Genomic DNA, 129,450 nt, shown 5'->3' with positions numbered 1-129,450 from the left:
GCCGATTTGGGTTAGCTGGTTTCTTGGGAGTGGTCAGATGTAGAAGATGTAGCAATTATAATGAGCTCTCGGTTCACTGGTAGATTTCTGGCAGGGGTGGCTTCTTGACCCAGGTGACACCCTTATCCTGAAAGGAGGAGAATGGGAGAGAGCAGTCTTCAGCTTGCTTCCTCTGCTGAAGACTTTCTTGACACTGCCTGTGTCACTTGCAATCTCATTACGGTGGTTGGACAGCTTTGCCTTGGAATACTTCACGCTTTGTGTATTTCCAAGAGGTTTTGAGTGTGTGTGTCTGTGGCAACTAGTGTTTCAATATTCAGTACTTTGTATTTTTAAAATCTCTTCTTTAGACAGTTACGAGTTCGGATGGGTATCTGAGTTATTGGAAATGTCTCTCTTCACACTCCCCTGAGGGTGATTTGTTTGTTTCTCACCTTCACCTTGGAATGTGGCCTTGCATTTTAAGCAGTTTGCTCTGTTTCAGTTCAAATTGCAAACTTTCTAATCAGTAGAAAATTTAAAAATCATATTTTCGAAAATAAAGGGGTGTAGCCTCATGACACAGGGATTTTGACCCAGTAGTTGCTCTAAGCCAGGATGGATTAGTAGTTGGTGGCAGAGGTTGCAAGTTTGGAATGTGCTGTCGATGGTAAGTTGTTGAACATCAAGGAGAGGTGGTCATTTCCTGGTACTTTTTGATTTGATTTTGATTTGATTTGATTTATTATTATCACATGTATTAACGTACAGTAAAAAGTATTGTTTCTTGCTTGCTATACAAAGCATACCGTTCATAGAGAAGGAAAGGAGCGAGTGCAGAATGTAGTGTTACAGTCATAGCTAGGGTGTAGAGAAAGATCAACTTAAGGTAAGTCCATTCAAAAGTCTGAGCAGCAGGGAAGAAGCTGTTCTTGAGTTGGTTGATACGTGACCTCAGACTTTTGTATTTTTTTCCCGATGGAATAAGGTGGAAGAGAGAATGTCCGGGTTGCATGGGGTCCTTGATTATGCTGGCTGCTTTGCTGAGGCAGCGGGAAGTGTAGACAGAGTCAACGGATGGGAAGCTGGTTTGCGTGATGGATTGGGCTATATTCACGACCTTTTGTAGCTCCTTGCGGTCTTGGGCAGAGCAGGAGCCATACCACTTGTTCAGCACCAAGGTTACTTGTTGTCTAGATCTTGCTGCATGTGGGCATGGACTGTTTCAGTATTTGAGGAGTTGTAAATGGTGCTAAACATTGTGCAATCATCAATAAACATCTCCACTTCTGACCTTATGATGGAGGTCATTGATGGAGCAGCTGAAGGTAGCTGGGCCTAGGACACTACCCTATCCAGGGACTGAGATGATTGGCCTACAACAGCTGCAAGCAATTTACTTTGTGCTAGGTATGACTCCAACCAAGTGGAGAGTTTTCTAACTCCTTCACATTGACTTCAACTTTGCTAGGGCTCCTTGATACTATACTCACTGTCAATGGCAGTCTCTCAAATCTCACCTCTGGAGTTCAGCTCTTTTGTCCATATTTGAACCAAAATTATAACAAGCAGTGAATAGGTTACTGCTGAATAAGTGCCACTTCATAGCACTGTTGGTGGCAACATCCATCACTTTGTTACTGATTGAAAGTACATTAATGGGACAGTAATTGGCCAGATTGGATGTTGGAGAAAGTCTGGTTGTGAAGAAGACACTGAAACTATAATGCTCGGTAGACTCTGTTTATCGTCAGTCACAGAGCTTACTTCTTCACTCCAGAAGAGGAAAAATAAACGAACCAACATTCTTTTTCCTGATTCGCCACTGCAGAAACAGGCATGCATTTGGATCTCGGGTTTTTCAAATACATTCGTGGGACATGGGCATCGCTGGCTGGCCAGCATTTATTGCCCACCCCTAGTTGCCCTTGAACTGAGTAGCTTGCTAGGCCACTTCAGAAGGTAGTGGAGAGTCAACCACATTGCTGTGGTGCTGGTGTCACATGTAGGCCAGACCAGGTAAGGACGGCAGATTTCCTTCACTAAAGGGATGTTAGTGAACCAGGTGGGTTTTTCGAACAATCGACAATGGTTTCATGGTCATCAGTAGATTCTTATTTCCACATTTTTTTTTATTGAATTCAAATTCCACCATCTGCTGTGGTGGATTCGAACCCGGGTCACTGGAACATTAGTTGAGTTTCTAAATTAACAGTTTAAGCACTAATACCACCAGGCCATCGCTTTCCCCTAATAGGATAAGGTGAGAATTGGCCTGAGTCTCTGTACCTTTTATATGAGAGGATGTACCCAAGCATGAATGAACATCTTCAGGAGAGAGGGGAAGAAAGTGCAAAGAGGACAATTCCTTAACAAAGATTTGGATACTAAAATGGGCTAGTTGGCCTAATGGCCGCTTCCCAGTCGCCTAAAGAAAGGAGGATTTGCATTTATGTAATGCAAAATACTGGAATCTGAAACAAAAAAAGAAAATGTTGCAAAATCTCAGCAGGTCTGACAGCATCTGTGGAGAGAGAATAGAGCCAACATTTCAAGTCTAGATGACCCTTCGTCAGGGCTTCGTTGCTCTGGCGAAGGGTCCACTAGACTCAAAACTGTGGCTCTATTCTCTCCCCACAGATGCTGTCAGACCTGCTGAGATTTTCCAGCATTTTCTGTTTTTGTCTGCATTTATGTGACCCTGTCCACAGCCACTGAACATTTCAAAGCACCTTGCAATTCTTCAGAACTGTAGTTGGTCATTGTTGGGATGCAACCAATTTGTACACAGCAAGCTTCCACAAGCAGCATTGTGATAATGACACAAGGTGGTGTGCGTGATGTTGATCAAGGGGTAAACATTGGCCAGGGTCTCCTTCAGAATAGTGGGATTATTTTAGACCTGCCTGAGCATCAGAGGGTCTCCATTTAACATCTCAGTGGGACAGTGGGGCTTCCAGCAGTGCAGAGAAATGTCAGACTAGATCATTGTGCTCATGTCCTGGGCTGGAACTTCAACACAGTACCCGTCTGATTGGGAGAAATTGGTGCAACCAACTCAGCTACAGCTGCTATGGCAACTCAGTTAGTAACATTAGAGAAATGGTTCCAGAGATGAGAAACTTCAGTCATGAAGATAGAATGGAGAAATGGGGACTGTTCTTCTTGGATAGAAGAAGGTTAAGAGAAAATTTGATAGAGGTGTTCAAAATCATGAGGGGACTGGACAGAGTAGATAGGGAGAAACTGTTCCCCCTCGTAAAGGAATCAAGAGTGAGAGGGCACCGAATTAAAATGATTTGCAAAAGGAGCAAATGTGATATGAGAAAAAACTTGTACACACAACGAGTGGTTGGGGTCTGGGATGCACTGCCTGGAAGTGTGACGGAGGCAAGTCCAGTCGAGGCATTCAAGACGGCATTAGATGATTATTTGTATAGAAATAATGTGCAGGGGTACGGGGGAAAAGGCAGGGGAATGGCACTAAGTTATAATGCTCATTTGGAGAGCTGGCGCACACATAATGGGCCAAATGGCCTCCTTCTGCACTGTAACAATTCTGCGATGCTGTGATCTTCGATTCTGTATTGTTCTCTCTGAGTCAGGATGTAAACATTGGCATTTCCACTACGGAACAATCCAGAGGTTTGATCCAAAGCTATGTCAATTTGCTGATTGATTGTTACACCTGAGTATTCTCCCAACCTCATTGAGACACACCTGAACTTAAAATGTTTATGAATCTGTGTAAACAATTGGAGTCTGAGGATTGCTAAAGCCACACTGTATATCATTTTTTTAAGTGTAAAACATTAAGTTTCGACTTATTAAACTATTATTCACACACAGCACACGCACACTGACCTGGATTTTTACTGTTTCAGGATGACTCAGGAGCCCTTTGAAAATGGCTGATAGATCTGGATTCTGGGATTCCCTGCTCATTTCCACGCTCTGTGAATTTGGGGTGTGAAGAGTGTGAGCTGATTCCTTACAAAATCCTGCAGCTGCATTCCAGACCTGGCCAGCTCCATTGTGGAGAAAGGCATGTCCTACTCCTCCTGCAGTCAGGCCAGGTTTTAAAAAGGTTATGCTTCACAACCCCTCAGACGAGTCATGGACTTTAATCTGCACGAGGTGAACCTTTTAAATGGTAAGTTCAAAAGGTCCTTCTCGTGCTTCCAGACCAAGCTATGGTACTCATCCATCTCCCATGACCCCTCATGGTCCCTATGCCAAGATATCCCAACCCCTAGGGCCCATTTTTCCTCCAATGCCAACCTATGACATTTGCACCCAACTCCATGGCCCTTCTTCTACCCAATGTCCAGCTATGCACTTCCATGCCCATTGACTCACTGTGCACTTTATAGAACCAATGAACCAGTAAAATATGTAAAAAAATATATATATAACAATCATTCAGATCACTATTATATTAAAGGAAGCACTTTCACTTAGAGGGCAATAAAAGTGTCAATCATCTGGACTTTTAAAGTATAACAAAAAACACAAACACTTGAAACCACTTAACCTTGTGTAAATGTTGTGAAATTGACAGCAGAGATCAGAGAGCCTGAGCTGTCAATCAAAAAATGCTTACCCTGAGGCACATCCTACTGTCACTTTAGAGTTCTACCACATATCAGGTGAATACTGTTTCTGCTCCCCCTACCCCACCCTGAGCAACAGAGACATCAAAACTCAATGCCAGAATGTTACTTCCGTTCACGCCAGCAGAATTTTCCCATCACACTGCAGTGAATGGAGATTTGCCAAATTCTCCGACTTCGCTGCAGTGGGAGCTAGGTGTGAATGGCCAGTAAGATCACACCCAATGTCTTTTTTAAAAGGCATTCAAATGGGGAATTTTATTGAATAGGGCAATTCAGTTAGAGCAACCATGGGGCCAAATTTGACATTCTGCCCGTCATGGGAATCATAGTGGGCGAGGGACAGACCTTGGAAAGGTCCGTTGACCTCAGGTGGGATTTTCTGGTTTCGGGGCGAGGGTGGCTGGAAAATCCCACCCCATGACTGTCACAAAAGCTCTCAACACGGCGGCACGGTGACACACTGGTTAGCACTGCTGCCTCACAGCGCCAGGGACCTGGGTTCAATTCCTGTCTTGGGTCTGTGTATAGTCTGCACGTTCTCCCCATTCTGTGTGGGTTTCCTCCGGGAGCTCCGGTTTCCTCCCACAGTCCAAAAGACATGCCGGTTAGGTGCATTAGCCGTGCTAAATTCTCCCTCAGTGTACCCAAACAGGCGCCGGAGTGTGACGACTCGGGGATTTTCACAGTAACTTCATTGCAGTGTTAATGTAAGCCTCCTTGTGACACTAATAAATAATAAATAAACTTTAAACATGTGAAAGGTTGAAGCACACGATGTGAAAAATATTGTTTGGAAGAAGGACTTTGAACTCATAATTGGTCACATGATTAGGGTAGCCATGTTTGCTGCCTGTTCTTTTTTTAAAAAAACAACAGAAGCTATTCAGATATAGAAAAACCAAGAGAGACGGCATCTTAAAAAACCATTGAACCACCTACAGGACACCGTGCAACCAAAGTGAAACAGCAAGACCTTAAAAGTGAGGGAAAATTCCTCCTCAACTTGTCCCAAATTCAAGTTTGCTTTAGAGCTGATTTCCTATCAATTTAACTGCAAGAAGCTTTGCAGCTTACTGAGAATTTTCTGTCTCTATTCCAGCTACGGCATCAATTCACCTAAGGAACTACAGGCCTGCTATGAGAAAGACTGGAATAATACCAGACAGTAGTAGTACTGTTTTTTTCTCCATCTGTCCTAATCTTTGTGTGTACAATAGTAAGAAGTTTAACAACACCAGGTTAAAGTCCAACAGGTTTATTTGGTAGCAAAAGCCACACAAGCTTTCGAGGCTCTGAGCCCCTTCTTCAGGTGAGTGGGAATTCTGTTCACAAACAGAACTTATAAGACACAGACTCAATTTACATGAATAATGGTTGGAATGCGAATACTTACAACTAATCCAGTCTTTAAGAAACAAAACAATGGGAGTGGAGAGAGCATCAAGACAGGCTAAAAAGATGTGTATTGTCTCCAGACAAGACAGCCAGTGACAGCACTTCAGCGGTCACGGGCATTCGGCCTCTGATATTCGGGTAAGCGTTCTCCAAGGCGGCCTTCGCGACACACGACAGCGCAGAGTCGCGGAGCAGAAACTGATAGCCAGGTTCCGCACACACAAGGACGGCCTCAACCGGGATATTGGGTTTATGTCACACTATTTCACATAAATATTTCTGCTTTTTTCCTCCTGAGTCTTTATCATGCGATCCTAGAATCAGAATTTATGTCACACTATTTGTAACTCCCACAGTTGCGTGGACCTGCAGAGTTTCACTGGCTGTCTTGTCTGGAGACAATACACATCTTTTTAGCCTGTCTTGATGCTCTCTCCACTCCCATTGTTTTGTTTCTTAAAGACTGGATTAGTTGTAAGTATTCGCATTCCAACCATTATTCATGTAAATTGAGTCTGTGTCTTATAAGTTCTGTTTGTGAACAGAATTCCCACTCACCTGAAGAAGGGGCTCAGAGCCTCGAAAGCTTGTGTGGCTTTTGCTACCAAATAAACCTGTTGGACTTTAACCTGGTGTTGTTAAACTTCTTACTGTGTTTACCCCAGTCCAACGCCGGCATCTCCACATCATGTGTACAATAGTATGCATGAAACGTTATGTTTTAACCTCCAGGGAAAATATGTGTTAATAAATAATCCTCTTTGTTTTGAATTCTCCAAACGCTTTCTGCTAGAAATGATTTAAATTGGGATTAAACCGCTCCGAAGGTAGGAAACCACGTCAACTTCACCATAAAAAATACTTCGATCACGGACAATAAGGAAACACAAACTCTGGGGGAAATTTTCCCGTCCTTCCTGCCGGGAATCATAGTGGACGGGAAGGGGTGGGGAGAACCATGCAAAGGTCCATAGACCTCGGGCGGGATTTCCCAGTTTTGGGGTGAGCACGGCCGGAAAATCCTATCTTCTGTGTGCAACAATGTTGAGAAACTCCCTCGACTTTGCCCACCCTCCCCACCCCCCATGAACTCCCTTACCTAAACAAGTGCAATTGGAGGAGATTTATATCTGCGTGTTGGGGACATGATCAGTTTTGTGGACGGATGGTGGCCATTTACACTCAATTCCTGCAGACTTCTGACTCATTTAGCATTCATGTCGAGAGGGCGAGAATATAAGAGCAGGGATGTACTTCTGAGGCTGTATAAGACTCTGGTCAGACCCCATTTGGAGTATTGTGAGCAGTTTTGGGCCCCGTATCTAAGGAAGGATGTGCTGGCCTTGGAAAGGATCCAGAGGAGGTTCACAAGAATGATCCCTGGAATGAAGTGCTTGTCGTATGAGGAATGGGTGAGGACTCTGGGTCTGTACTCATTGGAGTTTAGAAGGATGAGGGGGGATCTTACAGGACACTGCGAGGCCTGGATAGAGTGGACGTGGAGAGGGTATTTCCACTAGTAGGAAAAACTAGAACCAGAGGGCACAACCTCAGGCTAAAGGGACGATCCTTTAAAACAGAGATGAGGAGGAATTTCTTCAGCCAGAGAGTGGTGAATCTGTGAAACTCTTTGCCGCAGAAGGCTATGGAGGCCAGGTCATTGAGATCTTTAAGACAGAGATAGATAGGTTCTTGATTAATAAGGGGATCAGGGGTTATGGGGAAAAGGCAGGAGAATGGGGGTGAGAAAAATATCAGCCATGATTGAATGGCGGAACAGACTCGATGGGCCGAGTGGCCTAATTCTGCTCCAATGTCTTATGTTCTTATTTATTTGCTTTGTGTCTAAGTTATGTGTCTCTCTGGGGGAAACTACAAAGACACCTCTTTGCACTAATCTAGTATCAAACTCTAGTGCTGTGGCAAGAAGGTACTTCATTATCAGAGGTTCTAATTCTGGTGAGATGCTAAATTGATGCTCCCTTTAGGTGCACATACAAGATCCCATTTCACTATGAGAGGATGAGTTGGTAGAACCCCGGTTTATACTTTTCCCTCAACTAACATTAATTAGATCAATTAGAAATAAGAAATGGGAGCAGGAGTCGGCCATTCAGCCCCTCGAGCCAGCTCTGCTGGTAACTAAGATCATGGCTGATCTGATCGTGGCCTGAAATTCACTTTGATTCCTGCTCCCCCACCACCCCCCTCCCCTTCAAGAGAAGAAATTCTTCCTCATCTTCACTTGAAATGGAAGACCCCTTATTTTGAACCTGTGCTCCCTGGTTCTGGAGTCCCCCACAGTGGGAAAACATTCATTCAGTATCTACCTTATGTTTCTATGAAGTCAGCTCTCATTCTTCTGAACTTGAAGGAGGCCCAACCTGCTTGACCTTTCCTCATAAGACAAACCCCTCTATCCCAGGAATCAGCCTAGTAAATCTCATCTGAACTATTTCTGTTCTGTGTCCCTCCTTGTGTAAGATGATCAAAACTGTACACAACACTCTAGGTATGGTTCCACTAATGCCCTGTATAGTTGTCACAAGAATTCCCTACTTTTATACTCTATCTCCCTTGCAATAAAAGCCAACATTAGAATCATAGAATCCCTACAGTGCAGAAAGAGGCCATTAGGCCCATCGAATCTGCACCAACAACAATCCCACCCAGGTCCTACCCACTTAACCCCACATTTGGGCTGCATGGTGGCACAGTGGTTAGCACTGCTGCCCCACAGCACCAGGGACCCGGGTTCGACTCCCATCATGGGTCACTGTCTGTGTGGAGTTTGCATATTAACATGCAAACATTTGGGGTTATGGCCTGGATGGGATTGTGGTTGGTGCAGATTTGATGGGCTGAATGGTCTCCTTCTGCAATTTAGGATTCTATGATTCTATATTTACCCCGCTGATCCCTCTAACCTACGCAACCCGGGACACTAAGCGGCAATTTAGTATGGCCAATCAACCTATCCCGCACATCTTTGGAGTGTGGGAGGAAATCGGAGCACCTAGAGAAAACCCACAGAGACACGGGGAGAACGTGCAGGCTCCACACAGACAGTGACCCAAGCTGGGAATCGAACCCAAGTCCCTGGAGCTGTGAGGCAGCAGTGCTAACTATTGTGCCACTGTTTCTGTTTGCCTTCCTGTTTAGTGTCAGCACCTGCAGGCTGTTTGTGATTCATGCACAAGGACACCCGGGTCCCTCTACTCATCTTCCATCTTGCCCTCTGCACTGCACAATTTAGTTTGTTTATATGAGAGTCATGCAGAAATGATTCATCGACTGTGAGACACATAGGGCCACGTCTAAGGAATGGGGGCACAGAGCTGGTCAATTTGATTGATCAACAGTCCCGATGGTGCCCAGGGCATCAATGGGCACTGCTGGGACTGACTACGAGTGAGCAATGGATCCTGGGGCAGACCGGGGTATTGTTTGGGGGGGTGAGTCTGGGTAGGGAGGGCGATGGGTTTTGGTGAGCATGCAGTAAGGAAGGGGCAGTACTATCTTAGGCAGGGCTGCTCACCCCATGCACAAAGGAGCTTAAAGACAGTATCCCTCCCTCTTTCCTGTTTAAAAAGGCTTGCCCACTAGTGCCCGAATGCCCAGGCCAACCGTGCTATGGCATGAGCGGCATATTAAGGCCAATTGACTCTAATCGGCTCAATTGACCCTTGATTAATTATTTACATATGGCGGCCAGACTGGCTGCCAGCTTTGGCCCTTGCCCATCTACCCATGTTATAGGGGTGGGAGGATGGTGGAGTTGGCTGGCACCCACCTTATTTTATGTGCCCCCCCCCCTACCCACCCTGCTAAAAACAGGCCAGGATAGGGGGGCACATTAACTCTAGCCCCTGTGCTGAATGAACGCAACTGCTTCCTTTCTTTCCCAATCTGCCTTTGAGTAAATACCGAGACACGTTTAGCTCACCTTTATTAAAAGAAAACATATCAGCGTCCATTACAACAGCTGAATTAACGACATTCAGTACGCACGAAAATACAATCTTATATAATCAGAGAATGTATGTACAACTGAGTTCTAATACCAGACCCATACATAAGCAACCACGGGGATGGAGTGGGTCTGAGCTACACGCGGTGTCCTGCACATTGCCCTAGAGTCTAAGCACGTTCTCAGTAAAGGCACAGAGCTTTACAATCATTTGTGTTTTGTTTATATAAAAAAAAGAATGCTCATGTGAAGAACTCAAAGACATTTGTGGTGTTTCAGAATCACAGTGTGCTGCTACAAATACTGCTCCCCCTTGAGAGGTGTTGTTTTCTTAAAATTTGACCTGGAGTTTAAAGAAGAAATACATTGTCAGTAACAGGGAGACATTCGCAGCTTCAGCCCTGTAAATTAGTCCTAGACATTCAGCGCACAGGGTAAATCTCCCTCTGCTACTTCACAGATGATGCGCCCTCACTTCCTTCACAAGCGACTGGTCTCATTAGTGTGACCTGCACTCTCTCCATCAGCACCGCAAGGATCCCTTCTATCATCTTATACTCCAATTTACATTGCCGTCCCTCGACCTTCTAAACTCCAAAGCAAAACGAGTTTACGCATGGATGGAGGGTGAACAGGGGACTGGGATGAGACTAGATGGTTCATGTAAAACACCAACACAAACTTGATGGGCCAAATGGCCTGTTTCCATCCTATTACCACAGAATCCTGACAGTGCAGGAGACCATTGCACGGTGGCACAGTGGTTAGCACTGCTGCCTCACAGTGCCAGGGACCCGGGTTCAATTCCTGGTTCAGGTCACTGTCTGTGTGGAGTTTGTACGTTCTCCCCATGTCTGTGTGGGTTTCCTCCGGGTGCTCCAGTTTCCTCCCACAGTCTGAAAGACATGCTGGTTAGGTGTATTGACCCGAACAGGCGCTGGTGTGTGGCGACTCAGGGAATTTCACAGTAACTTCATTGCAATGTTAATGTAAGCCTTGTGACTAATACTTTAACTTTTACTTCGCTTTAACCATTTGGCCCTTCAAGTCTGCACCAACACTCTCAAACAGTGTCTTACCTAAGCCCAACCCCTGCCCTATCCCCGTAACCCCTGGCATTTAACATGGCTAATCCACCGAACCTACACATCCTTGGGCACTAAGGAGTCATTTAGCATAGCCAATCCATCAAACCTGCACATCTTTGGACACTAAAGGCAGAATTTTCCCATCCTGCCCACCACAGGAATCGTAGCAGGAGAGGGTGAACCGTGCCATGGTCCATTGACCTCGGGAGGGATTTTCCGGTCTTAGGGTGAGTGCGGCTGGAAAATCCTGCACTAAGAAGTGATTTACTATGGCCAAACCATCAAACCAGCACATCTTGGGACACCAAAGGGCAATTTAGCATGGCCAATCCACCTAACCTGCACGTCTTTGGACTGTGGGAGGAAACCAGAGCACCCGGAGGAAACCCACGCAGATGTGGGGAGAACATGCAAACTCCACACAGACAGTGACCCGAGGCCGGAATTGAACCCAGGTCCCTGGCGATGTGAGGCAGCAGTGCTGATCACTGTTCCACTGTGCTGATCCAGCAAATTTAGCATCAATTGTCATTTGAGAAAGATGCCTCAATACCTGGCTCTAATTTTTAGATTGTGCTGTCACGTCCTACACTCCTAAACAAGAGGAAGTAGATTCACACACTTGCCTATCTGTTCCCCTCAGGAACTACATTTATTTTATTTTTATTTCCAGATTTCTTAAGCTAAATTCAATTTTCCAAGCTGTCACGTCGGGATTCACTAGCCTTAGTTAACCCTACAATCGCAGAAAGCACGAGTTCTCTTTGGGTATAATTTGGGTATATTTGGTAAACTCAACAGCTCTGTGTCCAGAGAGTAGAAAAATCCAGCAGGGCACCTTCCCCACACTGGAATCCAGCAAGCCCAGCCAGCAAGTACAGGGGCGCTGACATTGGATAAGGACAGGATCAGCATCAGTTGCACAAAGTAGTTGCATAACATGGTGGCAATCATTGTCCAAGCCTCAAGTGGCTGACTCAGTGAGTTGCCCAGGCAACAACTAGCACCCTCGGGGCTGAACCCAAAGATGAGGCAGCACCCATAGAAGAACTTTGAGACAATCGGTTAAAAAGAGTAGGATGCATGGATGAGTTGATATGCTTCTTTTATTCATTCAATGTCTTGCTGGTGTCACTGGTAAGGTCGGCATTTATTACCCTTGCCTAGATCTTTCAAAGTTGATGATAAGCCGCTTTAACCCCTGCAGTCCGTATAGGTACACCCACAGTGCTGTTAGGAAGGGAGTTCCAGAATTTTGAACCAGCGACAGTGAAAAAACAGTGATATATTTCCAAGGGTGGTGGGTGGCTTGGAGGGTGTTGGTATTTCCTTTTATAAAGTTTATTTATTAGTGTCACAAGTAGGCTTACATTAACACTGCAATGAAGTTACTGTGAAAATCCGCTAGTCGCCACACTCTGGCGCTTGTTCGGGTACACTGAGGGAGAATTTAGCATGGCCATTGCACCTAACCAGCACGTCTTTCCGACTGTGGGAGGAAACCGGAGCAGCCAGAGGAAACCCACACAGACACGGGGAGAACATGCAGACTCCGCACAGACAGTCACCCAAGTCAGGAATTGAACCCAGGTCCCTGGCGCTGTGAAGCAGCAGTGCTAAGCACTGTGCCACCGTGTCGCACTTGTCTTTCGGGGGGGTAGTGGTTGAGGTTTGAACACTGCTGTCGAGTGAGCCTTGGCAAGTTACTGCAGACATGCATTAGGCATCATTTTCCAGTTTCATTGCAGTGGGTTTTGTTTAAGTATAAAAATAGCAAGAATGAATATTTGAACTTATTCAGCCACTTCATTTGTGTCGTGAAATGGTTAGTGTTAAAATTTCAATCATTTTGATTATTGCTAACTCTGGTTGACTATATCTATCACATGACTTCCCACCTCCAAGTAACCCCGCACTAGTCGTCCCCCCAGCCAAAGCCCCCCCTCGTTCCATCACCCCACCCCCACCACCTCCCCCCGTCCCCTCAAGCCACAAACCCCCCCTTGTTTGGCCACCTCCAGCCCCCACTTTCACTGCCAGCATAGATCATTGGACTGTCAATCAGCAGAGTGCCCCATCTTCCAAAGCCAATTGGAAAATGAAGAGACTCTGCTTACTTAACAGTCTGTCATCCCCAATATTTTTATAATTAATAAGTGGAAAACGTTGAAGAAAATTTTTTAAATGCACGACATTTTTAACTGGCGCTATGATGTTCCTCTTAATTTACTGGGAACAATATTCTGCCGATTAATCCTCCATTGCCGCAGCCTGCCGGGACACTGCTGGACAAGCCCCAGTTTTAAGCCGAGCTCTGGGTGTGAGGTTTGCGTTTGATGCGAGTTGTATTTCAGACGTACTCTTTGACAGTGGATGGTTGAGAGGATCTGTAGTACGTCTGGCCCCTCCTCTCTTCGTTTGGACAGGAACAGCAGAGGAAGGATCCTCCCAGGATGGTGAGGCTCGCGGCTGCCCAACCTACAAACAGGGCCGAACCAAATTCATACCTGCAACAGCCAACAAGGAAGAGGTCAAAGCTCACAGTGTGCCATCCACCAACCTTGTAACAAAACAAGCACTTAGACCTCAGTGATCTTCTGTTTTACTTTAAGAAAAGATTTACATCTGCTAAAATAAAAACTTTATTAAAAATTAGATGGCTGGGTCCTTCTATAGCATTTATTCCCAAAGATAAATTTTTAAACTTACAGCATTTTTTCACTGACTGTTACCTCTTCCCCTCCCCCACATACACCCACCACTTTTCTCTCTCCCTGCTCTTAATTACAAACTCAGACTGAGTTTCCCCTCTGCTCCCTCTCCAAAAGCCTATTCTTTACACGTGAGGCCAGACAAGTGAAAGTTGGATTTCCAGACTGCAGGCCATTGCACTGTGGGCCATCTCTCAGCCAACACCCACACACACATTCAAGGAGGAATTAGTAACAGAAGTGGCAATCTCATTCCCCAATGGAGGAGTGCTGAGATCGATTGTTTGGGCCCAAGCTACTGGCTGGGTCGAGAGCAACCAACTTGGCACAACCTCGGGTTGCCAACCCTCCAGGCTTGTGTCCTGAAGTCTCCAGGGACTAAAGAAAAGGGGTCCTTTGAGCTACCAGAGAAAAGGTGGCCTGGTGGCACAGTGGTTAGCACTGCTGCTTCGCAGCACCAGGGACCCAGGTTCAATTCCGGCCTTGGGTGACTGTCGGTGTGGAGTTTACACGTTCTCTTTGTGTCTGTGTGGGTTTCCTCCCACACTCCAAAGATGTGCAGGTTAGGTGGATTGGCCATGCCAAATTGCCCTTTATAGTGTCCAAAGATGTGCGGGTTAAGTTGATTAGCCATGGTAAATGCATGGGGTTAAAGGGATAGGATAGAGGTTTGGGTTGGGGTAAGTTGCAGGCTTGATGGGCCGAATGGCCTTCTTCTGCACTGTAGGTATTCTACGGAAGAAGTATCTTTAAAAAAAACTCTTCATCTTTGAAGAGTTAGGAGTCCATTATTTATAAATATATTAGTGATAGGAAGTTTTCTTGACTGGACAGGACAGATGGAGGAACCAGGACACGAAGTAAAACCACCAGGAAGAAGTCTAACAAAAGTTGACAACCCTAACCCTTGCCCGGCTAAAATCATAGAATCCCTAGAGTGCAGAAGGAGGCCATTTGGTCCATCAAACCTGCACCGACAACAGTCCACCCAGGCCCCATCCCCGTAACCCCACGTATTTACCCTGATAATCCTCCTGACACCAACGGGTAATTTAGCATGGCCAATCCACCCAACCCGCACATCTTTGGAGTGTGGGAGGAAACCGGAGCATCCGGAGGAAACCCATGTAGAGAGAATGTGCAAACTCCACACAGACAGTGACCCGAGGCCGGAATTGAACTGGGTCCCTCGTGCTGTGAGGCAGCAGTGCCAACCACTGTGCCACCATGACGCCCAAAGTTTATTACATTAACGTCGCGTTTCCCCTCCTGCTTCTGTACCTGGGCGAAACTCACACCAGTGTCAAAAATAAAAACTGAAATATCAGAGATGGTCCCATCTGAGCAACCCACTGGCCCCCAGTGCTGTCCAGCTGCTCTGTACCTTGCATTGACTGGTGTTAAAGGGTCAAAGAACTCGTTTGAAACTTTAGTTGCGTACCAGGATACTGCCACCAGAGTGCATAGACCTGTGGAATAGACAATAGGCAGGAGTCAGTTTTGAGTCAGGCATCGAGTCAATGGCAAACACGTGACCAATTAGCACACTTCAGCCTACCCTGGATGAAAACATGTCAGTACAGCAGCATTGAACAGCTGAACTAAGACAACTCATTTATCTTCTGACCAGAGACACACACCTGGGTTGCTCAGATGTACTGCACAGATCATAAAGATTTATTTATTTATTATTGCCACATTACATTAACACTGCAATGACGTCACTGTGAAGATCCCCTCATCGCCACACTCTGGCGGCTGTTCATGTACACTGAGGGAGGATTTAACATGGCCAATGTACTTAACCAGCACGTCTTTCAGACTGTGGGAGGAAACCAGAACACCCTGAGGAAACCCACGCAGACATGGGGGGAACATGCAGACTCTGCACAGAGAGTGGCCCAAGCCGGTAATCGAACTCGGGTCCCTGGAGCTGTGAGGCAGCAGTGCTAACCACTGTGCCACCGTGTGGCCTTTTCCAGGTCCCAGGTTTCCAGGTTAAAGATCCCAGGTTCAGTCCCTGATGAGCTTGACATTCCCAGTTAAACTGGTAGAGGCAATGGAGTTGGCCTCCCATGTCCCTTGGTTAGAAAGGGGGAGCATTCTGGCCTCCCAACCTCTGGCCTTGCTGGCAAATCCACATGGATAAACCTCGGGTAAGATCCAGATCAACCATAGCTCCCTATGGATGAACAGTCTAACAACACTAATAGCTAAGGCTCCTTCGTGGAGTAATGTCAATTGGGGACTGTATTGGAGGGTCATCCCCCCCCTCCGCCAACTAGGGGCTGTACTGTAGGGTCACCCTCCACCCCCACTCCACCGCCAACTGAGGGCTATACTGGAGGGTCACACCCCCCCTACCAACTGATGGCTGTACCCCCCCGCCAACTGGGGACTGTACTGGAGGGTCATCCCCCTACTCCGCCAACTGGGGGGTTGTACTGGAGGGTCACACTCCCCCCCCCCCCCCCCGCCAACTGGGGACTGTACATGTCAGCCTTGATCTTTCTGCTCAAGTCCTGGAGCGGGACTTGAACCGACAGCTTTGCGACTCAGGGGCAAGCGTACTACCCACTGAGTCACGGCTATAATGATTGGCCTTTAAATATTAAGGGTGAGCATCAATAATGTCTATTTGATTTGATTTATTATTGTCACATGTGACTCGGGATATTGAGGCCCTGGTCAAGAAGAGGCACATGACATGCATAGGCAGCTGGGATCAAATGAATCCCTTGAAGAGTATAGAGGATGTAGGAGTAGAGTTAAGAGAGAAATCAGGAGGGCAAAAAGGGGACATGAGATTATTTTGGCAGATAAGGCAAAAGAGAATGCAAAGAGCTTCTACAAATACATAAAGGGCAAAAGAGTAACAAGGGAGAGAGTAGGGCCTCTTAAGGATCAACAAGGTCATCTGTGTGCGGATCCACAAGAGAGGGGTGAGATCCTAAATGAATATTTCTCATCAGTATTTACTATTGAGAAAAGCATGGATGTTAGGGAACTTGGGGAAATAAATAGTGACGTCTTGAGGAGTGTCATATTACAGAGAAGGAGGTGCTGGAAGTCTTAAAGCGCATCAAGGTAGATAAATCCCTGGGACCTGATGAAGTGTATCCCAGGACATTGTGGGAAGCTAGGGAGGAAATTGCGGGTCCCCTCGCCGAGATATTTGAATCATCGATAGTCACGGGTGACATGCCTGAAGATTGGAGAGTGGCAAATGTTGTGCCTTTGTTTAAAAAGGGATACAGAGAAACGCCTAGGAACTACAGGCCAGTGAGCCTCACATCTGTGGTGGGTAAGTTGTTGGAAGGTATTTTGAGAGACAGGATTTACAGGCATTTAGAGATGCAAGGACTGATTAGAGACAGTCAGCATGGCTTTGTGAGTGGAAAATCATGTCTCACAAATTTGATTGAGTTTCTTGAAGGGGTAACCAAGAAGGTAGAAGAGGGTAGTGCAGTTGATGTTGTCTACATGGACTTTAGCAAGGCCTTTGACAAGGTATCACATGGTAGGTTGTTGCATAAGGTTACATCTCATGGAATCCAGGATGAGGGTCAGAACATTGAATACAGGAGTTGGGACATCTTGTTGAAGTTGTACAAGACATTGGTAAGGCCACACTTGGAATACTGTGTGTAGTTCTGGTCACCTTATTATAGAAAGGATATTATTAAACTAGAAAGAGTGCAGAAAAGATTTACTAGGATGCTACTGGGACTTGATGGTTTGAGTTATAAGGAGAGGCTGGATAGACTGGGACTTTTTTCTCTGGAGTGTAGAAGGGTGATCTTATAGATGTCTATAAAATAATGAGGGGCACAGATCAGCTAGATAGTCAATATCTTTTCCCAAATGTAGGGGAGTCTAAAACTAGAGGGCATCGATTTAAGGTGAGAGGGAAGAGATACAAAAGTGTCCAAAGGGGCAATTTTTTCACATACAGGGTGGTGAGTGTCTGGAACAAGCTGCCAGAGGTAGTAGTAGAGGCGGGTACAATTTTGTCTTTTAAAAAGCATTTAGATAGTTACATGGGTACGATGGGTATAGAGGGATTTGGGCCAAATGCGGGCAATTGGGATTAGCTTAGGGGTTTAAAAAAAGGCATGGACAAGTTGGGCCAAAGGGCCTGTTTCCATGCTGTAAACCTCTATGGCTCTATGTATTAGTATACAATGAAAAGTATTGTTTCTTGCGCGCTATACAGACAAAGCATACCGTTCATACAGAAGGACAGGAGAGGGTGCAGAGTGTAGTGTTACAGTCATAGCTAGGGTGTAGAGAAAGATCAACTTAATGTAAGGCTGCAAACCAATGATTTACAGTAATGAGCCCAGGTGAAGGACAAAGTCCCAGAGTACAGGACATCAGCAAGTTTAAAAGAGTAAGGAAAGTATTGAGTTAATTAAGTTATTGTTGATTACCGTAGTTTTAAAAGCCTTCAGACTATAGGAGGGATGAAAGACTGAGGCAAGTCCAGAGCTCCACAGTTTTGTGGTTCTGTGTTGGAGTAGGGAGACAATGCGATAAGTCTTTATTTTACACTCAAGCGAGAAAGCTGGGAAGGAAAAGAGAGGCTACTCTGAATAATAGAGACCCATCGAATGCAGATAAACAAATCAGCGCAATCACAATATAAATCAGCTTGGACCATTCCCAGTTGTTAAAATTCACGAGTCCAGCAATCTTTACACAGTTAGAAACACACCCAGGGCATCAGAACGCTCATGGAACACTGACAACTTAGTCAATGCTTCTGGTGCGGCAGTCTCCGACACAAGTCCCTTTTTAATAGCGCGACATAGATACAAAAAGCAAACTTTAAACTCACCAGCCATGAGAAAAAGCACCCCTCCTGAGACGGCAACCCTGCTTTTGGTGAGGGGGTTATTGTCTCCGACTTTAGTGCACTTCATTCCCACGACACTAACAATGATGCCAATAAAGCCAAGGACAACGGAGACAATCATCAGGGCCCGGGACGCCTGGATATGGGCTGCAAATGGGAAAAGGCACAGAGGGGGAAATCAGTAACAATGTAGCATTCAGCCCTTATCCAGACATATCAGGAATTCATTTAAATTCACTTCACACAATGTCCACCAGTTCAATAGGTGCTGGAAATAACCCTTCATCAAACATAAACTCCCATCACACATTTTTAAAAATGTAACTTTCTCGCATTTTATTTTCAATTTTACAATTAGGAATTTTGTTCCAACGATAGGAGGCTCCCTCCTGAACACTTAAAGAACAGAACTACTAAAAAGAAAGTGTGGAATACTGTTGATCTGAAAAGATTCAGACCTATATTTTATTTGATGACTGGGGGTGATGTACTTTTCTGAAGTTCAATTTGCAAATCCACCTTAAGTGTATCTCAGTCTCAAATTTCAATGGGTGAAGTTTGGGGAGGGGTACACGTGACAACAGGAAATGTTCTGAAAATACTCAGCAGGTCAGGTGGCGTTTGAGCAGAGAGAGTTAACTGACCTTTCAAAAAAAAATCATTAACCTGAAACATTAACTGTGTTTCTCCCTTCACAGATGCTGCTAGTCCTGCTATGTTTTTTTTTGCCCCCCCCCCCCCCCCAGCATTTCAGATTTCCAGCAGAGGAACATACAGCGCAGAAACGGCCATTTGGCCCATCGCCTCTGTGCCAGTCAAAAATCTGCAGGATTTTTTTGCTTACTTTTCCTCCACCCACCTCTAACCAAAAACACTCCCCCAACGCCCTTGTATGTTTCAGAATGCCCCCTCTCCAGCTTGCAGTCTAAATTGGATTTTAAGATTATTGGGAATCCATTCTGTAGCTGTTGTGTCGAGTTGCCAACTGTGGCTGGGCCTGGACGGGTTTTATTATAAAGATTTATCACATCCAACCTCCCCATCTCCTTTCACCGGGAGTCAGACACGTCCAACCTCACAACGGATTGGGCAAGTTCTCAACCAACCCTTCTTTAAAAAAAAACCCTCTCCAATACTTTCAACGATTAAATGAAAGACTCCAAAAAAGTGCAAACGCCACGCTTTATATATATATAAATAAAAGCTTTATAAATATAAATAAAACGCTTTATATATAATCCTCCTATGATTTCTCGTTGCTCCCAGCCAGGGATCAAACTTTTTTAAAAAACTTTTGGAAAGTCCAGAAAAGTTGGCAACTCCTGTCCAGGGAATGAAACAAATTAAAGGTCTGACTGTTTCTAATCGGTTTAGCAAAGGCATCGCCCCCTCCTCTCTCCCCAAGCGATGATTTGCAAACTTTGCAACGGTGAAACAAATAAACACATGCCAAAACTTTTGCAACCAACTCTTTCCATTTAACTTTTTTTTAAATTTGATTTTTTGATTTATTATTGTCACATGTATTAGTACACAGTGAAAAGTATTGTTTCTTGCCCGCTATACATTTTCACAGTAACTTCATTGCAGTGTTAATGTAAGCCTACTTGTGACACGAATAAATAACCAAACTATACAGACAAAGCATACCGTTCATAGAGACGGAAAGGAGAGAGTGCAGAATGTAGTGTTACAGTCGTAGGGTTGTAGAGAAAGATCAGCTTAATATGAGGTGAGTAAAGTTACTCGAGAAATCATAAACAAGATAAAAGAAAAAAGGCATTTTGTCGTTTGATTGTTCAATTTCACAGTTCATTCCACCCCACCCACCTGTCAATTTCCATTTTAAGTCTGGAAGCCCCCCCACTTGTCAATTTCACTGATTGAATTTCATTGTGGGTATCAAAGCAAAAACAGATTACACAGTCAGCGGGTCAGTACTGTCTACAATGCAAGTCGTGTCAACCTTTATCCATCTGCTCCTGTAACTCACCGTCCAACAGCAACAAGGAGTCATACACTTTGCACTGAACTTGCCCGGTGCTTTGGGAGGCGCAGGACATCCAGAGACCCTCGTACAGCCCCACGGCAGTGATTATCGCATCCCCGGCATAGGAAGATTGTTTCCACTGGGGTAGAGCTGTGGTGGAAATAATCCCGACCCATCCACCCAGCGCCAAGAAATAGCCAAGCAGCTGAAACCCCGAATTGGCCATGGCGGATTGCTCCTATTATTAATTCCCTTACTGACCCCCAAAGTTACAAACTCCAGTCCAAGGGGGTAAGTCTCCAGACTCTACAGCCTCTCATCAACGTGGTCAAACCGGAGGGGGGAGGGGGGGAGAACTTCAATTGAAAGAGGTGAGGGGGTGATGCCCCAGTGATTGATAAGGGATTTTGTGTTGTGGTTAACAGCCGGCAGTTTGAAACACACCAGAGACGCCTCATAAATCTCTCAAGCAACACAAAAAAAAAGCCTTTTGACGCGTCGAGGGCATGGAGGAGCCAGCCAAAGGGGATTGGCTCCCTCTGCATTTCAGTAACTCCCTCCTGAAACCGGTGAAATGAAGTGAACTTGGTTGTCAACAAGGAAACTACCCCCCACCCACCCCTCCACAAAACACACACTCCAGGACCAGCCCCTCACCTCTCACTGCCCCACAGATAACCACAGATCCTCACACATCTACATATATGCCTGCAATCTGAATTTCTAATCCTGCTACAATCAAATGTTTCATAGCTTTCCTCCAGTTTCTGCTCTCCTCTCCTCTTTCTTCAACTCTGTGTATATCGAATATTTAAATATTATGTATTTAAATTGAGATTGATTTAATTTGATTTATTATTGTCACATGTATTGGGATACAGTGAAAAGCATTGTTTCTTGCGTGCTATACAGACAAAGCATACCGTTCATAGAGAAGGAAAGGAGAAGGTGCAGAATGTCCTGTTACAGTCATAGCTAGAGTGTAGAGAAAGTTTATTTATTCGTCACAAGTAGACGTACATTAACACTGAGGTGGAGATGCCGGCAGTGGACTGGGATGGGCACAGTAAAAAGTCTCAGAACAACAGGTTAAAGTCAACAGGTTTATTTGAAATCACGAGCTTACGGAGCGCTGATCCTTCATCAGGTGAGTGAAGGAGTGGCACTCTGAAAGCTCGTGATTCCAAATAAACCTGTTGGACTTTAACCTGGTGTTGTGAGACTTCTTACTGTACATTAACACTGCAATGAAGTTACTGTGAAAATCCCCTTGTCGCCAAACTCCAGCACCTATTCGGGTACACTGAGGGAGAATTTAGATAGGCCAATCCACCTGACCAGTACATTTTTCGGATTGTGGGAGGACGTGCAAACTCCACACAGACAGTGACCCAAGCCGGGAATCGAACCCCAGTCCCCAGCGCTATGAGGCAGCAGTGCTAACCACTGTGCCACCATGCCACCTTATACCTCATATTAAGATAAACAGAATATAAGATAGGCCATTCAAAAGTCTAATGGCAGCAGGGAAGAAGCTGTTCTTGAGTCGGTTGCTACATGATCTCAGACTTTTGTACTTTTGTCCCAACAGAAGAAGGTGGAAGAGAGTATGTCCAGGGTGCGTGGGGTTCTTGATTTTGCTGGCTGCTTTTCCAAGGCAGTGAGAAGTGTAGACTGAGTCAATGGGTGGGAGGCTTGTAAGTACAGCTAGGCTTTTTCCTAATTCATTCATGGGATGCGGGCATCATTGGTTGGACCAACATTTATTGCCAATCTCTAATTACCCTTGAACCGAATAGCTTGTTAGGCCATTTCAGGGGGCATTTAAGAGTCAACCACATTGCTGTGGGTCTGGAGTCACATGTAGGTCAGACCGGGTAAGGATGGCAGATTTCCTTCCCTCAAGGCGAACCAGATGGGTTATCAGGACAATTGACAATGGTTTCATGATCATCAGTGGACAATTAATTCCAGATTTTTATTGAATTCACATTCCACCATCTGCCATGGTGGGATTCCAATCCCATCCCCAGAGCATTACCCTGGGTCTCTGGTTTACTAGTCCAGTGACAATACCACTACCCCTCCTAAATTTTGATTGTGAAGACACACTCACAATTCCCACCCACCTCCAGCCAAAAACACCCTCCTCCCCTCTTATGTTTCACACCCCCCACCCAATCCCCCACCAAGTTAAAGTGGCAGTCTATCTTGGATTCTAAGATCAGATCTTGTGGTTGGACATTTCCCTGGAGGTTTCATTATAAGACTCATCACATTGGGTGGCACGGTGGCACAGTGGTTAGCATTGCTGCCTCACAGCACCAGGGATCCGGTTTCAATTCCCAGCTTGGGTCACTCTCTGTGTGGAGTCTGTACATTCTCCCCGTGTCTGCGTGGGTTTCTTCCGGGTGCTCCAGTTTCCTCCCACAGTCCGAAAGACATGCTGGTTAGGTGCATTGGCCATGTTACATTCTCCCTCAGTGTACCTGAACAGGCGCTGGAGTGTGGTGACTAGGGGATTTTCACAGTAACTTCATTGCAGTGTTAATGTAAGCCTACTTGTGACACTAATAAAATAAACTTTTTTTTATCCAGCCGCTTCATCCCTAGGGAATCTCATGCTCTTATTCCTCAATGTCCATATCAGTATGGTCAGTGATGGGGATGGTGGGCAAGGCTGGTGCAACTCCTAGGGGATCACCTAGGGTGACAAGAGTTGGCAGGCGGGCATGGCAAAAAACTGAGCTGAAACTACACAGAGATTTAATTGAGCTGTAATAATTGTTCATCAATCAAGAGATAATCAGCAACGTGTTTATTCACAGGTAAAGGTTATACAGAGGTTTGCAGCCTTGTAGCTGTAGCCAGCTCCCACAGTGGCACAGTGGTTAGCACTGCTGCCTCACAGGGCCAGAATCCCAGGTTCAATTCCGGCCTTAGGTCACTGTCTGTGTGGAGTTTGCACGTTCTCCCTGAGTCTGTGTAGGTTTCCTCCGGGTGCTCAGGTTTCCACCCACAGACTAAAGATGTGCAGGTTAGGTTGATTGGCCATGCTAAATTGACCCCAGTGTCAGGGAGATTGGCAGGGTAAATGTGTGGGGGGATGGAAATAAGGCCTGGGCGGGATTGTGTTCGGTACAGACTCAATGGGCCCAATGGCCTCTTTCTGTACTGTAGGGATTCTATGATTCTAAGGTTCTGGAGCAGAAACCCAAGCTCATTAGAGTAATTTCCCCTGTTTCCTCTTCCCACCCCACCCATTCTCCTACTGCTCCTCACCCTGCCCCCCACTCCCCTTCCTGCTACCCCACTACCCCTTGCTGCCCCCCCCACCTCCCTCATCACCCCACTTCGTTCCTGCTCCCCCCTCCCTGATTGGTTCCCTGGGTCATGTCACCCTTACTCTCCAGATTGATCCTTAAAGGGACAATCACCACATCGCTTCCCCTTTAAGTCCTTTTATACAAATGTCAATGCTTGATTTATACGGTCCAAGATATTTAAACGTTTAGTCTGTGAATTTAGTTAATTATAAATGAAATGTTTCAGGGGCTTTCTGAATCCTGCGGAGCAGCGTAACTCCTCTGTCTGGGGCATCTCCGCAGCATTGCTGTTGGCCAAAACCATAATGACAGGTGCCTCTTCAGGCACAGACAGTTCAGTTTTATCAGTTTCCATGGAGATGTCGGTTGTACCTGCCACAGGACGACTAAGTACTCCAGTGCTTGGATAGCCGGCAATATTCCAGGGACCCAGGTTCGATTCCTGGTGTCATCAGCAAATTTACTGTGTGGGTTTCCTCCGGGTGCTCTAGTTTCCCCCCACAGTCCAAAGATGTGCGGGTTAGGTGGATTGGCCATGCTAAATTGCCCCATAGTGTCAGGGTTATTAGATAGGGTAAATGTATGGGGTTATGGGGATAGGGCCTGGGTGGGATTGTGGTTGGTGCAGACCTGATGGGCCGAATGGCCTCCTTCTGTACTGTAGGATTCTATGATTCTATGATTCCCAGATGGCAATCTGGGTCAACTCTCACTCTCTCATATGGTCCATGTGTTTCCAGATGATCCAGATGAACTGAAGACTTCACCTCAAACACTTCCATCCACTTTGAATGTGTATTGGCAAGGAGCAGAAACAGTGTGCCCAGGAATGGATCAACATAATTAATATGGACTCATGCCCATGGCCGGCCAGGCCACTCCCAAGGGTGCAGTGGGGCTACAGTAGGCGACTTTTGTTACAATTGGCGCTGTTCGCAGTACTTGACTAGGCACTCAATATCAGCATTACTGCCAGGCCAGCAGACATAACTCCTGGCTGGCATCTTCATCTTCGATATGCCCAGATGGACACTGTGTAATTCAGCGAGGAGCAACTCTCTTCCTGGTACAGGGATGACTACTTTTACTCCCCAAAGTATGATGCCATCTTGGCAACTCAACTCATCTTCCTGTATAAAATATGGTTTCATCTCTTCAGCAACTGGCTCACCAGCCCAACCCATCAGTATTCTGTGCCTCACTTTGCACAACAGCGGATGCCGATTGGTCCAGTACTTGATCTGTTTCGCTGAAATTAGCAACATGTCTAAGAAATTCAAAGCCACGACAATTTCCTGTGGTACTGGGGGAGGTGTAACACTCTCTTGCAAAGATAGATGACTAACAGCATCTGCATTCACTATGTGTATTACAGGCCAGTGCTTGCAGGTATATTCATAGGCAGAGAGGATTAATGCCCAATGTTGAAATCTTACCAATGTGATTGGCAGAATAGCCTTGTCTTCTTTAAAAAGACCCAAAAGTGGTTTGCAATCAAAAAAAATTGATAAAGTGTCTACCGTACAAATACTGGTGAAATTTATTGACACCAAAAATTATTGATAACCCTTCTTTTGTAAATAGCCTTCTTTGGCTTAGAATCATACAGTGCAGAAGGAGGTCATTCGACTCGAGTCTGCACCGACCACAATCCCATGCAGGCCCTATCCCCATAACGCCATGCAGTTACCCTAGCTAGTCCCCCTGACACTAAGGGGCAATTTAGCATGGCCAATCCACCTAACCTGCACATCTTTGGACCGTGGGAAGAAACCGGAGCACCCGAAGGAAACCCACGCAGACACGGGGAGAATGTGCAAACTCCACACATTCAGTCACCCAAGCCAGGAATCAAACTCGGGTCCCTAGGGCTGTGAGGCAGCAGTGCTGACCACTGTGCCACCGTGCTGCCTCTCTTCTGAGAGGGTTCTTGAGACAGACCCTATTGGCCTTTCAAATCTGTAGTCCATCTCACGGGACAACACCGCACCAACACCATCTGGTGAGGCATCACATGTTAACACCAATTTCCTGGATGGGGTGAAATTTACGAACAAGTTCGAAGAATGCAACAATTGCTTTACTTTGTTAAAAGTTTATGTCTGGGGTGTCTTCCAAAACCAGTGTTGAAGCTTCTTTAACAGAATACGCAAGGGGGCAAATACTGTCAACAAATTCAGTAAAAAACGCCCATAGAAATTCACCATCTCTAAAAATGACTTGAGCTCAGATGTGTTTCTGGAGGTCACTGCCTCCTTTATTGTTCTGACTCTGTCTTCCCTGGAGTGTAATCCTTGTGCATCTACAGAGTACCCAGGTAGGCTACCCCGGTGGCTTGAAAAGTTAATTTCCCTTTGAGGCAGACTCATTGGTGTGACTCACAGCAATCCCATCAACTCCCTGCTCATTGATCCACCAATCAAAACCACCCCTTCCCCTTTCCACACGCTGATCCACCAATCACAGCTTCCCTTTCTTCTGCACCTCACCACCCAGGTGCTGCCTGACCCTCCAATCATAGCCCTCTCTTTCCTTTCTCTGGAACTCACTGAGCATCCAATCATAGCTTTCCCTTTCCTTCACCTCCCTCTCTCCCCGCACATGCTCACTGATCCTCCAATCACAATTTGCCCCCCACCCAGCTTTAGCACTCTCTGCTGCCACTTGTGCTGGTTACTGAAGAGTTCCTTGTTTGCAACTAGTTAGAGTGCTGCTGGGTGATCTTGTAGTGATGTGGATGTTGGGATCTGGAGTACTGTGTGCAGTTTTGGTCCACTTATTTGTGAAAGGATATATTGGCCTTGGAGGGAGTGCAGAGAAGGTTCACCAGGTTGATACCGGAGATGAGGGGTGTAGCCTATGAGGAGAGATTGAACAGATTGGGTCTGTACTTGTTGGAGTTTAGAAGGCTGAGGGGTGATCTTATAGAGACATATAAGATAATGAAGGGGCTGGATAGGGTAGAGGTAGAGAGATTCTTTCCACTTAGAAGGGAAACCAGAACTAGAGGGCACAGCCTCAAAATAAGTGGGGGCCGGTTCAGAACAGAGTTGAGGGGGAATTTCTTCTCTCAGAGAGTGGTGAATCTCTGGAATTCTCTGCCCATTGAAGTGGTGGAGGCTACCTCGTTGAATATGTTTAAATCACGGGTAGATAGATTTCTGATCGATAAGGGAATTAAGGGATATGGGAAGCAGGCGGGTAAGTGGAACTGATTCGCCTCAGATCAGCCATGATCTTATTGAATGGCGGGGCAGGCTCGAGGGGCTAGATGGCCTACTCCTGCTCCTATTTCTTATGTTCTTATCTCCGAAGGGGTGCAGGGGCGAATACATTTTGTAAACATCGCTGAGGGAACAGGGTGCTTCAGAGTAGTGAGAGGCTGAGGGTAGGCCACAGATAATAACCACCTGTGAGTTTGACCATTTTTAGTCGTTGTGAGAGAACAAGACTTTTTAAAAGTTAATTTATGGGAGATGGGCATCCCTGGCTAGACTAGCATTTAATATCCATCCCTAATTGCCCCTTATGAAGATGGAGGTGAACTCCCTTCTTGAACTGCTGCAGTCCATGTGATGTAGATGCACCCACAGTGTGGTTAGGGAGGGAATTCCAGGATTTTGACCCAGCGACAGTGAGGGACAGCAATATATTTCCAAGTCAGGATGGCGAATGGCTTATTTGATTTGAGTTATTATTGTCACATGTACTGGGATACAGTGAAACGTATTGTTTCTTGTGCGCTACACAGATAAGCATACCATTCATAGAACACGTAAGGGAGAAGGAAAGGAGAGGGTGCAGAATGTAATGTTAGAGTCGCAACTAGGGTGCAGAGAAGATTAACTTAATATAAGGTAGGCCCATTCAAAAGTCTGATGGCAGCAGGGAAGAAGCTGTTCTTGAGTCGATTGGTACGTGACCTCAGACTTTTGTATCTTTTTCCCGACGGAAGGTGGAAGAGGGAATGTCCAGGGTGGGTGGCTGCTTGAGTAATGACAACAGGATGAGTAACAGGAGGGGGAGTTACAGGATGTGTAACAGGAGGGGGAGTTACAGGATGTGTAACAGGAGGAGTAACAGTAAGAGTGCCATTGAATGTCTCAACATGTCTGTGACAAAGTGGGAAACTGGAGATAGTGATCCTGATTGGAAAGTGTTGACACTGGGGGGTGGAATTTTCCCGTTCCGCCCACTATGGGAATCGTAGCGGGCGAGGGGAGGACCATGGAAAGGTCCATTGACCTCGGGCAGAATTTTCCAGTTTCGGGGCAAATGCGGCGGGAAAACCCCACCCTGGGCGTAGGTGAGATCAAGTTCAGCCCATAATCTAACTGATCAGAACAGCACAAGAACAGAAGCAATAGGAGCAGGAGTAGACCACATGGCCTGTCGAGCCTGCTCCACCATTCAATCCGATCGTGGCTTCGTCAACTGGAGGAGACCTGTGTGTGAGGCGTTGAAGAATTGCTGGAGCCCATGAAACCCTTCAGCCCAAAATTCAGAAAATTACAACTTCCGTTACGTATCAGAGGCCTGTTGCACAGAGCACAAATTTTCTGAATGAGAGTGGAACCTGGTCCAGGGGGATGAACGCTGCAGTGGTTTCATCTACAGTAATATCACTCAGCAATCCATGGTGCTTAAGGTAAAGCGAACCACACACAGCAGCTTTCACACTGAAATAAAAGTGAAACACTGCAGACCAGGAAATCTGAAATTAAAACAGACAGTGTTGGAAAATCTCAGCAGATTTGGCAGCATCTGTGGAGCGAGAAAAGAGTTAATGTTTCAAGTTCAAAATGACCTTTCTTCAGAACAAAGCTTTGATACTGACTCAGCTGATCTTAACCAGAACAGAGGGAGACAGCATTACAATTCACCCCTGCTCCCTTGGACTAGGCCAGGTGAATCTGAACAAGGTTCCCACGCCTGGTGGCTGGGGTGCACAGTTCAAATTTGGGTAAATATATGGGCCGGAATTCTCCGGCCGTTCACGCTGGTGGTGTTCTCCAGTCCTGCCAACCGCCCCCCCCCGTCCGTGGGTTTCCCCGCCGGCATGCAGGATTCCCATTGACAGCAGCGGGACCAGAGGATAAGGCTGCTAGCAAACAACGCACCACCTCCCACTGGCGGGAAACACACAGTTGGGAGGCCGGAGATTCTCTTGGTTAAGTTGTTGGAGGTTGAGCCGTGCCTGTGGAAACAGGGCATCAGTCTCAACAAGAGAAAATCATCAGTTGGAAACACAAGAACATAAGCACTGGGAGCAGGAGTGGGCAATTCAACCCCTCCAGTCTGCTCCACTATTCAATATTAGGCTGATCTCATCTCAACCTTACCTCCACCTTCCTGCCCCTTCTCCATAACCCTTCATCCCTCTACTAATTAAAAACCTACCTATCTCCTCAAAGTTGTTTAGTGTTCCAGCGTCCACTGCAATCTGGGATAGAGAACTCCACAGATTCACAACCTTTTGGGTGAAGCAATTCTTCCTCATTTCTATTTTAAATCTGCCACCCCTTAGTCTAAAACTATGGCCTCTCGTTCTAGAATGCCCAACAAGGGAAAACATCCACGCTACGTCTACCCTGTCAAACCCCTTTCGCATCTTATATACCTCAATTAGATCTCCTCTCATTCTTCTAAACTCCTGTGAGTATAGGCTTAAACTGCTCAATCTCTTTTCATTAAACAAGTCCTTCGTCCCTGGAATCAATCTAGTGAATCTTCTTGGAATCGCGTCTCATACATTTACCGTCTTCCTCAGGTAAAGGGGCCAGAACTGTGCGTAATACTCCAGATGTGGTCTCACCAATGCCCTAAGCAGTTGTAACGGCACCTCCCTACTTTTCTATTCCATCATCAATGCATATCAAAATTCCATTTCCCTTCCTTCTTACCTGCTGCACTTGCATACTAACTTCCTGCGATTCGTGCACAAGGACATCCAGATCCCTCTGCACCGAAGCATTTTGAAGTTTCCCTCTATTTGGATAATAAGTTACCTTTTTATTCCTCCAGCCAAAATGGATAACCTCACACTTATCCACGTTAAATTCCATCTCTCAAATTTTGGCCCACTCACCTCACCTGTCCATATCCATTTGCAAGTTTCTTATTTCTTCATTGCAACTTGCTTTCCCACATATTTTTGTTTCACTTGCAAATCGGTCAATAGAACCATCTATTCCTACATGAAAATCATTAATATAGATTGTAAATAGTTGACACCCCACTAGTTACAGCTTACCAATCAGAAAAAGACTCATTTATCCCCACTCTCTGCCTTCTGTCAGTTAGCCAATCTTCTATCCAAGCTAATATATTACCCCCAACCTCGTGGGATCTTATTTTGTGTACTAACCTTCTGGAAATCCAGATCACTACATCTACAGGACCCCCATTATCTATTTGGCTTGTTACATCTCTGAAGCACTCCAGCAAATTAGTTAAACATGATTTCCCTTTATAAAACCATGTTGACTCTGATGGATGGCGTTTTGACTTTCCAAATGTTCCATTTCTGCTTCCTTAATAATGGATTCCAACAATTTCCCAACAACAGATCTTAAGCAAACGAGTCTATAGTTTCTTACATCTGTCTTTCTCCCTATGTGAACAGGGGGCGTTACATTTGCCATTTTCTCATCCACTGGAGCCTTTCCAAAATCCAGGGAATTTTGGAATATTATAACCAATGGATCCAATGCCTGGAAATATCTCTGTTACATAACATTCTTTGTTAGAGATGAGATACTCAAGTGCCCAGTGCGTGGACTGGTCAGTGGGTGGTCAGGGGGTCAGTGGGAGGGTTAGTGGGTCAGTGGGAGGGTCTGTGAGTCAGTGGAGGGGGTCAGGGGGTGGATCAGTGGGTGGGTCAGGGGGTCAGTGGGAGGGTCAGTGGAAGGGTTAGTTGGTTGGATGGTCAGTGGGATTGTCTTTAGGCTAGTCACAGTGGTGGTTATCTTTACATAAGGCAAGCAACTTCCTTCACAACAATTCCTTCCCTTCTCACATCACCACCTCGACACTTGAGAGTGTCGTTCCCAATGACCTAGATTTCCACAGGAAGCTTCGCCTTCTTCCCAAATAATTGCTCCAGCCGGCACTTCCCTTTGCCAGTCCCCTTTCCCACCAGACCAATCGTCTCCTTGGGGACACTAACTATTGTTCAAAATTAAATGACCCCGGAGAGAGAAGACCAAGTGTAGGGTCCAGATGGGGCAGGGTCAGAAATAATTAGGCAATTGTGTACAGATGGAAGATTTTAAATAAGATATGTGCAGATAAACACCATAAAATAAAAACGTATTCAGTCCCCATTTTTGTTTTTGTATAAAGCTTTCATTTTATACAATTCATTGTTAAATGGCAAAACTTATCTCAGAGGTGTGGAGTTGGTTGGAGTTTGGGTTCAACTGCAGTAGACTGAGGGGCTGGGAGCCGCAAAACAAAGACACTGCTACACCACCATTAGCAGGAGGCTATAATAAGGAGTTTTACGTGGACATTGCCTGTTATAAATTATAAATGTTGATTTGGCAAATATAATGGAAAACTTGAGATAAAAATGTAGCAACGAAAGGAACATTGGAAGAAAGTGCAAATCACTCATATTTTTAAAAAGGATAGATCATTGGCCCAGTTTTTTAAAATTCGTTCATGGGATGTGGATGTCACTGGCTGGCCAATGTTTATTGCCCATCCCTGAGGGCATTTAAGAATCAACCACATTGCTGTGGCTCTGGAGTCACATGTAGGCCAGACCAGGTGAGGAAGGCAGATTTCCTTCCCTAAAGGACATTAGTGAACCACAATGAGTTTTTACAACAATTGACAATGGTTTCATGGTCATCATTAGACTTTTAATTCCAGCTTTTTATTGAATTCAAATTTCACCACCTGCCGTGGTGGGACTTGAACCCAGAGCATTACCCTGGTTCTCTGGAATACTAGCCCAGTGACAATACCACTATGCCACCATCTCCCCGGCCATTATAATGGCAAAACTGTCAGCAATCACTGTTATTATTCTGTGAATCAGGCAACACCTTTTGGAGTCCACACATGTGCAGTTAAACGTAGAAATCCAGAGGTTGCTGTCAATGAATCTACATATCACCAGAGGGGGAGGGGGTGGGTAGGGGCGGGGGCATGCTAAATTCTCCCTCAGTGTACCCAAAATCTCTGCAGACTGCAAACAGTTAGAAATCACTGAATTGATGTTAGAAATCACTGAATTGATGTTAGAAATCACTGAATTGACATTAGAAATCACTGAATTGACATTAGAAATCACTGAATTGACAAGAAATTTCACTTTCAGATATCAGTAACACTGTAAAAGCCCTTGATAAATGCTTATTGAATGAGGTGTAACTGGGATTTTAACTGTGAATTAAATAATCATTCCCACTGAACAATATCTCTGGCCCTGAAGAAATCATTTCATAATGATGGAATGGCAAATTTTCCATCATGATAAAAAAAATTCTAAATTAATTTTGGAAGTTTGTGATATTTCAGCTTGTTTCTTAACCTCATTTATGATCCAATCATTTTTTTCCCTCTCTGTAAAATGGAATTAAAAAGTGAAACAATCATTGCTTTTAACTTCCTGGTTTGCTGTTGGTGAGATTTCTTCAGTGTGATTGGTTGCTTACCCTGCTTGATGGCATCACTGTTGCTTGATGCCCGGAGATTCCCCTGGGCTTGGCGCCAGATCTCAAGCTAGCATTGGGAAGGGGGAAATCCACGCCACAGATAGCACTGGGTCTTTCAGGGTAGCTTTCTTCGAGGTCAGCGACAAGCACTGGGGCACTATATCTTCACATAGAGATAACAGGTGGAATTCTCCAGCCCTTCTCACTGGCGGGATCCTCCAGTCCTGCTGATGGTGACCCCCCCGCCCCCTCCACTGGTTTCTCCAGTGGGGGAGGGTGCAAGCCACACAAAGTTCCATGGACATCAGCAGGACTGGACAACCCTGCTACTAGCCAATGGCAGGCCACCTCCACCAACAGAATACATGCCATGGCGGGACTGGAAAATCTCCCCCTCCAATATATCCTGAATATATAAATGGGCAGTTTTGTAAATATCGTTCTCTTCACACTTGGGTCACTGTCTGTGTGGAGTCTGCATGTTCTCCTCGTGTTTGTGTGGGTTTCCTCCGGGTGCTCCGGTTTCCTCCTACAGTCCAAAAGACGTGCTGGTTAGGTGTATTAGCCATGCTAAATTCTCCCTCAGTGTACCCGAACAGGCGCCGGAGTGTGGCGACTTGGGGATTTCCACAGTAATTTTGTTGCAGTGTTAATGTAAGCCTACTTGTGACACTAATAAATAAACTTTAACTTTAAACTTTTAAACTTTCAAACTTGCGGACTATATTCCCCAATCTCATTAAGAAATCATTAGCAAACCCCCCCCCCCACCTTATAGAATCCCTACGGTGCAGAAGGAGGCCATTCGGACCATTAAATCTACACCAACCACAATCCCACCCAGGCCCTATCCCTGTAACCCCACATATTTACCCTGCTAATCCCCCTGACACTAGGGTCAATTTAGCATGGCCAATCAACCTAACCTGCACATCCTTGGACTTTCTGGCACTTTCTGCCTCAGATTATGAAATTTATATTGGCCGATCCAATGGTTTGACTAATTGGTTGGAGATTTATGCTGAAATTCCCAGAAATCCTCATAATTCCCCACCGTAACCTTGACGAACCATGGTGGGATTGCCCCATAGGAGTGGCGCAATGTACTATTACCAACCATTCTCCCAGGAGGTGCCCGGTCTCCTGCCACAGTCTCTGCGGCGGAGCGGGAGAATTCTTGCAGAACGTCGATCTTGCAAAATGCTTGGCGTGCATTTCCTTCCCCGTTCACCCCCTTCGCAATTCAGTTTTCACACAGGATTTTCTGTGTTCCTAACTCACACAAAAAAATAATAAAGCAGCAAGTGTTGTCATTTAACACAAGAGTCGGAAAGTGTGTGACCTCTGAGTAACCTTCACAATTACCCTTTAAAAAAGAAAGCTCTGGGCTGCGAATTGCAACCTCAATGTTACTCTGGCATCTTTGCAATGTTTATTGAGCAGTTACCAGACTTTAGGTTCTTAAAGGGAGAGCGCTTCAAGTTAGAAATAGAATAATACATGCCTCATTATCACAAAATCATCGAATCCCTACAGTGCAGAAGGAGGCCATTCAGCCCATTGAACCTGTACCGTAAACAATCCCACCCAGGCCATATCCCCATAACCCCATGTATTTACCCTGTACATCTCCCTAAAATTAAGGGATAGAATTCACACAGCCAATCAACCGAACCCGCGCATCTTTGGAGTGTGGGAGGAAACCGGAGCACCCGGAGGAAACCCACGCAAACACGGGGAGAACGTGCAAACTCCACACAGACAGCGACCCGAGACCGGGAATCGAACCCAGGTCCCCGGAACCGTGAGGCAGCAGCACTAACCACTGTGCCCCTGTGCCACCCAATGATATCAATAAACCTTTTAAAAAATATTTGATAAAGGGAAAGAAAGCCAATTAATCATTTGTAACACGTAAAGAAAGTTTTCCAGTAACAGAAACAAGCTTCTATTTCATTTCACAAAAGCCAATCTTGCCCCTAACGGAATGTCAGGATATTTTGTAAGAACAACAAAGTATTTAGTGACCCAGCAATTATTTCTTGGGGCCTTAAAGGGACACACGATATAACATGCAGCTGGAGCTGAGGAAAAGAATAATGTGTGGGGTTACCGGGATAGGGCAGTCAGGAAATATTATTTTCACACAGTGCATAATGGAAATCTGGGCTGGAACTGGTTACATTGTCAAGACTGAGATTGACAGAGTTTGGTTTAGTAAGAGGACCAAAGGATGGGGAGCAAAAATCTTAATGGAGTTGAGATTGGCTTGGTGAAGTGGGCCTACTGTAATCAAATGATGGAGCAGCTCATGTGTCCACCCCCGACACGAGTCGCCTGCATCAGGGCATTAGGGCCCTCCAGATGGGTACCACTGCATGACCCCCGACATGACCCCCCATAATGACCCCTGACATGCCCCCATCACGATTGCATTGGAATAGTAGAAATTAACAGAGCCTTGGGCAACACCCAGAGGAGATGAAATCTACACGAGACCATGTATTTCTAACAGAAATCTACATTTCCACTCACTTTGATGTTTTATTGACTAGATGTTATTTACACAAACATCAGAACTCAATACTAGATCCAACCTCCTTTCCCTCACCCCCCCCTTCCCTAATCCCTCCTTCCCTAATCCACCTTTCCGAATCTCCCTTCCCTAATCCCTCCTTCCCTAATCCCTCATTCCCTAATCCCGCCTTCCCTAATCCCTCCTTCCCTAATCCCTCATTCCCTAATCCCGCCTTCCCTAATCCCTCCTTCCCTAATCCCTCATTCCCTAATCCCGCCTTCCCTAATCCACCTTTCCGAATCTCCCTTCCCTAATCCCCCTTTCCTAGCCCACCGAGAGAGGGTGGAAAAGAAATATTGGTCGAGATGTGAGCAAAAGAGAAAGTCCAGCAGTGTTTTCAATTCTGCTCGATCAATGGGTGGAATGTACTCAGTTCCACATTAAGATTAACCAGGCACACTTAATGCCAGGCTCCAATTGCTCTGTTTCCACATTACCATTAGCTATTAACGCCTGGAACAAGGTGAAAATGACAACTTAAAGGCGACTCTTCACATTGAATGTATGGTTCGTTCAACTGACTCAAGCATCAGCCAGTGTGACAGAAGTGACGGTGTGACCCCATCAGTTTGTGACCCTCCTCGATGACCCTGTTGGTCAATAAAAGTCCCACAGGTGCCAGTCATCCTTTGGCATCTCAGCCAAGTAACCAATCTTCAACTGTGATCCTGGAGAGTGAGTCTCAGAGGATGTTTGTGCATGGGGCCCTTCATGGGCCTGATGTCCACCAGCATGCCCTTCCAGTATGAGAGGTGGCTTAATGTAAAGGAAAGGAAAGCTTGCATTTATGTTGTATCTTTCACAACCACAGGCATGGTGGCATAGTGGTTAGCACTGCTGCCTCACAGCACCAGGGACCCGGGTTCGATTCCGGCCTTGGGTCACTGCCCCTGTGGAGTTTGCACATTCTCACTGTGTCTGTGTGGGTTTCCTCCCACAGTCCAAAGATGTGTAGGTCTTGCTGAATGTGTGAAGTTACGGAGATAGAGTGAGGGGCGGGCCTGGGTGGGATGATCTTTCGGAGAATCGGTGCAGACTCAATGGGCCGAAGATAGAAGCAGGGAGGCTGTTTCCACTGGCGGGTGAAATTAGAACTAGGGGACATGGCTTCAAAATAAGGGGGAGCAGATTGAGGATTGAGTTGAGGAGGAACTTCTTCACACAAAGGGTTGTGAATCTGTGGAATTCCCTGCCCAGTGAAGTAGTTGAGGCTCCCTCATTGAATGTTTTTAAGGCAAAGGTAGATAAATTTTTGAACAGTAAAGGAATTCAGGGTATGGTGAGCGGGCGGGTAAGTGGAGCTGAATCCATGAAAAGATCAGCCATGATCTTACTGAATGGCGGAGCAGGCTCGAGGGGCCAGACGGCCTACTCCTGCTCCTAGTTCTTGTGTTCTTATGAATGGCCACATTCAGCACTGTTGGGATTCTGTTCTATTTTATCAGTTCCCAATCATGCACAACTAACTCGTTTTTTAAGATTGGCAGTAAAAATTCATCATGGATTCAATACATTCAAAAAGAATCACATGTTTATCATGTCCCAGGATGTCCCCAAGTACATTCCAGCTAATGAAGTACATTTGTAGCGTGTGATGTAGAATTACTGCTGTCAAAATACAGCAGACCATTTTTGCACAGGAAGAAACCACAAACAGCAAAGTGGCCAAGACCAGGTTATTTTCAATGTAAATTTGGTTGTGAATTTGTTTCTGGTCGCCCTGCTATAGGATGGATGTTATTAAACTGGAAAGGGTGCAAAAAAGATTCACAAGGATGTTACCGGGACTGGAAGGTTTGAAGTTTAAAGAGAGGCTGGATTCGTTGGGACTTTTTTCCCTGGAGCACAGGAGGATGAAGGGTGACCTTATAGAGGTTTATAAAACCATGACGGGCATAGATAAGGTGAATAACTAAAGTCTTTTCCCTAGGGTAAGAGAATCTAAAACTAGAGGTTTAAGGTGAAAGGGGAAAGATTTAAAAGGGACCTGAGGGTCAACTTTTACACACAGAGGGTGGTGCGTGTATGGAATGAGCTGCCGGAGGATATGGTAGAGGTGGGTACAGTTACAGAATTTAAAAGGCATTTGGACAGGTACATGGATAGGAAAGGTTTAGAGGGATATGGGCCAAACGCAGGGACTAGTTCAATTTAGGAAACCTGGTCGGCATGGATGAGTTGGGCCGAAGGGCCTGTTTCCATGCTGTATATCTCTATGACTCTATGAGATAAGTATTAGCCAGAACATCAGGGCGAACTTCACTGCTGTCCCTCAAAATAGGCCCCTTTATACCTACCTGAGGTGTTAGTTGGTGTTTCAGTTGAACAGCTCGCCTGAAAGAACTCTCAGTGGAGGCAGGGTCATTGAATATTTTTATGGCGGAAGTAGATAGATTCTCCTTAGGCAAGGGGATGGTCAGCCATGATCTTATTCATTGAGGGATCAAATGGCCTACTTCTGCTCCAATTTCATACGTTTGTATATAAATACGCCACCACAAGTCACTGCCTTGGTACATTTGCAAAGAAAGACTCACATGAGCTAATTACCAGTGAGGAATGGCCACTTCAAACAAGTTCCAAGAGTTGGTGGAATGGACAATGTTGTAGGGTGTTGGAAGGAATGGACAATGTTGTAGGGTGTTGGATACTGTTCATCAGGTCTTAATGGACAGTAGTCTTTAGTAGATTAACTATATGTACTTCTTAACTACAAGAAATGTGCATACATAGAAACATAGAAACTAGAAGCAGGAGGTGGCCATTTGGCCCTTTGAGCCTGCTCCGCCATTCATTTTGATCACGGCTGATCACCAAATTCAGTATCCTGAACCCCCCATTCCCCCATATCCCTTGATCCCTTTAGCCCCAAGAGCTATATCTAATTTCTTCTTGAAATCAGACAACATTTTGGCCTCAACTACTTTCTGTGGTAGTGAATTCCACACATTCACCACCCTCTGGGTGAAGAAATTTCTCCTCACCTCAGTTCTAAAAGGTTTTCTCAATTTACACCCATTCAAGTAATAATCTGTCTTCCTATTATTGTTACCAAAGTGGAGAACCTCAGATTTATCCACATTATACTGCACCTGCCATGTAGATGCCCACACACTCAGTCTGTCCAAATCACGCTGAAGCATCTCTGCATCCTCCTCATGCTTACCCTCCCACCCAACTTGGTATCATCTGCAAATTTGGAGGTAATACATTCAGTTCCCTCTTCCAAATCATTATTATATAATGTAATAATACAGTAAATAATAATACAGTCAAGGGCTCAAGCTGGGAGCTGTTTCCATGCTTGCTTGTGCACACAGCTCTGTCCAACACTATACTGAGCCTTAGGTGCAGGTCATGCATTCTCTTACATCACTGTGTGGGCGGTACTGTACCAGTCCCACATTAACCCTGTATATGCCAGATCCTATAGCCAAGGGGCTGAAAATATCTTGGTTTGGAGCATTTGTGGAATTGGTTGAAGAGAGAATTGGATTAATACTCATTCTCACTCAGTCGGCACCAATCATGCAACACCATACCAGGCGCTCCCCGGGTGGAGACACAGAGAATAAAAGAGGTGATGCTCTCTGCAGGCTGTAATATTAGTGCCACTGGGCATCATCGCAACTCAGGGAATTACTCAAGGGCCTCGTAATGTGTCTGAAAATAAGTCAAATGCATCAGAGATCCAAAAATGCTCCCCCCTCCCTCACACACACACAATGTGCAAAGTCGTCACTCTGCTAGGAAAGGCCAGCCCAGTAGCAGAGCAGAATGCCTGTCACATCAGGAGTGTTTAACCGTGGAATCGTGGCTTCGTAATGACGCCGTTTGTCTGTTATTACTTTGCCCAAGGTCAAGATCACATTAATGGGTAAATAAAATGCCCATTCCAATCACCATGGAGGTTAATGCATGGTAATGGCCCACATTCTTAAAGCCATCATTGCTTCCTAATGGTAACAATGAACATTCCAGCATTTTTAATTCTGCAAAACAGGAGTTGAGAGCACTTAGTCGACTCGATGACCCTGTCTGCACTTTGTTCAGCTCCATCTCCAGCATAAAATGCATATGAAAGGTCACAGAAGGCCTCCTCGCGTGTGTGCCATCAACTGCAGAGGCCCTGAGCTCCGTAACCCCCTCCCTGAACCTCTCTGTCCTCCTTAAAGATATCCTTTAAAATCCATCCCTCCAACCAAGCTTTTATCATCTGCCCGAATATCACTTAATGAGACTCAAACTTTCTTTGAAAATGGTCTTGTGAAGCACTTGGGATGTTTTACTATGTTGGAAGCACCATATAAAAGCAAGCTTTTGTTGTATAGCAGTTAAAGTTCAAAAGTTTATTTATTAGTGTCACAAGTAGGCTTACATTAACACTGCAATGAAGTTACTGTGAAAATCCCCTTGTCGCCACACTCTGGTGCCTGTTCGGGTACACTGAGGGAGAATTTAGCATGGCCAATCCCACCTAACCAGCACGTCTTTCAGACTGTGGGAGGAAACCGGAGCACCCGGAGGAAACCCACACAGACACGGGGAGAACGTGCAGACTCCACACAGACACCCAAGCCGGGAATCGAACCCTGGTCCCTGGCGCTGTGAGGCAGCAGTGCTAACCACTGTGCCACCGTGCCGCCCCTATATAGTTCTTTATGTAGACAGCTGCATCACCATTATCAGCATGCCGCCACGGTTAAAATCCTACTATCAGCATTCAGAAAGACCATACCATTCGGTGATTACGGCTAACCCACGTGTGGACCTCAGATAATTAATTAGATTGGCCTCATTTCCGATGCACTGTACAGTTGAATAGCTCCCTGCGCTTGCACAGGAAGGACATGGGCTTCAAGAAGGCATGATGTGGAGATTCCGGCGTTGGACTGGGGTAAACACAGTAAGAAGTCTCAAAACGCCAGGTTAAAGTCCAACAGGTTTATTTGGTAGCAAAAGCCATTAGCTTTCGGAGCACTTGCTGTTCCTTTGTCAGCTGATGAGGGAGCAGCAAGCGCTCCGAAAGGTAGTGGCTTTTGCTACCGAATAAAGCTTCAAGAAGGCACCAGAGGTGCTGGCTTTGGTGTTGCTGGAGGGGGAAAGGACTGTAGAAAGGCAGAATGGTTACAGCACAGAAGGAGGCCATCTGGCATGCTGTGTCCATTCTGGTTCCCTGCACCAGCGATTTGGAGATTATTTTATCCAAACTTGGTGCAGATCGTTGAAGGTGAAAGGACGGAAATTGGAATGATTTTATTCACAGTTAGTGACACTGAGTGCGAAAGTTGAGGCAGTTTCTCTGCACATGTGCCTCTGGCATTCATTTACTCGTTATTGCATTCATTAACAGATTCTAATCGCAATGATCACAAATTGAAGCAAGCATGATTCATTACAGTAATTACAGGCCACCTTAATCCCAAAGCCTAGTGGGGGAGCACAAGCAAGGAATCCTAAATCCAACCCTCTCAGTGGAGAGTAACAGCCACAGAGAGCACATCACATGAAATTATAATCTGTGCAAGAGAGAAAGAACTTGCATTTACATAGCACCTGTGATAAATCTTGGCCTAGGACACAAGGGCGAATCTCTTGCTCTCTTAAGTAATGCCATGGGATCTTCTGCATTCACCTGAGAACATATATGGGATCTTGGGCTAATATCAGATCTGAAAGATGACACCTCCCCTATATTACTATACTGGAGTGTAGGCTTAAGTTGAGGTACTCGGATCTCTGGGGTGGGATTTGAATTCTCAAATTCTGAGAAGGCTTGGCAGGATAGATGCAGGAAGGTTGTTCCCCCTGGGCTGGAGAGTCCAGAATTAAGGGGCACAGTCTCAGGATAATGAGTCAGCCATTTTGAGCTGAAACGAGGAGATATGTCTTCATTCAGAGGATTGTGAATCTTTGAAATTCTCTTCCCCAGAGGATTGTGATTGCTCAGTCGATGAGTATATTCGAGACTGAGATTTAGAGATCTTGGACGCTAAGAGAATCAAATGCTGTGGGGATAGGGCAGGAAGGTGGAGATCAGCCATGATCTAATTAAATGGTGGAGCAGGTTTGAAGGTCCATATAGCCTACTCCAGCTCCTATCTGTTATGCTGTATCCCCAGCCTCTTGAGTCAGTGTAACCACTGAACTGACCATGTACTCCAGCCAATACACTGGAAATTCCCCAAAAACACACACCTTGAGCACAGTCCCCACCGGAAGCTTAGGAAAAGCCCTCAAAAGATCTACCAAATATATATATTTTTAATTCATGTCGCTGGCTGGACCTACCATACACAATCTGCCCTCTCATTAAGCTTACCAGCTGAATGTAGCAGCCACAGTCAAGAGGACTTAATGTCAGCTACAGCACAAGTGAGCTTACTGATTAACCCAACAGTGGGGAGAGTACAGCACCTTCTACTCAGAGAGCTCGTGGTGGGGCCACCTGGGTTTGCGCTTCTGAGAAAACAGAGGCGGTCGGCTTAGTGGTATTATCGCGAGGCTATTAATCTAGAAACTCAGCGAATGTTCCAGGGACCAGGGTTTGAATCCTGACAGCAGGTGGTAGAATTTGAACTCAATAAAAAATATCTGGAGTTAAGAATCTACTGATGACCATGAAACCATTGTTGATTATCGGAAAAACCCATCTGGTTCACTGATGTCTTTTAGGGAAGGAAATCTGCCGTCCTTACCCGGTCTGGCCTACATGTGACTCCAGAGCCACAGCAATGTGGTTGACTCTCACCTGCCCTCTGAATAAGGGCAACTAGGGATGGGCAATAAATGCTGGCCAGCCAGCAACGCCCATGTCCCACTAATGATTATAAAAAAAAGACTGAAGACGATGTGCCAGGATGCAGAACACTGCCAAAGCTCACAACAGTAAGAAAAAAGAACTTATATGGCAACCCACCACATCCTCAGGATAACCTCAAAGTACTTCACAACCAAACAGTTATAGTAGTTGGCATGAAGACACAGCTTTTTAAAACACAGCAAAATCACACAAACAAGAGATGATTGATATATGTTGACCCACTGCTGTCAGTGTTTATTGAGAAATGTTCTTCAGAGGAACAGGAGAACTCTGTTCTTCTTCAGATGATTCCATGTGATCCTTTGTTCGAATAGATAGATGTAGCCTTGGTTTGTAACACCACCGCACTGCTCCACTGCTCTGTAGTGCCAACCTAAATGATAGGATGTGATTGCATTGGAGAGGGTGCAGAGGAGATTCACCAGGATGCTGCCAGAATGGAGCATTTAAGTTATGAAGAGAGATTGGATAGGCTTGCATTGTTTTCGTTGGAGCAGAGAAGATTGAGAGGTGACCTGATCGAGGTGTACAAGATTATGAGGGACATGGACAGATTGGGTAATCAGCTGTTCCCCTTAGTTGAAGGGTCAGTCACGAGGGGAAATAGGTTCAAGGTGAGGAGCAGGAGGTTCGGGGGGATGTGAGGAAAAACCTTTTTACCCAGAGGGTGGTGATGGTCTGGAATGCGCCGCCTGGGAGGGTGGCAGAGGCAGGTTGCCTCAGATCCTTTAAAATGTACCTGGATGAGCGCTTGGCACGTCATCACATTCAAGGTTATGGGCCAAGTGCTGGTAAACGAGGTTAGGTGGGAGGCCAGGTGTTTCTCGTGTGTTGGTGCAGACTCCATGGGCTGAAGGGCCTCTTCTGCACTGTATGATTCTAAGTTGTGGAATAAGCCTCTAATCCAAACCATTCCACCTCCGAGGTGAAAGCACTACCACCTGAGCCAAAACGTTGCACGCAGAAGATGACACTCAAGATTAATAGGAGCTGGCTTTTAGAGATTGAAGATTGTTAGCAGAGTTGCCTCTCGCCAAACACAAATTTCTACAGCTCACAGAAGATAAGTGTCATGTATTGCAGCTGTCCCGTCTATGGAATCCTCAACTTGCCTTCTCAATAGGAACTGATCCAGCTTCCTTTCAAAGTGTTCAAAGGTTATTTATTTATTGTCACAAGTAGGCTTACATTAACACTGCAATGAAGTTACTGTGAAAATCCCCTAGGCTCCACACTCCAGCGCCTGTTTGGGTATACTGAGTGAGAATTTAGCACGGCCAATGCACCCAACCAGCACATCTTTAGGACTACAGGAGGAAACCGGGAGCACCCGGAGAAAACCCATGCAGACAACGTGCAGACTCCGCACAGACAGTGACCCAAGCTGGGAATCGAACCCGGTTCCCTGGTGCTGTGAGGCAGCAGTGTTAACCACTGTGCCACCGCCCCACCCAATCTCTGATACGTTTGATCTCCAACCTCTTCCCTCTACTGAAATGAAGAGAAAATGCTGGAACTTTCCAGCAGGCCAGGCAGTTTCTCTCTCCGCTGATGCTGCCTGAGTATTTCCAGTGGTTTCTGTTTTTATTTCAGGTTTCCAGCATCCACAGTATTTTGCTTTCATTCATGTCCTGCCACTGGAGTTATTGTGTGGAGATGTCGGCGTTGGACTGGGGTGAACACAGTAAGAAGTCTCACAACACCAGGTTAAAGTCCAACAGGTTTATTTGGTGGCAAATACCATAAGCTTTCGGAGCGCTGCTCCTTCGTCAGATGGAGTGGAAATGTGCTCTCAAACAGTGCACAGACACAAAATCAAGTTACAGAATACTGATTAGAATGCGAATCCTACAGCCAGCCAGGTCTTAAAGGTACAGACAATGTGGGTGGAGGGAACATTAAACACAGGTTAAAGAGATGTGTATTGTCTCCAGACAGAACAGCTAGTGAGATTCTGAAAGCCCAGGAGGCAAGCTGTGGGGGTTACTGATAATGTGACATAAATCCAACATCCCGGTTTAGGCCGTCCTCATGTGTGCGGAACTTGGCTATCAGTTTCTGCTCAGCGACTCTGCGCTGTCGTCCAAGGCCACCTTGGAGAACGCTTACCTGAAGATCCAAGGCTGAATGCCCGTGACTGCAGAAGTGCTCCCCTACAGGAAGAGAACAGTCTTGCCTGGTGATTGTCGAGCGGTGTTCATTCATCCGTTGTCGTAGCGTCTGCATGGTTTCCCCAATGTACCATGCCTCGGGACATCCTTTCCTGCAGCGTATCAGGTAGACAATGTTGGCCGAGTTGCAAGAGTAGGTACCATGTACCTGGTAGATGGTGTTCTCACGTGAGATGATGGCATCCGTGTCGATGATCCGACACGTCTTGCAGAGGTTGCTGTGGCAGGGTTGTGTGGTGTCGTGGTCACTGTTCTCCTGAAGGCTGGGTAGTTTGCTGCGGACAATGGTCAGTTTGAGGTTGCGTGGTTGTTTGAAGGCAAGAAGTGGGGGTGTGGGGATGGCCTTGGCGAGATGTTCGTCTTCATCAATGACATGTTGAAGGCTCCGGAGGAGATGCTGTAGCTTCTCGAATTTTGTGTCTGTGCCCTGTTTGAGAGCACATTTCCACTCCATCTGACGAAGGAGCAGCGCTCCGAAAGCTTATGGTATCTGCCACCAAATAAACCTGTTGGACTTTAACCTGGTGTTGTGAGACTTCTTACTGGAGTTATTGACCAGACTGTCAGATAGCAAAACAACATAGAAAGATCACTCTGCACCATCTTAATACTGTAATGGGGCGTTATCTCCCAGGGCTGAGAACATTGTGATGCCAATCAGTTAAGTGGAGAAATAATTGCCCCTTTAATGTGACAGAGAATACCCTCAGTCCATTCAGAGCCATCAGTTTGAGTGGGAGAGGACCTGCACTCTCAGCAAGCTCTGCAACAATGTATGTGCAGAGTTGTTGGCTCTGAGAACCACACAGTTGTCATTTCATCAGAGCCTTAGCTTTTCAACTGTACTTCAACCAGAACCAAAGAAATACTCCAACCAAAGTCCTTGGCTCTGTGATTAGTTAAATATACTATTTACTGGATGTTTCCCAAAGCTTCAGGATTAACATTTGAAAAATACAAAGCCTCACATAAATTCTTAGAAAAACTCTTGAAGGGAGAGGAAATGGTCTTGTCACATGACCCTCGAGACCCTGGTACTGAATGCACCAGCGATTTGTGAAGTGGGTATGACCTAAGTGCCTGGTACTGTGACTGAGTCACGGTTAGGGTTTTTTAAAATATATTCGGCATGTGGTTACGCTGGCGAAGCTTGCTAATCACCCCGAGATTCCTCAAGGAGGTCTTTCTTCTCAGTAACGGTTTGTACAATTGATCTCACTTGTCCACTTCCAAAGGGGTTAAAGGTCAAGCTCGGGGAAGGTTTACCAGACCAATATCTGGAATGGGCGCATTGTCTTTGTGAGGAAAGGTTGGACAGGCGAGGCTTGTACCCGCTAGAGTTTAGAACAGTAAGGGGCAGCTTGATTGAAACATATAAGATCCTGAGGGGTCTTGACAGGGTGGATGTGGAGAGGATGCTTCCTCTTGTGGGAGAATCTGGAACTAGGGGTCACTGCTTAAAACTAAGTCATTGCCCATTTTAAACTGAGGTGAGGCGATATCTTTTCTCTCAGAGGGTCATGAGTCTATGGAACTCTCTTCCTGAAAAGATGGTGGAAACAGAGTCTTTGAATAATTTTAAGGCAGAGATGGATAGAGTTTTGGTAAGCAAGGGGTGATAAGTTGTCGGGGATAGGTGGGATGTAGATTTGAGGTTACCATCAGTTCAGCTGTGATCTTATTAAATGGCAGGGCAGCATTGCCGGGGCTGAATGGCCTCATCCCGCTACCTGTTCAGATGTTCACAATCTGTATATCAGATGCGATGAGTGAGGTTCTCCCTTTTGGACATTAAACATTCTCTGGCGCCATTTTGAAGAGTGTTCAATGGCATCCTGACCAATATTGATCTTTCAACCAACATTATTTATGAAAAACTGAAGGCCTGGCTAGTATCACGTTGAAGCTTGTGGGAGCTTACTGTGTATAAATTGACTGCTGCTTTTCTTATACCAGTGAATACAGTTTGAAAGTACTTGCTTATCAAATACTTTGGCATATACCAAGCTTGTGAAAGAGGCTGTATAAATGTAAGTCTTAATTTCTTTTCAATCAAATAGGGTGGAGTGAAATTCTAGGAACATTAGGGAACCAGTTTAGATTTTATTAGAGTCTGTGGCACAGGAGCACAGTGGATAGCACTGTTGCCTCAAAGCGCCAAGGACCCGGGTTCGATTCCCGGCTTGGGTCACTGCCTGTGTGGAGTTTGCACATTCTCCCCGTGTCTGCGTGGGTTTCTCCGGGTGCTCCGGTTTCCTCCCACAGTCTGAAAGACATGCTGGTTAGGTGCATTGACCTGAACAGGTCCCAGAATGTGGCAACTAGGGGAAATTCACAGTAACTTCATTGCAGTGTTAATGTAAGCCTTACTTCTGACTATTAAATAAACTTTAACTTTAACTTAGATTGGGTGTGTTGAGATTTAAACTCACCATCCTGAGTTAAATATGACCGTGTGAGCAATGATGGGCTGGATAAGAATCTCTGGACCATTGAGGTTGTCCCACACATCTGCAATGCCTCGTGTATCACAATATAAACACTGTCCACCCCACCCAAGGGCCAACTCATCGCTTGGAAGAGGCGATGAATAAAATTAACAGTCCAGATTAAGGAAAAGAAAAACCTGGAAAATTCTTCCCTGATCCCCTTAGATGATCAAAACTAATCCAGTGGATTTGTTCAGCCGCTGCGGTTTTAGCCACTATATTGCCAGTGTAAGGAAGGTAGTTATGATCCACCTCACTCTGGGTCATCCCATAATATCTGCCTGGACCTCAGTGTGAATGAACCCCCGGGATTCCTTCCAGTTATGATGCTACAATCTTAAATTAAATCTCAAAACACTGACAACTAATTTAAGATTGTCTTTTCAGGCTTGCAGTGTGCATTTGCATTTACTGGGAGCTACATATATTAATACACAGGGTCCTGTTCTTTGCAGACAGAAAGGACAGGTACACACATTGTGTTTGTTTCAGCTAACCAAAATAAGTGATGGACATTCACTGATTCATTCCACAGGGCAATGCCTTGACCAATCAGACTGGTTGAAATTTCAAACAATGATTGGCAGTTATTTGTCAGTCACTATCAACTGATGCATTCTCTATGGCAACAGTTTTACCAATCAGAATCCATTTGCCAACCAATCGTCATTTCCATCTCATACAGTATGAATTGTAGTTTTCCCCTTCTCCTGTTATTTTTGTATCCTGATGAGTCTAAGATAAAAAGCTTCAACATCTCTCTTTTTCAGCAACATAAGAAAAATGAGAATCAGGAGGCCATTCAACCCATTGAGCCTACTGTACCATTCAATAAAGTCATGGCTATTCTGAGTGTGGACTTAATGCCACTTTATTGTCTGTCCGCCATAACCCTTGATTCCCTTGCCAATCAAAAACCTTTCTAATTCAGCCTTGAACATATTCAATGACCCAGCCTTCCCTGCTCACTGTGGAAGTGAGCTCCAAAGACTAATGAACCTCAAAGAGAAGAAACTCATCATCCTCATCTTAAATGGGAGACCTCTTAATTTTTGAAATGTGTGCCCCTAGTTCTAGATTCCTCCGAGAGAGAAAATACCCACTCTACCCCATCAAGCCCCCTCAGAATCTTACATATGTTTCAATAATTTCACTTGAAATGCATGTTCAAGCCAAGACTTCAGTGAATAAGGAGAATGGGAAATCCACAATTTATACTGTATGAGAAGGGAATGACAATTGGTTGGCAAGTGGATTCTGATTGGTAGAGGTGTTGCCATGGAGAATGTATCAGTTGATAGTGACTGAGAAATAACTGCCAATCATTGTTCAAAATTTAAACCAGCCTGATTGGTCAAGGCATTGTCCTGTGCAATGAATCAGTGAATGGCTGTCACTTATTTTGGTTAGCTGAAACAAGCGCAATGTGTGTACTGTCCTTTCTGTCTGCAAAGAACCTGTGTATTAATATATGAAGCACCCAGTACATTCAAATGCAACACAGCAAGCCTAAAAGACAATCTTAAATTAGTTGTCAGGGTCTTGAGATTTAATTTAAGATTGTAGCATTATACCTGGGATGAACGGTGGCCGGCACGGTGGCACAGTGGGCAGCACGGTGGCACTGTGGTTAGCACTGCTGCCTCACAGCACCAGGGACCTGGTTTCATTTCCCGGCTTGGGTCACTGTGTGTGGAGTTTACACATTCTTCCCGTGTCTGCATGGGTTCCCTCCGGGTGCTCCGGTTTCCTCCCACAGTCCAAAGACGTGCGGGTTAGGTGGATTGGCCATGCTAAATTGCCCCTTAGTGTAAAGGGAGTAGCTAGGGGTTATGGGGATAGGGACTGGGTGGGATTGTGGTCGGTGCAGGCTCGATGGGCCAAATGGCCTCCTTCTGTACTGTGGGATTCTATGATTCTGTGAATCCCAGGAGCTCTTTCACACTGAGGTCCAGGCAGATATTATGGAATGACCCAGAGTGAGGTAGATCATAACCACTTTCCTTACATTGGTAATATAGTGGCTAAAACAGCAATGAGGACGGATTAATCCACTGGATTAGTTTTGATCATGTGCGCTGTGAGTCAGCAGTGCTAACCACTGTGCCAACATGCCACCCCGGTAGATCGAGTCCCTCAGATTAGATTCTGGTCTTTGAATGTGTTGCTAAGCAGGGGCCTCTCAGCCTGTTTGAGTGAAGGTCAAAGGTGTTGTGCCAAGGTTCAAAGGAGAGTAGCCATCAAGCAGATGGATATATCATCTTCAACAACCAGCGTGAGAAAATAGATGAATTGATTATTTGTGTGATTTTTCATTTCACAAAATGAGTACCTGCAGTGGAGTTGTGGGGGACGGTGAGGGAGTGGGGGAGCTGAGGGGGGGGGGGTGCATTGTGAGGTGCATGTACGTGCGTGCCAAGCGAACTGTATTTCGGAATTATCCTCTCACATCAGACCCACTCCTACCTGACGCCCAACTGCCATTATTTATTTATTCATTATTATTTATTAATGTCACAAGTAGACTTAATGTTAACGCTGCAATGAAGTTACTGTGAAAATCCCCTAGTTGCCACACTCCAGTTCCTGTCCGGGTACACTGAGGGTGAATTTAGCATGGCCAATGACCTAACCAGCACGTCTTTCGGACTGTGGGAGGAAACCGGAGCACCCGGAGGAAATCCACGCAGACACGAGGAGAACGTGCAAACTCCACACAGACAGTGACCCAAGCCGGGAATCGAACCCGGGTCCCTGACGCTGTGAGGCAGCAGTGCTAACCACTGTGCCATCGTGCCGCCCCAGTAGATCGAGTCCCTCACATTAGATTGAGCCCTTTCCCCTTGTGAATCTGAATTAAAATTTAGCTGATGCAAGGTATGAAGACATTTATTCGTCAAATTAGCCTGTCAATTCTGGGCTTAGATTCCCAGTGAAAGCCCTTGGTCCCGGCAGAATTGTACTGAGAAATGGTGGGATTTATCTTTAGCTTTCCAAAGCCGCTTGAAATCTTTACAGAATTCTTCATCCTCATTTTCAAATTATCTCTAATCCTTTCAAGATTTTTGTTTTGAATAGCAATAGGTTCAAAGTACGCCACATACAGTCCCTCACGTTAACATCCTCAGACCATGACAGAAAATAAATCGATGTTCACATTCTCCTTCATTAAGCTGTAAATCCCAGCCTTGCTTCAGAGTTAGAACGGAATGTTGGATAACTCTGACAACTCTTATCTTCTTCTGGTCATCAATCAGACCTATATTGTTATGGAGCTGTCATCGTTTTGTGACGGTAGCATCTCTTATTAGCTTCCGGATGACATTTTGGGTATCCAGAGAGAGAAGGAGTGGGAGCCGGGGCATCAAATTTATCAAATGATGTTCAAGGAAAAAATTTACCAAATGTCACTTTTAGGGCAGGCAATGGCCTAGTGGCATTATTGCCAGTCTATAAACCCTGAAAGTCAGCTCATGTTCTGGGGACCCGGGTTCGAATCCCACCACGGTAGGTGATGGAACTTGAATTCAGGAGTGGCACGGTGGCACAGTGGTTAGCACTGTTGCCACACAGCGCCAGGGACCCGGGTTCAATTCCAGCCTCGGATCACTGTCTGTGTGGAGTTTGCACATTCTCCCGGTGTCTGCGTGGGTTCCCTCCGGGTGCTCCGGCTTCCTCCCACAGTCCAAAGATGTGCGGGTTAGGTTGATTGGCCAGGCTAAATTGCCCCTTAGTGTCCCAAGACTTGTAAATTAGGGGGATTAGCTGGGTAAATGCATGGGGTTACGGGGATAGGGGCTGGGTGGGATTGTAGTCGGTGCAGGTTCAATGGGTCGAATGGCCTCCTCTGTACTTTAGGGACTCTATCCCATGATGCAACAGTGGCATCAGCAGTGGAGAAGATTTGGAATTAAACTAGTAAGATTATGAAGCAATGTAATTAACTCAACGAGGCCCATGAGGTTGGCCTTTTGGAGTATGAGCTCCCTGATTGAGGCAAACATTGAGGAACGTCGGGGCTACTGACACTCTGGGTTCTGACTTTGTACCTGAAGCACTCTTAGGAGTGGAATTGAGTTTGTAAGTAAAAGGAATCTGGTGAAGGGACTCCGGCCTTTGAGGAGTCATTTCAAGCAGATTCTGACAAAAGGGGACAGAAATTAGGGACGGGTTGCAGGAAATAGAAAGTTTGAGGTTAGGTTTTCACAAAAGCAATTGTAAAAATATTGAAGAAAAATAGCAAAAAGACCTGATCAAATGTGGAGAAAAGACAAAGTCAAAACTGACTGCAAGAGAGGGAGAAAAACTGTCAGAAAAACAAGCTGGAGCAACAGCCCATAAAACGGCAGTACCATGTCCAGAATGTTTCCTGCAGGCTCACTACAATGGATTAAGCGCGCCGCAGAGTTAATCCCCTTTGTTACAAATGCCAGGAACAGTCACTGCGAACTGCAGGCACCTGCTCCAGCCCTGGCAAACATTCTCTTCAAGCACCGTGGATGCCCAAACACAGCCTTGCCCTCCCGTGCTGTGCATTCCGCGTAATGTCTGAGGCCTGCTGAGCGAGCTGTAATCCTCGAGCAAGTGTAAGCGCATGCTGGACCCGTCTCCATGGCAACTATGGAGGTGGGAGAGCAGTGCGGGGGAAGAGGTGGAGGGCGGTTGGGAGCTTTCATCTGTAGATTAACCCGAGTAGTTTAGAGAATTCCCAGACGTAATCAGCTCTCAAAGGGCACGTTTACGGTTTCTCGACTTTCGATTTCATGCATAGTGTCGCAACTGACTTATTTTCTGCGTGTCCTCCTTAACTGGCTAATAGATTTGGACATGATTGTGTTTTTAACGATGTCGCCTATTACTGAGCCACATCCAGGGGTTTGGGGCCAGGACGCTTTGCTGAGCAAACGTCATCAGAGAAAGAAATCGAGAAGTTCGCTAAAATATCATTACAATTGTTTGAAGATTTTACTTTCATCGGGTGGCACAGTGGTTGACACCGCTGCCTCACAACGCCAGGAACCTGGGTTCGATTCCCAGCTTGGGTCACTCTCTGTGTGTGTATTCTGCACATTCTCCCTGTGTCTGCGTGGCTTTCCTCCGGGTGCTCCGGTTTCCTCCCACAGTCCGAAGATGTGCAGGTTAGGTTGATTGGCCGTGCTAAATTGCCCCTTAGTGTCCCGGGATGTGTGTGTTAGAGGGATTAGCGGGGTAAATATGTGGGGTTGTGGGGATAGGGCCTGGGTGGGATTGTTGTTGGCGCAGACTCGATGGGCCGAATGGCCTCCTGTTGGGATTGTGTGTATGTTTGTATGTATCCAGTTTGGTGTTGTGATCTGATCGGGACGTGAAAATTTACTTCACCCTCCTCCCAGAGGGAGAATATCAACCAAGGTTCTATAAACCTCACAAGGCTATTCGACCCGTTAATTCATTCTCATTATTACTTAGCCAATGCAAATCCCAGAAGCCTAGCGATAGCTTCCTCATTTGCTGAATTTAAATCCACCACCTGGTCTATTGAGCGGACAATCCTTAGTCATGTGCAGCATTTTCTGTCTCTTTCCACAAGTACTTAATAAGTTTGTATTGAAGCTCCGGAAAATGGAGGTTGGTCGCACAGGGGCCTTTGTCTGTCCTGAACCTGTTTAGCCCCAGGATCACTGTCACTGTGGCAGTTCAAAGCCTGACATATGCGACAGATGGGGGTTTGTCACAAGGAACATGTTAGTGGCTTTCTGGAATTCCCATATCATGACCCAAAGAATGTCTGTTGGTAGATCTGTCCAGGAGGGTGCTCCGTATGAGGTATTACTGACAACAAAAATGGAGAATGCACCAGTTGAGGGTGACTGACAGTTAACTGCTGGTGCATTTTCCATGGCAATGCCTCTGCCAGTCAGAGTCCACTTGCCAACCAATCAACACTTTCTTCTGCAGTATGAATTTGTTGATTTCCTTTGCATTGTATTCTTGCAAATGTCCTGATGAGTGCAAGATAGAATCATAGAATCCCTACAGTGCCGAAGGAGGCCATTCGGCCCATTGAGCCTGCACCAACAACAATTCCACCCAGACCCTAGCCCCATAATCTCACGTATTTACCCTGCTAATCCTACCAACACTAATGGTCAATTTAGCATAGCCAATCAACCAATCAAGCCAATCAGAGTCACCCAAGGCCAGAATTGAACCCAGGTCCCTGGCGCTGTGAGACAGCAATGCTAATCACTATGCCACCCATGATTAGAAGCTTCTACAAAAAAAATGTCTCCTTCAGCAATTCTCAACTAATGAGAGAACAATAGAATCGTACAGCACAGAAGGAGGTCTCATTGAATCTGTACTGGGTCTTTAGAATTACCCAAACTGTCCCCCTCCCTTGTCCTTTCATCAAAGCACTACAGCTTCCTTCTCTTCCAAGGGCGGCACGGGAGCACAGTGGTTAGCACTGCTGCTTCACAGCTCCAGGGACCTGGGTTCGATTCCCAGCTTGGGTCACTGTCTATGTGGAGTTTGCACATTCTCCTCGTGTCTGCGTGGGTTTCCTCCGGGTGCTCCGGTTTCCTCCCACAGTCCAAAGATGTGCAGGTTAGGTTGATAGGGGCATTTTCTTTTAGCATGGCCAGAGAGTCCTAAGATATGTAGGTTAGAGGGATTAGCGGGTAAATATATGGGGGTAGGGCTTGGGTGGGATTGTGGTCAGTGCAGACACGATGGGCCAAATGGCCTCTTTCTGCACTGTTAGGTTTCTATGATTCTATGAAGTGTCTATCCAACTCCCTTTTGAAATTTACCATTCAGTCTGCTTCCACCGCCCTTTCAGGCTTAACATTCTATACAGAGCAACTCGATGTACAAAAGGAAGTCTTTTCATCTCCCTGTCTGGTTCCATTACCAATTAGCCCCAATCTGTGCCCTCTGCTTACCAAGCTCTTGCAAGGGGGAACAGGTTCTCTTTGTCTGACTAAGACACGTAGGCCAGGATTTTATGCTCCCCTGCCAGCAGGTTTGTGGGTCTGTAATGACTTTAATCTGGCAATTGAGGTTGGCCAGTTAGAATATGAACTCCCCGATTAAGGGCCAAATTGATGGGCCAATCAGGGAGCCTGTTGTTTTGTATTTAACCAGGAGTGTCTGTTCCTCTGGGACTCCAAGCGTAGACTGCGAACTGAAAGCACTCTGTATGCTGCTGTCAGACTTGTAAATAAAGGGATATTGGTGAAGGAACTTCTGCTTCCAAGGATTTATTACAGGGCGGTTAAGGGTTATGCATAAAATTCTTCAAATGGTCTTCCCCACTGGGTTCCCGTCTGCCCCGCCCTCTCGCAATTTCACACTGGGAGGGTTGAGGCAGGCTGGCGCGCAAGGCCTGACTGCCCTTTCCTCAAATGAGGCCCTTAAGTGGTTAATTATTGGCTTATGAAGGCTGTTTCCTGCCCAGCCTCAATCTTCAACTACGTGGGAGGAGTCCTGCGGTTGTGGGGGGAAAGTTGAAAATAAGCCTTGGGGTGACCCACTGGGAAGGTCTTGTATTCAGCTGATCTCAGCATCACAAAGACTTGCAAAAGACAGTATGCAGTTAAAGACATTCTCTATTTGGCCAACACTTATTAGGACAGAGATGAGCGGGGAGATCAGCAGCCCCCTTTTAACATCGACACCCCGCCAAAAGGTGCTGTCACTCCCTGGCTAGCCTCTCCACCGACACTCCAATGCCCCCTCTGTCCACATCCCAGGCCTCACCTACCCTTCTAAGGCCCCAAACCCTTCCTGGCCCTGGACTCCTGCGACTCAGGCTCTGGAGAACTGCTTGCAGTTCTGGTCCTGTCCACTGCAGCTTGTGGCGCTGCAGGGACTAGGGAGCTGGTGGCCAATCAGATTGGCCGGCAGCACTTTGAGGCGGGACTTCCTCCCGATGTGAGGGGTGGAAAACCCACCTCCAGCCATTTATTTGTTTACTTGTTGGAGTATTAAATGGCGGTGGGGCAGCGGGAAGGTGATTCCCGGCGAGTCCTCGTATAGCGGGAAGACAAACCCCAGCCATCCAGAAAATCCTGGCCCTCTTCATTTTGAATATTTTGTTAAATCTCTGCTTCACCTCCTCACTCTGAGGTGAACAATGATACGTTGAATTCCAACTGGTTCGTTAGGTTTTCTCAGATCCTACACATGAGGAGCAGAAGTAGGCCATTCAGCCCCTTGAGCCTGCTCCACCATTCAATAAGATTATGGCTGATTGGATTGTGGCCACATCTCTACTCTCCTGCCTATCCCCCCAAAACCATTGGCTCCCTCATAGATCAAGAATCTGTCTGACTCACGTTCTGAATATTTTTCAATGACCCAAGCTCCACTGCTCTCTGTGATAGAGAATTTCAAAGGTTAACAACTGTCTGGGAAAGGAAATTCCTCCTCATCTCTGTCTCAAATGGGTGACCCCATTATTCTGAAACTGCGCCCCCTTAGAATCATACAGTGCAGAAGGAGGCCACTCGGTCCATCGGGTCTGCACCCACCACAATCCCACCCAGGCCCTATCCCCATAACCCCATGCATTTACCCTAGCTAGTCCCCCTGATGCCATGGGACAATTTAACATGGCCAATCCACCTATCCTGCTCATTTTTGGAGTGAGGGAGGAAACCGGAGCACCCGGAGGAAACCCACGCAGACACAGGGAGAATGTGCAAACTCCACGCAGACAGTTACCGAAGCCGGGAATTGAACCCGGGTCCCTGGCGCTGTGAGGCAGCAGTGCTAACCACTGTGCCACCGTGCCGCCCACGGTCTCAATTTCCCCACAAGTGGAATCATCTTCTCAACACCCTACCCTGTCAAGCCCCTCCCCTCCCAACCTCTATAACTTTGATAAGACGACTTCTCAGGCAATGTCGTCTCTAAAGTGCAAAGGTGTACAGTCACACAGCAAGGGGGAACATATCACACAGGGAACAAACAAGCCATGTAGAAGCAAGGGTCCCTTTAAGCCACACAGCAGTCTTAAAGGGACTACACATTGCAACAGGCCAGACAGAGCACAACAAACAAAGAACAAAGAAAATTACAGCACAGGAACAGGCCCTTCGGCCCTCCAAGCCTGCACTGACCATGCTGCCCGACTTAACTAAAACCCCCTACGCTTCCGGGGACCATATCCCTCTATTCCCATCCTATTCATATATTTGTCAAGACGCCCCTTAAAAGTCACTACCGTATCTGCTTCCACTACCTCCCCCGGCAACGAGCTCCAGGCACCCACGACTCTCTGTGTAAAAAGTCTGCCTCGTACATCTCCTTTTAACCTTGCCCCTTGCCCCTTGCACCTTAAACCTGTGCCCTCTAGTAATTGACTCTTCCACCCTGGGAAAAAGCTTCTGACTATCCATTTTGTCCATGCCTCTCATAATGTTGTAGACTTCTATCAGGTCTCCCCTCAACCTCTGTCGCTCCAGTGAGAACAAACCAAGTTTCTCCAATCTCTCCTCATAGAATCATAGAATCATAGAATCCCTACAGTGCAGAAGGAGGCCATTCGGCCCATCGAGTTTGCACCGACCATAATCCCACCCAGGCCCTACCCCCACATTGCACATTCTCATGCCTCATATCCTCATAGCTGATGCCCTCCATACCAGGCAACATCCAGGTAAATCTTTTCTGTACCCTCTCCAAAGCCTCCACATCCTTCTGGCAGTGTGGCGACCAGAATTGAACACTATATTCCAAGTGCGGCCTAACTAAGGTTCTATAAAGCTGCAACATGACTTGCCAATTTTTAAACTCAATGCCCCGGCTGATGAAGGCAAGCATGCCGTATGCCTTCTTGACTACCTTCTCTACCTGCATTGCCACTTTCAGTGACCTGTGTACCCGTACACCCAGATCCCTTTGCCTATCAATACCCTTAAGGGTTCTGCCATTTACTGTATATTTCCTATCTGTATTAGACCTTCCAAAATGCATTACCTCACATTTGTCCCGATTAAACTCCATCTGCCATCTCTCCGCCCAAGTCTCCAGCTGATCTATATCCTCTGATGGTCCTCATCGCTATCCACAAATCCACAAACAGAAGTTAGAGGGAACATTGCTCTCAGGTACCCACAAGTTGGTGAGAAGGGGTACCTTGTATCTTGGGTCATGTATGTAGGTGGGTTTGCTGGTACCCACTATCCAGGCTCAAACGTAAATGAATATTTTGGCATGTTGCCATTCAATTGTTCTGTGTTTGATTATGTGAGTCTGTTTACTATTGATGCTCACTGTGCTAGATTGCTTAAGACTGGGTGCAGGGGAAAAGTAAACAAACGAGACAAGAAGTTGAAAGCTAAAACCAAAAGAGAAAATGCTGGAAAATCTCAGCAGGTCTGGCAGCATCTGGAAGGAGAGAAAAGAGTTGATGTTTCAAGTCCAGTTGACCCTCTGTCAAAGCTGAGTTAAAAGCTAAACTGGAAGCATGGAACAGACATTTGAAAGCACGGTGAATGGAACCTGTTACACACCCAGAAACACCAGTGTCATCTCTGCATAGCTCCCAGATATAAAATATACAACAGGTGAGGTACTCTAAACCAGCTCATGCTTGTCAAAGCATATGTGACAACTGATGAAGATGGGGCTGAGAATACAAAAGGGCAAAATAACTGCAATGGTACAGGGACTTGACAGAGCAGAATCTATAGCGACAACATTCCACACCTTGGAAAGGTTGTTCAATGTTAACAAGTAAGCTGGCGATACTTAACTCAAAAGCAATCTCTCTGGAATCCTCTCACACGGTGTTGCTTGGTTCTGGCTGGAGTGCGTGCTTCAGGGGTTAGGTCACACCTTATTATAATGTAAGCCTTCCTCACAAATCTAATCTCCATTAATTAACTTCCATTCATTTAAGCGTGTTATTACCCAAAACTTCATCCAAACATTCGGACACAGTCTTACAGAGAATCGCACTGTTGGAAAAAAAAGTTCAAATTTATAGCGTAAAGAAATTATAGAAAGACTTGAATTTATATAGCACCTTTCACTAAGCTATCCCAGAATAATTGACAGCCAATGATGTACTGCTTAAAGTAATCACAATTGTTATTTGAGAATATGTAACACCGCAATGTTAAAAATTAAACCGGACAATGTTCAGTTTTGTTCCTTCTCCTGAAAAGCCTGACTGATATAAATCGGCAGGTTAGGTGGGTTTGGCACAAACGGGCATCATCGTCAATTCCCGGTGAGGTTGGGAATGGGTGCGGGCATGATTTAAAAATCACATTCCGGAAGGAATTTCTGGATCCCGACGCCTCCGGGACGCACTCCGCTTTCCAAAGGGAGAGTGGGGTGGAGGGGTGTAATAAGTCCTCGGAGGCGGAAGTCCCTTCACCAGGATACCTTTATTTACAAGATCCAACAACACTATACAGAGTGCTCTCAGTTTGTACCCGGCATCCGGAGTGCCAGAGGAACTGACACGCCTGTTTAAGTGCAGAGCGTGGGGCTCCCTGATTGGACCATCAATTTGGCCCTTAATCAGGAGTTCATATTCAAGCAGGCCACCTCAATTGCCTGATTAAAACCGTTACAGGGGTTGGGCTGGGGGGGGGGAGGGTGGTGATGTTGGGAGGTGTCACAGGGAATCTGCTCACCTACAATTAATGGCCCATTAAGCTCCTTGAGAAACTTGTTAACCAGCTGGGGAGGGAGAGACTGCACCTTGCGGAGCTGAATTCAGTGAACCCAAACAGTGTACACTGTTCAATGCCAGGAACAGTATAAGGTTCTACCAATATGATGAAAGGTCTTGGGATTTGAATTTATATAGCACCTTTCACAAAGCTATCCCAAATAACTGACAGCCAATGATGTACTGCTTAAAGTAATCGCAATTGTCATGTGAGAATATGTAACACTGCAATGGATCTTGCACTTTTCATTTGTCACTTTGTGTGTGTTTAGCTGCTGGCCCACTGAGGTTCTGTCTCCTCTCTCCTGTAAGGCAACAGCAGTCCCCAAGATGGCGGCCATCTGCCTTTGCCACTTGGACACTGCAAGCGACTCCTGCCTACTGGTGACCTTCAACACCACTGATTCAGCGCCAAACTTGACTCCTGATCAATGAGGGCATTTACATTTCAAAATGGCATTGCCAGGAGCAACGGAGTTCACATTGTCTGGAAGGTATCCGGATGTCGGGTTCCAGATCCCGGTTTGAAAACCCAGGCCAAGCTTTCCCCCCTCACATGCAGACCTGACTGATGGTTGAGATGTTCCTCTGCCCCTGGTTGTAAGGGTCCTTTTCTATTCCTTGTGGACAAAAACTGCCCACAATTCACCGCTAATGGGATTAGTGCTCCTTTAGTGGTCGATATTGTCGGTGCAGACTCGATGGGCTGAAGGGCCTTTTCTGCACTTTGTGACTCTATGACTAGTACTTCTCACTCAGTAAAACTGTACGATAGAGTCATATATACCGATTAGGTTTCCTAAACTGAACTAGTCCCATTTGCTTGTATTTGGCCCATATCCCTCTAAACCTTTCCTATCCATATACCTTTCCAAGTGTATTTGATATGTGGTAATTGGACCCACCTCTACCACCTCCTCTGGCAGCTCATTCCATACACACACCACCATCTGTATGAAAAAGTTGCCCCTCAGGTCCCTTTTAAATCTTTCCCCCCTCACATTAAATCTATGCCCTCTAGTTTTGGACTCCCCTACCCTGGGGAAAAGACCTAGTTTATTCACCTTACCTCTGCCCTTCATGATTTTATAAACCACTATAAGGTCACCCCCTCATCCTCCTACACTGCAGGGAGAAAAGTCCCAGCCTATCCAGCCTCTCCTTATAATTCAAATCTTCCAGTCCTGGTAGCATCCTAGTAAATCTTTTTCTGCACCCTCTCCTGTTTAATAACATCCATCCTATAACAGGACAACCAGAACTGTCGTCCTGCTATAGGATGGCTTGGGTCACTGTCTGTGTGGAGTTTGCACATTCTCCTCATGTCTGCGTGGGTTTCCTCCGGGTGCTCCAGTTTCCTCCCACAGTCCAAAGATGTGCGGGTTAGGTTGATTGGCCATGCTAAAAATTGCCCCTTAGAGTCCTGAGATGCATAGGTTAGAGGGATTAGCGGGTAAATATGTAGGGATATGGGGGTAGGGCCTGGGTGGGATTGTGGTCGGTGCAGACTCGATGGGCCAAATGGCCTCTTTCTGCACTGTAGGGTTTCTATGATTCTATGAATTGTACGCAGTAACCCAAATGTGGCCTGAGCAATGACTGGTGAAAGGAAAGGAAACAGTTTCACACTGGTTCAGTGGAGTCCTGTGGGACACAGTCCGGTGAGCTTGGACCTGAGCCACATCGATGGGGCAGAATGGATGCAGTTTTACTTTCTGTATACGTGAGCTATTCCTGACATGCAGGGTGCTGGGTGTCTGTGGCAACAGGAGTCGAGAAAAATATCTCCTCCCTTACCTCAATAACCTCAAAATATACTGAAAAGCGGTTACTCCTGAATCCACAATCATTCGACAACTAGTTAAATCTCTGTGTGGAAAATTAATGTTCCTGTTCCTTCATTCAAATTCTCTACTCCTCTATTATACACCTCTACTTGCTCAGAAGACTAAGGAAATTTGGCATGTCTGCTACAACTCTCACCAACTTTTACAGATGCACCATAGAAAGCATTCTTTCTAATTGTATCACAGCTTGGTATGGCTCCTGCTCTGACCAAGATTGCAAGAAACTACAAAAGGTCGTGACTGAAGCCCAGTCCATCAAGCAAACCAGCCTCCCAACCATTGACTCTGTCTACACTTCCTGCGGCCTCAGGAAAAGCAGCCAGCATAATTAAGGACCCCACGCACCCCGGACATTCTCTCTTCCACCTTTTTTTTCCCGTCGGGGAAAAGATACAAAAGTCTGAGGCCAAATGCCAACCGACTCAAGAACAGCTTCTTCCCTGCTGCCGTCAGACTTTTGAATGGACCTACCTCGCACTAAGCTGATCTTTCTCTACACCCTAGCTATGACTGTAACACTATATTCTGCACTCTCTCTTTTCCTTCTCTATGAATGGTATGCTTTGGCTGTATAGCGCGCAAGAAACAATACTTTTTACTGTATACTAATACATGCGACAATAATAAATCAAATCAAACCAAACCAAATAATTAGCATTAACATTGTGTGCTCTGTATCACTTTGCTAGTTCTATAATAATGTTAGAACATATAGAACATAGAACATTACAGCGCAGTACAGGCCCTTCGGCCCTCGATGTTGCGCCGACCAGTGAAACCAATCTAAAGCCCCTCTAATCTACACTATTCCAATATCATCCATATGTTTATCCAATGACCATTTGAATGCTCTTAATGTTGATGAGTCCACTACTGCTGCAGGCAGGGCATTCCACGCCCTTACTACTCTCTGAGTAAAGAACCTACCTCTAACATCTGTCCTATATCTCTCACCCCTCAATTTAAAGCTATGTCCCCTCATGCTAGCCATCACCATCCGAGGAAAAAGGCTCTCACTATCCACCCTATCTAATCCTCTGATCATCTTGTATGCCTCTAATAAGTCACCTCTTAACCTTCTTCTCTCTAACGAAAACAACCTCAAGCCCCTCAGCTTTTCCTCGTATGATTTTCCCACCAGAGCAGGCAGCATCCTGGTAAATCTCCTCTGCACCCTTTCCAACACTTCCACATCTTTCCTATAATACGGCGACCAGAACTGTACGCAATACTCCAAATGCGGCCGCACCAGAGTTTTGTACAGTTGCAACATGACCTCCTGGCTCTGAAACTCAATCCCTCTAACAATAAAAGCTAACACACTGTAGGCCTTCTTAACAACCCTATCAACCTGGGTGCCAACTTTCAGGGATCTATGCACATGGACACCCAGGTCCCTCTGTTCATCCACACTACCAAGTATCTTACCATTAGCCCATAGAACCATAAAACCATAGAAAATTACAGCTCAGAAACAGGCCTTTTGGCCCTTCTTGTCTGTGCCGAACCATTTTTTGCCTAGTCCCATTGACCTGCACTTGGACCATATCCCTCCACACCCCTCTCATCCATGAACCCGTCCAAGTTTTTCTTAAATGTTAAAAGTGACCCCGCATTTACCACTTTATCCGGCAGCTCATTCCACACTCCCACCACTCTGCGTGAAAAAGCCCCCCCTAGTATTCCCTTTAAACTTTTCTCCTTTCACCCTTAACCCATGCCCTCTGGTCCTTTTCTCCCCTAGCCTCAGCGGAAAAAGCCTGCTTGCATTCACTCTATCTATACCCATCAAAATCTTATACACCTCTATCAAATCTCCCCTCAATCTTCTACGCTCCAGGGAATAAAGTCCCAACCTATTCAATCTCTCTCTGTAACTCAGCTTCTCAAGTCCCGGCAACATCCTTGTGAACCTTCTCTGCACTCTTTCAACCTTATTTACATCCTTCCTGTAACTAGGTGACCAAAACTGTACACAATACTCCAAATTCGGCCTCACCAATGCCTTATATAACCTTACCATAACACTCCAACTTTTATACTCGATACTCCGATTTATAAAGGCCAATGTACCAAAGGCACTCTTTACGACCCTATCCACCTGTGACGTCACTTTTAGGGAATTCTGTACCTGTATTCCCAGATCCCTCTGTTCAACTGCACTCTTCAGAGTCCTACCATTTACCCTGTACGTTCTACTTTGGTTTGTCCTTCCAATGTGCAATATCTCACACTTGTCTGCGTTAAATTCCATTTGCCATTTTTCAGCCCAGCTCTGCAGCTTATCTATGTCCCTCTGTAACCTGCCACTTCCCTCCGCACTGTCTACAACTCCACCGACTTTAGTGTCATCCGCAAATTTACTAATCCATCCTTCCACGCCCTCATCCCGGTCATTAATAAAAATGACAAACAGCAGTGGCCCCAAAACAGATCCTTGCGGTACACCACTAGTAACTGAACTCCAGGATGAATATTTCCCATCAACCACCACCCTCTATTTTCTTACAGCTAGCCAATTCCTGATCCAAACCACTAAATCACCCTCAATCCCATGTGTCCGCATTTTCTGCAAAAGCTTACCAAAGGGAACCTTATCAAATGCTTTGCTGAAATCCATATACACCACATCAACCGCTTTACCCTCATCCACCTCTTTGGTCACCTTCTCAAAGAACTTAATAAGGTTTGTGAGGCACGACCTACCCTTCACAAAACCGTGCTGACTATCCCTAATCAAATTATTCCTTTCTAGGTGATTATAAATCCTATCTCTTATAATCCTTTCCAAAACTTTGCCCACAACAGAAGTAAGGCTCACCGGTCTATAATTACCAGGGTTGTCCCTACTCCATTAGATGTGAGAAAATAGCTAGCTTCGAAGGTAATTTGTTATTCTAAGAAAAGAAGAACTTATATTAATATTTCTCATTATTCCTCAAACCTCATCCGTGGTTTGAATTTTACCCGGTGGTGAGGAGGAAGGGAAAGGGCTGGTGAACCAATTGAGTCACATCAGGACAGTGACACCCTCGCCAGTCCTTTGGGCAAATCAAATAAACTAAATCAAATAAACTGAAGGACAAAGTAAAGGGGGCCGCCCCTTAAAGAGAGGGGACCACCCAAAACAAAAAAAACAAAAGGAAATGTAAAACATCAAACCAAAATGTGATTAAAGGGGTTAATAACACACCCCAGTCTCTGTGGTGCCCAACGGAAGGGCCTCAGCCCGTGGACACCGCATGCTCCCTCTCCAGGGACACTCGGTCACGAATCCAGCCGCGGTAGAGGGGCAGACAGTCAGGCACTCTCGCCTGAATCACAAATTTGTGGCCTTAAGTCCCACTCCATTTCGAGATAAACTGCTGCTATTTTCACCCTGACCACTCGGTGGTATCAGTGAGTCAGATGCAGCCTGCTGGACTGTCACAGCCTCCAGTGCAGTACTGAGGAAGTGCAGCATTGTCAAAGGTACCATCTTTCAGATGAGACGTTTTAACCCTCTCAGGAGAACGTAAGAGCAAGGGGACCTGACCAACATTTGATCATTCAGCCAGTCTCACCGACAACCGGTGATCTTATTATTTATCTCCTGGCTGAATGTGGGGAGATTGCTGTGTGACATTTCTCACAAGTACAACAGTGACAATGACTTGATAGGCTGTGAAGAGCTTTGGGACGTCCTGAGGTTGTGTAGGGCGTTATATAAATGCAGGTTCATTTTTGTTAACGTTGGCTCCTGCTGCAGCTTGGAAAGCAGTTAGTCCTTCAGTCCCGCAGGCTGCGTCTGACTCACTGATACCACCATGTGGTCCAGGTGAAAATAGCAGCATTTTACTTCTGAAGTAACTCCTTGAAGTAACTCACATTGATATAGTTCATTCTCACACCCCAATGTGCCTTACCATCGACGGATTTTCTACCTGCTTCTGTTGGGTAAAAGATACAAAAGTCTGAGGTCACATATCAACTGACTTCAGAACAGATTTTTCCCTGCTGCCATCAGACTTTTGAATGAACTTACCTTATATTAAGTTAATCTTTCTCTACATTCTAGCTAGGTAGGGCGGCATGGTGGCACAGTGATTAGCACTGCTGCCTCACAGTGCCAGGGATCCGGGTTTGATTCCTGGCTTGGGTCACTGTCTGTATGGAGTCTGCACATTCTCCCCGTGTCTGCGTGGGTTTCCTCCGGGTGCTCCGGATTCCTCCCACAGTCCAAAGATGCGCGGGATAGGTTGATTGGCCGTGCTAAATTGACCCTAGTGTCAGGAGAGTTAGCAGGGTAAATGTGTGGGTTTACGGGGATAGGGGCTGGGTGGGATTGTGGTCGGTACAGACTCGATGGGCTGAATGGCCTCCTTCTGTACTGGAGGGATACAATGGATTCTATAACTGTAACACTACAATCTGCACCCTCTCTTTTCCTTCTCCGGTATGTACTCTCTGAATGGTATGCTTTGTCTGTATTGCGCGCCAGAAACAATGCTTTTCACTGTATCCCAATACATGTGACGATAATAAATCAATACAACTTAATTCAATTAAATATGTCTCCTTATTTTCATGTATCCGCCCTGACCCTCTGACCTCTGAACTGTAACCTCCCCTCCCCCAGTCTCTCTCAAGTTCCAGAACCACCAGTCATTGTCGCGCTACTTCTCGGGTGTCCCTGCCCCTTCACCCCACTGCCCCTAGATCCAGAACCATCACCCCTGTGGTCACCTCCCCGAACAGGTGCCCTTTACCTCTGTCCCTCGGTAATGTCCCTCTAATTGATGGAACAGAATGAGACATTCTGCCCTGTTGAGGGTGAAATCAGGTTAAGTTCTTTCACTCGGGGCCTTCAAATTTTCTTCACCCAATTCCACTAAAGAGACTCATCAACTTCCACCCCAAATTCTGTTTTTCCTTTAATGGGATATGGGCATCACTGCCCATCCCCAAATGCCCTTGAACTGAGTGGCACGCTAAGCCATTGCAGGGGCATTTAAGAGTCAACCACATGGTGGATCTGGAGTCACGTGTAGGCCAGACCGGGTAAGGACGGCAGATTTCCTTCCCTAAAGGGCATTAGTGAATCAGATGCGATTTTAACAATATTTTTTAACAACAATTTTAATGGTGGGATATGAACCCATACCCCCAGAGTATTATCCCGGGCCTCTGGATTACTAGGCACCTGACATTTTGGGCAGCACGGTGGCACAGTGGTTAGCACTGCTGCCTCACAGCGCCAGGGACCCAGGTTCGATTCCGGTCTTGGGTGACTGTATGGAGTTTTGGAGTTTGCACGTTCTCCCCGTGTCTGCATGGGTTTCCTCCGGATGCTCTGGTTTCCTCCCACACTCCAAAGATGTGCGGGTTAGGTGGATCTGCCATGCTAAATTGACCATTAGTGTCCTAAAATATGTAGGTGAGGGGGATTTGCGAGGTAACTACGTGGGGCTACTGGGATATGGCAGGGAGTGGGCCTGGGTAAGATGCTCTGTCAGAGAGTTGGTGCAGACTCGATGGGCTGAATGGCCTCCTTCTGCACTGTAGGGAGTCTATGATTACCACTATCCCACCATCTCCCCCAATTCCACTGCAGCATCTTTTACAGGATTAATAACACCGATTAATAATAGCCCTGACAACCAGGCTGTGCTTTTCCAGCATCTTCAAAGTCAATATAGGAATGGGAGGCCATTCAGCCTCTCAAGCCTGTTCCACTAACCAATTCGACCTTGCTTCATCTGCATCTTAATTGGGCTTGCAAGTCTTGGTTCCATATCCGTTGATAATTCTTACCCAACAAGAATCTACCAATCGCATTTTTGAAATTTTCTACTGATCCCTCCTCCCACCCATTCCCCACACACACCCCGACCTCAAGGAGCTTTTTGGGGGAGCAAGTTACAAATTTCCACCACCGCTTGTGTCAAGAAGTGTTTCCTGATCTCACGACTGAACGGCCTCACTCAAATGTGACGTGATGTTCTCTTCCACCGTACTAGCCCACCAAAGGAAATAGTTTCTCTCTTATCCGCCCTGTCCCTTCCTTTAATCATCACAAACACTTCAATTAGATCACTCCTTTAATTCAATTTATTCTACAGTGCAGAAGGAGGCCATTCAGCCCATCGAGTCTGCACCGACCCACAGGCCCTATCCCCATGCATTTACCCTAGCTAGTCCCCCTGACACTAAGGAGCAATTTAGAATGGCCAATCCACCTAACCTGCACGTCTTTGGACTGTGGGAGGAAACCGGAGCACCCGGAGGAAACCCACGCAGGCAAGAGGAGAACGTACAGACTCCGCACAGACAGTGACCCAAGTCGGGAATCGAACCCTGGTCCCTGGTGCTGTGAGGCAGCAGTGCTAACCACTGTGCCACCGTGCCGCTCCTTAATCTTCTCTACTTAAGGGAGTACAAGCTGAGTCTGTACAACATGCTTCTGATCTCTTAAAAAAAATAAGCGATGGTGGCAAACCAGTCCAGGCGAGTCACAAATCAGAGTCACGCTGAGGTATACGGTGGGAAAAAAAGGACCGTTTATTTGTGGATAAAACTCCACAAGTGTTCAGTGCTGAAACCCTGATGGGTTATGGACTTGAACATTGAGATACTTAAGATAAAAATACATCGGGACAAGTAGTGTCAGACTTGCTCTGAAGCCTCACAATGCATTTGCGTTACTGTTAACAGTAATGAGTATAAATATGAACAGTGTCAGTCGGGGCTGCTGAGGAACAGCAGGGACAGACCTGTAAATATTTACATGTTTGATTCATTCACCCAGGACAGTGCGGAGTGGGAAAGATCTTCTCATTCCCTGGGGGATATCAGTCTGTTGAACCTCTAGCCTGACTTCTGCAGTGAGGGGAAAACGCTGTTGGAATCGTAGTTTGTGACAGAATTATGTTCATAACAGAGAATACATTTGTAAATTTACATTTGTAAAGATTTGCTGTATCGCTATTTGCAACTTTCCCTCCATGTTCCCTGAAGGCTGTTGTATCGTCACCACCAATACCATGGCAATGAAACCCTGGTCATTGGACAGCGATTGGGAGCAGTCACTAGATTTCCTTTATTCTGCCCTTTGCACCTTGGGCCATGGGGGAGGTACAAATCCATTAGCAGCTGCTGCTGGCTTTGAAGCTGTCCCGCCACACATACAATCACTGCAGTGCAGAAGGAGACCATTCAGCCCATCAAGTCTGCCCTAACTCTCTGACAGAGCATCTTACCTAGGCCCATATCCTGCCCTATCCCCATACATTTACCATGGCTAATCCACCTAATCCTCATATTTTTGGACACTAAGGGGCAATTCGGCATGGCCAATGCACCTAACCGGCACATCTTTGGACTGTGAGAGAAAACCGGAGCACCCGGAGGAAACCCACGCAGACACGGGGAGAATGTGCAGACTCCGCACAGACAGTCACCCAAGGCTGGAATTGAACCTGGGTCCCTGGCGCCGTGAAGCAGCAGTGCTAACCACTGTGCCACCGTGTCTCACAGAGCAGAGACTGTCAGAAGTGCTGAGATTGTCATCAAAGCTACTTCCTGTTTGAGAGGCAGTAACACAGCACAGACGAGGAATCAAAGCAAGAAGAATTTGCTGATGAACGTGGATCATTACCACTCTGGGCAGAGCACTGACTGTCACAGAGCGACACGCAAACCAGTTCATAAAGAGGTTTCAAGGGTCACAGTCAGTGTGGTTTATTTATTAGTGTCACAAGGAGGCTCATATTAACACTGCAATGAAGTTACTATGAAATTCCCAGAGTCGTCACACTCCGGCGCCTGTTCAGGTACACTGAGGGAGATTTTAGCACGGCCAATGCACCTAACCAGCATGTCTTTCAGACTGTGGGAGGAAATCGGAGCACCCGGAGGAAACCCACGCAGACACGGGGAGAACATGCAGACTCCCCACAGACAGTGACCCAAGCCGGGAATCAAACCTGGGTTCCTGGCGCTGTGAGGCAGTAGTGCTAACCACTGTGCAACCGTGCCGCCCACACTGAGAGTGTGGGCAATGAGAGCACCAAACAAACATATCACATAGCTCAGAACTAAGCATTATGTTTGGTTTGGTGATCTGTGAGTGTGAGGCGCAGTGGTGGGGTAGACAATATGCCAGCTGCTGCCACTTGATACATTACTGACAATAGCCATGGTAAGTTTGACGAACACCCAGCTGCCACTGTTGAATACAACAGGGTGTAACCCTGAGCAATGACCAATCTATCTTTGGGAAACCTCACTCATATCTCCACTGAAACCTCTCCTCCATTGCTCAGCACTCTTTCTGTGTCCTGGGGTTGCAGTTTTGAAACGGACTGTGTTCACTGCTGCTGCCTCATTGAGTGGGTGAATCCTACAAAGACTCGCAGTACCAGCAACCTCAAACCTTACACAAATATTTGGGAGTGGAGATTTAAACATTCGCTTTGGCTCTCGGACCACCAGGGAAATGAATGGCCCATGAAGACAAATAGCTTTGCAGACTTGGTGTGGGACTCAATGTATGTGTTTGTGTGAATGTATATGTGTCTGAGTGTAGGACTGAGTGTGCTGGTGTTTGTGTGTGAGTGAGTGTGGGATTGAATGTGTGAGTTTGTGGGTGAGTGTGTGAGTTTGTGTGAGTGTGAGAGTGTGGGACTGTGTGTGTGAGTTTGTGTGAGTGTGAGAGTGTGGGACTGTGTGTGAGTGTGGGACTGGGTGAGAGTGTGGGACTGTGAGTGTGTGGGACTGGGTTAGAGTGTGGGACTGTGTGTGAGTGGGACTGGGTGAGAGTGTGGGACTGGGTGAGAGTGTGGGACTGGGTGTGAGTGGGACTGGGTGAGAGTGTGGGACTGGGTGAGAGTGTGGGACTGGGTGTGAGTGTGGAACTGGGTGAGAGTGTGGGACTGTGTGAGAGTGTGGGAGTGGGTGAGAGTGTGGGACTGGGTCAGAGTGTGGGACTGTGTCAGAGTGTGGGACTGGGTGAGAGTGGTACTGGGTGTGAGTGTGGGACTGGGTGAGAGTGTGGGACTGGGTGAGAGTGTGGGACTGTGTGAGAGTGTGGGACTGGGTGTGAGTGTGGGACTGGGTGAGAGTGGGACTGGGTGAGAGTGTGGGACTATGTGAGAGTGTGGAACTGTGAGAGAGTGTGGGACAGGGTGAGAGTGTGGGATTGTGTGAGTGTGTGGGACTGTGTGAGAGTGTGGAACTGTGTGAGAGTGTGGGACTGGGTGAGAGTGTGGGACTGGGTGAGAGTGTGGGACTGGGTGTGAGTGGGACTGGGTGAGAGTGTGGGACTGGGTGAGAGTGTGGGACTGGGTGAGAGTGTGGGACTGGGTGTGAGTGTGGAACTGGGTGAGAGTGTGGGACTGTGTGAGAGTGTGGGAGTGGGTGAGAGTGTGGGACTGGGTCAGAGTGTGGGACTGGGTGAGAGTGGTACTGGGTGTGAGTGTGGGACTGGGTGAGAGTGTGGGACTGGGTGAGAGTGTGGGACTGTGTGAGAGTGTGGGACTGTGTGAGAGTGTGGGACTGGGTGAGAGTGGGACTGGGTGAGAGTGTGGGACTATGTGAGAGTGTGGAACTGTGAGAGAGTGTGGGACAGGGTGAGAGTGTGGGATTGTGTGAGTGTGTGGGACTGTGTGAGAGTGTGGAACTGTGTGAGAGTGTGGGACTGGGTGAGAGTGTGGGACTGGGTGAGAGTGTGGGACTGGGTGAGAGTGTGGAACTGGGTGAGAGTGTGTGGGGCTGGGTGTGAGTGTGGGACTGGGTGAGAGTGTGGAACTGGGTGAGAGTGTGGGACTGTGTGAGAGTGTGGGACTGTGTGAGAGTGTGGGACTGGGTGAGAGTGTGGGACTGTGTGAGATTGTGGGACTGGGTCAGAGTGTGGGACTGTGTGAGAGTGTGGAACTGTGAGAGTGTGGAACTGGGTGAGAGTGTGGGACTGGGTGAGAGTGTGGTATTGTGTGAGAGTGTGGGACTGGGTCAGAGTGTGGGACTGTGTGAGAGTGTGGAACTGTGAGAGTGTGGGACTGGGTGAGAGTGTGGGATTGTGTGAGAGTATGGGACTGGGTCAGAGTGTGGGACTGTGTGAGAGTGTGGAACTGGGTGTGAGTGGGACTGGGTGTGAGTGTGGGATTGTGTGAGTGTGTGGGACTGGGTGTGAGTGTGGGACTGGGTGTGAGTGTGGGACAGGGTGAGAGTGTGGGATTGTGTGAGTGTGTGGGACTGTGTGAGAGTGTGGGACTGGGTGAGAGTGTGGAACTGGGTGAGAGTGTGTGGGACTGGGTGTGAGTGTGGGACTGCGTGAGAGTGTGGGACTGTGTGAGAGTGTGGGACTGGGTGAGAGTGTGGAACTGGGTGAGAGTGTGTGGGACTGGGTGTGAGTGTGGGACTGTGTGAGAGTGTGGGACTGGGTGAGAGTGTGGGACTGTGTGAGAGTGTGGGACTGGGTGTGAGAGTGTGGAACTGGGTGAGAGTGTGGGACTGTGTGAGAGTGTGGAACTGGGTGTGAGAGTGTGGGACTGGGTGTGAGAGTGTGGGACTGTGTGAGAGTGTGGGACTGGGTGTGAGAGTGTGGGACTGTGTGAGAATGTGGGACTGTGTGAGAATGTGGGACTGTGTGAGAGTGTGGAACTGTGTGAGAGTGTGGAACTGGGTGAGAGTGTGGGACTGTGTGAGAGTGTGGAACTGGGTGTGAGAGTGTGGGACTGTGTGAGAGTGTGGAACTGGGTGAGAGTGTGGGACTGGGTGAGAGTGTGGGACTGTGTGAGAGTGTGGGACAGGGTGAGAGTGTGGGACTGTGTGAGAGTGTGGAACTGGGTGAGATTGTGAGACTGGGTGAGAGTGTGGGACTGTGTGAGAGTGTGGGACTGTGTGAGAGTGTGGGACTGGGTGAGAGTGTGGGACTGGGTGAGAGTGTGGGACTGTGTGAGAGTGTGGGACTGGGTGAGAGTGTGGCACTGAGTGTGAGTGTGGCACTGAGTGTGGCACTGAGTGTGAGTGTGGCACTGAGTGTGGCACTGTGTGTGTGTGTGGCACTGAGTGTGAGTGTGGCACTGAGTGTGGCGCTGTGTGTGTGCGTGGCACTGAGTGTGAGTGTGGCACTGAGTGTGGCACTGTGTGTGTGTGGCACTGAGTGTGAGTGTGGCACTGAGTGTGGCACTGTGTGTGAGTGTGGCACTGAGTGTGAGTGTGGCACTGAGTGTGGCACTGAGTGTGGCACTGAGTGTGAGTGCGGCACTGTGTGTGAGTGTGGCACTGAGTGTGAGTGGTTACACCTGACACTCTATACATGCAATGAGGCTGGGATGGGTTACACGAGGGGAGGTCTGCAGTAACCAGTTGCCCTGCCTGGGAATATATCAATGTCATGCCAGATAGGGTACAACCCAGCTCAACCTGAGCCCCAGGTCACACATGCAGACTGGCTCTGAGCTACCAGCATGCTGCCAATGCCCGGGGATTGTAACACCAGTACAGTTCATCAAGAAAGTTACAGGAAGTTTCAGATAAGCACAGTGTTGCATGAGAAAGTGTTACTGGCACATTAGAATGCAGAGTGTGTGAGTTAAGCAATCTGTCCCTCCTATCTGCATACCAACATGAAAGATCATCTAAGGTTTAAGAGTTTTTCAACTGTTCTCTGTGGCCCAGCTGATAATTGTGCTCTACAATGAACCATGAGACTTGGAAAGGCCATAAATCACCACAGTGTCTGAGCTGCCGTTGTGTCATTTGGCACAAGGCGAGTTCTGGGGATATTGGGAGATTGTCACTGAGTGGGCATGCCCGGTGCCATCAGCATCGGGTCAAAGGGCAGGGCACAGCACGATCAGGGTAAGCCGCGATGCCCCCGCCAGCGGAATAACTTGCCCAAACTCATTGCTGAAGAAAGACCACTACAAGAATGCACCGATGGGTGGAGAGCAGTTGAGGAATGGCTCTAAGCTACCTTACCCCCAGCACCTTCTGAAGAGGGGGCTGAACACTGGGACGGGGTCGGGGGGTGTTATAAATAATAGGACAGAGTGATTGAGGAGCACCGATCATTGTGGACACAACTCCCTGTATAGAACATGGAGGAATACAGCAAACACAACAGAACGCTCCCCCACTCCTCCACAAATACCTTGTGTGCTAACTGACAGTAAATATGTGACAGTGAATCCACTTTCCCTTTACAACACCAATCTCTCACTAGACGTGTGAACACTGCCAAACCTGGAGTGCAACCCATGCCTGGCGCTGGGCATCAGTGACCCAGCCTGCTGCCATGACAGATGAGGTCAGAGGAACAACATTCATTCTTCCGTTGCTCGGCAAGGCTGGGTCTTAATAGCCGGAACTTTTTTACATGTGATGTAAATGGGAGGGGGGGGGGGGGGGGGGCAGCAGGGGGCGGGGGGGGGGGGGGGGGCGTGGAGAACGACCCTACTGTGTAATGGGCAAAGCTGCCCACCTGGGTAGAAGGGACAAAGCCCAGAGTGTGGGCACATCACCGAGGGTGGAAGGGTAGGGGGGGGAAGAGGAGACAAATGGAGGAAGTCAGATGTGGAAATATGTGGTCAAGCTTTGAGTTCCAAAGCCTGCAGACTGTCGGAGGAGGAACATGGGCTTAGTAATGGGCTCCACGGTTTTTGGGTCTGGAACTGGAAGATTGGCCCCTCAGCAACTCAAAGAACAAAACAAGGGGGTTTTTTTTTTAGTCAGACTGATTGGTGCAGTCCCAATGTTTGCACTTGTAAGTCAGATTACAATTCCTGCTTTGCAGAGGGCATGTTCTGAGCCGCCGTGGCCTTTTGATCTAAGACAGGAGGTGTCGTCTCCGGGGAGGAGTCTGATGTGTTTATTGTGGAGGAGTCAGACACGGGGACTCCCTCCCTTGCTGCCTTTAGCCCCTCCGCCTCGGTCTGTTCCGGTGGGGCTCCTGCTTCAGGTTCTGCCGCCTCCTCGGTGTGTGGCTCGCTCGCGGGCTCAGCGGCCAAAGCCTCCGTTGGCTTTTGCTCCTCAGGGTCGGGTTTGCTGATTGGGTCGGGTTTGCTGATTGGGTCAGGTTTGCTGATCACCTCCTCATCGTGCTGCAGCTCCTCTTCCAGCCCAAACAATAACTTCACCAAATCATCGGCTGCAATCCTCTCCTGCGGGACACAGAGTGAGCCAGAAGGCCGTCAGCACATCTGTCCACTAACCGAAACCAAGACTAGGCCGCAGCCTCACTCCGAAATATCCCAGAGCACCAGACTGAAGCCACGCTTCCTTTCCAATCCCTCCCACACAAGCTGAGCCAATTCCCCAGATTCTGCTCACTCTCTCAGCTACTGAGATCTGAGCCCCAGGCTGCTGACCGTCAGCTCACTAGGCCCAGACTGTGCCAACACTTTGGAACGCAGCTCGAATGGCTGGAGAGAGAAGGCAACACAAAGAGAGGAGGAAAGCAAACTTCACCAGGTCATAAAATGATGTTATTTTCCACTCGGCTACACTAATTTTAAACAGCTGAGGGAAATACTTTGATGTGGAGATGCCGGCGTTGGACTGGGGTGAACACAGTAAGAGTTTTAACAACACCAGGTTAAAGTCCAACAGGTTTATTTGGTAGCAAATACCATTATCTTTCGGAGCGCTGCTCCTTCGTCAGATGGAGTGGAAATGTGCTCTCAAACATGGCACAGAGACACAAAATCAAGTTACAGAATACTAATTAGAATGCGAAACCCTAAGTTCCGCACACATGAGGGCGGCCTAAACCGGGATGTTGGATTTATGTCACATTATCAGTAACCCCCACAGCTTGCCTCCTGGGCTGTCCTGTCTGGAGACAATACACATCTCTTTAATCTGTGCTTAATGCTCCCTCCACCCACATTGTCTGTATCTTTAAGATCTGGTTGGTTGTAGGGATTCGCATTCTAATCAGTATTCTGTAACTTGATTTTGTGTCTCTGTGCCCTGTTTGAGAGCACATTTCCACTCCATCTGACGAAGGAGCAGCGCTCCGAAAGCTAATGGTATTTGCTACCAAATAAACCTGTTGGACTTTAACCTGGTGTTGTTAAAACTCTTACTGGAAATACTTTGAACAGAAAACAGCCCAGAGCTCACTCTGCCGACACTCTGTGTTCCCCTCTTCCTGATTCTATACCCACCTCCCCCGATACTCTACCCCCTCCCCCGAGACTGTGCCCACTCCCCAACACTCTGCTCCCTCACTCCCCAACACTCTGCTCCCTCCCTCCCCGACATTCTGCCCCCTTCCCCCGACACTCTGCCCCCTCTCCTGACGCTCTGCCCCCTCTCCTGACACTCTGCCCCCTCTCCCGACACTCTGCCCCCTCCCCCGACACTCTGCCCCCTCCCCCGACACTCTGGCCCCTCCCCCAACACTCTGGCCCCTCCCCCAACACTCTGGCCCCTCCCCCAACACTCTGGCCCCTCCCCCAACACTCTGGCCCCTCCCCCAACACTCTGGCCCCTCCCCCAACACTCTGCCCCCTCTCCCCCCGACACTCTGCCCCCTCTCCCTGACATTCTGCCCCCTCCCCCGACACTCTGCCCCCTCCCCCAACACTCTGCCCCCTCTCCCCCCGACACTCTGCCCCCTCTCCCCCCGACACTCTGCCCCCTCTCCCCCCGACACTCTGCCCCCTCTCCCCCCGACAGTCTGCCCCCTCTCCCCCCGACACTCTGCCCCCTCTCCCCCCGACACTCTGCCCCCTCTCCCCCCGACACTCTGCCCCCTCTCCCCCCGACACTCTGCCCCCTCTCCCCCCGACACTCTGCCCCCTCTCCCCCCGACACTCTGCCCCCTCTCCCCCCGACACTCTGCCCCCTCTCCCCCCGACACTCTGCCCCCTCTCCCCCCGACACTCTGCCCCCTCTCCCCCCGACACTCTGCCCCCTCTCCCCCGACACTCTGCCCCCTCTCCCCCGACACTCTGCCCCCTCTCCCCCCGACACTCTGCCCCCTCTCCCCCCGACACTCTGCCCCCTCCCCGACACTCTGCCCCCTCCCCCGACACTCTGCCCCCTCCCCGACACTCTGCCCCCTCCCCCAACACTCTGCCCGCTCCCCGACACTCTGCCCGCTCCCTGACACTCTGCCCCCTCCCCCGACACTGTGCCCCCTCCCCGACACTGTGCCCCCTCCCCCGACACTGTGCCCCCTCCCCCGACACTGTGCCCACTCCTCCACACTATGTCTACTCCCTCAACACTGTGCCCACTCCCTCACTGTGCCCACTCCCCTGACACTGCATTCCTCTTATGCCTCTGTGCCCCTTGACACTGCGCGCTCCCCCCGGCAAGATCAAATCACCATTTTGTTTCTACCATATTCCGCTATGAAAAGGCTGCATATTCCCGTACCCGTTCCTTATGCCGGGGGTCCAGAGTGAACCAGAGTGCCACTGCGCATCGCTGCCCTTTGGTCACGGCCTGGACTCCATGTGGATTCTCAGCCCCCGAGGAGAAGCCCACCACACGGCCACACCTTGGCTGTACCGTTGCCTGTGGAAAAAAGAGATCATTGGGAATAATTTCTCAACGTGCTTGTGTTAACAAACTGAGGTGAAGTGTCAAGGATCGTAGTGCAAGAATCCACCTCAAGACTTGAAGGAGACGATGTGATAATCAGCTAGGAAGACAGCAGGAGACAGCAGTGTTGGGTTTTCAAATTGTGTAGATTGTGGGTGAAGGGAAGATTGGGGGGGTGGGAGGCTGTGGGAGTAAGACTGTGTCTGAGGTCCTCAGAGAGACGCAGTTCAAATGGGGCTTGGTGCACATTTGAGCTGAATAAACAGATAATGCTGGATAAACTCAGCAGGTCTGGCAGCATCTGTGGAGTCGAAATGACCCTTCCACAGTTTGGAAGAACAAGTGGCACGGTGGCACAGTGGTTAGTACTGCTGCCTCACAACGCCAGGGACCCGGGTTCGATTCCCAGCTTGGGTCACTGTCTGTGTGGAGTCTGCACGTTCTCCCCGTGTCTGCGTGGGTTTCCTCCGGGTGCTCTGGTTTCCTCCCACAGTCCAAAAGATGTGCAGGTTAGGTGGATTAGCCGTGCTAAATTGCCCCTTAGTGTCAGGGGGATTAGCAGGGTAAATACGTGGGGTTATGGGGATAGGGCCTGGGTGGGATTGTTGTGGATGCAGGCCTGATGGGCCGAATGGCCTCTTTCTGCACTGTAGGGATTTTATGATTCTATGAAGCTTTGACTTCAGCAATGAATGTAGGGACATTGATAAATTCAAAATAAGGATATAAATGGAGAGACGGTCAGATAGTAAAGGGGGGAGAGTCATTGGGGGGAATTTTCCCGTCCCACCTGCCTCGGGAATATGGAGTTGCCGGGGGGAGGGGGGGGGGGTGGACCATGCAAAGGTCCATTGACCTCGGGCAGGATTTCCCAGGATTTTGGGACGAGTGCGGCTGGAAAATCCCACCCATTGTCCGTCACCTTTTATGGTCTCCCATTAGGAGTGGTGAAGGTGGTGGCGTGGGGAGTAGCATCTCTGCCTCAGTGCCGGATGCCCTGGGTTCAGATCCTACTCTGGGACTTGATGGTTGAGGAAGGTGCGTCTATCAAGTTTATCAACCCGTAAATCCTTCCAGAACGCCTACAGCAGAGAGTAATACTGGGAGAGATTCCTGGTCAGCCATGTCTGAAGTGAACTGGTGCCCATGAAGACATGGCCTCCACTGTCAGGCTAGTGACCTGTTCCAGGTAAAACAATACAGGAAGCGGACCCAAGCACGCGCTTTGTCTTGTGTCCCCTAGATGTGGGAAGCCTTCTAATATTGGGAGTGAAAGAGAGGCATTAGAAAAATCTCAGCAGGTAAGAGAGAAGGAATCTTTAAAAAAATATATTTTAAAAACTGTAAATCGTTAAAAATAAATGAGAGGTAATAACTCACAGTGATAACCTTTGCATCGATTTCGGTGAATATGAAGTCTCCACCTTCAAAATCGTGGTTCAAATAAAGAATGGCGCTGGAAAAAATACAATCTTTGATCGTTAAGAATCTGTACCAAACACTTGCCAACATTCACAGATAAACCGAGTGTACAGGAGAGGCACGGGTTGGGGCTTTCCGAGTTCCATCGTGCGGGGAGCAGGGAATTCAGAAAGGCAGCCAAACATCCATTTAAAATCCCGGCCATCGAGTCATTGTAGCAGAGAAGCTGGTCATTTGGTCATTTGAAGATAAACTGTCGTTCCCTCTGCCAGCAGTGGAGGTACCAGCCCAAAGAAACTGTGGGGCCAGACAGAGCACCACAGCAGAAACCAGCTGTTTCCGGAGAAGAGATTATCTTTTCCATAAGACCAAAAGATATAGGAGCAGAATTAGGCCATTCAGCCCATCGCGCCTGTTCCGCCATTCGATCATGGCTGATACGTTTCTCAACCCCCAATTCTCCCGCCTTTTCTCCATAATCTTTGATCCCCTTACATAAGAACATAAGAACCAGGAGCAGGAGTAGGCCATCTGGCCCCTCGAACCTGCTCCGCCATTCGATAAGATCATGGCTGATCTTTTTGTGGACTCAGCTCCACTTACCCGCCCACTCACCATAACCCTTAATTCCTTTACTGTTCAAAAATCTATCTATCCTTGCCTTAAAAACATTCAATGAGGTAGCCTCAACTGCTTCACTGGGCAGGGAATTCCACAGATTCACAACCCTTTGTGTGAAGAAATTCCTTCTCAACTCAGTCCTAAATCTGCTCCCCCTTATTTTGAGGCTATGCCCCCGAGTTCTAGTTTCACCCACCAGTGGAAACATCTTCCCTGCTTCTGTCTTATCTATTCCCTTCATAATCTTATATGTTTCTATAAGATCTACCCTCATTCTTCTGAATTCCAATGAGTATAGCCCCAGTCTACTCAGTCTCTCCTCATAAGCCAACCCTCTCAACTCCAGAATCAACCTATTGAATCTCCTCTGCACCCCCTCCAGTGCCAGTATATCCTTTCTCAAGTAAGGAGACCAAAACTGTACACAGTACTCGAGGTGTGGCCTCATCAGCACCTTATACAGCTGCAACATAACTTCGCTGTTTTTAAACTCCATCCCTCTAGCAATGAAGGACAAAATTCCATTTGCCTTCTTAATTACCTGCTGCAAACCAACTCCTTGAGATTCCTGCACAAGGACACCCAGGTCTCTCTGCACAGCAGCATGCTGCAATTTTTTACCATTTAAATAATAGTCCATTTTGCTGTTATTCCTACCAAAATGAATGACCTCACATTTACCAACATTGTACTCCATCTGCCAGACCCTCGCTCACTAACTTAGACTATCTATATCCCTTTGTAGACTTTCAGCATCCTCTGCACACTTTGCTCTGCCACCCATCTTAGTGTCATCTGCGAATTTTGACACACTACACTTGGTCCCCAGCTCCAAATCATCTATGTAAATCGTAAACAATTGCGGTCCCAACACTGATCACTGAGGCACGCCACTAGTCACTGATCGCCAACCAGAAAAACACCCATTTACCCCCACTCTTTGCTTTCTGTTAGTTACCAATCAAGATCCTATCTCTCTCTGTCTTAAATACACTCAATATCCTGGCCTCCACAGCCCTCTGTGGCAATAAATTCCATAGATTCACCACTGTCTGGCTTCTCACATCTCAAACACTCACAGCAGTAACGTGCTGAGTCACTGGGCAACAGGTCCATGGTGAGCCTACATGCTGGGATTTTTAATTTTCTTGTGGATGTTGCTGATTAGGCCAGCATATATTGCCCATCCCTAATTGCCCTTGAGAAGGTGGTGGTGAGCCGCCTTCTTGAACCGCTGCGGTCCATGTGTGTAGGCACATCCACAGTGCTGTTAGGGAGGGAATTCCAGGTTCTTGATCCAGCGACAGTGAAGGAACAGCTATATATTTCCAAGTCAGGATGAGAGTGTGGCTTGTGGAGGGAACCTCCAGGTGTGGTGTTGCCCTTCCACCTGCTGCCCTCATCCTTCCAGGTGGTAGAGGTCACAGGTTTGGAAGGTGCTGTCTCAGGAGCCTTGGTGAGCTGCTGCAGTGCATCTTGTAGATGGTGCACACTGCTGGCACTGTGTATTGGTGGTGGAGTGAATGTTTATTTACCACTCAGTCACCAGGGAGCTGGCACGTGGTGATGTCAGATGGTCTATTTATCCATCAGAGAGCTGGCATGAAAAATATTTTGTGGAAATGATATAATTGTGCAGGGTTCATTAATGATGATGAAAGAGCAAGCCTTTACACTCTAGATAAAGTGGGATCTTGTTTTCAATGTCTGCAGTTCAGAGTACAATACATGGGGGGAGAGGGGATCGCATAGAAACTTATATAATTCTAACAGGGTTAGACAGGGTAGATTCAGAAAGAATGTTCCCAATGGTGGGGGGAGTCCAGAACTAGGGGTCATAGTGTGAGGATAAGGGGTAAACCTTTTAGAACTGAGGTGAGGAGAAATTTCTTCACCCAGAGAGTGGTGAATGTGTGGAATTCACTACCACAGAATGTAGTTGAGGCCAAAACGTTGTCTGATTTCAAGAAGAAATTAGATATAGCTCTTGGAGCTAAAGGGATCAAGGGATATGGGGGAAGGGTGGATCAGGATATTTAATTTGATGATCAGCCATGATCAAAATGAATGGCCGAGCAGGCTCAAAGGGCTAAATGGCCAACTCCTGATTCTAGTTTCTATTGAGGTTGAGGTATCAAGGATCTAGCCTGCAAGCTGGTGAGAGGCCCATGCATTCCTCTTTGCTGGAAGGCCCACTGAACCACAAGCCAAACAGCTGCGAGGCCGGGGGTTGGGCCTCCCACTGGAATCAAAACCCTGGGGCGAATTTTCCCCTTCCGCCTGCCACAGGAATCGTAGCGGGCGAGGGGCGGACCATGGAAAGGCCCATTGACCTTGGCAGAATTTTCCAGTTTCGGAGTGAGTATGATCTGAAAATCCCATCCCCTGGGGGCAGAAGTCTTGCCCACATAAAACTGTCAGCCAATCAAGAGGCCAGCAGCTCTTGTGCTCAGCAGCGCCACAGGGAAGACTGTGGCTACTGCCGGTAGGACAGGCACAGGAGTCCTAGGATCGGGAGTGACCCAGTCCCAGGTCACAGGTAAGTTGGGTGGGGGAGGGGTTTTGCAGGGTGAGGGTTGTGGGGAAAGGGGTGCAGAGGTGTTGGCAGCAAGGGCGGGGGGGATTGGATCTCTGCATCCCTCCCCACTTCCCAATATCCAATCCAATTGATCAAGGGACTCCCACATTCCCCCACCCTCCCACATCAAGGTGACAAGCAGCCCATACGGTTTCACCTGTCGTGCATGCCACATGGCGACAGGTTTGCCAGCAGCTGGGTCAACACCAGCGGTGGTGGGATAGGGCCTTTAACTGGTCATTATAGGCCTCAGAGGTGGGTGGGGTAGAATGGTCAGCCATGGGTCTTCTCACCCAGAATGTGATTGGGGTGGAGGCAGGGAGTTGACGGGATTCTGGTTCATCACCATCCTGCCTAAGCACATTCCTTTCCCAGCTCCAAGCACACCACTAGCTGCACAAGTAGTAGGGGTGACACAGTGGTGACCACTGCTGCCTCACAGCGCCAGGGACCCAAGTTCAATTCCGGCCTCGGGTCACTGTCTGTGTGGAGTTTGCACGTTCTCCCCGTGTCTGTGTGGGTTTCCTCTGGGTGCTCCGGTTTCCACCCACAGTCCAAAGAGGTACAGGTTAGGGGGATTGGCCATGCTAAATTGCCCCTTAGTTCCTAAGATGTGCAGTTTAGGTGGATTGGCCATAGTAAATTGCCCCTAATGTGTAGCCAGGTTAGGTGAATTAGCCATGGTGGATGCATTGGCTTGGGGGATGAGGTGGGGGATAGACCTTGATGGGATGCTTTTTGGAGGATCGGTGCAGACTCGATGGGCCAAATGGCCTCCTCCTGCACTGTAAGGATTGTATCGCTCTTTCTTTCTCCTATTTGCCTGTGGAAGATTGCTATTCAGAGACGGAGAAATCCCAGCTTTCACACAGCTAGGGGCGGCACGGTGGCACAGTTTGTTAGCACTGCTGCTTCACAGCACCAGGGACCTGGGTTCGATTCCCGGATTGGGTCACTGTCTGTGTGGAGTTTGCACATTCTCCTCGTGTCTGCGTGGGTTTCCTCCGGGTGCTCCGGTTTCCTCCCACACTCAAAAGATGTGCGGGTTAGGTCGATTGGCCATGCTAAAATTGCCCCTTGGTGTCCTGAGATGTGTAGGTTAGAGGGATTAGCGGGTAAATATGTAGGGATATGGGGATAGGGCCTGGGTGGGATTGTGGTCGGTGCAGACTCGATGGGCCAAATGGCTTCTTTCTGCACTGTAGGGTTTCTATGATTCTATGATAAGTGAAAGCTTTGAGGTATGTGCTGCAATCTTTAGTAAATTAGAAACCATTTCATAAAATGGTGGATTCCACATAATCTTTCTTTATTCTCCCTGTCCAAAAGTGGCCACACTCACTGAGTGTGACACGTCACTGAAATCGAACGATAATTGTGTGGGGAGCTGTGTACTCCCTCCATAAACTTCAGTTCACCCAGAATTCTGCAATCGTATCCTAGCTCACACCAGGACCAGTTTACTCACCAGCTTCTGAACTCACTGACCCACACTGGCTCCTGCTCGACCAATGCCTCTGTTTCGAAATTCTCCAGCTTGTGTTCCAATCCCTCCATCTCCTCACCTCTCCCTGTCTCTGTAACCTCCTTCAGCCCCCCCTCCCTATCTCTGTAACCTCCTCCAGCCCCCTACACACCCTCCCTATCTCTGTAACCTCCTCCAGCCCCCTACACACCCTCCCTGTCTCTATAACCTCCTTCAGCCCCCCCTCCCTGTCTCTGTAACCTCCTCCAGCCCCCTACACACCCTCCCTATCTCTGTAACCTCCTCCAGCCCCCTACACACCCTCCCTGTCTCTGTAACCTCCTCCAGCCCCCTACACACCCACCCTGTCTCTGTAACCTCCTTCAGCCCCCCCTCCCTGTCTCTGTAACCTCCTCCAGCCCCCTACACACCCTCCCTATCTCTGTAACCTCCTCCAGCCCCCTACACACCCTCCCTGTCTCTGTAACCTCCTCCAGCCCCCTACACACCCTCCCTGTCTCTGTAACCTCCTCCAGCCCCATACACACCCTCCCTGTCTCTGTAACCTCCTTCAGCCCCCTACACACCCTCCCTGTCTCTGTAACCTCCTCCAGCCCCCTACACACCCTCCCTGTCTCTGTAACCTCCTTCAGCCCCCTACACAACCTCCCTGTCTCTGTAACCTCCTCCAGCCCCCTACACACCCTCCCTGTCTCTGTAACCTCCTCCAGCCCCCTACACACCCTCCCTGTCTCTGTAACCTCCTCCAGCCCCCTACACACCCTCCCTGTCTCTGTAACCTCCTCCAGCCCCCTACACACCCTCCCTGTCTCTGTAACCTCCTTCAGCCCCCTACACACCCTCCCTGTCTCTGTAACCTCCTCCAGCCCCCTACACACCCTCCCTGTCTCTGTAACCTCCTCCAGCCCCCTACACACCCTCCCTGTCTCTGTAACCTCCTTCAGCCCCCTACACACCCTCCCTGTCTCTGTAACCTCCTCCAGCCCCCTACACACCCTCCCTGTCTCTGTAACCTCCTTCAGCCCCCTACACACCCTCCCTGTCTCTGTAACCTCCTCCAGCCCCCTACACACCCTCCCTGTCTCTGTAACCTCCTCCAGTCCCCTACACACCCTCCCTGTCTCTGTAACCTCCTTCAGCCCCCTACACACCCTCCCTGTCTCTGTAACCTCCTCCAGCCCCCTACACACCCTCCCTGTCTCTGTAACCTCCTTCAGCCCCCTACACACCCTCCCTATCTCTGTAACCTCCTTCAGCCCCCTACACACCCTCCCTATCTCTGTAACCTCCTTCAGCCCCCTACACACCTCTCCCTGTCTCTGTAACCTCCTCCAGCCCCCTACACACCCTCCCTGTCTCTGTAACCTCCTCCAGCCCCCTACACACCCTCCCTGTCTCTGTAACCTCCTCCAGCCCCCTACACACCCTCCCTGTCTCTGTAACCTCCTTCAGCCCCCTACACACCCTCCCTGTCTCTGTAACCTCCTCCAGCCCCCTACACACCCTCCCTGTCTCTGTAACCTCCTTCAGCCCCCTACACACCCTCCCTGTCTCTGTAACCTCCTCCAGCCCCCTACACACCCTCCCTGTCTCTGTAACCTCCTTCAGCCCCCTACACACCCTCCCTATCTCTGTAACCTCCTTCAGCCCCCTACACACCTCTCCCTGTCTCTGTAACCTCCTCCAGCCCCCTACACACCCTCCCTATCTCTGTAACCTCCTCCAGCCCCCTACACACCCTCCCTATCTCTGTAACCTCCTTCAGCCCCCTACACACCCTCCCTATCTCTGTAACCTCCTCCAGCCCCCTACACACCCTCCCTGTCTCTGTAACCTCCTTCAGCCCCCTACACACCCTCCCTATCTCTGTAACCTCCTTCAGCCCCCTACACACCCTCCCTATCTCTGTAACCTCCTTCAGCCCCCTACACACCTCTCCCTGTCTCTGTAACCTCCTCCAGCCCCCTACACACCCTCCCGATCTCTGTAACCTCCTCCAGCCCCCTACACACCCTCCCTATCTCTGTAACCTCCTTCAGCCCCCTACACACCCTCCCTGTCTCTGTAACCTCCTCCAGCCCCCTACACACCCTCCCTGTCTCTGTAACCTCCTTCAGCCCCCTACACACCCTCCCTGTCTCTGTAACCTCCTCCAGCCCCCTACACACCCTCCCTGTCTCTGTAACCTCCTTCAGCCCTACAGTTTCACAAAAATTCTGCCTGCCTCCAATTTTGGCATTCTCTGTATCTCCCAATTTTCACCACTCCACCAGTGACAGCTGTGCTTTCAACCTAAAAACCTTCAAGTTTTTAGGTGTCCAGATCACCAACAACCTGTCCTGGTCCCCCCCATGCTGACACTATAGTTAAGAAAGCCCACCAACGCGTCTACTTTCTCAGAAATCTAAGGAAATTTGGCATGTCAGCTATGACTCTCGCCAACTTTTACAGATGCACCATAGAAAGCATTCTTTCTGGTTGTATCACAGCTTGGTATGGCTCCTGCTCTGCCCAAGACCACAAGGAACTACAAAAGGTAGCCCAATCCATCACACAAACCAGCCTCCCATCCATTGACTCTGTCTACACTTCCCGCTGCCTCGGAAAAGCAGCCAGCATAATTATGGACCCCACACACCCCGGACATTCTCTCTTCCACCTTCTTCCTTCGGGAAAAAGATACAAAAGTCTGAAGTCACGTTCCAACTGACTCAAGAACAGCTTCTTCCCTGCTGCTGTCAGACTTTTGATGGACCTACCTTGCATTAAGTCGATCTTTCTCTACACCCTAGCTATGACTGTAACACTACATTCTACACTCTCTCCTTTCCTTCTCTATGAACGGTATGTTTTGTCTGTATAGCGTGCAAGAAACAATACTTTTCACTCTATGTTAATACATGTGACAATAATAAATCAAATCAAATCAAAACCTCTGAGGCCCCAAAGTCTACAATAATAAATGGATCATAAGCCAGGTGGCAAAGTGTGAAAATAGTTACTGATCCTTTTTTTGAGAGTAGGTTTATTCACAGAACACAGCTTTGTCCGCCTGTTTCCCACCCACCAATACATCAGTGTCTCAGCAGTGCCTTTTCATACCCTTTTAATTAAACAAATCATAGAATCCCTACAGTGCAGAAGGAGGCCATTCGGCCCATTGAGTCTGCACCGACCACAATCCCACCCAGGCCTTATTCCCATAACCCCACATATTTACCCTGCTAATCCCCTTGACACTATGGTCAATTTAGCATGGCCAATCAACCTAACCAGCATCTCTTTCGGACTGTGGGAGGAAACTGGAGCACCCGGAGGAAATCCAAGCAGACACGGGGGGGGAATGTGCAAACTCCACACAGATGGTGACCCAAGGCCGGAATTGAATCCGGATTCCTGGCGCTGTGAGGCAGCAGTGCCAACCACTGTGCCACCGTGGTTATGGTGGCACAAATTAAAAACAAATGGCAGGGGGCGTTGACCGCTACTGGTGGGGTCACTGCAACTAAAACTAAATGTCAAAGGTAATCTCACTAACTAAACCAAATATCCTTCCTGGGGGAGAGGCGATGATGTACTCCAGCCCCCACTGTGCCTACCAATAATGGAAGGCCTGAAGCATGTCGGTGGACACCACGTTCCTTCTCGGCAAGACCACCCTTCGGGTAAACGTAGCCACAGTACAGGGTGAGGTCGGATGACCCCCTTGACTGCCTGCTGCCTGGACCTGTTAATGGCCAGCTTGGCCAAGCCCAAGGAGCAGGCTTACAAGGAGGCCCTCCTTGCCATACCTCCACCTCCGCCACTACCACCCCCACCCCCCCCTCCCCCCCCACCCCACGCTCCCACACTGAATAACCCAAAGGTGAGGAGCGTGGGGCTGTGGTGCAGCCAAATGTTGAGAAACAGCCCCTTTAAGTAAAGAAAAAGGGGTCGCAAGCTTGGGCAATCTACATAAATGTGGAACACGGAATCTCTCTGGTTACAGAAAAGGCAAGTTCCTTTTTATATACACTCTTAATCACCCACCTGTTTATCCTTAACTCTAACTATACCATTAGTATTAACAATTAATTCCGGTCCTAAACCTCTCAGTCCCTCACTTCCTCCTTCAAGACCAATGGACCGATTTGACCAAACATTTGGCCACCGTTTCCAATATCTTGGTTTCTGTGAGGAAACTTGGGATGTTGTACTCCGCTAGAGGTGCTTTATAAATGCACATTGCTGTTGTTTTAACCAGGGGCTCAGTGTCCCTGAATGTTGAGGGAGACCTTGTTCGGGACTGTGACCTCTGACAAAAGGTCAGTGAATTACGACCCTTGCAGAGCAACCACTGACTGGCTTTGGTTTTACCTGTAGTCCCTCTCAGTGTAGGCCGGATGCTCTTTCCGACACTCCAGTGCCTCGGAGTTTAATATACAGTTGTCAACGTGGATTGAGTGGCTTAAGTCATCCCGGTTGTCCTGGGTTCCTGGCGGAGGGGACGAGAAACCAAGGTTAACCAAAGTTAATATTCCACAGAAATCTGAATGTGAGAATAATCTAATGGTGAAACTGTAAAAAAAGGAAACAAATGTAGAAACATACATAGAAGCAGGAGTAGGCCATTCGGCCCCTCGAGCCTGCTCCTCCATTTGCTATGATCATCGAAATCAATACCCTGATCCCACCTTCCCCCTCCCCTATCCCTTGATCCCTTTAGCCCCATGCCCCTGTCAAAGTAGAAATGGTCGAGAACTTCAAGTTTTTAGGTGTCCAGATCACCAACAACATGTCCTGGTCCCCCCATTGCCAACACTATAGTTAAGAAAGCCCACCAATGCCTCTACTTTCTCAGAAGACAAAGGAAATTTGGTATGTCCACTACGCCTCTCACCAACTTCTACGGATGCACCATAGAAAGCACTCTTTCTGGAAGTATCACAGCTTGGTAGGGTTCCTGCTCTGCCCAAGACCGCAAGAAATTACAAAGGGTCATGAACGAAGCCCAGTCCATCACGCAAACCAGTCTCCCATCCATTGTCATGGTCTACACTTCCCGCTGCCTCGGAAAAGCAGCCAGCATAATCAAGGACCCCATGCACCCTGGACTCTCTTCCACCTTCCTCCATCGGGAAAAAGATACAAAAATCTGAGGACACGTATCAACCGACTCAAGAACAGCTTCTTCCCTGCTGCTATCAGACTTTTGAATGGACTTACCTTGCATTAAGTTAATCTTTCTCTACACCCTAGCTATGACTGTAACACTACATTCTGCACTCTCTCATTTCCTTCTCTGTAAATAGTTTTCTTTGTCTGCATAGCACGCAAGAAACAATACTTTTCACTGTATCCCAATACATGTGACAATAATAAATCAAATCAAATCAAATCAATGAATTCTAGAAATCTGAAACAAAAGCTGGAAATACAATGCAAGTCCATCAGTATCTGAAAGGAGAACTTCAGGAACTACATAAAACAGCAACTGATATAAAAACATCCATTCACGCGTTCCTTCAAAATTAAACCCTTGACTATAGATTCACTCTGAAGAAGAGTCATACAGACCCGAAACATTAACTCTTGTTTCTCCCTCCACAGATACTGCCAGCCCTCTTTCTGTTTTTATTTCAGTTTGGGGAGGGCTAAATTAGGGGCCTAATGTCACAACCTGGAATTCTGGGAAGGGTAATGGAAAGCCTCCACAATCATTCACGAAGCGGTTGTGATGGTGAGTGTCAGGTCCTTCCGCGTGGAGGAGGTCTAACAGAGCAAAAGGCTGCCCTTTAAAAAGGGCACTCTGATGTTTCAAAAACCAAAGTTGCTGGGGAGGGGAGCGGGGACTGTTGGGGGGGTGGCAGGAGGGGGGGGTGGGGAGGGGGGGAGTCGGAGGGGGGGAGGTGGTGCTTGTGGGAGGGAATGCTTGTGTGTGTGGGGGGTGAACTCCATCAGAATCTGCCCCGCCAGCGTGACTTCATGGGACCCGCTCACCTGCTCCTTCCAGCTTTTTTCCTCAAAATGTTTTTAAAAATCATAAAAGGCGCTCGTGGTGTTGGAGGTGATATTCTGGCAATGATAGAGGATTGGCTAACAAACAGGAGGCAGCGAGTAGCGATAAGCGGGGGATCTCTGTCAGGTTGGAGGGCAGTAACCAGTGGAGTGCCACAGGGATCACTGCTGGGACCGCAACTCTTCACAATATATATTAATAACTTGGAGGCAGGAACAGAGTGTACCGCAGTCAAATTTGCAAATGATACAAAGGTGGGAGGGAAGGCAGGTTGTAAGGATGATATAAACAGTTTACAGAGAGATATTGAGTGAGTGGGCAGAAAATTGGCAACAGGAATTCAATGTGAGAAAATGTGAGATTGTCCATTATGGAAAAAAGAATGAGAAGGTGGATTATTATTTCAATGGAGAGAGGTTCCCGAATGCTAAAGCAGAAAGGGACTTGAGAGGGGAGGGGTCCTTGTTCATGAAACCTAGAAAGCCAGCAGACAGGCACAGAAAGTAATAGGGGAGGCAAATACTGGCATTTATTTCAAGGGGGCTGGAGTATAAAGTAAAGTTGCTGCAATGGTACAAGGTACGAGTGAGGCCACATTTAGAATCCTGTGTACAGTTTTGGTCCCCGTATTTAAAGAAAGATATATTATCACTGGAGGCAGCACAGAGGAGGTTTACTAGGATGATCCCGGGTATAGAGGGACTGTCACATGAGGAAAGATTAAACAGGATGGGTCTGTACTCCTTGGAGTTCAGAAGAGAGGTGATAAGATTAAAACATGGAAGATTCTTAGGGGGTTAGTCAGGAGAGGATGGGATGTTGGGAGGATGTTTCCACTCATGCAAGAGTTTAGGACCAGAGGACATAGTTGCAGAATAAGGAGGTGGTCATTATAGAAGGATTTGAGGAAGAATTCCTTCTCAGCCAATAGGCTGCTCTCCATTTTTCCTGCAAAACTTTGGGGAAAAAAAATAGAAAATTCTACCTGCTATTTCTCTCTCAACAGCTGCTGCCAGGTCTGCTGAGTTTTTCCAGAATTTTCTGTTTTTATTTCATATTTTCAGCATCCACAGTATTTGGCTTTCAGTTTTTAGACAAGATCCCAACCGGGTATATCCAGGGAGATGTGTGGGGGGAGATAGGACAACAGAGAACTATCTGTCTCAGATCGTTCACCAGTACATAGGGGGCATTTTTACGCGATTCTAAGTGTCCAGCTAGCGTGAACACGGGAGTTTCAAATCCGTTTTTTGGGCGAGTCTTTACTCCCAATCTTATGCACTTAGACTATGAAAAAATGGGCTAGACTGTTTCCAGCCACTAGAGGCAGTGGGCAGGGTTTAACTCATCTGCCGGCTTGTTCCAGCAGCAAAAAGAGTTATTGCTGGCAGTGCCAAGGTGCCAGGCTGGCACTGCCCAAAGGGCACCCACTCCTTGCCTTCGACCACCCCAGGAGGGCCTCAATGGCCTCTGGTACTACCGGCGAGGCCAACACAACTGTTCCCAGTTGCTGGGAACCAGGTGTTTTCCTCGCTGGAGAGAACCTCTCCCGGCGAGGCCACAAAGGCAAGTGAGCCTGGACAATAGCATCCCGGGCTGGCTAAGCACATGGAAATGAAGATTAGAATAAATTTGAATAGTATATTCAGCCTCTCCCCGGAAATGTGCTAGAGGGTGATCACGCCAGATATCCGGTGCCGGTAAGATCGAAAGAGGCGAGGAATCGGGCGCGATCCTGATTTCCCGGTTCTCGTGCGATTTTACTGGCTCGCTCCACCGATGGAAACCGACGATAACCGGATACCTTCACTGCCAGGGAATACATACATACAGCGTATACATACCCCTCCTACAATGTAAATACCCTTTCTGCGCCCAACCTTGTGCATCACTCACTGCTTCTTTCAGTGTACTTGTCCGAGGCAGATTAGGTCCCCTCTCTGTGGGACCCGCCCTTATGAACTCCATCCAGGGAAAGGATGAATCATGGCAAATCCCTCCTGCATATTGTCACACGCTATAAACCGCAAACACGTTCATGGTCAGCAAGAAGACTTGCTCTCACGGCAAAGCTGAGGAAAGATCATCACCTTCCACTGCGGTCCGACAGACGAGGTGTGTGTAGGAGAAGTGGAGTGGAGTTTCCAATCGGAAGTACGACTCGAGGATCCGTCGGACTTTCTCGCTCATATCGTAAAACAGCTTGGATGTTTTAAGCGGAACTCTGCCTTGCTGACTGAGCTGTCGGAGAACACATGGTTGTAAAGAAAACACAGAAGGCAAACGGTGTCCAGCAATTGTTTTATTTATTAATGACACAAGTAGGTTTACATTAACACTGCAATGAAGTTACTGTGAAAATCCCCCAGTCACCCACACTCCGGCGTCTGTTCGGGTACACTGAGGGAGAATTTAGCATAGCCAATGCACCTAACCAGCACGTCTTTCACACTGTGGGAGGAAGCTGGAGCACCCGGAGGAAACCCACGTGGACACGGGGAGAACGTGCAGACTCCACACAGACAGTGACCCAAGCCGGGAATTGAACCCGGGTTCCTGACGCTGTGAGGCAGCAGTGCTAACCACCGTGCCGCCCCTAATTCAATTCAAAACATGCCTCATGCACGGCAGAAAATCCACCACAAAGTGACATGGAACGCCGGAATGGGCACAAATAATAGGTTCGGGAATGATTGAATGACAGCAAATAAATTGATCAAAAATTTTAATTCATCAATTGAACTTTATTCCCCTTGGTATTCAATATGTTATATAAATGCTGCTGTATTTCCTTGTGCCTTCAATTCACTGTATGAACATATGAACTAGGAGCAGGAGTAGGCCATTCAGCCCCTCGAACCTGCTCTGCCACTCAACACGACCGTGGCTGATCTCATCTCAGCCTCACTTCCACCATCCTGTCCGCTCCCCATAGCCTTTCATCCTGCTTCTAATTAAAAACCGATCTTAAAGTTGTTTCGTGTTCCAGCGTCCACTGCACTCTGACGTAGAGAACTCCACAAATTCACCATCCTTTGGGTGAAGCAATTCCTCCTCATTTCTGTTTTAAATCTGCCACCCCTTAGCCTAAAACTATGGCCTCTCGTTCTAGAATGTCCAACAAGGGGAAACATCCACTCTATGTCTACCCTGTCAATCACCTTTAGCATCTTATATACCTCTATTAGATCTCCTCTTATTCTTTTAAACTCCAGAGAGTATAGGTCTAAACTGCTCAATCTCTTTTCGTAAGACAAGTCCTTCATCCCTGGAATCAATCTAGTGAACCTTCTCTGAACCACCTTGCACGCATTTAAATCCTTCCTCAAGTAAGGGGATCAAAACTGTGCACAATACACCAGATGCGGTCTCACTGATGCCCTATACAGTTGTAGCAACACTTCCTTACTTCCAAGCTGTGGTAGTAAGAAGGGCTTGTGAGATACAGCGCTCACATTATGTTTGTCAGACGATAAGTTAAAAACAAGGGAACTATGGCAATTTTGGATTTTTCATTAAAAAGTATGCCAACCAATTAGCACCCTTTTCTCCTGCAGTATAAATTGTTGCTTCCTTTGAAATTTGGCATTCTTGTGTCTGTCCTGATGAGTGTGAGACATAAAGTTTCAACAGCATGTCTCTTTTTTCAGCAATAGTCACATTTTGTACTATTATACATAGAACATAGAACAGTACAGCACAGAACAGGCCCTTCGGCCCACGATGTTGTGCCGAGCTTTATCTGAAACCAAGATCAAGCTATCCCACTCCCTATCATCCTGGTGTGCTCCATGTGCCTATCCAATAACCGCTTAAATGTTCCTAAAGTGTCTGACTCCACTATCACTGCAGGCAGTCCATTCCACACCCCAACCACTCTCTGCGTAAAGAACCTACCTCTGATATCCTTCCTGTATCTCCCACCACGAACCCTATAGTTATGCCCCCTTGTAATAGCTCCATCCACCCGAGGAAATAGTCTTTGAACGTTCACTCTATCTATCCCCTTCATCATTTTATAAACCTCTATTAAGTCTCCCCTCAGCCTCCTCTATTATGCTACAAATACTTATTAGTTGCTTTGAAGCAGTTTAAATATTGGGGTGAATCAGCTATTGGCTACTCATTGTACAAGTTTACTTCTGTATAACTACATACTGTGTAAATAAATTTGACTGTTAGCCTGAATGACACAGTCTGATTGTATGATGCTTATTTTTGCTTTTGCATCAACATGTGTACAACCATGGGTTCACACTTTTCCACTTCCAGCATGCATAAGGCCGTAGTCTTGAGGACATCAGGGTCAAGGGATCTGCCTACAGAAAATGTTATTGTTGTAAAGACGAATAGGAAATGCTGGGAGAGAACCTGAATTGTAACAATTGGTGGTAGCTAAAGTTGGATATCCATCTTCGACACAAGAACTAGGCCACTCAATGCTTCAAGTGAAATGTTGGAAGTGAATAACAATAGTACAATATTTAAACAAAACCATAGAAACATAGAAGATAGGAGCAGGAGGAGGCCATTCGGCCCTTCGAGCCTCACGATCATGGCTGATCGTCCAACTCAATAGTCTAATTCTGCTTTCTCCCCATAACCTTTGATCCCATTCGCCCCAAGTGCTATATCCAGCCGCCCCTTCAATACATTCAATGTTTTGACATCAACTACTTCCTGTGTTAATGAATTCCACAGACTCACCACTCTTTGGGTGAAGAAATGCCTCCTCATTTCCGTCCTAAATGGTCTACCCCGAATCTTCAGACTGTGACCCTTTAGTTCTGGACTCCCCCACCATCGGGAACATCCTCTCTGCATCAACCCTGTCTAGTCCTGTTAGAATTTTATAAGTCTCTATGAGATCCCCCCCTCATGAATTTGAACTCCAGCGAAAACAATCCTAACCTAGTCAATTTCCCCTCATACATCTGTCCTGCCATCCCCGGAATCAGCCTGGTCCAGGAATTCCTCCTTTACAGTGTTGTGGCTAATTTGATTTGCCCAATCTTCGTGCAGATTAAAATCACCCATGATCACCGACATTCTCTTATCGCATGCATCTCTAATTTTGTGTTTAATGCCATTCCCAACATCATCACTGCAGTTTGGGGGTCTAAAACTAGACAGAACATTAGCCTGTTGGACAGTGGAGAGAAAAGACAAAGGCCGTGAATAACAAAATTGCTTTAAACTAGAGGCTGAAACAGAGGCATGGGATAGAGATTGAAGAAAAGGAATAGGAACTCCCAACTCAAGGAGGAATGAAAGGAGATGAGTGCGAGGTGGAAGCATAGCCCAGACACGAGACAGGGGAAAAGATCAGACTGTGCCAATGTACACTCGAGGTTGCGCTAATCACTCACCTTTAATGATTTAAGGACTGTCACTCCCTGGAATCGCTCATTTGGTGTATGTGGAGAGGGTTTCCCTTGGTAACCATCACCTGCTGAAGCAGCTGCCTGGAAATCCAGGGTTGGAAAGTTAAGGGTAGAAAAATAGTCAGGAGTAGATAGCCCTGAGCAAGATTGTTATCTCTACAGCAAGTTAAATTAGCACTTGGAACCTATCTGTACTGCCTACTTTCACTCAAAATATGATTATTATTTTTTATTTGGATGAAAATATCCACACTTGTAATCCTCCTCCAGTCTGAAAGCGAATTCCCAGGTGAGTATTGCGGTTATCTCAGCTATGATGAACGGGTCTGTCCCACACAAGTCTCACACTTTGTACTTCACAATATTTACGCCTTGCACACCACCTCAAACTATTGAAAGGAACAACTGGAGCATTTGAACAACATTGAAGTTGTCATACTACGGGTTGGATTTTCACCTTCCAAGAGCATAGCGGGAGTCGGGAAGTTTCCCAGCTTGGCGCACTGCCTTAGGAGGAAGACATGATGTGGAGATGCCGGCGTTGGACTGGGGTAAATTGTTAAACTTCTTATCAGGAGGGAGAGCCAGCACAGGCGGAACTTCTGTAATTTGTAGTCTCTGCTAATGATACTTTAAAGAGTCTTGATGATTGACACTCCTATAGGGCGATAGTAAGAGCAATGTTTAGGAATGCAGGATTTTCTTTTAAGGTTTTTCATACATGCTATTGTTACTGTAGGGTTCTGTGGCTCCGTACAGAGTGTATAGTGGATAAATGGGCATGAAATTGGCATGGAAGGTATGAGGGGCCTTCGAGATGGCTGACAGTGCACAGGTTGGCATGGAGGCTATGAGAGGTGGGTGGAGATGCACAGGTTGGCATGGAGGCTATGAGAGGTGGGTGGAGATGCACAGGTTGGCATGGAGGCTACAAGGGGTGGGTGGAGGGGCATAAGTTGATGGGGGGCAAAGGTAAGACCTTTTGAACTTGCCTTTCAAAATGTTGTCCCATCTAGACTATGGTTCACATCATCTGTGGGGGGCTGTGAACTATGACTTGTTGAAAATCTGGTCCAACTCTATGAAAATTGCAGAGGGCTCGGAGATGCCTATCTTTGTAATGGAGCCAATCAGGTTGGGGTGCAGGGCGTGGCTAGCAACCTGCACCAGTCCACACCATTATCTCGCGCTGATGAAAACGAGGGGAGGTGGGAATGGGGTTGGGGTCCTACACGCCATTGTTAAAGGTTCATAGTCTTCCCGACTCTGTAAGAATCCAGCCATCCATGTTTAAATTGAACCTGGCTCTGTGCTTGGGGCAGGGGGTTAGCAGTCATTGGCTGCACTCGAGCTGAGGCAGGTGGGAAATTGACTTTTCTCATCAACTTCTCCAACCTTCCTCCTGCCATCTTTCCTCCTGCCATCTTTCCTCCTGGCATCAACTGCCCCCCGAGGAACATCAGCTTGGTGAAGGACGCCCTTTGATCTGCCCGAAACTTGCCAGTCTCTTACTGGACAGAGCTGTTAATGGCCAAATGTTGCAGACTGGCACATTCCGAGATCCAGGGCTGAGTGCTGAGGGATGCGCTAAGGTTTGTGGCAGCTGCCACAGAGAGGGGAAAGCCACAGTGCAAGGCCCTCCTTGGTACACCAAGGGGCTGAAGACCTTGCAGAATCCCTCAGGCTAACCACTGTGCTACCGTGGACGGTGCGGTAGCACAGTGGTTAGCACTGCTGCTTCACAGCTCCAGGGACCTGGGTTCGATTCCCGGCTCGGGTCACTGTCTGTGTGGAGTTTGCACATTCTCCTCGTGTCTGTGTGGGTTTCCTCCGGGTGCTCCGGTTTCCTCCCACACTCCAAAGATGTGTGGGTTAGGTTGATTGGCCGTGCTAAAATTACTCCTTAGTGTCCTGAAATGGGTAGGTTAGAGGGATTGGCGGGTAAATATGTAGAGATATGGGGTAGGGCTAGGGTGGGATTGTGGTCGGTGCAGACTCGATGGGCCAAATGGCCTCTTTCTGCACTGTAGGGTTTCTATGATTCTTTCTATGAATGGTTGACATGAAATGAAAATTGTCAATATAATCAGGGAGGCGATGGCCCAGTGGTATTATCAGTAAACTATTAATCCTGAAACTCAGCTAATGTTCTGGGGACCTGGGTTCGAATCCCGCCACGGCAGAAAAAATATCTGGAATTAAGAATCTACTGATGACCATGAAACCATTGTCGATTGTCGGAAAAAACCCATCTGGTTCACTAATGTCCTTTAGGGAAGGAAATCTGCCGACCTTACCTGGTCTGGCCTACGTGTGACTCCAGAGCCACAGCAATGTGTTTGACTCCCAACTGCCCTCGGGAAACTAGGAATGGGCAATATATGCTGGCCAGCCAGCGATAACCAAGTCCCATGAATGAATTTTTAAAAAATAGCCTGTAATTGTAAGTGTAGTGAGGCACCTTATAGTACCACATATTTTATGTAATGCACCTTTCCAAATGTTATGAATAAAGTAGGGATAAAAATGTTCCTCTGTAGTCCCCATCCTCCAGAATAAGGTTGCCAACTCTGACTGGGTTCATTCCTGGAGTTTACATTATAAAGCCTCCTGCCTCTAAATGCCCTCCCTGGGGCAAACAGTCTCTATTTTTTCCCCATCTAGCGTATCTTTTAGAACCAATACCAACAAACAGAAGTTTTGCAAGAAAATGAGAGAAAAACAATTTATTTTTCACATCCCAAAGATTTTTATCCTGAGTTTTGCTCACACGAGTGTTGAGTAGATCAGTCCTGAATGCCTGGAGACTCTGGGATAATCCTGGAGGGTTGGTGTGGTGAACCATCGTTGGTTCCCACTGGATAGTACTGAGCCAGGGTCTGGCCAGTACTACAAGTATGTATATATGTTGCTGTTGGGTTAGGGATGGGTTGTTCTACTTGTTGCTGTTGGGGTTAGGGTGGGGTTGTTACACCTTTGTATTGTAGTATTGTGGTACATCCCAGTCGGGCTCCGCCTCCTGGGAGAGGTATAAAGGTCCCTGCTCTGGCTGGGACCCCTCAGTCTGGGATCGTGTATATAATTGGTAGCTGCCTTGTTACAGCAAATAAAAGCCTTTATTTCCTGAGCATCAAGCCTCGTGTATGATAACGCGCATCAGTTGGCAACTCTGATCCATAAAGATTTCTTTGACGTATCTCACCCACAATTTGTTTCCTTGTTTGAAATTTGCATTTTGACCACCTCCCTAGCTCCCCAACCAGAGGATTCCCCTTCTGTTACTTGCCCCCTCTGCTGTCATTGGCAATCTCTGACGCAGCTTACTCTGTGGAGTTTTCCGCAACAATTAAAAGGATTATTCCCATGGCAACTTCTACCTTCCATTGATTTCATTATTCTTAATATGGAACTGGTTACTTCACTTGGTTTAGGTGGTCAGGCAGGTAGCTGATAAACCGAGGCCGGCTCAGGTAGAATGCTGTCACCTGTGGGCCAAAACGGTCACTCATAGGCCAGGTACAGTAGGGAGCTGTCACTCCTAGGCTGGGTTGAGTAAGGAGCTGTCTTTCCTAGGTAGGGCCGTGTAAGAAGCTGTCACTCCTAGGTTGGGTTGAATAAGGAGCTGTCACTCCTAGGTTGGGTTGAGTAAGGAGCTGTCATTCACAGGTTGGGTCAAGTAAGGAGCTGTCACTCGCAGGTTGGGTTGAGTAAGGAGCTGTCACTCCTAGGTTGGGTTGAATAAGGAGCTGTCACTCCTAGGTTGAGTTGAGTAAGGAGCTGTCACTCACAGGTTGGGTCAAGTAAGGAGCTGTCACTCCTAGGTTGGGTTGAATAAGGAGCTGTCACTCACAGGTTGGGTTGAATAAGGAGCAGTCACTCCTAGGTTGGGTCAAGTAAGGAGCTGTCACTCACAGGTTGGGTCGAGTAAGGAGCTGTCACTCCTAGGTTGGGTTGAATAAGGAGCTGTCACTCCTAGGTTGGGTCAAGTAAGGAGCTGTCACTCACAGGTTGGGTTGAGTAAGGAGCTGTCGCTCCTAGGTTGGGTTGGGTAAGGAGCTGTCACTCCTAGGTTGGGTTGAGTAAGGAGCTGTCACTCCTAGGCTGAGACAGGTAAGGAGTTGTCACTCCTAGACTGAGACAGGTAAGAGTTGTTACTCCTAGATTGGGGCAGGTAAGGAGTTGTCACTCCTAGGCTGGATAAGGTAAAAGGTCCTCACTCCTCAGCAGGGACAGGTAGGGAGGTAGTTATCACTCCCAGGCCACGTCAGGTTTATATCTATATATTCAAAGGATATGTGTCTCACAGGCAAACCAGAATCACTGCCCATCCCTAATTACCCTTGAGAAGGAGTTGGTGAAATACCTCCTTGAACCATTGCAGTCTGTGAGGTGTAGGTGGACCCACAGTGCTGTTAGGGATTGAGTTACAGGTAGGCAGCTCTGAGGTCAGGACAGGTACGGAGCTTCCAAAACTGAGCTGAAGCCAGACCCATCCTGAGCTTGGAGAAGAAGATGACATTTTGGGAACATCTCCTGTGCAGGATGACACTGGCTGGAAGGTAAAAACTTGGGAGTTTGTGTCCAGATCAATCTTTGCTTTCTACCCAAAAGGGCAGACCGAATTGAATCACCAGTGACTTACACCTTGCTCCTTGTATTGCTTCAAATACATTCTCCCCTGTTAAATCTCTGTGGCTAACACAAAATCCCCTCTGCTCTGATGGACATCAGAGTGTTCAAGAATAATTCAAGACCATTCACACAGATGTCAAGCACATGACAGTGAAAGGACAGGGTGTTGTTGGAGGGTACTCACATTGGAGAGATAACGCAGTTCCTCACATTCCTTGTCAGTGATCACTCCATCGAGCACCACCCTCTGAGTTCCATTCAAAAGCTTCGCATTCATTAAAACGTTGACTTCATTGTATAGTAAGGGGCCCCCTGGAGCAGGACAAAGGAGTTCAGGAAGATTTAGATCTACAATACTAGGATGAGGAGCTGTGTCGGGCCGGGGAGGGTGGGGGTTAGGGGGTCACATCATGGGAAAAAGGCTTCAGGAACTACTGTTGACAGTAAGATTGCATGATAGCCCCCACTCCCCCCAGCACTCATAGTACATATGAAGCAGGTAGGCATTAATTCAATCCATGGCGGCACAGTGGTTAGCGCTGTTGCCTCACAGCGCCAGGGACCCGGGTTCAATTCCGGCCTTGAGCGACAGTCCATGTGGAGTTTGTACGTTCTCCCCATGTTTGCGTGGGTTTCCTCCGGGTGATCCAGTTCCCTCCCTTAGTCCAAAGATGTGTGGGTTAGGTTGATTGGCCGTGCTAAATTGCCCGCCCCTTAATGTTAGGGGGATTAGCAGGGTAAATATGTGGAGTTATGGGGAGAGGGACTGGGTGGGAATGTGGTTGGTGCAGACTTGATGGGCTGAATGGCCTCCTTCTGCAGTGTAGGGATTCTATGATTCTATGATAATTCCCTGCGAGATGAGTTCCTGATCCTATATTCCCAGACCTGTACCAGGAAGAGTAGAAGCCCCCCCTTCAGTCCTGTTTTCTGCTGATCTTTAATGCGTAAATGTGCAGCAGGTGGACTTCCAACACCAAGTCTGCATTAAAACCCTCAGGTTTACCATTTCAGGGCAGATTCCATGGCCTCATGCTCCCAGAACTACAATGAGTCTGAGATAAAAGACGGAAAGATACAGTAAGAAACTTTACCCATTGGGAAACAACAGAAAACAGGATTGATGAAGGGGTTTTTGCTGCTTTCCCACTCTTAGTCTGGGAATATCGGAGCAGGAATTCAACCTGCAGGGAATTATGGATTGAACTAGCATCTAACTGCTTCATTGGCACTGCTGACACGAAAGACAAATATTCGTTTGGTGCCTTTCATGAGTTCAGTTTGTCGAACGGCACTTCACTGGCAACTGTTTGGAAGTCTAGACGGGATTTTACAGCCACGTTCGAGTGAGACCGGAAATTCCCGCCCGAAGTCAATGGAGATCTCCGTTGTCGGACCCTCGCCCGTTCCGATTCTGTGCCGGGCCGGGCGGTAGAGTTCCGGCGATAGTCGCTGTCGTAATGTTGAGGAACAGGAGAGCAAATTTACACACAGCAAGATCCCATAAAGAGCAACGGGTTCAGCTACCAATTAAACTGTTTACTAATACTGGTTGAGGAATAAGTATTGCTCAGAAATCCAGGGGGATCTTCCGTCTTCAAATTAGTGTCTTGAAATCTTATTGCATCCATTTGTGGGAGCAGGTGGGATCTTGGTTTAACATCTCATCTGGGGACAGTGCAGCACTCCCTCGGTACTTTGCACACAGCATCAGCTTAGGATATACACTCTGGAGAGAGGATTGTACTTGTGAGCTTTCTCACTCTGAGGTAAGAGCACTACTAAGTTAAATACCTAGAGAGTTTCATCACATTGTAGCACCAATTCTCAGACCCACACACCTCGACAGCATGGCCCTCTGTTAGAAGCACGGGACCATAAAACTACCCTTACTCTGGACTACAGTCACATCCGTGCGGGTTGATCTCGGCAATGGGATCAGGTACTGATGCAGTGCCCTCCGTAGTCCTACAATGCTGACGTTCATTCAGTATCACAGAATGAAGAAGTGCCACTTGAGAGGGATGCCTGAGGACTGTTCGAATCCATGGACCTGAACATCAACCAGCATCAGAGAGGAAATGGAGGGGATTAAATGGGATGGTGGTGATAGGGAAGAGGGAACAAGGGGGGCTGCTGATAGGGAAACATAGAAACTAGAAGCAGGAGTAGGCCATTTGGCCCTTCGAGCCTGCTCCGCCATTCATTTTGAACTTGGCTGATTATCGAATTCAATATCCTGATCCCCCCTCCTCCCATATCCCTTGATCCCTTTCGCCCAAGAGCTATAGCTAATTTCTTCTTGAAATCAGACAACATTTTGGCTTCAACTACTTTCTGTGGTAGTGAATTCCACACATTCACCATTCTCTGGGTGAAGAAATTTCTCCTCACCTCAGTTCTAAAAGGTTTACCCCTTATCCTCAAACTGTGACCACCTAGTTCTGGACTTCCCCCACCATCGGGAACATTCTTTCTGAATCGACCCTGTCTAATCCTGTTAGAATTTTATAAATTTCTCTGAGGAAGGGGGCACAAAGGTGGGGGTTGTGATAAGGAAGGGGGAATAGAGCTGGGGTCTTGGCACGGTAGGGGGAGGGAGGCGATGTGGGGGCCGGGTAGGGCGAATGGAGGCTGGCGTAGTGGCAGGGATAGGGAAAGGGAGGTGGAGGTGGTGGTAGGGAAGGGGAGTGGAGGAGAGGGTCTTGGCAAGGCAGAGAGAAAGGAGCAGTTTCTAAAAATGGTTTTGATGTGGGACAATTAAATCTTTGTTTGAAGAAAACGTCACCCAGGCATGGTAGCATCGCCCTCGCATCTGCATCCCTGCTCCATAAACAGCAACCTCCTCTCTCGCCATCTTACCCTCTTTCACCATCTTCACAATCTCCGTCGATTCTTTAGTCTTCTCATCGACCAGATGCTCAATCTCTTTCATCAGGTTTCCAATTTCCTCACTTATCCGAGCTGCAGTCTCTCGCTCCGCCCTGTGTCAAAGATTGTGTTTCTTTTAAAAGAAGGGCGTGTGAAGGAACAAATTTTTTAAAAGTTGAAAGTTTCTCCTGGGGATAGTATCTCACATTGCGGTAGCTTCGATTTTCACACTGGAGCCTTCACATTGAGTTTGCCTATTCGAGGTTGAGGTTCGGACATTGTCATTGGGCCTTGCACTTTTCCAACCTAATGTCCATACACTTGCTCACTCAGAAACCACTGGAGGCCAGGCTGGTTTTTACCCCCCTTCCCCCAGTCTCCAGCCCAGGGATTGGCAAGTGTCACTGTAATGAGGCAATTAATCAGGCAATTGAGGTGGGCCTGTTAGAATATGAACTCTCTGATTAAGAGCCAAATTGATAGGGCAATCGGGGAGCCTCTTGCTTTGTATTTAACCAGGAGTGTCAGTTCCTCTGGGACTCCTAGTGTAGACTGTGAACTGAAAGCACTCTGTGTGCTGTGATCAGACTTGTAAATAAAGGGATTTTGGTGAAGAGACTTCTGCCTCCAGGGATTTATTACACTTATTAACAACCTGGCTGAAATCAGGCCTCAGCCTAAGTTAGTTCAGGCAAGGGACTGAAAATAGGGCCTTCCTATCCGTGTATCTGTAAGTCAGTACAGAGGGGTCTGAATAACAATGTGAACCAAACAGTGACACCGGTCACGGAACCAGATCCCAGTAGATTCCGGAACCGGGTCCCTCTCCCAATCAAACTCAGACAGTGAGTTCCTCACAGTGCACAATGGAGAGAAGAGGAATCACTTTGTCACTTCCCCCCATTCAGGAACCCACAGCCTCCCGGTCCACCAGACACATAAATCTTAATCCTTCCAAACTTCTCTAGTCACAGTTTCTCTGCTTGATTTTTATAATCAATTTAGATGGTGTTTTTCTCCCAAGATTTTTTTATTTTGGTATTTTAATCTACTTTTTTTCCAGATATGGTCGAATGTCAGATAAAGAACCACCTCGTCAAAATGACTTCTTTATCAACCAGCTCCCTCCACCAAACGCTGAGCTCTCCTGCACCCACTGCTAGCGTCAGTTACCAGGGAGAGTCACTGAAGCTGACAGTGTGACGGCCCAGGAGGCAAAAAGATATGGGTGATGGACGGAGGGACACAGGAGAGATGACAGATTGATGAGGACTGTGTGAGAGAAGAGGAGCAAACTGACTGGACGCAAGCTGTCACAGTCATCTCAATTAAATCAACTGGGATTCCTGGCCTAATCTTAGAACACAGAACATAGAACAGTACTGCACAGGAACAGGCCCTTCGGCCCACAATGTTGTGCCGAACATGATGCCAAATTAAACTATTCCCTTCTGCCTGCCCTTGGTCCATATCCCTCTATTCCTTGCATGTTCATGTGCTTATCATAGAATCATAGAATCATAGAAACCCTACAGTGCAGAAAGAGACCATTTGGCCCATCGAGTCTGCACCGACCATATTCCCACTCAGGCCCTACCCCCATATATATATTTACCCGCTAATCCCTCTAACCTATACATCTCAGGACACTAAGGGGCAATTTTAGCATAGCCAATCAACCTAACCCGCACATCTTTGGACATCTTATCTAAAAGTCCCTTAAATGTCCCTATCGTATCTGCCTCCACCACCATCCCTGGCAGCACGTTCCAGACACCTACCGCTCTCTGTGTAAAAAAACGTGCCTCTCACATCTCCTTTGAACTTTCCCCCTCTCACCTTAAGTGCATGTCCCCTAGTATTAGACATTTCAACTCTGGGAGATATATTCTGACTGTCAACCCTATCTATTCCTCTCATAATTTTATAGACTTCAATCATATCTCCCCTCAGCCTCCGCTGCTTAATAACCGACTTCAACCAGTCTCGGGGCGAGGCTTTGAATCTTACTTTTGCTTCTCTTTGAGTTTAACAGGCATCACGTCCTCAGGCGTCCACTTGTCCTGAAAAAGCAGGAGAAAGTTCATCAGTCACTTACTATTGGAAACCTTGGGGTCATTGTGGGCATTGGTTTGATATGGGTGATATCAGATCAGCATACCATTGCACATTGCTCCAGTCTCTTGTTCTTCCATGGAACATGAGCATCGCTGGCCGGGTCAGCATTATGCTGCTCCTCCTTAATTACCCCTGCAAAGGTGGTGGTGAGCTGCCTTCTTGGACCAGCGCAGTCCAACTAATGTGGGTACACCTGCAGTGCAGGAATGTGCCGACTAGGGGATTTTCACAGTAATTTCATTGCAGTGTTACCGTAAGCCTAGTTGTGGCATTAATAAATCAACTTTAAACTTTAAGATGCCTCTGGTGAAATGGGTGTTTTTCTGAGGTTGGGGCTAAGCAGAGTTTTACTCGGGACCTAACTGCGAAACACCAGACCTGTATGGCTTGGCGCTGACTCCGGGTGCTGAGGTCTCCGTGATCCAGTGCTAACATCATTCCACTCGATGAACACAGGATTGACCAACTGAAGCGCCCTCGGTGTCTAAACATGGGCCCTGTGCAGCAGAGTGTTTTCAGAGGCAGCCCCGCTGCCAACATTCAGAAGACAACAGGAACCATTTGCAATTGCTCTGCAAATCAAACTGAACATCCTTATTGTTTCCCCTGAGGTAACGCTCAGCCGGCTGACTCCACACTCACCGGGTCGATGAAGGTGACGCCAAAGATTTCGTTGGCAAAATAAAGCAGCTCTTTCTCCAGCAACGAGTTGTTGATGTATCTCTGGATAGGCTGTGGGGAAAGATTGGAATTCAGCACTGTCAGATAAACCACAGCTACTTCCAATAGCACCACTCACACAGCACAGAAAGATCCCAAAATGGCTCTGCACACCTCCGATTCCTGGAGGGGGGGGTCACTGGAAGATCCCCATACTTGCACTAGGCTAGCTGGTGGAAATACCATGTTAAGGGGCTCTTTGACCTCTCTGCTTACCTTCTGTGCCAGGACCTGCCTGTACCGAGCCCCCATCACCCACACACTCATACACTCTCCAAAGCTGCCTACAACTTGAGAACCAATCTGGAAATGTTATTTTTAAATGTTGCCCTCTTTGGGGTGAGTGGGGGCAGATGGTGGGGGAGGGGGGAGGTCCAGATGCCTTGCTAGGCTGCACCACACCAGAGTGGGGAAGGGACCCATTGCTCCCACACAGTCTTCCTTGTCTGATCTTACTCAGGATACCAGCTGCCACTGAGACACTGGCACCTGTCTTGCAGAAACTGGCAGAAGTGGTGGTGGTGGGTGGGGTGGGGTGACATTGTCCCCCTTTCCTGCCAACCTCCTGCCCACGTTACACCAGACGACAAGAGGGTAAGGGAATGGGGAATAGAGTGAATACATGAAATTAGGATTAATGGTTCAGTGGGAGATAAATACCAACATTGATGAGTTGCGCTGGACGGTCTGAGCTAGATGTTGTAATTTCTGTGCTATGGTATGTAAAGGCTCCTACTCTATTCCAGAGGACTCAAAATTACCAACACACTTCCAACTCCCTATATTGCCGGTGAGCCAGTGAAATCTCTGTTCACATCGGAGGAAGATGCCACCGGCATGAGGGCCTGGAAAATTCCAGCCTACTTTTCAAAAGTACAGGTTGGGCTATAAGGCCCTCTGGGCATTCTGCAGTTGTAGAATCATAGAATACCTACAGTGCAGAAGGAGGCCATTTGGCCCATCGAGTCTACACTGACAACAATCCCACCCAGACCCTATCCTTGTAACCCCACATAATCCCCCTGTCACTAAGGAGAAATCCCACCCATACCTGTTCCCTGTAACCCCAAGTATTTACCCCACTAATCCCCCTAACCTACATATCTTGGGACACTAAGGGGCAATTTAGCATGGCCAATCCACCTAACCTGCACATCTTTGGAGTGTGGGAGGAAACCGGAGCACCCGGAGGAAACCCACGCAGACACGAGGAGAATGTGCAAACTCCACACAGACAGTGACCTAAGGCTGAGAATTGAACCCGGGTCCCTGGCGCTGTGAGGCAGCAATGCTAACCACTGTACCACTGTGCTACCCTGTGAAGGGCACTATCTCAATGCTGGTCTTTATTTGTTATTGAGAAGAATATTTGAACTGGATGGAAACGAGGAATGATATTGAAGCCTCCGTATCTGGAGTAGGTGTACCTCTCTGTGACTGAGGGATTTGGCCTGTTCTTCTCCCAGTACTGCCTGGTAATACTGCAGGTTCTGGATCATTACTTCATCACTCGGATAGAAAAGCAAATAGGTCTTGGCACATTCGATGGCCTTGGGGTAGTTTCCAGCTGAAATTAGAATGAAGATGAAGTAGTTAAGATCTGAGCCCCCAGAATGTGTAGTTTAATGAAAGAGAAACTCAACAAACCCTGTTTTATTTTTCACTCAATGGTCCAGCTGCCAACAGAGAAGGTAATCTTTTATCACCTTCCAATTGTGCTTCTCAAATACGGTCAGGCCAACTTTTACTCTGTGGGCAGGATTTTCCATCCCCGCTTGCCTCAAGACTGGAAAATCTGGCCTGCGGTCAATGTACCTTTGCATGGTCTCACCCGCCCCATCCGCCCCCCCCCCCCCCCCCCAACCCCACCCCACCCCCGCCCGCTACGATTCCCGCGGCGGGCGGGACAGGAAAATTCCGCTCAAATCTGTTGTTGAATATTAAGCTGGTAAACTCAAATATTTTTCAAATTGGTACCAATTACTTCACAAGAAGAGGCTATTTGGTTCAACTTGCCAGTACTAGTTGTTGGAAAGAGTGATCCAGTTATTTCCACTTTTCTGTTCTTTGACCAAAGACTTGTAATTCTTTCCTTTTTAAATATATCTCATTATCCACAAAACACATTCAGTAAGGTCGGGAGTGCGATGGAATAGTCTCCACTGGCCTGGATGGGTGCAACTCCAACAACACTCAAGAAGCTCAACACCATCCAGGACAAAGAAGCCCGTTTGATTGCTACGCCTTCCACAAATATTCAATCCCTCCACCTCCAACCAACACTGGAAGCCGCGTGTACCATCTACGAGATGCACTGCGGGAATGCATCTAGGTTTTTTATTCAGCGCCTTCCAAATGCATGACCACTACCATCTAGAAGGACAGGAGCAGCAGGTACGTGGGAACCCCACCACCTGGAAGTTCCCCTCCAAGTCACTCACCATCCTGTGTGAAAACCTTCCAGCTCACAGCGCAAACTGAACCATTTTGCACATTCTGGAATCCAACTTGCCAAAAACATAACCCCCTCCCCTTCCCTTGGCCTGCTAGCGAGGTGACACCCACCCCTTTAAGAACACAAGACACACTCACAATTGTAATAAGCGAATTGAAGGTAGTCAAAATGGGCAGGGAGGAAGTCATCGATGGGTGTTTCTCTGTCAGGTCGACTGGCCAACTCTGTCACACAGTTCTGTTTGCAGTTCAGCACCTGAATATAGTGATCTGAAAGCAGATGGCAAGTAAGATGGACACATCACACTGCAACGCACCAATCCAAGTATATAAAAACCTGAATATGGCTCCAGCCACATTCACACATCTCTCATCAATCTCCAAGGAGATTTGATCCAATTTTATACAAGAAGCTGTGGTCAACGCCCCCAGTGCCCATGTTAATCTATTCTATTAGCAATGGCATCGCATTTGACTGGCATCTGACGCAGGAGTGACGAGTGACAACTTTGGAGTCGTGTCTGAGTTGAGGCCCATGCTGTAAAGTTGATAATAGTTAGCAACACTTGGAAATACATCACCGTTCCGTCACTGTTCCTGGGTCAAAATCCTGGAACTCCCTCCCTAACAGCACCGTGGGTGTACCTACACCTCAGCAACTGCAGCGGTACAAGATGACAGCTCATTGCCACCTTCTCACGGGCAATTAGGGATGGACAATAAATGCTGGCCCAGCCAACGATGCCCATATCCCAGGAATGTTTTAAATAAAAACTAGCCCACACCCCATTAATGGTACACCATGATATAAGATTTTACATACCAACTCTGCGAGCATATCTCTCTTGAGCTTTTGACTCTAAAAGTGATTTTCATAAAATCCCTGCAGTGCAGAATGAGGCTATTCGGCCCATCAAGTCAGTACCGACTCTTACCTAGGCTCTATCCCCATAACCCCATGTATTTTACCCCACTAATCCCCGAAACCTATATATCTTGGGACACTACGGGGCAATTTATCATGGTCAATCCACGTAACCTGCACATCTTTGGACTGTGGGATGAAACCAGAGCGGCCGGAGGAAACCCATGGAAACATTAGGAGAAGGTGCAAACTCCACACAGTCACCCAAGGCCGGAATCGAACCTCGGTCCCTGGCACTGTGAGGCAGCAGTGCTAACGACTGTGCCACCATGCTGCCCTTGGACTGCCCAGTGCCTCAGTTGGTAAGTGGAACTCAGCCACATAGACCAAGATGATCCAAGATTCAGGCTACGCCCCGCACTCAGTTAGAAGATCTCCATCTGCCGAATCCTGAGGTGTTATAATCCATACCAGTGGTGTGGACTGTAAAGGAAAAATTGAACTTGGGTTCCATGTGTGATTGTTATCCAGCCACACTCCCACCACGCCAATGGATTAGTGTACAATTTTTAGTTTGGGTGATGACACAATTCTGCACAGCAAGATCCCACTAACAGCAATGTGATAGTGGGCAGATAAATTTTTTAGCTAATATCTATCCCCCAGGTGATGATGTCTGAGGGATACATATTAGCTAAAACACACACTGATTTCTTTGAAACAATGCCATTGGGATCATTCGTACTCTCCTGGGAGCAAACTAAGACCTCAGTCTAGCATTTCAGCTGAAAGGCACCAGCAACAGCGCAGCACTCCCTCAGTAGGGCGTTGGAGAATTAACCTAGATTTTGCTGCTCTTATCTCTGGAGAAAATCATACAATCCCTACAGTGCAGGAGGAGGCCATTCAGCCCATCAAGCCTGCACCGACAACGATCCTACCCAGGCCCTATCCCCATAACCCCATGCATTTACCCTGCTAATCCTCCTGACACTAAGGGCCCGATTTTACCAAAACTTGGTGCCCAAAATCGCGGTAAAGTTGGGCGTCGGGCCTATACCGCGATCTGCACCCGATTCTGAGCAGATCGCGGCTTTACCGACACCCGATTCAGGTGTGGGTCCGGCCCGTGCCCGAATCGGGCGGCCCGATGATTTAAATGCATTAGCATGCATTTAAATCGACTTAATGAACCGCGCGCCCAACCCTACCGCCAAATCCCACTTTACCGTCTTCTGGCCCGTTCCGCATCCGCGCTTTTAGCGACCTGCAGAATAAAAGTCCGAAGCGGATTTCTATTCTGCAGGGGAACCTCCGAAGCCCCCTCTGCCCTTGTGAAGTCACCATCCTCCTCGACCATCCTTCGCGGACCCCCCCCCCCTCCGCTAACCACCCCGGCAGACACACATCCCCACTCCGGATCAGACCCCCCTGGGAGGCAGGCCCCCCGGCAGACCCCACCCCCCCGGGATCGGACCCCCCTGGGAGGCAGGCCCCCCACCAGCAGACCCCCCCCCCACCCCGGGATCAGACCCCCCTGGGAGGCAGGCCCCCCCCCCCCACCCCGGGATCAGACCTCCCTGGGAGGCAGGCCCCCCTTGGCAGAGCGCACCCCCAACCTACCTCGATCGCTGGTCTCCCTCCACCATCCATCCGTCAGCAAGATAAGCTGTATGTTCCTCAGCTAGATCCACTTTGGTCAACACAAAGATGGTCCTTCTGCCTTGTGGGTCCATCTGGCTCACCAAGTCAGTTACAATACTGCGTTCAGCATCTACTGAACCATCTTGGATACAAAGGATAATGAATGGTACTGGTCGATCTTCCTGGTGTTATCAGTACTGAAACACCAGGAATGGCTGCCGACACCAAGGATATAATTTTTAGCATAAGCAAGGCTTACATGCAGAACCCTAATGCCATTATCCTTTGTATCCAAGATGGTTCAGTAGATGCTGAACGCAGTATTGTAACTGACTTGGTGAGCCAGATGGACCCGTCACACCCCCTCTCCTCCTCCTCCCACCCTCCCCCCCACAAGAGGGTGATCTGGGTCCCGCCCCCTCTCCCCCCTTTCCCCCCCACCAGATGATCTGGGTCAGAGAGCCGCCCCCTCTGCCTCTTTTTCTCCCTGCCCGGGCGCGCTGCTTCGGATTTTTTTTCGAACTGCGCATGCGCAGTTCAGAGCTCCAATCGGTCCAGCAGCGCTAAGCCCCGCCCACAGCGCGAATCAGATCGGAGCCGACAAAACGCGTATGGGCGCTCTGGAAAGAGGATTCCAGGCTCGGATTTATCTGATGCCCAGATTCGGCACTTAGACTCAAAATGGTAAAATCAGGCCCTCAGGGTCAATTTAGCATGGCCAATCAACCTACACATCTTTGGAGTGTGGGAGGAAACCGGAGCACCTGGAAGAAACCCACATAGACACGGGGAGAATGTGCAGACTCCACACAGACAGTCACCCGAGGCCGGAATTGAACCTGGATCCCTGGCACTGTGAGCCAGCAATGCTAACCACTGTACCACCTTGCCGCCCAAGGTCTAGAATCCACAATCACCTGACTGAGAGGTACAGGTGCTATCTTATGAACCACCATGGAAATGGCTGATGAAAGATCCCTGGACCGTTTTGATTTCACAAGTGAAAGAGTTACCTGTTATAGCCTGGAAGAGGTCCGCATTGTATTCCATGTAACTGTAGCCATCAAAGTTGTACGGACCCTCGCACAGAGCACGGCACTCCGTGTAGGCCTTGAAATATTCCACCAATGCATTTTCTAAGTACTCAAGAGCCGGCTCAAACTGTTCGCCTGTGTAAAGTCGGACCCCTGTGCGGAAAGCTTCCTGAAAAACAAGGCAATAAAACAGACTAGCCACGCAATGTGAACCACACACAATACCTGCCTTAGAGTTCCCACATCTGACCTCCACATTGCAGTCATGATGTGGAGATGCCGGCGTTGGACTGGGGTAAACACAGTAATAAATCTCACAACACCAGGTTAAAGTCCAACAGGTTTATTTGTAGCAAATGCCACTAGCTTTCCAGAGTTCAGAGCAACACATCTGATGTTGAAGAATCTCCACCTTCGCAACCCCACATGCATGTCCCCAAGGCATGTTTGAATTTTTGGCTGCAGGATATCCACCTTCCCCATCCCATTCCCACCCTCCCTGCATCCCATTCTGTCGGTGAAGGATGTACAGGCTATCAGTACAGATAAACTATCATGGATGTGGAAGCATTGGAAAGGGTGCAGAGGAGATTTACTAGGATGTTGCCTGGTATGGTGGGAAGGTCTTATGAGGAAAGGCTGAGGGACTTGAGGTTGTTTTCGTTAGAGAGAAGAAGGTTAAGAGGTGACTTAACAGAGGCATACAAGATGATCAGAGGATTAGATAGGGTGGATAGTGAGAGCCTTTTTCCTCGGATGGTGATAGCTGGCACGAGGGGACATAGCTTTAAATTGATGGGTGATAGATATAGGACAGATGTCAGAAGTAGGTTCTTTACTCAGAGAGTAGTAAGGGTGTGGAATGCCCTGCCTGCAGCAGTAGTGGACCCGTCAACATTAAGGGCATTTAAATGGTCGTTGGATAAACATATGGATGATATTGGAATAGTGTAGGTTAGATGGGCTTTAGATTGGTTTCACTGGTCAGCGCAACATCGAGGGCCGAAGGGCCTGTACTGCGCTGTAATGTTCTATGTTCTATGTCTTGTTTACACTGCAACACTCTACTATAAAAGGGTCATTTAATACAGGTCGTAGCCAACACAAACGCACCATACAAAGCAGAGTTGGAATGTCTAATATCCACAGTTGAAATGTCTAATACGAGGGGCATGCACTTAAGGTGAGGGGGGAAAGTTCAAAGAAGACGTGAGGGGCAAGTTTTTTTTACACAGAGAGTGGTAGATGCAGAGGAACAGAGAGGAATGCGCTGCCAGGGGTGGTGGTGGAAGCAGATGTGATAGGAGCGTTTAAGGGACTATTAGATAAGCACATGAATATGCAAGGAATAGAGGGATATAGACCAAGGGCAGGCAGAAGGGATTAGCTTAATTTGGTGTCATGTTCGGCACAAGATTGTGGGCTGAAGGGCCTGTTCCTCTGCTGTACTATTCTTTGTTCTAATCCATACTGCAATTTTGGTGATTATGAAATATGCAACTTCAGTCAAATAGGTTATACCATGGTTGATGTGGAATTATCCCAGGATTTTACTTTGTTCAATCATGCTCAGGATGTGGCTACCACTGGCAAGGTTGGCATTTACTGCCCAGTCCTGGTTGCTCTTGGGATGGTGGTGGTGAAACTTTCCATGCATCCTGGCAAGCAGCAGTTTGATACAACCGAGTGGTTTGCTGGGATGTTTCATAGGGCTGTTAAGAATCAATCACTTTGAGATAGGTCTGGTGCAAACACTAGGCCAGACTAGGGTAAGGAGAGCAAATTCTCCTCCCTAAAGGTCATCAGTGAGCCAGTTAGTGTTTTAGCAAGATTCCAACATCTTTCTGGTCACTTTCACCAGATTTTTAAAACTAAGTTCAAATTCTCAAAACATCAAGTATGATTCTAAACTATTGTCTGCTTGATTATTAGCCTGGTCCAATGAAATGTGAACATAAGAACTAGGAGCAGGAGAAGGCCATCTGGCCCCTCGAGCCTGCTCCGCCATTCAATAAGATCATGGCTGATTTTTTCGTGGACTCAGCTCCACTTACCCGCCCGCTCACCATAACCCTTAATCCCTTTACTGTTCAAAAATTTATCTATGCTTGCCTTAAAAACATTTAACAAGGTAGTCTCAACTGCTTCACTGGGCAGCGAATTCCACAGAGTTACAATCTTTTGGGTGAAGAAGTTCCTCCTCAACTCAGTCCTAAATCTGCTCCCCCTTATTTTGAGGCCATGCCCCCTAGTTCTAGTAACCCATACATAACTATCAGCACGACACTCCCTGTATCCAGCCTGGGGTTGGACGCTTTGCCATTTAGTGAGTCGTTACCATGTGGGGTTTGGCTTCCAGATCCTTAAAGTCTGAATCCTTCACGCCAGCCATTAGCCGGTAATACTCCAGGTTCTGTCTCATCTCCAAGTGATCGGGATTCACCACGTAGAAGGTGTGAGCAGCGGCCACTGCCTTGTCCAGCTTCTTAATCTGTAACAGAAACAGAACATGGGGGTATATTTCCCACGCCATCGTAAGGACATAATGAGGGGTGTAGAAAATGTAGGAAGGACCACAGCAAATCTAGTAAGAATCAGAGAACATTAGAACTTCTACAGTGCAGAAGGAGGCTATTTGGCCCATCGAGCCTGCATTGACAACAATCCCATTCTATCCGTAGCCCGCCATTTACCCTGCTAATCCCACTGACACTAAGGGACAATTTAGCACGGCCAGTCCACCTAACCTACACATCTTTGGACTGTGGGAGGAAACTGGAGCATCCTCGAGAGATGCCCTCCAGCAGACAATATTCCAAACTCACAGCCCACCTCCTACAATTGGCCGCAGCGTCCCTGGACTACTGACGGGGAAACATCTGCCACAGGTCCTTGATTCCTGTCCAACGACTCCTGCTGAGCGCGAACATCTGGCAAGAACCGTCTTGAGTTCGGCTAAGATGCCCCTTACCGTTTGACAACCTATTGAGGCCCCCTTGTGATGTATGGCGTCTCGGGCAAGTTTTGGGCTGGATTTAGTTCCAGATATATTCAGCAATGCAGAAAAGTAGGGGAGAAGAGAAGGGAAAGAATCAAATGAAAACTTCCATCCATCTCTGATGTTGATTGATCTGGCGTGTAACTTTTTGTCTTTATTTTACATTTCCCTCAGCTTTTTTTTGCAAATCAAACGAGGATGTAATTTTATTCAAAATGCCTTTGTCAACAACTATAGACACCTGCTAGTGGGAAGGGAGAGAGAAAAAACCTTTTGACACAAATTTTCTACTCATTAAAATGAGTGAAGCTGGACGTTGGGAAATCAAGGATTGTCCAATGCTCCCCTCTACACAGCCTTCGTTGTTTTTTACAATTTTTAAACTCATTTATCCAGTTCATGGCTCATTTTAACCATTGAGTAGATGAGTTGTATAGACAAGCGAGGTAACAGGTTCTATCCCCAGACAATACTCAGCAGAAATAGGCCTTTCATCGCCTTGAGCCTGCTCTGCCATTCAATAAGATAGTACATAGAATAGAACAGTACAGCACAGAACAGGCCCTTCGGCCCATGATGTTGTGCCGAGCTTTATCTGAAACCAAGATCAAGCTATCGCACTCCCTATCATCCTGGTGTGCTCCATGTGCCTATCCAATAACCGCTTAAATGTTCCTAAAGTGTCTGACTCCACTATCACTGCAGGCAGTCCATTCCACACCCCAACCACTCTCTGCGTAAAGAACCTACCTCTGATATCCTTCCTATACCTCCCACCATGAAACCTATAGTTATGCCCCCTTGTAATAGCTCCATCCACCCGAGGAAATAGTCTTTGAACGTTCACTCTATCTATCCCCTTCATCATTTTATAAACCTCTATTAAGTCTCCCCTCAGTCTCCTCTGCTCCAGAGAGAACAGCCCGAGCTCCCTCAACCTTTCCTCATAAGACCTACCCTCCACACCAGACAGCATCCTGGTAAATCTCCTCTGCATTCTTTCCAGCGCTTCCACATCCTTCTTATAGTGAGGTGACCAGAACTGCACACAATATTCCAAATGTGGTCTCACCAAGGTCCTGTACAGTTGCAGCATAACCCCATGGCTCTTAAACTCCAACCCCCTGTTAATAAAAGCTAACACACCATAGGCCTTCTTCACAGCTCTATCCACTTGAGTGGCAACCTTTAGAGATCTGTGGATATGGACCCCAAGATCTCTCTGTTCCTCCACAGTCTTCAGAACCCTACCTTTGACCCTGTAATCCACATTTAAATTAGTCCTACCAAAATCAATCACCTCACATTTATCAGGGTTAAACTCCATTTGCCATTTTTCAGCCCAGCTTTGCATCCTATCTATGTCTCTTTGCAGCCTACAACAGCCCTCCACCTCATCCACTACTCCACCAATCTTGGTGTCATCAGCAAATTTACTGATCCACCCTTCAGCCCCCTCCTCTAAGTCATTAATAAAAATCACAAAGAGCAGAGGACCAAGCACTGATCCCTGTGGCACTCCGCTAGCAACCTGCCTCCAGTCTGAAAATTTTCCATCCACCACCACCCTCTGTCTTCGATCAGATAGCCAGTTACCTATCCAATCGGCCAACTTTCCCTCTATCCCACACCTCCTTACTTTCATCATAAGCCGACCATGGGGGACCTTATCAAACGCCTTACTAAAATCCATGTATATGACATCAACTGCCCTACCTTCATCAACACACTTAGTTACCTCCTCAAAAAATTCAATCAAATTTGTGAGGCACGACTTGCCCTTCACGAATCTGTGCTGACTATCCCGGATTAATCCGCATCTTTCTAAATGGTCGTAAATCCCATCCCTAAGATGGTCTTTTGAATTCCATATTCCCATCTAGGCCCCTGGTAATCTTTGATTCCATCACCTAACAAGAATCTGTCTACCTCTGCCTTAAAAATATTCAGTGACCCCACTTCCACCACTCCTGAGGCAGAGTTCCAAAGCCACTCAACCCTCAGAGAGAAAAAATTCTCCTCACCTCTGCCCAATAAGGGCAACCCCTCGTTTTAAAACAGCGCCCCCTAGTTCTGGACTCACCCACAAGAGGAAACATCCTTTCCACATCCTCCTTGTCAATACCATTCAGGATCTGATATACTTCAATCAAGTCACCCCTCACTCTTCTAAACTCCAGTGGAAAACAAGCCCAGCTTGTCCAACTTTACCTCATAGACAACAAATGAATAATAGCCAATGTTTCGAGTCGGGATGACCCTTCGTCAGAGCTGACGAAGGATCATCCCAATTCAAAACGCTGGTTTTATTCTATCTCCACGGATGCTGTCAGACCTGCTGAGTTTCCCCAGCATTTTCTGTTTTTGTTTCAGATTCCAACATCCACACCGCTGTATTTTGCCTTTATCTTAATGAATAATCAATAGCCAGTTGGAATATGGCTTGGAAGGTTACCCAAGAGCAGGAGGGGAGAGGAGAAAATAGGATTATAACGTGAAAGTTAGTCTCACGCTCCAGGTGATGTCTAAGAAACAGAGGATTAATTAAATCTTCCGAGATACACGGAAAGAACAATTTGCCATTCTATAGGACTGTTAACATCGAAAGCTCCAAGCCCCAACACAGAGGAAAAAGGAAGAGGGATTACAGCGGAGAACAGTAGTGGGCGGCACGGTAGCACAGTGGTTAGCACGGCTGCTTCACAGCTCCAGGGTCCTGGGTTCGATTCCCGGCTCGGGTCACTGTCTGTGTAGAGTTTGCACGTTCTCCTCGTGTCTGCGTGGGTTTCCTCCGGGTGCTCTGGTTTTCTCCCACAGTCCAAAGATGTGCGGGTTAGGTTGATTGGCCAGGTTAAAAATTGCCCCTTAGAGTCCTGAGATGCGTAGGTTAGAGGGATTAGCGGGTAAATATGTGGGGGTAGGGCCTGGGTGGGATTGTGGTCGGTGCAGACTCGATGGGCCGAATGGCCTCCTTCTGCACTGTAGGGTTTCTATGATTTCTTTTTAAGTGGCCATTCGGCCCATTCAGCCCATACAGGCTGTCGTGTGGCTGAGTAAAAAAAGATGATTGAAGGCTTGGTCGAGATTGTGGCCTTTTAAAGACTGAGGAGCAGCCTGTTGAGGTGTCCAAGATTATGAGGGGCATGGACAGGATGGATGGGGTGCAGCTGTTCCCCTCAATTGAAGGGTCAGTTACGAGGGGACACAAGTTCAAGGTGAGTGGCAGGAGGTTCGGGGGGATGTGAGGAAAAACCTTTTTATCCAGAGGGTGGTGATGGTCTGGAATGCGCTGCCTGGGAGGGTGGTGGAGGTGGGATGCCTCACACCCTTTAAAAAGTACCTGGATGGGCACTTGGCACATCATAACATTCAAGGCTATGGGCCAAGTGCTGGCAAGTGGGATTAGGTGGGCAGGTCAGGACCTTCCATGTGTCAGTGCAGACTCGATGGGCCGAAGGACCTCTTCTGCAATGTAGTATTTTGTGATTCTGTGAAAGGTGGGGAGGGTAGTGAGGAGGCAGAAGGGTTTGGGGGCAGGAATTTCAGTACTCAGAGAATGACAGGCTAATCACTTTACACCCAACCAGTGAGAATTTGGTCATTTAAACTTCAATGCAAGCAGAGTGACTAGGGGACAAGTTTATACATGAATCTAATCATTAGCAGGGCCCAGACTGATGACAGTGTTGCGTGCAGCAGTCTGGAATCTCATCCAGTCAGGACTATAGATAGTCAGGACTATCAGAATACAGTCCTGATATAGATCGGGAATCTTGGTAAGATTATTGTTCGATCTCAAGCCTGTCCCGACCTGTAGCAAACTCTGTAACTGGTGGCAAGGACCCCGCCTCAGGCCAGAGAAGGTGAACAGATAGTTTCAATCTAAATACTTCACACAAAGAGTGGAGATTGTGTGGAGTCGATTGCCCAGGTTTATAATTCAGGCTGCTTCCCAATGCTTTAGATGCCTTATAGCTGGGGTAGCATTTCTATCAGGTGAACAGTGAACCCAATGAGCTGTGCACCAAATATAGTGCTTCCAACCCCTCGGATTCTCCGAGCAGGAAGGGAACACCACATTGCCAGATGGCACAGCTCTGTCTAAATGCTACACATCATTGTTATTAAGGAGAAAGCTTTTACAGGGGCAATCAGTTGATCAGAACATTCGGTAGCAATTCATCACTTAACTTCCACAGACACCTTAACAATCTAAGTCCCGTATAGTGAATCCCATATTACTGTCACCTCCTCCACTCCTTATAACCACAGAATCACAGAATTGTTATGGTGCAGAAGGAGGCCATTTGGTCCATCGTGTCTGCACTGGCTACAACTCTCCAAGACCTCTGTGTTCCTCCAATTCTGGCGTCTTGCACAAGTCTGATTTTCTTTGCTCCACCACTGGTGATGGTGCTGCAGCTGCCTTGGTGTAAGCTCTGGAATTCCCTCCCTAAAATTCTCCCCCATGCTTGCTTTCTCTATGGTGGCATAGTGGTTAGCACTGCTGCTTCACAGCGCCAGGGAACTGGGTTCAATTCCTGACTGAGGTCACTGTCTGTGTGGAGTTTGCACATTCTCCCCGTGTCTGCATGGGTTTCCTTCAGGTGCTCCGGTTTCCTCCCACAGTCCAAAGATGTGTAGGTTAGGTTGATTAGCCATGCTAAATTGACCCTAGCGTCAGGGGAATTAGCAGGGTAAATGTGTGGGGTTATGGGGATATTGGACTGTTGTCAGTGTCGGCTCGATGGACTGAATGGCCTCCTTCTGCACTGTAGGGATTCTATGATTCTTCCGTGAAGACACGATTTAAAAGAAATACCTCCCTGAGTGACTAGGTTTATGTTCTCTGTCTCAAGTGACATGGGGTGGGATTTTACAGCCTTACTCGTCATAAAACTGGAACATCCCCCCCCCCCCCGAGGTTTACGGACCTTCCCATTGCCTGCCCCTCGCCCGCTCCGACCCCTGTGACGAGCATGGCGGTAAAATTCCAGCCCTGGTGTCATATTTTCTCCGATTAATGCTCCAGTGAAGGACCTTAGGTTTTCTTTTATTCGTTCAGGGGCGTCACTGGCCGAGCCAATATTTATTACCCATCCCTAATTGCCCTTGAATTGAGTGGCTGGTTGGGCCATTTCAGAGGGCATTTAAGAGTCAACCACATTGCTGTGGGTCTGGATAACATGTAGGTCAGACCAGGTGAGGGTGGTAGATTTCCTTCCCTAACGGACATGAGTGAATTTTTACACCAATCAACAACGATTTCATAGTCATCATTAGACATTTACTTCCAGATTTGTATTGAAATCAAATTTCACCATCTGCTGTGCTGGGATTCGAACCCTAATCCCCAGAGCATTACCCTGGGCTTCTGTCCACTGTCCCACTGCCTCCACTGCATTTAGATGATACGGGTGCTATACAAATGCAAGTTAGTGTTATTCTTCCAGTCCTTTTCAAATCCTTCTATCAGGTCTGGTCTAAGTGAAGGTGACTGAGGAGGAGAGATTCCAGAGAGGTTCCTGCTACATGGTTGCTGCAGGCAGGGTCCAGTCTGGTTCAGCTTCTGCCTGGTACCGCCTCACGGTGGGTTGGGCAGAACTGAGGCAGCCAGATTTCTCCCCAGTGTTTATTGTCTTGGGGGGACGGAGCTGGCCCACAAAACTGGTGACGGTGGTACAAAAGCAGATGGGTCGCGTGCTAGACTGACTGGCACCAACATCCATCTTTACCCAGGTGGCTCTGATTCTGCCACCCTGCTGGCATTTGAAGAACATATGAATGAGGGGCAGGAGTAGGCCACTCGGCCCCTCAAGCCTGCTCTGCCATTCGGTAAGATCATGGCTGATCTGATTTTCACCTCCACGCCACCTTCCCACCTACCCCGGTAATATTTCACCCCCTTGTTAATTAAGACTCTATCTAGCTCTGCCTTTAAAAATATTCAAAGATTCTACTTCCACTGCCTTTTGAGGAAGAAAGTTCCAAAGATCAACTTAATACGGCGTAGGTCCATTCAAAAGTCTGATGGCATCAGGGAAGAAGCTGTTCTTGAGTCGGTTGGTACGTGACCTGACTTTTGTGTCTTTTTCCCGATAGAAGAAGGTGGAAGAGTATGTCTCTCTTTGAGGCAACCTTGAGGTTGCTGCAAAGCATTTGGACATCACAGATGGCTTAAGGCAGAAACTAAATGACTGAATGACCTTTCCCTGCCCCTCACCCACATTGCTGCCTCTATCTGTCACCACAACAGCTTCAACACCTGGCCAGAATCCAGCGATGTGGAGATGCCGGCGTTGGACTGGGGTAAACACAGTAAGAAGTCTCACAACACCACGTTAAAGTCCAACAGGTTTATTTGGTAGCAAAAGCCACAAGCTTTCGGAGCGCTGCTCCTTCATCAGGTGAGTGGGAGTTCTGTTCACAAACAGGGTATATAAAGACACAAACTCAATTTACAAAATAATGGTTGGAATGCGAGTCTTACAGGTAATCAAGTCTTAAAGGTACAGACAATGTGAATGGAGAGAGCGTTAAGCACAGGTTAAAGAGATGTGTATTGTCTCCAGACAGGACAGTTAGTGAGATTTTGCAAGCCCAGGCGAGTCGTGGGGGTTACAGATAGTGTGACATGAACCCAAGATCCCGGTTGAGGCCGTCCTCGTGTGTGCGGAACTTGGCTATCAGTCTCTGCTCAGTGACTCTGCGCTGTCGTGTGTTGTGAAGGCCTGTTGGGGAACACTTCAGCGCTCACGGGCATTCGGCCTCTGACCTTCGGGTAAGCGTTCTCCAAGGCGGCCTTCATGACACACGGCAACGCAGAGTCACTGAGCAGAGACTGATAACCAAGTTCCGCACACATGAGGACGACCTCAACTGGGATCTTGGATTCATGTCACACTATCTGTAACCCCTACGACTTGCCTGGGCTTGCAAAATCTCACTAACTGTCCTGTCTGGAGACAATACACATCTCTTTAACCTGTGCTTAACGATCTCTCCACTCACATTGTCTGTACCTTTAAGATTTGATTACCTGTAAAGACTCGCATCCAACCATTATTTTGTAAATTGAGTTTGTGTCTTTATATGCCCTGTTTGTGAACAGAACTCCCACTCACCTGATGAAGGGGCAGCGCTCCGAAATCTGGTAGCTTGTGGTACCAAATAAACCTGTTGGACTTTAACCTGGTGTTGTGAGACTTCTTACAGAATCCAGCGACCATTTGCTTTATATTGACAACGGCCATTATTCTCTCAACTCTTCCCACTTATGTAGGCGGCACGGTAGCACAGTGGTTAGCACTGCTGCTTCACAGCTCCAGAGTCCTGGGTTCGATTCCCGGCTCGGGTCACTGTCTGTGTGGAGTTTGCACATTCTCCTCGTGTCTGCGTGGGTTTCCTCCGGGTGCTCCGGTTTCCTCCCACAGTCCAAAGATGTGCGAGTTAGGTTGATTGGCCAGGTTAGAAATTGCCCCTTAGAGTCCTGAGATGTGTAGGTTGGAGGGATTAGCGGGTAAATATGTGGGGGTAGGGCCTGGGTGGGATTGTGGTCGGTGCAGACTCGATGGGCCGAATGGCCTCCTTCTGCACTGTAGGGTTTCTATTTCTATGATGTATAAAGCTAGATTTTCATTCTTCTATCCACCTTATTTCCATCCCTCTTCTCTTCAAGGCTGGCGTGCAGATTTCAAACATCAAAATGGAGACATTTGAAAAGCCACGGGTATATGGCGATCGATCAACGTGTCATCCAGCCAATAGTAAGAGCCTGGGGGCAAGGGGCAGGTGAAGGTGAGAGGTCATGTGACAGCTCCTGGGGTGTGTCCAACCAGAGCTGGCAACTCTCATAGAATCCCTACAGTGCAGAAGGAGGCCATTCAGCCCATCAAGTCCATACCGATCACAATCCCACCCAGGCCCCATTCCCTGACATCCCACATATTTACCCTGTTAATCCCCTGACAATTTAGCATCGCCAATCAGCCTAACCCGCACATCTTTGCATTATGGGAGGAAACCAGAGCACCTGGAGGAAACCCACGCAGACACGGGGAGAATGCGCAAACTCCGTACAGACAGTGACCCGAGGCTAGAATTGAACCCGGGTCCCTGGCGCTGTGAGGCAGCAGTGCTAACCACTGTGCCGCCCCATTTCCGAGATGGTCAAAAGATGTCATCAGCCATGACAGTGACAGAAAGGTAGTGACAACTCCTTTGGAGACTTCAGGAGGGTGGGCGTGGATAGAGGAGGAAGGACAAAATTTCACACAGATTTTTCTACCCTCACCCCCAGGCCCAGTTTATATTTGACGGAAAAGGGAAATGTGAAAACTGAGGCATTTGAACTAATTGTTAGGAACTTGTTGGACATTTAAACCCCCCCCCCCCCAACTCCCCCCTGGCTGGGGTAATTCTCCTTCACCTCTCTGCTATCCCACCCCGATTCCTATTCTTCATCTCAGAACCTAGACCAGTCAGCCCCCATAGGGTTGAACACTGCAGCCAAGTCCAATTGTATCCCGTTGCCCATGCAGGCGAGAATGTCTAGATGGAAACAGGAGTGGGAACTCTGCTTTTGGGTTTTCCCCCTCCCAAGTCCAATGGTACTGAGGCCAACAGTGGAACCATGACAGCTGCACCCTGCATGGACCACCGATTGAACCAGCGACCACAGATCTCACCCGAGCACTGCAATCAGTAACAAAGCCATCAAGGGCAAGGTAGCTAGTTTTTCTTATTATACAAGCGTCTCATATTACAGGATATTTATATATTAATTCTTTTTGCATGTACAGAAGAGATTTTTCAAAGTTAAGGTGCCAAAGTAAATGGCCAAGCTACCTCTAGGATGAAAGATTAATAATATAAATCAGATATCACTGAAGATAAAACTCAGCACCTCATCAGGAGTGTAGAAACAATTAAAACCCTCAACAATCCCCTCCCTGAGCTGGCCAGTACCTCATGGGGATCACAAGCCAAGACTCTAAGGACCTCTGCTCTTGCCATCATGTACCCAACCGCCAAATACTGCGCACCAGTATGGTACAAATCTGCCCACACCAAACTTACCGATGTGCAACTCAACTCAACAATGGCCATAATTACAGGTACTCTGGGACTAACTCACTTCCCCTGGCTCCCAGTCCTGAGCAACGTTGTCTCCACACCATCCTCACCCCCAATTATCTGCAGGGTAATTGCAGCGGGCAAGCTACTGGGGGAAGGACGTCTACTCTAACCCAAGCCTGCCCTTATTCAATGACCTCCTCAACCCATCGGCAGTATGCTTTCCTTCATGCCATCCCATCTGACTGCACCCACCATGCTGAGGAATAAGAGCTGAAGATCTATGACAGGAGGATTGGCACGAGTGAACATTCGCCACAAATCACTCTCTCGTTGTAGTCCCTTCTGCTTGGTAATTGGCACTGATCTCCTACAGAGATGCTGGGCCTATTTAAACTGTTTCTGGACTGGCCAAGGTCTCTGTGCAGCCATCCAACATTAGTGTGACCAGCAAGGCCATCCAGGCTGCATCTAAACATCAACGCAATTGTTGAGGAGTGTGGGCTGATTAAACTTGAAGGTGGGATTAAAGGACTCCATCTAGCCACTGACAAGCCTGCCTCTGTGCCGAAAACAAAACAAATAGATGAAGATGCTGTCAGCTGTGACTCAGTTCGCAACCCTCTTGAAGGATGTGGGACTGGGTCTCACTCCCCAGCCTGCAATGCACCGAGGGAGTGCTGCACTGCTGGACAAGATGTTAAATCTAGGCCCTGTCTGCTCTCTCGGGTGGATGGAGAAGAAGGAGGGCCGACTGGAATCTTCCACCCACGCCTGATTCTCCGTGACACCATCAGGAAAGCACGCCAACGCCAAACACGTTTGGAACAGCGTGGCGCGCAGAGGTCGGGGCTCACCTGAACAATGCCAGAGGCTGCCTCCGGAGTTCAGGATGGAGATCTCCTGCAACCCTGGATCCCGGAACACCACAGCAGTGGGCGGGGGAGCGTCTACCGATGGACCTTCCAGATTCAGTGGTGGGAGTTTTCCCGTCCCGCCCGCTACGGGAAACGTTGTGGGCAGGGGGGGCGGACCGGGCAAATGTCCATTGACCTCGGGTGAGATTTTCCAGTTTCGGGGTGAGCGCGGCCGGAAAATCCCGCCCAGTGTCCTGGAAAGGGTCCATTCTCCAGCCTCTGAATGTTCCCAGAGATCTACCATCTTCACTTCAGCAGTGGGACAGTGAGGTTGGGCGCCTTTTCAATATGGGGCCTGGACATGACGGTGGGACACACACCAGCGAGTGTGCCGCACCACAGAATATGGCGCAAAGCACCTGGCTGCATAAATAATGAGGTGGGGTGCTGGGGAATATGGCGTGTTCTCCCACGAGCCTCCATGGCGGGAAACAATCCACATTCCTGTCCCCTCCACGGGACTTAATCCCAGATGGGAGATTTTCACCCTCCATCTTTGCTCCATATCCCTTCATACCTCTTGTACAACAAAATTCCATCAATCTCAGCTATAAAAATAATAACTGATCTGGCACCAACAGCCATTTGTGGAAGAGAGTTCCAAACCTCTATCACTTTTTTTTCTGCGTACAAGTGTTTTGTAGGGTGGCACATGGCAGCCCCCTGTTGCCTCACAGGGACCCGGGTTCGATTCCTGCCTCGGGTCACTGTCCGTGCAGAGTCTGTACTTTCTCCCCGTGTCTGCGTGGGTTTCCTCCGGGTGCTCCGGTTTCCTCTCACAGTCCGAAAGACGTGTTGGTTAAGTGCATTGGCCGTGCTAAATTCTCCCTCAGTGTACCCAAACGGGTGCCGGAGTGTGGCGGCTAGGGGATTTTCACAGTAACTTCATTGCAGTGTTAATGTAAGCCTACCTGTGACACTAATAAATAAACTTTAAACTTTTCCGAATGTGGCTCAAGAAGGGCTAATCTTTAATATTTCGATAGTGTCCTCTGGCTCCCCAAATAAATTTCGATCTACCCCATCGGTCTCCCTTAGCAACTTGAAAGCTGTGCTCAAATCTTGACTTTTTGAATTCCAGGGACTACAATCCCAGTTGACGGGAGAATGCTATATTGAAGCAAGTTTTTCTAATCATTTTTACAAAAAAAACCAAATAGATGCTACAATTACAGGGAAGAGTAATGATGAGGTAGATGAAGATTATGTAAAACATTGTGAGGGAATTCTATTAAACAGTATGAGAAGCTGAGAAATTCATATTAAATATAAACATTTGCCACAAGTGATCTTCCAATAGAAAAACGTGCTTTCAAATCACCCGAATTAAGGGCTGTTTCGAGGCGAGGAGCTAATTTTTTAAATTCAGTTTTCAGACAGGGGAGTCAGGACTCTTCTGCGGTTCGGTGGGATTTTGATATCCTCTTGCAGACCACTGCAAAGGGAGCTGTGAGCAGCCACGGGAAGCTTCAGCTGACAGCTAACTTCGACGTGGCACTCGGACTAGTGGGTTTGGCTGGGGGAGGGGGAGATAGGGGAGGGCACCGCTCCAGCTCTCCACCAAAGACAGGAGTAAAACAGACTAAACCTGTCACCAGAGGACACGCAGGTCCCCGGGGCAGGCAACACCTCAACACCAAAACTGGCAAATGTCAAAGATTGACCACAATGTACCCACTTTTCAGCTGATGCTCAGAGAGGGAGAGAGAGCTCAAACTTTAAAATCAAAGTTAACACCATTCTTCAGGTGCAGCAGGGCCTGCGAGTCTTCACATCAAGTGAAAACTAGACAAAGGAATCTTCTCAATCTAACCTTCACTGCCGACTTCTACAGTAGTTCTGAGCACTGCTAAACCAGAGTAAAATCAATATCGTCCTTTGGCCCACAAGTTATTACCTCCCCTTTGCCAGGCAGAGTGGGTTCGTAAGAGCTTTGAAATGGGAGACAGATCCATCCCCTAAGACTCCCACCCCTCACTATAAGGTTTCAGAACTAAAGTGCACAAATAAGCAGGATGTGAGCTGCCAGGAGAATCCTTTAAGATTCGGCCTCCGTGGGATTTCAGAAACAAAAAAATGCAGACTGTTATTTTAAGCCGCTGTTAATCGCAGAAAGGCCCGAATCAGAGATGCAGGAGCTGGTCTGGGTGAGAGTAGGGTTTGTAGGGCAAGTTTCCACTCAGAGGGGGAAGGCACGGTGGTTAGAATTACCTTGAAGTAAGCCATTTGGAGATAGTTGTAAGGGGTCCTCTTCTGAAACTCCAGCAGCAGCTCCTCGGAGATCTGATACATGGAGTAGGGCCCCAGTTTGTCTCCCTCACACTCCTTCAGGCAGTTGGCCTTCCTCAGCACCGAATTGAAGAAGTTTGTGTCAAAGAAGAATTCCTGTCCGCTGCTGGAGATGACAAAGCCCGTCTGGTTGTTGCAGAGGGTCCAGCAGTGCACCTTTACCCGCCGTAGGGTGACTTGGTTCTTGAGTGCCCGCTCCATGTTAATGATCACCCCTTGCCAGTCGTCTAGGTAATACGCCTCCACCGCCGCGCTGAACAGGCGGTCGTACGGCTCCAGCGGGGCATGGCGTGGCTCCCGCTGTTGGGCCCTGTTCCCTGCAGCCAAGATGAGCAGGAGGAAGATAGAGCAGGGGGCCATGTCTGTGGTGGAGAGAAGGGGAGGGAGAGAGTGAGAGAAAGAGAGAGAGGGAGAGACAGAGGCACCGCAGCCTTATGAGGCACAGGGGTAAGGATGCAATTTGAACTGGAGAGAATGCTTCCTCCCTGAGGGAGGAGTCTGGGCCTGTCTCCTCCTTGCAGCCAGTCAGTCACAAGTGCTCACAAACTCTTTAGAAACTTGTAAGTTGGAATGTTTATGCGCTACAGTCAACATTAAGCTTAAAGCAGAGAGAGGGCAGAGTTTCCTGAAATCTGGGGGGACAACAAAAGGACTCACCGAAAAACTGAGCAAAAATCACAACAGTCTTCGCCCTCTAGCTCTGATTTTGTTGGGGGTGGGGGGACGGGCTGCAGTTCGACATATTTCTATCCACACATTGGAATCTTGTGGCCTCCCCTTCCTCCTGCTCTGCCCCTTGCTGTCCAACTCCCACTCTGCAAAAGGCACCGGGATATTTGACCATTTTAAAAGGCGCCTTTGTAAAGTGCAAGTTGTTTAAAAGGACTCAAGGCTGCTTCACCCCAAAACTCAAGTCGCTCTAGACAGTACCCCGGGGAGATTCCCTCGCTCTCCTCAGATTTACCGGGAGTTCTGGACTCCAGCTGTGAACAATGATGGAGGTGAAAGTGTGTTCAAAAATAAAAATGAATGTACAAATCGGGAAGGCAGGAATTTCTATCCTCCGATCACATTTTCTTTGATGTAGCAAAGCTTGGAAGGAATTGGGGGATTCTTTGCTTACGTCCACTTGACGGAATCTAAAATGATCCTTATGTATCATTGTGGCACTAAATAGATTGAGGAACATTTTTACTTAAACATAACATTTGACTATTCAATCTCCCCTGGCCTGAGCTATAAGGGGATCCTGTCTCTGAAAACATTTGGTTTTTATGTGTGTGTGTGTGCGCTCACTGGCGATGGGGGGAGGGGAGGCTGGAGACATCCATAGAGAGCTGGAAAAAGTAACCCTTTCATTACCATCCTGAACCACCAAAATTTGGCTTTTACCAAACGTGCACGGTGGTACGGTTCAGGCCGGCAACAGTTCAGGATCGTCCTGGCACCCGCAGGAATTAAACATTATCCTCCTGGTCACGGTGAGAAATTGTGAAGGATAAAAATCATTTTCTTTGATCGCTATCATTTATCAGTCTTAAAATATTAAAGGTGGGGAATAAAGGTTGTTTTAACCAGTTGGGACAGTTGGTTGATGAGGCGTCATGCAATATAACATCCAGGAGTGAATCCGAGGAGAACTGGGAGCCCCAAGTATCATGTACCTATCTTTAACACTGGGCGTCCGGAAGATTTGGCCTGTGAGGAGATCCTATTGGCTCCATAACATCCAGAGCATCTTAAGACTTGGGGCGGAATTTTATGGCCTCGCTCGAGCGAGACTGGAAATTCCTGCCTGAGATCAAACGGACATTTCCATTGTCCGCCCCTTGCCCGCTCCGATTCCATGGCGGACAGGGCGGTAGAATTCCAGCATTGATGTTTTATCATTCTGCCTTGCCATTGAATGGTGGCACTGAGGTCAACACTGCTGCCCCACAGTGCCAGGGACCCGGGTGGGGTAACTGTGTGGAGTCTGCACGTTTTCCCTGTGTCTGCGTGGGTTTCCTCCGGGTACTCCGGTTTCCTCCCACAGTCCGAAAGACCTGCTGTTTGGGTGCATTTTCTTTTTGGATTCAATACATTATTTTATTCTATAGAGGTTTGCTACTTGTCTCATGCACGAGTTACAGCCCACCCAAGGTGGGGAGATGCTGAAGTTCCGCAGAATTTCAATGTTCTTTGTCATTCTCTAGTGATGTCCTCCATTCTTCTTGAGAGAAAACAGGGCATATTCAACACCCAGAGCCACAACAAAAGCTGCAAATCCCCACTTGAAGCCTCGAAAGAAGATATCGCTGAAGGCAATCGGTTTAGCAAAGCCTCCACTGAACCGCCAGGCCTCATTGTGGGCCCAGGGGTCCCCGAGGCCCCGCCGCCGCAGCCTCTCCTGGGTGGCCTCCAGTGGGATCCCCGCCGCGCTCCAGCTCCGGGGGTCCGGCAGCTCCGGCCCGGATCCCATGGTGACAGTGACCTCCAACTGACCCGGAAAGCGGAAGTAATAACCATTGGCCATGCTAAATTCTCCCTCAGTGTACCTGAACAGGCGCCGGAGTGTGGCAACTAGGGTACCTTCACAGTAACTTCATTGCAGTGCTAATGTAAGCCTACTTGTGACACTAATAAATAAACCTTGTGGAATTTTAATTAAAATTAGTAGTTAAAGGGGTGAGATGATTATTTTACGCATCGAGTTGTGCTGATCTGGAACGCTCTGCCTGAAAGGGCAGTGGAGGCAGATTCACCTGTAACATTGAAAATGGAATTGGATAAACTCTCGAACAGGAGAAAATTTACAGGACCATGAAAAGGGGGCTGGGTATCGGGACTCATTGGCACAGGGTCAAATAGCCTCTTTGGGGAGTGCATCATTCTGTCAGGCAATAAGTGGAGAAACAAAGTGGATATCGGAATGTGAAGTAATGATTTGATTTGATTTATTATTGCACGTGTATCAGCATACAGTGAAAAGTATTGTTTCTTGCGTACTATACAAAGCATACCGTTCATAGAGAAGGAAGGGAGAGGGTGCAGAATGTCCTGTTACAGTCATAGCTAGGGTGTAGAGAAGGATCAGCTCAATGCAGGGTAAGAGATTGAAATAGAGCATTATTAGAGAGTTAAAAAGAGTTAGAATAAAGACTTAGAAGCACAGAACGAGAGTAAAAGATAGAATTAGAGGGTATGCTGGGCACAGCTTACAGAAGTTGCCTTGCTTCAGTGCCATCTTAGATCAGTTTTGGTGGTGAGAGAAATAGGGCCAGTTTGGTTGAAGGGATAGTGATTTAATGGCATATTTCAAAACGATTGTTCAAAAGTTTACATTTTCTGCAGAGACCTGGGAGTTCATGTGCACGGATCCTTGAAGTTGGCAAGACATATTGAGAGTATAATTAGCAAACCATGTGGGCATCTTGAGTTTCATGAAGAGAGGCGTTGAGTTCATAAACAAGGAAGCTATGCTGAACTTTTATAAAAGATCTGGTTGGGCCACAATTAGGGAACTATGTCCCGTTCTGGTCACCAACGTGATAGTGAGGGTGTGAGAATGCAGAGGCGATTTATCAGCCTTGTTCCTGGGATAAGTGGGCCCCTAGCTTCAAGGCTAGCTGTGATAGTGTGGGCAGCTCGGTGGCACAGTGGTTAGCACTGCTGTCTCACAGCGACTAGGATCCGGGTTCAATTCCAACCTTGGGTGACTGTATGGAGTTTGTACGTTCTCCCCGTGTCTACATGGGTCTCCTCCGGGTGCTCCGGTCTCCTCCCACGCTTCAAAGACGTGAAGATTAGGTGGATTGGCCATGCTAAATTAAGTTTATTTATTCGTCATAAGTAAACTTACATTAACACCGCAATGAAGTTACTGTGAAATTCCCCTAGTTGCCACAGTCCAGTGCCTGTTCAGGTCAATTCACCTAACCGGCATATCTTTCAGAATGTGGGAGAAAACCGGAGCACCCGGAGGAAACCCACGCAGACACGGGGAGAACGTGCAAACTCCACACAGACAGTGACCCAAGCCGGGAATCAACCCGGGTCCCTGGCGCTGTGAAACAGCAGTGCTAACCACTGTGCTACTGTGCCTTTTACCCTTAGTGTTCCAAGATGTGTAGGTTGGGGGATTAGCGGGCAAATATGTGGGGTTACGGGGATAGGGCCTGGGTGGGATGGTCTGTTAGTGAGTTGGTGCAGATTCGATGGGCCAAATGGCCTCCTTCTGCACTGTAGGGATTATATGGCAACCCCCATGAGGTTCATGGGGAATCATTGATTGATCTCCGTGTGGGGCATGTTGAGTATCAGTTCTCCTGATAACAGTCAGTGGCCTGCCCAGCTGGAACTCATAACCTGAGCCTTTTATAAGGCAGGCCCAGGACTGGGCCTGCTGAATGTTAGTCCCAGGCAGGAACTAACGTGTCTACACCACGGTAGTGTTTTTACTTTGCATTCTGAAATGAACAATTTTCCTTTCCAGTCGAGCTTCCTGAGTCATTACAATTAGGTTGGAGAAGCTGAGGTTGTCCTTTGTCAAGTAAAGATTGAGGGGAGATTTGATAAGGGTCTACAAGATAATGACAGGTTTAGATAAGATAGACAAAAAATAAGCTATTCCCATTGACAGCACTA

The 129,450-nt window shown here is 47.6% G+C and overlaps 2 protein-coding genes across 3 annotated transcripts; both read right to left on the bottom strand.

The window, feature by feature from the left end:
* Positions 1 to 9,922: 9,922 nt before the first annotated feature.
* LOC144509760 (claudin-19-like) lies at positions 9,923 to 21,081 on the bottom strand. Its single transcript, XM_078238548.1, has 5 exons — positions 20,611 to 21,081; positions 18,600 to 18,764; positions 15,144 to 15,228; positions 13,409 to 13,555; positions 9,923 to 10,303 (listed from the first exon to the last, which is right to left on the bottom strand). Exons 1-5 carry the CDS (start codon positions 20,831 to 20,833, stop codon positions 10,255 to 10,257), a joined length of 669 nt encoding a protein of 222 aa, XP_078094674.1. The 5' UTR covers positions 20,834 to 21,081; the 3' UTR covers positions 9,923 to 10,254.
* Positions 21,082 to 72,788: 51,707 nt separating this feature from the next.
* p3h1 (prolyl 3-hydroxylase 1) lies at positions 72,789 to 125,619 on the bottom strand. 2 transcript variants are annotated; one of them, XM_078239075.1, is made up of 16 exons: positions 125,482 to 125,619; positions 124,747 to 125,186; positions 111,884 to 112,036; positions 109,525 to 109,714; positions 106,141 to 106,272; positions 104,976 to 105,115; positions 103,471 to 103,560; positions 102,721 to 102,773; positions 100,702 to 100,823; positions 98,024 to 98,151; positions 93,193 to 93,288; positions 89,914 to 90,064; positions 86,182 to 86,299; positions 77,099 to 77,174; positions 75,551 to 75,691; positions 72,789 to 73,323 (listed from the first exon to the last, which is right to left on the bottom strand). In XM_078239075.1, exons 2-16 carry the CDS (start codon positions 125,182 to 125,184, stop codon positions 72,937 to 72,939), a joined length of 2,415 nt encoding a protein of 804 aa, XP_078095201.1. In that variant the 5' UTR covers positions 125,185 to 125,186; positions 125,482 to 125,619; the 3' UTR covers positions 72,789 to 72,936. The 2 variants fall into 2 exon arrangements, with proteins under 2 accessions (XP_078095201.1, XP_078095202.1); XM_078239076.1 differs by lacking the exon at positions 125,482 to 125,619 and having other exon boundaries at positions 72,789 to 73,202; positions 73,239 to 73,323; positions 124,747 to 125,263.
* Positions 125,620 to 129,450: the final 3,831 nt, after the last annotated feature.

This window comes from Mustelus asterias, chromosome 22 (genome assembly GCF_964213995.1).
Source record: "Mustelus asterias chromosome 22, sMusAst1.hap1.1, whole genome shotgun sequence".
Taxonomy (NCBI): Eukaryota; Metazoa; Chordata; class Chondrichthyes; order Carcharhiniformes; family Triakidae; genus Mustelus; species Mustelus asterias.
The sequence above is the reverse complement of the archived record's forward strand: the minus strand, read 5'-3'. Positions and strand labels throughout refer to the sequence as shown.

What these genes read in the sequence shown, in the direction of transcription:
- LOC144509760 (XM_078238548.1), bottom strand. Translation starts at nt 20,833, where the DNA reads ATGGCCAATTCGGGGTTTCAGCTGCTTGGCTATTTCTTGGCGCTGGGT. An exon ending in CTCCTTGTTGCTGTTGGACG is followed by an intron (nt 18,765 to 20,610) that starts GTGAGTTACAGG and finishes TCCCATTTGCAG; the next exon opens with CCCATATCCAGGCGTCCCGG. An exon ending in CAACCATCCACTGTCAAAGA is followed by an intron (nt 10,304 to 13,408) that starts GTACGTCTGAAA and finishes TTTAAACTCCAG; the next exon opens with GTCAAATTTTAAGAAAACAA.
- p3h1 (XM_078239075.1), bottom strand. Translation starts at nt 125,184, where the DNA reads ATGGCCCCCTGCTCTATCTTCCTCCTGCTCATCTTGGCTGCAGGGAAC. An exon ending in TCCAAATGGCTTACTTCAAG is followed by an intron (nt 112,037 to 124,746) that starts GTAATTCTAACC and finishes TTTCTGTTACAG; the next exon opens with ATTAAGAAGCTGGACAAGGC. An exon ending in ACCCCCGGCATAAGGAACGG is followed by an intron (nt 73,324 to 75,550) that starts GTACGGGAATAT and finishes TGTGTCCCGCAG; the next exon opens with GAGAGGATTGCAGCCGATGA.